This window comes from Lottia gigantea, assembly GCF_000327385.1.
Source record: "Lottia gigantea unplaced genomic scaffold LOTGIsca_11, whole genome shotgun sequence".
NCBI classification, from domain to species: domain Eukaryota; kingdom Metazoa; phylum Mollusca; class Gastropoda; family Lottiidae; genus Lottia; species Lottia gigantea.
The window spans coordinates 2,943,185-3,079,872 of NW_008707001.1; the positions used below are offsets into that span (position 1 = coordinate 2,943,185).

At 34.4% G+C, this 136,688-nt stretch overlaps 12 protein-coding genes across 12 annotated transcripts; 11 read left to right on the forward strand and 1 right to left on the reverse strand.

The window, feature by feature from the left end:
• Positions 1-6,539: 6,539 nt before the first annotated feature.
• LOTGIDRAFT_156565 (hypothetical protein) lies at positions 6,540-7,884 on the forward strand (the record flags this gene model as incomplete). The annotated part of the gene is made up of 4 exons (XM_009047197.1): positions 6,540-6,665; positions 6,908-6,961; positions 7,179-7,298; positions 7,735-7,884. 4 exons carry the CDS (start codon positions 6,540-6,542, stop codon positions 7,882-7,884), a joined length of 450 nt encoding a protein of 149 aa, XP_009045445.1.
• A 1,944-nt stretch (positions 7,885-9,828) lies between these two features.
• LOTGIDRAFT_79770 (hypothetical protein) lies at positions 9,829-10,125 on the forward strand (the record flags this gene model as incomplete). Its single annotated transcript, XM_009047198.1, has 1 exon — positions 9,829-10,125. A coding segment is annotated over one exon (297 nt), but the record flags the coding sequence as incomplete, so codon positions are not given.
• Positions 10,126-24,791: 14,666 nt separating this feature from the next.
• On the forward strand, positions 24,792-31,465 carry LOTGIDRAFT_110173 (hypothetical protein; the record flags this gene model as incomplete). The annotated part of the gene is made up of 4 exons (XM_009047199.1): positions 24,792-25,068; positions 25,368-25,550; positions 26,866-26,998; positions 31,084-31,465. Coding segments are annotated over 4 exons (975 nt in total), but the record flags the coding sequence as incomplete, so codon positions are not given.
• A 2,320-nt stretch (positions 31,466-33,785) lies between these two features.
• Positions 33,786-73,176, forward strand: LOTGIDRAFT_230248 (hypothetical protein; the record flags this gene model as incomplete). Its single annotated transcript, XM_009047200.1, has 76 exons — positions 33,786-33,845; positions 34,444-34,480; positions 34,773-34,854; positions 35,119-35,197; positions 35,603-35,674; positions 36,002-36,146; positions 36,521-36,585; positions 37,097-37,220; positions 37,500-37,605; positions 38,148-38,213; positions 38,612-38,758; positions 39,086-39,138; positions 40,212-40,290; positions 40,784-40,915; positions 41,512-41,628; positions 42,084-42,187; positions 42,537-42,617; positions 43,180-43,281; positions 43,710-43,795; positions 43,988-44,043; positions 44,589-44,678; positions 45,168-45,230; positions 45,838-45,880; positions 46,210-46,326; positions 46,702-46,800; positions 47,204-47,301; positions 47,720-47,813; positions 48,347-48,452; positions 48,718-48,788; positions 49,029-49,136; positions 49,555-49,777; positions 50,044-50,114; positions 50,450-50,506; positions 50,755-50,883; positions 51,637-51,744; positions 52,063-52,130; positions 52,553-52,827; positions 53,374-53,510; positions 54,152-54,237; positions 54,399-54,523; positions 54,902-54,981; positions 55,342-55,402; positions 55,719-55,792; positions 56,109-56,171; positions 56,604-56,680; positions 57,017-57,125; positions 57,440-57,621; positions 58,150-58,216; positions 58,533-58,596; positions 58,897-59,054; positions 59,564-59,760; positions 60,209-60,322; positions 60,659-60,702; positions 61,479-61,700; positions 61,861-61,988; positions 62,296-62,366; positions 62,632-62,713; positions 63,324-63,436; positions 64,149-64,266; positions 64,639-64,824; positions 65,088-65,276; positions 65,726-65,837; positions 66,393-66,580; positions 66,892-67,242; positions 67,646-67,746; positions 68,294-68,335; positions 68,662-68,757; positions 69,094-69,121; positions 69,550-69,909; positions 70,208-70,401; positions 70,759-70,877; positions 71,338-71,488; positions 71,672-71,794; positions 72,184-72,340; positions 72,746-72,817; positions 73,069-73,176. 76 exons carry the CDS (start codon positions 33,786-33,788, stop codon positions 73,174-73,176), a joined length of 8,562 nt encoding a protein of 2,853 aa, XP_009045448.1.
• An 8,269-nt stretch (positions 73,177-81,445) lies between these two features.
• LOTGIDRAFT_156569 (hypothetical protein) lies at positions 81,446-85,478 on the forward strand (the record flags this gene model as incomplete). The annotated part of the gene is made up of 4 exons (XM_009047201.1): positions 81,446-81,602; positions 84,210-84,462; positions 84,808-84,966; positions 85,319-85,478. The coding sequence occupies 4 exons, from the start codon at positions 81,446-81,448 to the stop codon at positions 85,476-85,478; spliced, it is 729 nt and encodes a 242-aa protein (XP_009045449.1).
• A 1,020-nt stretch (positions 85,479-86,498) lies between these two features.
• Positions 86,499-95,099, forward strand: LOTGIDRAFT_230249 (hypothetical protein). The gene is made up of 18 exons (XM_009047202.1): positions 86,499-86,654; positions 87,405-87,600; positions 88,095-88,214; positions 88,546-88,603; positions 88,941-89,066; positions 89,329-89,486; positions 89,895-90,026; positions 90,244-90,310; positions 90,693-90,739; positions 91,065-91,305; positions 91,559-91,631; positions 91,854-91,976; positions 92,254-92,332; positions 92,880-93,018; positions 93,290-93,415; positions 93,701-93,778; positions 94,115-94,223; positions 94,563-95,099. The coding sequence occupies exons 1-18, from the start codon at positions 86,513-86,515 to the stop codon at positions 94,658-94,660; spliced, it is 2,112 nt and encodes a 703-aa protein (XP_009045450.1). The 5' UTR covers positions 86,499-86,512; the 3' UTR covers positions 94,661-95,099.
• A 1,111-nt stretch (positions 95,100-96,210) lies between these two features.
• Positions 96,211-98,375, reverse strand: LOTGIDRAFT_212149 (hypothetical protein; the record flags this gene model as incomplete). Its single annotated transcript, XM_009047203.1, has 5 exons — positions 98,232-98,375; positions 97,843-97,998; positions 97,329-97,508; positions 96,768-96,951; positions 96,211-96,512 (listed from the first exon to the last, which is right to left on the reverse strand). Exons 1-5 carry the CDS (start codon positions 98,358-98,360, stop codon positions 96,211-96,213), a joined length of 951 nt encoding a protein of 316 aa, XP_009045451.1. The 5' UTR covers positions 98,361-98,375.
• Positions 98,376-101,225: 2,850 nt separating this feature from the next.
• Positions 101,226-104,243, forward strand: LOTGIDRAFT_110289 (hypothetical protein; the record flags this gene model as incomplete). The annotated part of the gene is made up of 7 exons (XM_009047204.1): positions 101,226-101,345; positions 101,912-102,214; positions 102,445-102,569; positions 102,860-102,983; positions 103,291-103,461; positions 103,668-103,790; positions 104,067-104,243. Coding segments are annotated over 7 exons (1,143 nt in total), but the record flags the coding sequence as incomplete, so codon positions are not given.
• A 3,910-nt stretch (positions 104,244-108,153) lies between these two features.
• On the forward strand, positions 108,154-109,768 carry LOTGIDRAFT_203405 (hypothetical protein). The gene is made up of 2 exons (XM_009047205.1): positions 108,154-108,245; positions 108,705-109,768. Exon 2 carries the CDS (start codon positions 109,133-109,135, stop codon positions 109,688-109,690), a length of 558 nt encoding a protein of 185 aa, XP_009045453.1. The 5' UTR covers positions 108,154-108,245; positions 108,705-109,132; the 3' UTR covers positions 109,691-109,768.
• A 6,014-nt stretch (positions 109,769-115,782) lies between these two features.
• LOTGIDRAFT_156575 (hypothetical protein) lies at positions 115,783-119,750 on the forward strand (the record flags this gene model as incomplete). Its single annotated transcript, XM_009047206.1, has 2 exons — positions 115,783-116,095; positions 119,563-119,750. The coding sequence occupies 2 exons, from the start codon at positions 115,783-115,785 to the stop codon at positions 119,748-119,750; spliced, it is 501 nt and encodes a 166-aa protein (XP_009045454.1).
• Positions 119,751-129,530: 9,780 nt separating this feature from the next.
• On the forward strand, positions 129,531-130,530 carry LOTGIDRAFT_109796 (hypothetical protein; the record flags this gene model as incomplete). Its single annotated transcript, XM_009047207.1, has 2 exons — positions 129,531-129,809; positions 130,357-130,530. Coding segments are annotated over 2 exons (453 nt in total), but the record flags the coding sequence as incomplete, so codon positions are not given.
• Positions 130,531-134,640: 4,110 nt separating this feature from the next.
• Positions 134,641-135,090, forward strand: LOTGIDRAFT_156576 (hypothetical protein; the record flags this gene model as incomplete). The annotated part of the gene is made up of 1 exon (XM_009047208.1): positions 134,641-135,090. One exon carries the CDS (start codon positions 134,641-134,643, stop codon positions 135,088-135,090), a length of 450 nt encoding a protein of 149 aa, XP_009045456.1.
• Between the last annotated feature and the right edge of the window lie 1,598 nt (positions 135,091-136,688).

Sequence of the window (136,688 nt, forward strand, 5' to 3'; positions counted from 1 at the left end):
TTGGGGGGGGGGGGGGGGGGAAGACCAGCTATCTGGTAGAAGTCTAGGAGAGAAAGGCAAAAGAATCAAGAGGATGTTAAGATGAGATTCAGTCTTACAGATAGAGAGAGGGAATTCAGAAGTGAGACAGAGTGGAAGACAGGATGGAGGTGTTATTAGAAGGAGATTGCGGTGGGTGTGTGAGTGGACAGCAGGAGGTTATCTTTTATTAAGAGGTACTCATTGTACCTCCGTGCAATGCTTCGAATGACAGTACTCCGAAGGCTTCATAAGATTGTGTCGCCGTTGTCAATTTCTCATCTTTCCGATTTCACACTGTTACAACTTCATTTACAAAAATGAGATTTTTAAAAAAATCATAAGTAGCCTCAATGGTCAAATAAAATTACAGAGAATTGCTTCCCTTGAAGTAAAACGTATATAAAACGTTACTGATTCGCATTTCATAAAATTCATGTCACAAGAGAACCCAGTTGAGATTCTAGATACCGTTATATTGTCATGTTATAAGTATTTGTAAAATAAACAGTGGTGATATATAATAAATATATCTGAATAATGATAGATCGTTGGTTTATTTACCCAATAACATATATAATTTACATGGCCCATAACACCGTCCTGTAGTCTTTGATAGCTAACAGTCTGTGGCTCAACTAGAAAAGTAGGGCACATGGACTACAGTGAAATGGGAGCCTCTCCCCGGAAATTTTTTTAACATACGCAATTTTTCTGGAGGTGGAGCCCCCTAACAGTGGCGGCCGAAAACTTAACTTACAATGAGTTTAGTGTCTCGGTCAATCACAAGAGATAAGGCGAAATAGCAAAAGTTGTCACTTTTTAACCGTCATGAGTGTCAGACGTGGATGTTGACATATTCAATGATATCAACTAAAATTCAATGAACGAACATTGAAAGTGAATGTTCCAATATTTACTGTAGCAGGGTGTGATCTGGAATCTGATACACGACTCTTTACGAGATATTAGATCCATATCTGTATTTACAACCACCTATATATGGCCAGATATTCAACAGTTAAACAAATACATTGTTGAATTCATATTAAATGCATTAGTGACGACAAAACGGTTCATGCAATACACTGTTAAAAATTGGCTGTATTTTGAACAGTAGAATGCTGACAACTTTGCTGCCAACATAATAGTGGGATTTAATGTGTGATGGCATCCACTGTTGAACTGTTGGCAAACGGAGCCAGGGTTATGTCAATATTCCACGAACATATTCCTGGGGTCGCTCATCAAGTAATTTGAGACAGAAAGTGTGACTTAAGAAAGAAACAACCACGTTTTTAGAACGACAAATTTGATGCACGGGGATCCTTTATAAAAGCTGGTCCTTGCCTGTTTGCTTGGCATTAACCTTTCCCTGAATATCCGTATCTATTTATGGTTGTGTCAACTGGAATAAGGAAAGATGATTTATTCAAGGTCACCAATATTTCACATGCCTACCGTGATAAGAACCATGACCAATATTAACTGTTCAGAGTAACCAAGAAGGTTTATAGTTTGTGACTGGTTGTAGCAAATGAATTTTCAGAAAGACTTTCGGTTGATGAAAACAGTTTCATATCATATCTAAATAATACGAAATCAACTTACCAAATAAAAGTGTTGCTCTTTCTCTATAAGGTTTACTGTACAATATACAGGTTCGTATCAGATGTTAAAGGTAATCTCCAACAGGCTGATCACTACAGTTAATGTTTGTCTCTTATATAATCTTTATTAAACTTTCTTCTAACACTTTCTATAATCTATCTCTTGTTTAGTTCCTAATCCTTTATCTTATATACTCGTCCTATTATTCACATCATGAACGTTAGTTTAAATTCACTTTAAATCCATTAATGAGTTACTCAATGCAAATTTGAGAATAAGCCTGTGATGAAACGCTCTCAGTGTTCCAGAGAAACCAAATTTGATCAAATTGTAATACTGCTATTAGTGCAAGACACTGTGTCCGACAAGATATCAGATTCTGCTCCTTACACTTTGACAGTTTTCGTAGGTCAGATACAGTTGACCTTATCTGATAATTCTAATTAATCCAGAATTTCTCATTCTGCTCCTGTCTAAATATGGCCCAATGGTAGTTCTCTATTATAAAATTTGTATACCAATTCTCTGCTCTTTTGAATAATTCTGAAACCTGTATTGATCTGAAAGGTATAAAGATGGTCTATGATCAATATTATAATATTTAAGATAAAGTAGATGATAAGCTTAGATTTCAGCGTATATCTGTTTTGGATGCTTCCTGGGTGGACTAATTTTCCTTCAAGAATTCGTGATATTTTAGTTCTAGGTGGGTTATTTAAGCTCAATTCTGGTTCCCAACTTGGGGTGTGGGACTGGGGTGTCAGGGGTATAACCTAGTGCTGAGGGAGAAGAATTTATCATTGGGGATTTATATTTTTCTAGATATCAATTGATAGACGTGTGACAGCCACTTCCATGGTCCAGAGTATAATATAGCTTAAAACCCCCTTTCCCAACCTGGGGTGTGGGACTATAGGGTGTCAGGGGTGTAGCCAACTGGTGTAGGAAAAGAATTTGTTTTGAATTCAGAGAGCACCTCACATCATCACATGCTAGAAAAATAGATGAAACAAATTTTTGGGGGTGAGGGGTCCAGGTGATTGCCCCAGGGGTGTGAAGGCTGAGAAAGGTTGGTAACCATTGGCTTAAATGAAAATCATAAATCATGTTGAATGTCCGTTGTTTGGGGGTGTGAGGGCCAAAATAGGTTGGGAATGACGTAACCACTTGTTTTAAAAATTTCCAATGTCAAATATTGGTTCGAAAGTACCAGCGCTTTTGTGAAACAAATCAGAAGGCTCTCGATCTTCCCTTTAAACACCCAGTAAAATATTTCTCTATATCAGGAGATATTTAATAAAGGTTTGTCTTATCAGTTATTTTATTGTTTATTTATTGACACAACCCTCGTTAGAGTTTCATGGTGAAATCTTTATCATTTTATTACTCCAAACTCGCCCTTAACAACACAGACTTAGTTAACTAACAAGTGTATATCAGATCAGGTCCGTAACTAAAGGGGGTAAGGATGGAAATTCTATTATGGTAACTATACACCATACAGCATTGCCCCTCTGGATACATTACTTGTCCCTCGAGATTGACGACGGGCCTGTGTCAGATATGATATTATCGTATATCAGGACAAAGGTTGGTTTGAAAATTAATTATAAATTTTTAACCATCTTATTAAAATTCATGTCTTAATGTTTCGTTTTGACGTTTTTTCTATGGGTGATACCGGAATTGTGGTAACCCAAAACAACGTAACGAATCTATATCATCTTCTTTTGAGTCCTTTTCTTAAATATTCGTCGAATAGGAAATGGAGATTTCAGTTTCTGTGACTAAATAAACTAATTCTGTATTTAGTTATCGATCTCTAGATCAAATATCAATCAATGAAATCAATCAATCAATCAAGATTAGCTGATATTTATTGATTTAATATTAATTTCATGTCAACCTGAACAAACAGTTCAGTTGCAAGGAACTTTTTTTCACATTTTTTTTTTATCTTTTGCTTATAAATGTACCAATAAAAAATATTATCTATGTGGACTCTCTGAAATAGATGCCGAGTAGTCAAACGAAGTCGGAGAATTAATGAAGTATCACACAAATGTGTTTTGACCAAATTTATAAAATCATGAGAAAAGACCGAGTCAAAACTGAGCAAATCATCAAAGTGATCATGATTGCCAGAAAACTGGGCTGGACTGAGATTTCAAGTGAACAAAGATTTGTTTCTGTTATGTTTTCAATGAGTATATGAATAATGAATGATTTTACTTCAATCATCATTCAATGAAGTCAACCAACCTGTAACATTTATAGACTCCTATAATATTATAACAAATTGAGCGGCAGATCTTTAATATCACGACTTTCTAAATCATTTGATTCTAAAGATATTGAATGAGTTTTTCATATGGAATAATCCAGACAAATTCAAATCTCTATTCAGAAAATAAAATAGGCGCATGATGTTTCAAAAGTTCGTATTCGCCATAACTTTGCCTTAAAGGTTTTCAGTTTTCCTTTAGTCCAATAGATCCATTTTCGGAAATAATCCGATGTTTTTTTTAAGATTGCGATTTAAAACAAATTCAAGTTTACAAAATCTGTTTTGATTTCCGAATTTGACCAAACTTTGATATTAAGTCATGGGATCATTGATATATTTTTTGGTTTTATATGAAAAGAAAATCTAGTCTTACCTTCAAGTCAGATGGACCAAGGTTCAGTCCGAAATATAAATGTGCTTGTTTTATGCTAACTCTTGTCTGGCGTTTGTCAGTGGTCCACTGTCAGCCGAATAGGTGATATTAGGATAACGTCGATCTTTAACGATTTTCTTGTGTGTGTCAGTTTACATTACACTGCGCATGTGTGAGATAATCCGGTGAAAATGGATTAAACGATAAAGTGGGTAAACTATCTAAATATATTACATGTATATTGATACCCCGGTTATTCTATGTAAGGGCTAGTATACCCTCAACAGAAAGGCTGTAAACATTATCGTTTTGTGTTCACAGACTTTCTGTCAAGGCCTCTGATTTGCTATTTTCACTAGCGTACAATCCAATCAAATCGCTTCATTTACATACTTCCAACTTAATCAAAGTCGGAGCTAATATGACTGTATTAGAAACTTGCAAAAAGTCTTTAACCAATCTAAATTAATAGAGTTTTACGTCCAATGCTCCTAATTTGACTATTCAGGACGAACAACACCTTAGCCTTTAGTACATCTTTCGCTGTTCTCGTGGTTAGTGGTATATTTACGAAGGCCCGTGGCCAGACTTGATTGTTCGGAGGTACAAGTAATATCAAGAAGGCCAATGGTGTATGGGTGACGGGGGCATTGTCCACTCTTGCCCTCCTGTAGCTATGGGCCTGATGAGGGCGAGGTCATCCTTGCCACTGCCTGAATCTAAGATCAGTTAGATTTTCAACGACTGCTTGTGACAACTTGGTGACAAATCTGTGGATTAAGTTGACCTGAGTGTATAGGTGACGGAAAAAATCGCGGTTGAAATCAGGCGCTTATGTTCTAAAATTGAATCTGGCGTGGACCTAGGTGGTGGTACCATAGGGACTGGTTGAAACAAGCCCCACTTGACTGAAAATCTTTAATTTTTTCACCAACATGTATTAAGTTGACTTACATTGGGGGCCCAACAAGTCCATTCATATACCGGACCATTGAATCGGCGGTATAGTATTTTATCAATTTCTGGATTCGATGATATTCTTCATCTGAATTCATCTCTCTATACGAAGTATTTTTGTGGCGATATTTGTGTTAATTTTATTTCAAATCTAATAAAAACGCTGTGACAACAAAAGGTGTCATTGTGCCAAGAATACAATCTGCTAGCTGAATGTACAAGATAATTTGGTCTGATGAAAAGATGTGTCTGTAAGGTCGTATCAAGGGTTAAGATGGATTTTAAGATTAATGTATAAACATGAAGCTAGGGTCAGAGACTGTGATATCACACTCTGTCCATTGTCCACGTCTAATCTCTAGATTTTTTATGGTATGACAGCTCTAAAACTCTCAAAGACTCTCCATCGCCAATTTTATGTTATGTTTAAACAGTAGCACATTCCTTCATAGTCTCGATTCTTTCTTAATTTGGCTTTATTCTGTGATGTTTCTGTATTCTTGTGAAAAATGCAGACAAACGCAAGAGAGAAGTCTAGGGAAATGTTCCGAAAATCAAGACATTCGAAGAGGCTTCTCATCTTTTCAACTGTGCGGACTGTGTCACGGAATAAAACTGAATTAAAGATGGGTTCCTTTATTTTCATTTATCAAAATGAAAATGCTAATACTTATATGTTCTAATGACTTGGAAAAATACCAGTATTTCTCACATGTCCATAATTAATTCATAATAAGCTAACTTAGAAGAGAATTACCAGCAGAATTCCAATGAGTTACCGATCAAGAAAGGTCAAAAGTCTTTTTTTGTTTATCCAGACTGTACATACATGGACATTTATGATTGGTTAACACTCTTATTTATATGCAATAAGAAAATAATGATATGATTCAGAATACATGATAATTCATAAGAAACACCAATTTATCAAATAGTTTGCTTAATTTGACACTAAAAAATAAGGAAACCCATATTTAAGAAAGAATCGCTACTATGAAGGAATATGCTACTGTTTAAACAAAACATAAAATTGACGGTGGAGAGAAAATAGAATCATAATATTGCTATTTGGTCATTGTAAATTATTGACAAATTGAGATCAAAAAAATCTTTCGTATTGAGATGATTTTTTTTAGAATCATCAACAAACCGTCTAAAGATCCCAAAATCACATGTTTATGACGCTCTATATACGGCCCTGAAATCAGCTTGAATAAATATTTGTAGTCTGTTTTTTTTTTCATTTGTTTAAAAAAGAGTTATGCCCCTTGCTCAAGGTCGTTAGATGACAAGATGGCTGCCCTAACAAGGGTTTGTTCGAGAGTCTGCAAACAAAATGTTATTGTAAGAGCACTGTCAACGTCATCTAAAGTTTGTTCAGCAGAAGAGAATGTGGGCAAACAGACTCACACAGGACAGGTAAATTATAGCTGCTTATTTCTCGAAGTTTCCACAAAATCGTATTTGTAGTCATATTATATCGACTCAAAATAGTTCTCCAGTCATTAGCCATTAGGGCCTATGTGGTAGTAACAATCCAGGACTTTCCAAGTCTTCTAACACGGGAATTATATAGGCCTTAAAGCAGAAATGTGATTCTAGGGACATATGGCAAAACTGGTTCGACCAGGATTGATCCAATGTTTGATATATTTTTTCAGGTGTTTGATAAAGATGATTACAGACGAGTTCGGTTTGTTGGAAAAGATAAACTTGTAAGTGCTGCCATCACATAAATTTATTAACCATACCATTGAGGATGTGCTTTACAATTGTTGCTTTACGGCTTAAAAGGTTAGATGGTTAAAGCATTGAAAAACTATATGAATGAAATAAACTTAAGCACTACAGAAACAGATCTATTTATACTCAGGAGGTATAATATAATTTTGTTGCCCACTCTCTGTACCAGTATGTAACTTGTGTTTTCAGGTGAATCCACAATGGGCTATCAATTTAATAGCAGAAGACCCAATCGTAGTCTGTGATACCAACCATGTGTGGAGTGACTCTGGTGGACCCCTCGGACATCCCAAAGTTTACCTCAACCTAGTGAGTATAAAAGTAATTAGGTACCATGCAGGACCTCAGTGCAGACCTGTAGCTCTATGAAATGTGGACCATAGTCATTTCATACTCATAGTGGTTACCTATTTGCCTGAACTAGTACAAATGTGAACAATCTAATTATCTGATTATTTACCTCCCCTTATAAAAGGGAAGATAACCCTTGTCTATGTTGTTTATGTCAAAAGCGCCATTCAAGCAATAGAAGTTCTCATATCTTTATTTGAAGAGTTTTCCTTTAATACTGACTGGCACATACTGTTTGATAATGTGAATCAAATTTTACCTTCAACAACTGGATCTAGGCCGATTATTCTATTGGAAATTTTACAAACTGAAAGACTGGACTGAATCCATGTTACTATGAAATCAAATTAAGTAAATCTAAGTAAATTACAAGTTTTATAATTGTGTTTTTCAGGACCCTCCTGAGGTACAAGTATGTGGATATTCTGGTAGAAAATTTATACTGAAAAAATATTACGATAAAACCAAACATGGAGATAGCATAAGTTATGATGAATATTTAAAACAGGTTCGAGCTAAATACAGCAGTCAGAATAAAGTTTAGAAACGTTGAATGAACTTTAAATAGTTTGTGATTATTGGACATTATGGTCTTGAAAACAGTCTTTAGAAATTGAAAGTAAAATAAGGCTAAAGACTCCATATTATGGATAATATATATAAACATCAGGATATGTGATGTGTATAGAAAAAAATCAAGAGATGACAATCTTTGTGTCAAAGTTCAACTGAGATATTTTGTTGATGTATAATAAAACATGGATTATTATAAATATCTAAACTTTTTAATGATTGATATAACGCTAAACACCCACCCACAACCCCAACTTCACAGGCAATACGATTCATTTCTGAGGACATTGGCCTTTGTACCATGCATTGAAATTGTGGTGTCCATTGCAAAAAGCCCACAAGGTGCAGAAAACTGCAGAACTACATTCATTTCATTTCCTTTGCAAAAGTCTCTTACAATAGTCTACATCTTAAAACAAAGGTTTTAATTTTAAATTCTCCTTCTTCAATGTTGAACTATGATGATATTATTTTGCTCTGGCATGAATTTATCTGTTCCAATTATATTGTAATATTAGCCAGATTACTCTGTTTAGGTTATCACGTCCATAAGAATATGATGTCATAGGATAAGGGTAGAGCCAGATTTGTCTGACTAGGTGATGCAAACGAAAGCAGGGATACATTCCAGAATACATATTTGTATAGTAAGATACGCACATTCAAAATATGAACATGAATCAATTTAAGTTTTATGCAAAAATATTTTTGCTCGGTAACAAGAAGATATCCATTGATGGTACATAACTCTATTTTGACTGTACAATCTTAAGACCACTATTATTGTATCAAATGATTAATTGGCTATGTTCGTGCTATTGTATGGACTGGGTATGACCTATGAATGCTAACAATTTTCATAACACCAATACAAGACGTCGATTTAAAGTTGACTTTTCTTTACTGCAGGCCTGTATTCCATGTGATCCCTTGATTTACAAAGCTGTAAATGGTTATTGGCTTTGTTGTATTAACTGAAGAAAGGATCACACCCTTACAGAATGATGAAAGATGGAAACAACATTTTAATCCTAGTTTGTTTTTTTGGGGGAGCCTTATAGTCCATTTAAAGCCAAGATCACCCAAACTGTCAAAATTTTCGATATTTTGGCAGAATAAAGTTACAGGTCGATCAGTCAGTCAGTAATAATTGACTGATTATGTTAATTAGATCGGAGCTTATTCAGTTAATTAATGTTTTCTTTATCACTTAATCAAAACTAGAGCATATCTTTACTACGTGGTGCTCATTACAATCTTTCAAACAATCACGTCAATCAACAGAAATTCTATCATCCAATCAGAGCATTAAGTATATAAAATTCGGCAATTCAAATTTGAATCATTACAATTATTTTTCTACCTCACAAGCAGTAACAAGCGAAAACTTTCAGACATTGTAAACAACACAAAGGCAAATTTTAGCGAAAATAAATCCAAGTGATCGAAAATATAGCCGAGAAGCAGATAAGCGAAAATAAAGTCAAGTGCTAAAAAATAAAAAATGAGGAATTTTAGCATTGAATTTTTGACCAGTAAACCAACCGAGAAGAGTCCGGAATCAAGGAACCAGAAAATCGTCATGAACAACAGTTTGGACTCTTCATGGGAATCATCTTCGTCGACTAGTTCACCAGAGTCTTCACCATCTTCTGTTAACAAAAGGTTTAACTCTGATGCTTATATGGTGAATGGCATTCCGGGTATGAGTGCATATCTAACACAGAATTTTGCTCATATTCAACAGAATGCTGAAGTATTGGGATCAATTCCACTGAATGCAGGTGCGATACATTATGGTTCTTCAAACGAAACGACAAGACAGCAAGAAGTAGCCAATATGGCTGGAAAGGCGATAAGCCGTTCCAAACAAAACTCTTCAGAAATCTCCATGGTAAAAGAACCTTCTAAGACGAAACCATCTCATTCGTATATTGCCTTGATATCGATGGCTATCCTGGAATCCAGCGAGAAGAAGTTACTTCTCGGTGATATCTACGAGTACATTATGGAAAAATTCCCTTACTTCAATAACCAAGAAAAGGCATGGAGGAACAGCATTAGACATAATTTGTCGCTGAACGAATGCTTCATCAAGAATGGACGCTCTGACAACGGTAAAGGAAATTTTTGGTCCATACATCCGGCATGCCTGGAAGATTTCTCCAAAGGTGATTTTAGGCGTCGCCAAGCGAGAAGAAGGGCAAGACGAACCCTCCCCCAAATGCCAGCCAGAAATCCCGATATAGTGTATGGAACAATGGGATATGTTCCAATGGCATCGTCTACCTTACCGTTGAATTCTGCTGCACCACAACTTGGCGCTTACAAGCCACAAGTTCCTATGATGTCGTCGTCATTACCACAGATGACCAACCAAATACCACAAGTTTCGATGACGTCAAGGAACTTGCCCTCACCAACCAACGAGTCTCCAAAAGTTACAATGACGTCAGGGCACCTGTTTTCACCAACCAGTCTGTTGCCACAGATTTCAATGACGCCAGGAAACCAGCTACCACAGGTTTCAATGACGTCAGGGCACTTGCTTTCACCAACCAATCCAGGAGCAGCATATTTCTCGTACCCAAATAACATGAACTGCTTCATAAACCAAACATCTTTGGTGCCCAACCAATTTCAAAGTTGGTGAATAAAGATGCTGTAAGATGGTTGATAACAACATATCTACTGGACTTAATTGATGACAAGGCGGAATTCCTGAAAGTCTTAGATGATTGAACGATTCTCAGAAAGAGACACGAAACAAACAGGAACACAAAGAACTGGTGATGATGTGGGATTATGGTGGCATCGATGATCTGCGAACAGAGTTGATGTTAAAAAACCAACTGTAGGTATTTGTGCAAAAAAGGAATTGGAAGAAAAAGTGCTATGAATTGTATGTAACATATTTTGTATTTGAATAAAAAATTATGCACAAAACATAATCTGTTTCTGTGTGAAAATCCCCACCATAAATTCCTGTTTCCAAAAAGGTTGAGTTTCCTGTGAAATTAGGTGAAATAATTTCAATTAGTTTCAATCAATTTTGTCGTTTTACCGCTGCCGATTGTCCGGTGTTTTAAATGCCCTTTACGTCTTTATTTGCAGTTTCAAATTGCCAGATGTTTGAGATTCCCCCCCCCCCCTCCCCCCACTTTTATCATTATTTTACTATAGTTCCTTTGATAACAACCATACTGTTTTCTCCACAAAATAATCATATCATAAGAACACGACTTTAAGATGTAAATCATGTGATTTAAATTATTTTATAAAAGTTAAATTATTTTAATACCAGACCCACCCACGTTAACCACAAACATACACCTTAACTCTAGACTCTACTCGAATTACTTTTTATCAAAATAAAACACATTTTATGGTGGTTTCAAATATTTTGGCTGGATTTAAAACTCATTTCTTTTCGATTATCAAGTCTGATATGGAATTAACCGCTTTGGGAATGATGGAGAAACAGCCTGGATAATGTATCTTTATTTAGACTCATGTATGTATTTAGTTTCGGCGACTTGATCTATTTAACACGATCAGAAATGCCAAGGTAAATTCTCTACAAGTCACTTGTAAAGTAAATATGTTTGTTAGCATTATTAACTAGAAAGTCAGATTGCAGCTGGGGTTTTTGCTTCTTGTGTACAATTTTGTGCAAGGGGGAATACCTCGTCCCCTTTAAGCACAAGCTCGAATTTGTGAGAAAATTTCAGATGCCCCTAGCTTCAAAGATCACTGCATCTATTGCTTTAAAAGGCATTGATCACTGATCACAACCGTTCACGCATGGATCATTCCAAATAGGTGGCGATTATTTTTTGATAATAATTCAGCCAGACATTTGGGCATATTTGTTACAATGTCGGATAATACAGTCAGATAATTTGATATCCAACTGTTTCAAGGTTGTAGGAAGACAATTATTTGAATATTAGAGTCGTTTACGCATTGTTTCTAATTGTAGGTCGTTACGGATGCCTGTGGTGTAAAGTGATTATGTCTGTTACGCTGGAGTAATTTGTAAAGGAACAACGATTCGCCTAAACTCACTCTACCTAAAAGTTCAAATCAAAGGTATTTTAACCTTCATTGAACAACAGGTAAATATTAAAACATCGTCGCGGCATCAAAGTATCGTATTATTCCATATTTCTTGCAAAAGGTCTATCGTGAAAGTTCTACTTGCGCTCTGCAACATTTGAGGAAACCGTCGATAATTTCCGAATGTCGTTCTTGATATATTCGTCAAATTAATAGAAATAACGTTGAACGATTTTTTCTCGGCCATTGATGTACGACGATGATTGTATGGATCGTTTTCACAGTATCAATCTATTGACTTTTGCCGATCATCTGATAATGACTTATAGCCAGTTTTCATTCGATAATCGATTTAAGCAGCCTCATCCTTTAGGCTCGATGTTTAAATCGTTTGTCTCACGGAACTGCAGGGACGTAACTTCAAGAAATATTTACCAAAAAAACAAATTGATGAAAATATATATGATATGAGTTCTACCGAAAAGGAGGTTAACTTAAACGGGCCCAAGACCTTTTTCAATCTAGTTACATCCATTGATCTGTTGATAAAGGTAACCCCGATACCTTGGACTGTGAAGATGGATGGTTGAGGTCTAGAGATGTTTAAGACTGTGAATATATTTAACAGTATAACAACACGTTTTCAAACTAAATACTGTGGTTTGTGGTGTAGAATACAAGATAAATATAGAAGTTTTTCTAATTTATTTCGTTCAATATCTAACCACTATTGAATGATACATTTAACAGTCACTAGTGAAGTTTGATTGAGAACTTGTGTTTACCAACTCAGCAATTTGATTCTATAGTAATATAGTCATTGTTCCTATTCCAGTTATTTTATAAATGTATTGTGGAAATACAGTACAGTAACAGTACATTGATATATATCAGTTACTATTGCCTACAGAACACTGATATCAAGTTATACAATCCAAATTAGAAATCTGTACAGCCCTCGATAGTATCGAGATTGAATCTTTCTGATATTCTTACCTAGACTCTGGTAGGTATGTTGATGCACATCCAAACCTGGGTTAAAACCTAGAGAATGATCCACGATTGCACTTTTGTCAACCTAAAGTAACAACAGGCATCATCTTGTTTGGAGCTATACTTGGTCCAATTTTGTATTATTGTCTTCATCTTGCCCTGTGTTTTATTCCAGAGATTGCTTCAGTGCTATACTATTGGCTGCTTATAGAAACACCTAATTCAGGGTTATATTCCAGAGGGAAGCCCATTGTCTGCTTATAGAAATACTAGATATGACCAAACTCTGGGTATTCCCGAGAGTGATTCACTGATTTACTATTGTCTGTATAAGTACACAAGACAACATGATCTTACCCTGTGTTAGGTTCTACGGTGTAGTCCTCAGTATTGTCTGCATATAGTAACAACAGACATTCCTGGTCTGGTTTAGAGCTTGGCCCAATGTTGTATTAGTGTCTGTTTTTACCGTTTAACACCAAACATCAACTTACTCTGTGTCTTATTCCAGTCCAGTGTTGTACCATTGTCTTCACAAAACACAAGACATCACCATACCCTATGGGCGGTCAAATGACGCCCTTGCCGGCCTAAGGACTTGGTCATTTATGGCATGCTGTATATGTAACACATGTCAATTCCTTGTGATTGTGATGGATTTTCGAGCTTTAAGTTAATATCTAGAAAACGGGAACAATGTTATTAGCCGATAAGAGAAATTAATTCCTAGCCGATTGTCTACATTAATTAATTATTGTAATGTTCTATAATTGACTTATTTCCTCGTTAACTGCTATGTTACTCTACATTTGATCTTGCTAATGGGCAATAACTTGATAAACCAAGTCATACAGTGGCTTCAGGTGTTCCAAAAGGGCGATACAGTTATTACTTCAGTGTATATTGTATTAATGACGTCATACTATCTATATTAGCAACTACACGCAAGCTCAATAACGCCTTGCGTCTGACTCAACGGTGGACAAATTTCGAGACCGAATTCAAAATGCGGCAACTCTGTAGAGGCCAAGCCTCTCATGGAGCATGCGAGATGTTTCTATCAATAACATTTCGAAAAATTGAATTGATTTCGTGCCTTCTGACACATATTTTGGGGCAAAAACGTATACAAATCATATTTCTACATTTGTGAAACATAAAGTGGGGGTACAATTGGTGGTGCAGACCATTTTTCTATGGGGGAAATGTCCCCTTGTTCCCCCCACTGGCGCCGCCATTGCGGACTGTAACTCGAAAAAGTGGTAAAGATAGCTGAAAATGAGCTCTATTTGCTAGTATAACTGATGTGTAAATAATTGCATCCCCTTAAGCACGACAGTGGAAGTAAATCTACAGTATAGTCCAGACTATTTCATAAGGGGCGTAAAACTCAATTTGCCTCCAAAAGAATGACCAAGGATATAGGTTTTAATGCGTTTGAGAGTAAACCATGACGGATTAAGGAAACTCGTTTCAACCCATTTCATTGTGAATGACGAGGAACATCCCAACGCATAACGCAGGTTGGCCCTAGAGTTACTAATATAAAGAATTACATTAGGATGTAAAACTATTCAGTAAATACAAAATAAAGATGTATGAAATCTAAATTTAGAAGCCTTTCCGTTGATAATCGTATTCAATGAGAAGTTTTTCACGAGTACAGTTCAAGTGTGAATCTACAGTTGTTAGAAAATTGTGTTATTCGCTGAGTGAAAGGATATTTTTGTGTAAGAAAACTTAGTATTTTGGAGTATTTTGTACAGTTGTGTTGTGTTATCTGTTGGTTGAGGGATATTTTGCATAGTGTTATAGACTGGTTTTTGGTGAGTACAGTTTTTTTGTGAGCAGAAAATTCTGTTTTTGTCAGTGGCATTATACCTTGATTTTTGATTAACGGATTGAACTTATGTATTGCTGTTAAATTGAATCCGCTGAATTACTAACGGTGCGTTTTTACCAGTGACATCGGACTTGATTAGCAGTTATAAAAGTATACTGTACTTTACTGACTGACTGACTATGTTTATACTGATGCATTGCTTATTGTTATATTTCTAGATAAAGTTATACGAAGTTATTTTTGGATACATGTATATAACCAGTGCATACTCAAGGAATTCCCCACATTGTTAATGTCCAGGAACAGCCGTGATATCATGCTTATCATGCTGATAAGCCTACCTGTATTATAACGCAGAGTGATATATTTTTTGTTAATTCGGCAAACTTGACTTCATTATATAACTTATTTTGTAGGTTTATCCAACCGTTTAATGAGCATCGACCGAATTATTTCACGTTTTCAAGGTAACTGAAAAGTGTGCACGAAAATATATATCTATATACACTAACATTAAAGGAACTCCTATAACGAACAGTTAAATAGAACATTGCTGTTAATCATATCTGTACGAATATTGAATTATTAATTGATACAATAATATTGACAAAGTGATAGCGGTGATTAGATAGCTCGGCTGTATTCAGGTAATAGCCAGGTATACTCGAGGTAGCGAGCGTTATATGCGGATTGTATAAATTAGGCCTACCTGTGGAAGGTTATATTATAACGGTGGATTGTATATCGAAGGGTGGCCATTATAGATTGTCGCGGGGCAGATCGTTATACACCTAATGAACAGTGTCACAAATCACATATATAATATCGGATAGTAGTGTAAAGCTGGGATTATCGGTGTTTAGTTTCTAATCGAAGTAAAATTTATATATTCGTTTTGGTATGTGAATAGCTGACTTTGTTGTATACTATCTCAACTATTCCCATTTGATAAATCGAGCATCGACTTGAATTCAAAACAATGTGATATATTATCAATTGCAGATATAAAAATTAGATTAACACAAGACCGACCTCGTAATTCACTTACTTGCGTTTATTGAATATATTTTTATTTCAATACTGATTTATACCACATACCGACTTGAACAGTTTTTATCTGGAACATTATGTTATTAAATTGTTGAATTGAATTTAGAGTATATCCCGTACCGACTTGTACAGGTAGTTATTTTTTACCTGTATGAAATCTATTGGTATATCCGGTCATATAGGTGGATACATCTGTAATCAAATCAATCATTGAACACCTCAGTGGTTAGCTGTAGGTAAAGTTGATATATACCTAGACCAGGATATCGCTCCAATTTATATATATTAACTCATAACCGCTGTGTTAACCATTTAACAGTACATCGTCAGTGGTCATAAGTGACTATTTTGAAATTAAACTACGATATAGTGCTATAATAAATATCAGTATATCAAAGAGATTTTTTGGATATCAGCTGACTTTTTGAAATCCAGTTTCATTAGTGCTTACTGTGATAAAACTTAAGCCGTGGTAACAATTAGATTGTACAACCTTGTCAATCTACTTGACGTTTGGCCACATATATTATTGAGATCAGTAGTGACGGCTAGGGATTGGGATTTATATTTAGTGATTATCGTAATAACAGTTTCATCGTTCATTATACAATATATCTTTGGCTAAAAATCTGTTGGAATTTAAGTGGAAATTTTTCAAGTAAAGTTAAACACGCAGAATTCTGGGTTGAAGAACGCAGTTTTGGAATAAGTATACACTTGGACAATCTACACGAAATAAGTGCTATATCTCAAAGGAGAAAATTTACGACTTAAAAACACACTTAAGAATACAAAAGCTCACTGAACGGAGAGGAATCTTAGTAATCATACAGGAATTTCTCTCGAATTCCATAGAGGAATTTCAGTGAACAAAAAGAAGTTTGAGGAGGAATTCTATCGAAATTATAATAGTTTCAGGAATCTAACGGCAGCCTCTGGAAACAATGGCGATGTCTCCCAAGACAATTGGTGCTGGTATAATTTTACTATGTGGAATGTCAGTGTTTCTATTACAACCCCAGTGTTTAGCTAGTACTATACTATCTAGTAATCTAACAGCTGTTATATTCTATACATTGATACTAGCGGCTGTTATTGCTCTGTTATTACCAGAACCACAAGAACTCGTCTCATCTCAGGGTAAAGCTGTCTTTGTTACAGGTAAGTCAAATGTCATATAAGCCCCCATCCCTATCTTCTCATTCTGATATCATGGCTAGTGTTTTCGAACTTCACGTCTGCTTTCAACCCCTATCACCTACCTTTGCCTCATATCCTGGCGCTATAACAATTAAGTTTAGAACAACTTCAAAACTGTGTAAACGTCAATACTTCTCTCTTACTCTGGGTTGGAACACTGTCTTTTTGTGGAATAGCTCCGTCGGTAGTGAGCTGGATTGTGATCTGCTTGGGTGTCGTGAGTTGAATCCTCCCCGGGTAAGGCAATTTCTGACTCGGTATTTTCCCCCAAGTTTAAAACAATTCCCATAAAATAGAATTGCATCGGTACTAATTTATTAACCAGTTTGCTGGGTAACTTCACGTGTCTTGTAAGCAAACAAAATTTCTCTCAAACGGGTGATACTGGTGGTTCGAATTAAGTTTAATGAACGGGTTGGTCTAAAAAAAAAAACACCATAATTAGGCGACTAAATCTTAAAGATGTGTTCATTCAACTTTATGTCCTCGTTTTAAAAGAGGAAGAAAACTGATGTTCAAATAAATCGGTTGATTGATCATCTCTTATATTTATTTACACTACGGTTGAATGCATCAGGTTAATGGGATTGGAAATAGATGATAGTCTGCTATATCGGCTTCGGCTGGAAGCGAACGCTAACTTGTCATCAAAACCAACCAGGTTTCCTTGCTCTATATGTATTGGGGGAACTTATACATGTACCTTCTGTTTACACCATTTTGATTTTCCTGGCAACCCCTTGGTCCTTCTAATAAGAAAAATATTAACACATTATGACGTTTTCTTCGTGAATACCATTGAAGCCAAAAGGTAGCTATACAAGAGGACTGAAAAACTTCCTTTCAAGGTTGTCATGCTTTTTACCTGGTGTAATCAAGTTGATAACGTGTCAGATCGTCTTATGGATGACTGAAGTTTGAAGAAATATCGTCGATTGATTTTGATTTTGCTTCAAGGCGTGATAGGATTTGAATGGTGGAGGCCTTCCCATTCGTCACCACGTTTTTGCCAAAATTTCGGGAAATATGAAAGCTGAACCCAAGGTTAACTTGCACGGCGAACCATGTTGTTTGAAGTTTAACTGAGTTGAGTCGAGTTATACTTATGCCAAATTTAGATTGAAGTTACATGGGAAATATCATATGACCGACAACTCTCGGAAGGTTCCGTAAAGCCGAATTTAAGTGCTGGAGGAACTTTCACGATGAAGCGTTTTTCCTTGCATGTATACTTTCAACGACGTTTCTGATAAATATTTCACCTCTTCGTGCGAGGCCCGTGTGCTACGGTGTGCTAAAGATCCCTCGACAGTTGGGAATCAAAAAAAGAGCAGGATAATGCTACTGTCCTGCACCCTACATGGTGATGCCCGTCTTCATTAGCCCACATGGTGCAGAAAAGTAGGAAGAAAAACTCTATTCATTTCATTTCTTCGTGCGATACAAAAACGAAACGTCGTAACTCTGCTGATATTTCGCTAGAATTCAGTGCAATAAGAGACATTGTGATTTATTATAATATGCGACCAATTGAAAATTATAAAATCGACTGAAATAAATAAATTGTTATTGTTATGATTGTCGGTCTTTGAACAAACTGTTATTCCCCCCTTGAGAATCACCAACTTCATTTTCAATGGAAATCTTTGGTTGACTGACTCTGTGTTTTGTTATTTATTTTAGCTCATTGATACAAGTGAGGGGTGCGTTCAGACAATTTTGTAAGGAGATAGATCGGGCAATTTTAATCGCAATTATGAAATAATTATTAACATATAACCTTTATGCCATAAGATAAAATATATATTTGATGCGTTTTGTAAGTTTTGGAGAATGTCGGGACTTAGAGACACCCTAAATAGAATTTAACGAACTAGCAGATTATAATGAAAGCCAGTAATTGATGAAAACAATCTAATCTATGATGATAATAAGTGATTGATTGGTATAGATAATTAATCGATACAGTGTACTAGTCAACCGACCTAGATCTTCTTTAGTTTGTATTTCGCTGTATTTGTAGACAGCAAAATAAACTTCATTGATGTATTGGAATGGAAATAAAAAGGGAGTGTTACGTCGTTTGCCTGGTCCAGATTTAAAAATCGGACAAAAGCATGCCTTGTGCATTAACAAAGCTCTACTAGGCTATTCACCTTGTCAAGAGATCCTCGGACCTGCAGCGTTGACAAGGCGAAACAGATTTAAAAGTCTAAGGCTATGCTCTCTCAATTTTTCTGGAATTAGAAGAAGGAATATACAGCCCATTCATTTTTGCCTACAGAATATTACTTTAAAATAGTAGTTAGTTGCGCTATTCTTAGCATCCTCTAGTGATTGTTAAACCAATTGTGCAAGTCAAAACAATGCAAAACACATTCGTTCGTATCATTTATTTTCGATCCCCTATGAATCTGATCGTTTTGATGTGAAGATTTCAATACAGTAGTTATGGTTTCAGTATCAGCTAGAACCAGTTCTGGCTCTGTTTCCCCCCATAATCAGATTATCGGACGTCACAAGAGTAATAAAAATAACAGATCAGGTTTAGTACAGGGCAGATGGTACCAAACAATCACAAGACGTATCGTAAATATACCATTGGCATCAACATGAGTGTAGAAAGCTCATAACTATTCAGGCCAAACTTGAACTGCAGTTATCTGTGATCAGAATGGTTGGTTATCGGTCCACTAATGACGACTCTGCTATGTTACAGACCCAAGTTACTCCCTATATCACTCTACGAAATCTTCATGTCCAACAAGCTAGGAATTTGTGTTTGGTACACTGGTAGTTTGTGTGGTTTTCTGTGTCACTGGTGATGGCGATAATGCATTTCAGACCAAATTTATTCTCTTTGATCTGTATCACTACAAGCTAACCGACCGTGCTTGTGGATAAACTGGCCTATAAGGTCTGCAAGTAAAACTTTTCAGCTTTTCAAAAATGTATGTAGACCATGTTGCTTTCAGAGAACATGTAATGTACTCTATGATTCGAGATTCGATCCCGTTTGGCGACGTTTCAAGTATGATAATGAATCGTTATTTTGATTTGTACGCTATAGGAGCAGCTTCACCATCCGTTTGACCGATCGTACCTTAGTCTCCAAAAACGGTTAGATAATCTATTATGTAATAGTGTTCACTATCGAAATCTGAGCCTTCAAATCCATTTGTGTCCAGAATTATCCGCGTTTGAAAGATAAATTGACGACTCGCCTTTCTTGGACTTCTTGAGACTATTTACATATTTTCAAGACCAAAAATTTTTCACTGAAAATGGCGAATCATGGCCTTTAAAAAAAGTAAACTCGAATTATACTTTAGAATGCAAACTACAGATATACAGACTTTTGTTTGACATTTCTTTAAATAGCATTCTTTCATCTTCAAAATAGCAAAATACATATTATTCTCTTTGAAAGAAAATAAAAGCATTGAAGGTGTAAGATGTGAGGTAGTTAGATTGTAGATAGACATAAACTTTGAGTAAAGCTATAACCTGTGGCAGAGAGATAAGGTTATGTAAATAAACATTATACAGGTCTGATAATACATTTCTTCGGAATGAAAAAAGTTTAGACATCCTATACAATGTAAACATTTCATAGATTTAAATAGTTTCAACAGGTGAAAGGCTCAAGGCAGTAAAATTTAACGTCTTAATTAAAAGATTAAAGTCTAGGGGCATGTATTCCCGAAACGATCTTAGCTCTAGGATGTCCTAGAATCAATGTTAGAAGATAAGAACCTAGGATCGTTTTGAGAATACGTGGCCTGTTTCACATAATCTAATTAAAAGTAAATTACAATTTCTAATTAAAAACTGATTTATGGATATAGACTTCTATTTATATACTCATTATAAACTGCAAACTTCTTATAGATTTCATAGAATAGTAATAAATAGAAGTTTATATCCATAAAACTGACGTTTCTTAATGTGCTGTGATACTTCTAAATTAAATTCTTACAAGGATTAGATTACAATTTCGTTTGGTTATTTTTTTTTTCGCCATGCCCCCTCCCCCAGAAAAAAAGGCTGGCCCCACTTTCATATTTTATAATTATTTTTACATAGTGAAAGAATTGCCTGTGGTCACTTTGGAGAATTTTGTGGCTCATCGCCTCATGTTTTCTAGAAACGCCTCTGCATATAGTAATGCAACAAGAGAATCTCGTCAATGCGGACGAATATCAGGGATAGGAAATTATATTCTCAAATATCTTTATAATATCTCAAATTACAACAAGAAACTTAAAGAGGAAGTTATATTTTTGATTTATTACTCTAAGCATCTTTATTTTAATTCTTAGATTATTTATTGCGTATCGTGCATCATAAATAAAATGAAATGAAATGAATGGAGTTTTACATCCTACATTTTTGCACCATGTGGGCTAATGAAGACGGTCATCATAAGTGCAGAAGACCATTCAACATCCAGAGACCCGTGATCAATTTACAGTCTTCAAGATGATACTTTATTGGGTAAATTTGTAAAAAGGGCAACGTTTTATTATTCAATCTTTTCATTGAAATAGGTCACCTATATCTTATCCCAATTTTGAGACGGTTGGTGTAAACAGTCATGTGCCCCAGATGCCCAAAGACTTTGTACAGTACAGAAGAACAATATTCTAGAAGTTGATTCGACAAAGTAACTTCTGATTTAAAAAAAAATCACAGACAACTGCCACTGTGCCGAATACAAACTGCAAGCTGATCTGATATGACATATAAAACTGTCATTGTTTCCAGGACAACTGTACGCTAATTAGACACCTTAGTTTTAGATATTGTACTGAGCGATATCAGACTGACTGTACACTTTAACATGATACCAGAGTATCTCTGATGATACGCACTCAGAATTTACTGAATTCATTTCTGATTGTTAATTTTTACTTATTGCATGACTCATAGAAACTGTCATTGATATTTCTTCACTCGGAAAGTGTTAATAACCTTGACCTCAGCTAAATACGTAGAAAATAATCCACTAAGACATTCAAGAAATCGGGGCTGTCACACAGAGCATTTCACACCACCTTTACAACTGGCCCTTACAGTCTCTACAAATAGACCTAACAATGAAAAACCAAAATACACACAGAGAGTGAATTGTATTGACATTATGACTCAATATTAAATATATACAAAACTTATCTATATTGAGGATATTTTATCAATGACTTGGGAGCGACCATGCATTGAACATGTGAAACACGTCTGTATTTGTCGTCCCTTTGTATATGATTTTCAGTGAACAAATGATTTTAAGCCTATCCCTGGGAGAGATCTTTTCAAAATTTGGGTTTAGTTAAATGACAATAACGCCAGTTTAGATGTCTACCAGTGTTACAGATTCCTGGATAGTTGGGAATGGAAAAGAGTATAACCTCATACTACTCATTCTGACAAAATTAACTTCATTATAACTTCCTGGCTAGAACCTTTCGTGACAATTTCAACCTCTATTTTCGGTCAATGCTGAACCCTGAATAGATTCATAAGGATAATTTTGTTTAACGTGCATTAGCTGCTACCAATGTATTTAAAAACTGTTATTTTGGATTTCGAGGTTTGTTTTGCGGTTCGGATCGTTAGTACTTGGGTTTTGTATTTCATACCAGAAAATACTTCTACTAGAATAAATGATATAGTACCGTTGTAGTTGCACGTGATCATGAGGACAAAAACGACATTACAATGCTCCACCTTTACTCCCTTCCCCTCGTTATGTTCCCGGTTTCCAAACTTTGGTACTAGCTACGTAGGGTACCAGCGAATACCATCAGGGCGTGTCTGATAGACCAGTATAAACGTGTTTTATGATATTATCAATAGATTCGGACATATACGTTAACTATACGAACAATTCCTGGCCTATATCTGAAATATTCTATTTTGCACTGTGCATCTGCACAGTGGCCGAGCAAGGTTTACGTTCGAGAGGGAGCGAGGGGGCGAGATATCTGAGATTACCCGAATCTTTAACCCCCCCTTTGGCACTGCCACTGCTTCTGCAAGGTATGATGGGTGCTACTAACGGCAGCCTAATCCTGGATAGGGTGTCTCGAATCTAACAATTAGAAACCAAGGTAGTATGTATTTTAGAATTTTTAAAGTGAAAAAATATATCTCAACAAAAATTTAATTCAGACTGTGACAGTTTTCAATTGTGTTTGAATGACCTAGTTTATTTTCGAGTGTTATCCTGAAATTTTTGTGGTGAAACTGTCAATATTGGAGTTGCTAGTGTATATTTATAATAGAGTTAACTATAGTATAAATTATTTCACGATAAACATTACATTAGGTGGTCTTCGAGGTCCTTATTACGCACTAACAGAGTATGGTTAGGGTAAGGTAACCTTCAATAACCATACCTAGTTTCGTTTCAGCCTATTTGTCAACTACCCAGGAACTATTTTGAGTGAATTATCTCATCCTGAGGAAATCCGAAAATCCAAAGATTAAGTTTCGAGATTGTGTGACATAAATATCCAAACCGGATCCATTCATATGCACATAATGTTGGTATAAATGAAATGAATGGAGTTTTACGTCCTATCCCATATTTGGATAGTTTACCAGGTTGATTGTTTTCTTGACAGTCGATACTGTGGTGATCTTTCAACTCATCCGAATTGAAATGTTTGAACTTCACAAGGAATATCCTGTTGACCTGACTTGGAGGGCCAGACACACGATGGCAGTCTTCTTGGATAAGCATGGCATTAAGTGGTACTTAACTTGTTATGCAGTTTGGCAGTTTGACGACCTTGTGGCCCATGAAGTATCTGATACCTGTTCTGATTTTCCTATCGGTATGCGTCTCAAACGTTTGAGATATATTATAGCTAGGTCAACTACAATACAATGATACAGCAAAATAAATCGCTGATTTTATTTCAAGAAGACCAAGGTTAATAAAAGATAAATCTGTCATTAAATTATAAATCATATATTTGAGATGACTAGACAAATTTTGTTCAAGATAATCTATTAAGGCCATTCTCGATCCGTTGTCATCTTATCTTGTTACAACTATAATAACTAGTAAGTGGGTGTATAAAATAAAGTAAAGGTCTTTGCCAGGGCAGCAGCATAAGCCTATTCTTAGTCAATCTTCATACTTGGGAGATATTCAGTGCAAGTCATGTAGTGCACGAGATCTCGGTTTATTGTCCCATTAACGTTAAATATCTGTTTTTCTATAAAGATACAAGATGGATAATTCAAAACAGATAACTTAAAGAAAAACAGTCATAATTAGACAGACACAACAAGTTTTGTCTTCTCTTTCCCTTTCATCTGAAAAGTTGATTGTAAATGTATACACTTGACATTTTCTCTGTAATTTAATACCTGACCACAATGTGTTAGTCAAGAAATTCAAGAATTTTAACATTTCTAAATGTTGTTAGGGCGTCAAATTGTGGTTGGATAATAGTTGTCTGGGAATTTTTTTTTAATTGAAATTCTCAACGCAAGGTTATAAACTGTTTGATATTTTGATTTCAAATTATCTCCCCTTATTCTTCAATCGAATATTTTTTTATTCATAGCGCGGACGTTAGAGAGATATTGTCTGTATCGTTGAAGGCAATATAATTATTTTACATTTGTCTTTTTAATATATTCCCAAAGGCCTGCTATGTTATCTATTTAAATAAGTAGAAGTCAACACCAAACCGAGTATTATAAGCACTGGCCAAGGCTTAAGAACATTTCTGTCCCATCTTGTTGTTATATTCTCTTTAGAAACCGTGTTTATATTTCCAGGTTGTGACAGTGGGTTTGGTGCTGAATTATCCAAAAGACTCGATAGTCTTGGATTCACAGTATTTGCAGGATGCTTGATGCCAGATCGAGAAGGTGCTCAGAGTCTGAAAGAAGCATGCTCCGACCGTCTTCATATCGTTCATATGGACGTGACGGATGATTGGTTGGTCCGAAAAGCTTTGGAATATGTGAAAAATAACATAGGAGACAATAGTGAGTATAGTCATTTCATCACCCTTTATATATTCAGCTCATTTGACCAAATCCTGGATCTGATATTTGGAAATAGACAATCAGATTAATATTCGATAATTCATAGAATTGGTTCTCATCCTCTAAGGATTTGATATCTCAATTCCAGAGACAATACGCCAAACTTAGCAGAGAATTTTTGTTCTGTTTACTTCGTAATGACATGGACTCTGTGGTTAACGTAATCCGAAACACTCTTTGCCATTATCAAATACCATTTTGCTCTACCTCTCATGCTTCTACATATTCACTATTTCCAGTGTTATGGGCGTTAGTGAACAATGCTGGTGTTGCAGTATTTACTGAAATAGAATGGTGTTCTGTTGAACAGTTTACTAGAATCATGGACGTCAATGTTATAGGTGTAGTCCGGGTCACCAAGGCCTTTTTACCACTCATACGTCACTCTAAAGGCCGGGTCATCAATGTAGCAAGTTTAGCAGGTAAGGTCGCTTAATTTACGTATTCATAGCCCGGATCAAGGTACAACAACGCACCTTTCATCGGAATCTGACTTAATAAAAACTTATAACTCTTTAGATCTTTTACGTTGATAAAGCCCGCCAAATCTGACTCTGCCCAACACCTCAGACGTGATATATGGGTGTGATTTCGTCACGTGACTTCCATATATCACGTCTGAGGTACTGGGTATGGCCAGAATTGTATCGTAAATCGTGCATTATGGTAGTCCGAATCATCTGCCTCAATTCCAGCCTCTGATAGATATATTGACAACTTTCACAATAGCTAGAATAGAGGCAGATGTTATGGTTGCGTAATGCTCCAGTAAAAATGTGGATCCGGCACATGATATACAGACATCATTACCGGTTCTGTTCGGTAGATATTGTCTATTCAGCCAATGAAACGGCTGCTTCAGATTAAGACAGTGCAAATGGATGCTACATGTACTTGGTTAATCTCTTCAGCCAACGAGACAGCGGCTACAGATTAAGAGTGCAAATGTATTTACCAGTAAATAAACTGTGTGTGGGCGTCAGAGACTAAATGAAAACTTATAATAGCAATTATGACCCAATCTAATAAGACGATCTGCATCTATTCATTATTGTTCACCGCCCTTCTAATGTTTCTTTCTTTTCTCTCAAAACAAAGAGGAAAGATGCCTCTTATCACATATCTTTATCTTAGACTGTAGAGTTATCAGCATTCTTCATCTGTAATCTCATGAATGGAGATATTCTGATATATATTCAAGTATCTTTTTTCGGCGCACCTCTATGACGAAAATGCAAGACCATTTACTAATACAGTCAAACTTCTATCAAAGGTCATCGCTCCTAATCGTAACCCTTCAATCAACAACCACTAGAAATAAATATGCAATGAAAATTGTCTAAGTGAAGAGTCTTGGACCTATTTTCGTCTGACTCGTAAACTCGATGTTTAGGGGCTTTTGCATGTATGCATTTAAAGAGATTGTAAAATAACAAAAATGTATAGCATCGATTTGGAGCATTGCAATTTTAAGTCAGACGTCTGTGGTTGTTGCGATTCCACTTGAACTATCGCAACGAGTCTTCGATATTTTGAATAGTTTTTGCGATAGTGACGTCATTATACTCTTAGTTCGAGAAGTGCAAGACTGAAGTGTTTCACTGAAAATTTGAATGGTACGAATCGATGCCACCCGAGTCTTCGATGAACGGTTAGAAAACGTCCTAACGATCCCTTTAAGTAATTGATTGGTCATTATTTTCATTCAACTCACTGTGTATTTTACAACAATTTCAGGTCGATTCACTCTACCAGCGTTTTCTGCCTACTCCATGTCCAAAAAAGCCTGTATCGCCTTTTCCGATGGTTTGAGGTTGGAGATGTCTAAATTTGATGTCAAGGTGATCACCATAGAGCCAGGCCTGTACAGGTAAAGTTTATTTTGTTTGGATTGTTATGTAACAATTATCCTAAGTTAAGTGATTTAGTCAGAATGTTTCAGGCAAGAGGCCCCCATCTTCACAATGTCAGGGTATTACGAACTTCGTACCTTGACTACAACAGCCATCTTGTATCGTGGAATGCAGTGATTTGATTGGTTTTTACGCCATCGAACACAGCCAACCAGAGCCCTCGACAACAAGTTTATAAACTATTAAAGCTATAATGTTTACAGTCTGTCTGTCGAGGGTTATAATTGGCAATTTTCACGGGCGTACAATCCAATCAAATCGTTGCATTCCATGATACGAGAAAAGTGGCTATTGTAGTCCTGGTATAAGAAGAGTAAGTTCGTAATAACTTGATATTGTGAAGATCACAGCCCCCTGGTTCTAATTAAAACCAACCATTATAACTGAAGTGTTACAGTTAAAGTAATATCTTATCCTCGTTCGTACCTAATTAACTTTACTAATTATCTCTTTACTACTAAATCTAATTAAGAAAATATAATTATTGAGTTATTTTCTAATATAACAAATTTCTAATTCCAACATTCTGAAGATTGAATTATGTTCATGGAATTACTATCCCGGTTTTGTAAGTAAGACCTAAGTGTTATGCATTCAAATTCTGCCAATAACCATGGTCCTGTCGACAATACACATTAGGTGCAGTTATTACTGCTAAGGTACGATATTTTGGAACGCCATAAACAGTGACTCTAGGTTCAGATTCATACGAAACTATGTATGGTTCTTACCATCGTGTCCAAACCACACCCCTATCCGTCATACTTCCTCGGGGTTATAAGACCAAGTCAAAACCCATATTCGTGATACGAATGGTTTTTACATGGAAATAACACTCACGAAAGTAGTTCACAACCATTTGGATCTCTTCCCCGACTTCAGTCGAATTTTTAAAAAGTTATATATTTCAACAAAGCCTTCACATCACATTTTTAGCCTCTTTAAAAATTCGACTTATTTTTTCAAAATGGTTGTGAACTGCGTTCGGGTGTGTTATTTCCATGTAAGAACCAAGCACAGTTTCGTATGTGCCAGATTGGGACTATTGAAGAAGTCATTTACGCAGTTGCTACACTCCTTATTGGGATTTGCTTGTGTCCAATTCTTGTAGTCCATACAATTAGCAAAGTGTATCTGGGCAAGTCTGGTCTCATCTTGACTCAACGAAAATCATTCTTCTATGTGTACCAACGCCTTTGTACTGTATTCAACACACCTGCCAAGCAAAAACAGGTTAATTGCTATAATTAATAAGACTATGAGGAAATAACGCCTCTAGTTGTTATTATAACAGATTACCGTGTGTTTTTCTCTGTTTTGGTTTTTTTTTTAACTGAACAGTTGCCAAAATAAACGGAAGTTACATCGTGCATCATTGACTATCTCATCAAGTTATCATATAATGGTAAATACAGACAGCTACCTAATCTCAAAAACTGTGCTTACTTGTTCAAGAGACGTAGATTGTTTATCGTATGTTTGGCAGAATGGCAGTTTCTGCGCATTCAGGCCATACGAAACAACGCACGTGTCCTATATTTATGTAGTTCCTGCGAAATATGATCACAGAAAACTGCCCTTGTGTCAAGCAATCTGATGATCAGTTGTCTACGATAATTTCATATGGTCGGAATGTCTGATTCGGAGTTTTCAGGTACACTGACTACAAGGCTTCCGAGGAGTGGATCAAACGAACCGGGTGGAACTCAACAACCGACGGGAGTACACAAAGTTAACACATAAAACTATAAAATATAAACATATAAGCACATCATAAAATTAGTTTATTTACAATATGTCATCGTACTACCTCGCATCTAAAATGACATTATGCCGGAATGGAAGCCCAGGTATCTAGGTAATAACGAGCCATAAAATATAAATTTAAATTAAAAATATAAGTAATGTAAACATGTACAAGTTATAAATCTGTCAGATGATATTTAAAATATAAATAACTTGGTAAATAGCTCGATGTTTGCTTTTCAAATAATCTTAATATATGTTTCCTCAATATTCAAATTTTCTTAAAGAGAATATCAAGGCCTACTTTACATTTTAAAGGGGAAGTGTGTATCAGCTTCATAAAACAGGATTTATGACTAAGAAATGTCTACACATGACCAATGATATTGTGAAGTGAATTTTTTGTAAAGGGGTATATTTTTTCTCGAATTTATGAAAATTTTTATATCAAAACCTAGAGTAATTTGTCCCTTAACTGATCTGAAAGTTTTAACTAAAGTAAAATCCCGCCGTTAAAAACGCCAAAAATATTTTTGTAAGTTATTCGTAAACCTTAAGCTTCTATCTTTAAAACGAACACTTTAAAATTCAACCTACAGTTGCAATTCTAAATCGAGATAAACCTTTTATTTCCGATCTTTCAAAATCATTCGGAAGTTTCTTTGAAGCTCATCTTCCTGCCTCGTGACTTATGTTCATTGATGAATTAGGTCACGGTGAGGTCAGAACATTTACATCATTACAGTATATTGCTCAATAATTTATGAATGAATCTATAATGACGTCATCGACTATATGAATAACTGAAGTGTGTCACGTCTTTTTGATACAAATATGGGCAATTCAGGGCCATTTTTGACCGATTTCAAAACTTATCTCCGCAAAAGGAGGGAATGTCCTTATGATACATGATTACTTGAAAAGAAAATTCTCCGCAAATTTAACCTCAATATCGACTGCACCTTGCTTGCTTCACACCTACGAATCTACTCCGTACAAGGGCAAAATTGGAGCGGGTGAAACTGCACATCGATCTAATGTGACTTGTGGTCTATCATTTCTTCATTTTCATGAATAATCATTTCTTAAAGGGATTGTAAAGAGGTTTTCTAAATTTTGTATGTGTATTGATAGCATCAATTTGCCTCATTCCAATTTTCAATCAGATGTCGGTGGTTCGTGCAATTCCACTAAAACTAGGCGCTTGATGACTAATCACTTGCTGTATCACATCACTTTGCGATTCTTGACGTAAAACGCTTTGGTTTAGAAACGTCTGATTAAAAAATGGAATGGCGCAAGTTGATGCTATCAGTGTCTCCGATACATAATTTTCTTTAGAAAACCTCTTTACAATCCCTTTGATCTTATAAAATGTCTAGGTTTCAATGTCAGTTGCCAAATATATCTGTTATATTTATAAGCCAAAAACAAGCCAAATCATCAATACGATTAATTTGCTATTCCAATAAGATGCCCTGCTTGGATTGACCATTTCATTTCTGAGAGCCCCAGTGATGTTTCACTAAGTGGAAGGGCCGAGTTGGGGTCACCGAATTTTAAGGAAGGGGGTGGGGCTATACCTGACAATTAAGAACTCAATGATAAGAACGCCACTGGAGAGCCTATATATAAAGTGGTGTGTTATTTTCAGTATTTGATTTTGATCATTCATTCATTCATTAGGGTATGTCATGTCATTAGTATTAAGAAATCTATCAATGACTGGAGAATGTATGAAATGATAATAGATCGTATTTATGATTGCAAAAACCACCTACATTGGAACAATCAATCACATGAAAAATTTAACAGATTTGAATTTATAATCAGGCGTATATCCAAATTAAGCATAGACAGTCACAAACAATTTTCATTGATGTATTTTGGATGTTAGAACAATGTATGCTCTAATGTTACATCGTGATAATAACTATTATCGCGATAAATGAACAGCATCGTAATAGTAGCATCCTCATCGTGATGATATTATGTTCACGATAAACAACCTCTATCTATTTCATGATAACAACCAATACAGTACTGATAACCAATATCGCAGTAATATCATAAAAGCAGCATTAATCGTAATCAGCCACATACATCGTAATAAGCAACATACATCGTATTAGCAATTCATATCGTGATAACAACCACTATTTTTGTTATGTTTAACCGATATTTTGATAGCCCATTGAGATTTCAACCCATCTCGTGATAATGTAACAACCAACTCATATTTGTACATTTTACCACGTTAAAATGTACTAATCAAGACTATTTTTTATAATTTCAGGACACCAATCGCTAATGAAAACTACCTGATAGACCAGAACAGAAAATCATGGGCTGAAACACCAAAAGAAATACGTAATGATTACGGAGATGAATATTTCGATGCATTTTTACAAAATATAACGGACCAAATGAAACGAGCACGACCGCACGTGCATGAAGTGACAGATTTGATGGTGCGTGCAGTTGTGACGAAGGACCCACATTATCGTTACGTACCATATTGGATGACGTATTTAAGATCTGAGCTCATTATGATGCTCCCTGTGTCCATTACTGACAAATATTTTAAGGCCATTTCTGTTAAGTGTGACACACAGTCCAAGAGACGTGAATCCGAGCGAGATCGACCCAATGTTAAGGAAAATGGAAAAAATAAATAAAATTATATAATTGTTTTATAAGACGAAATCCACATTATATAGGTCCAGACAAAATGTTGGACCAGAACTCGCAATCTTGGTTAATGCTTAATCGATTCGATCTTCAATTTGATAATCAATGTCATCATAATGCAAATTTCAAAATTTTCATGTATTATCATATATTTACGTAAACGATGTTTATTTTGGGTTCAGTTATGTCAAAATTTCTTTATGCTTTGTTAGCCAAATAAAGAATTTGTTATTATTTATTTCAAAAACGAAAATAATTTGAAAACAGACTTTTGCCTTAAAATTCCCTCTCAATTTTCTAATCTTTACAAGATTATTCACAAAAAAAAGTCTGTGATCAAAATACGGCTTGTTCAATTCAACTTCATTTTCACACAGAACGATTGAAATAAACCGACTAATATCTAGAATTGTGTATTTCAATTGGCTTCTGTATTCTCTAAATTGCATATTTACCTGGAGACAAGTATGTATAGTAGTCTTAATGTCAATTTCTTCAGATATGAACTCTTGTATTTCCTAATATATCCTAGCAAGCTCAATCAACTATACCGTGCGTACTTAGCACATCTTGGATAATAGGGCAATTCATGCAAACCTTTTTATATGACGACAGTAATAGCCTACACTTTAAAAATGACATTTTTAAGCTTATATACTCGTCTTGGTGTTTTGATGTTTTTATAAACATATATTATTCATGTATATCATCTTAATTGTTTTGTTTATATATAAAGTTTTAGAATAAAACTCGTTGTGAAAAATAACATTATGAATTCGGTCACGGGTTACGTTAGTGGGCGTAATTAGGTAACAAATGAGAGTCAACACTGGTGCATAAATCCATTCATTGTAGATGATAGATGTTGACCTGGTATCCCAGAGCAAAACTTTACAATGAAAATTACTTCTATTGTCTTCATAGATTAAAAAGAGCGAAGACTTTACGCCCAACTTTTTTTATGTCCCATAAACGAGTCCAATGCAAAGACTTGTATTTTTGTAAATAGTTTACGGACAAACTGTCTTGCAGTTTGCAAAGTCTGTGCAAGGGAGGTAAATCTTATATTCAGACCACAGTTAAAACGTCACACGTAGTATATCATGTATTTGGCTAATTGTAAATTGGAAGACAGAGGGCAAACTGTCTATGAAGTGTTATCAGCCAATAGTCAATTCAAGGGAGGTAAATCTTATATATTCAGACCACATTTAATATATTTCAGGCAAGATCTATTGGAGTGGCTATATTATGTTCAATGTCTTACAGTATAAATTGAACTGTAGATCACTAACCTGAGATATTATAACAAGCAAATTTCATGTTTCGTTATTCGAAGAGCCTGGGCCTAGCTGCTGCATCAATTTACTTAGTAAGAAATAAAACACTTCTCATTATAAAGAAAGTATACATCAAGATTTATAGTATAAATAAAGGGAATACATAAAGGCTAAAATAATCACAGAAACAATCATAGTTTTCCAGTTCTCTTTCCTTAAACTTCCTAACTCTTTTTGTTGAGTTTTTAATTTCTCTTTTAAAGACGACTCTTCTTCTACCAAAGCCTCTCTTTCTGTCTCATTCATATATTTCAGTCTTAGTGATCTTTCTATTGCATCCAGACGTTTCTCACTTTTTGTTATTTCACCTTCAATGGTTTCTATCTGTTTGACTATACTCGGCATTTTGTGTCTTTGGGGCACTTTTCAAGATAGTGAAAAATAAAGCGATATAAAAAAAGTGATAAATTGAAAAAGATAGTCTAACTGAAAAAAGCCCACACGACTCCACTGATTAAGTAAATGAAGTCAAAGCCAAGTGACAGCTTAAATTTTTTAGCACATTAACTTTCCTTCGAGGCTTCCAGATCTTTCTCCTTGTGGCACTAGTCTCAGAATATCGTCCTGGACGTTCACCAATTTTCACTTTCACAGCAAATTATTATTTGTGTTCTGTCGCCTAGTCTTTTCCAGGATTTCACTATTTCCACAATGCTAAGAAAATCGATGACACATTTTTCCACTTTAAATCAGACCTAGGGAATATGGCAACTGATGGAACTCCAAAAGGCGTCACAGAATGCCCATTCCACACATGGAAACCGGAAAAATGTTATCAACTTCACACGTGTCACTGTTTACAAACACAACCTTTGACCTCTCACAATTTATTCCCCTTTAATAATAACTCTTTATCGTGGAGTCTAGAAAGGTGGTTCATTGATGTCAACTTCCGGGAACTAATTCTGAAGATTTTTTTCCTGAAGTTTCGATTCCTTCAAAGTGAAAATCGGATCAATGAAAGAAAATGGGAAATTCAAACAGTAGTAGTGATACAGATGAAGACAGGGGTGGTGAAAATGTAGAGGTTTGTTGGCATGACTTTCTGTATATGCAAGCAGGTTCTTGTTTTTTTTTGACAGAGGACTGATCAATGAGAGAAGAGAGGGCCGAAAATGTTGGTTAAAGTTTTCTGTGTTTTCCCCTGCTTGTCATTTTCCCCGGCTTGTCACTTTCCATTCACCTACCCATGGTCAATAATGGCAATGCTGAGATATTACACTGGATGAAGTGCACAAAGTCATCTACTGACACTGTCTGACCACATTTGTAGATTTACATTTTCATGAACCATTTGTGAAATGACAGACAAAATTCAATTCTGAGCTAACCATGGTCTGAGAGTAGATGCTAATAAAATAAGTTGACAAGCCATTTAAATTGCTTTTATGCAAAATGTGTCATTGATGTAAACATGCATTATGCTAGTGGGATCAGCAATTAGCTCAGTCAAATTCAAGAGTATTTCTGAGTTAGAAATTTACTTTGAATTTATGGAATATTTCTTGCTATGTCCTACTTGTGAGGTTCTTTTTCTTGATGCAGCTCTTTAAACATACTGGTCCCTATGTTATACTATTTCCTACGTGTTATGTGTAATAGCTGACTTAATTTGGATTTTTCAGGATGATGATGGATTTTCTGATGGTGAGAATGAATCAGGTAAATATTTTATATTATTACACATTGATAAAGGAAGATGTTTATTGTTACATGTATCAGACACTCAGACAGTTTGACTTTATGAGACAGTGTCTGTGCAGAAGCACAGACTATTCAGATTCACTAACCCAACTGTTCACATGCTAATACAAATAGCATTATCAACATGTCATTCTGATTTTGGTTGCAATTGTCTTTAGTGGAATTACAGAACATTTGATAAACCCTTTCAGCTTTGTGAAGAAATAGTACATATTACCATGTTATTGTGTTAAATGTTTATATTTTGTAGGTACCAAAGAAGATGTGGTTTCAGCTGATTTAAATAATCTATTTGATTCTCAGTCTTTACGAACTCTGGCTTCAAAAATCAGGTATCTCTAATATAATTATAAATAATACTTTAAATGCCCTCTATTTGTGTGATGCATAAACCTGAATTAGTTAGTTTAGTAATTCATAATAGATTATCAGGATTTGGTGATATTCTGAACAGAAACTTGGTTTAAGCAGTAGTTATCCATCAGCAGTAGACAATAATTCAAACAGTAAAAACATCCAGGAACATGTGGAATGGTTTCAATTACTTTCTTCCCTACCCTTCACTATTAATGCTTATATCATTCCATGTTTTGTAGAGAAGAGATACCAGCTAATGTTCTTCACCAGCATCATAATTCTATTGTTAGATGGCTGTATGACAGACCAGAAACACAGGTAGGTGTTCAAAAAAATCTCTTTCAATGAATGATGTTCAACGAAAAGGATCCTTGTCTGCCTCATACATGTGATGTAGGCCCATTGACTGATGGTGATTCATAAAGGTAGCTTTGAACAGGTTCTGTCTGATACAATTCTGGGCTCAATGGAACGGACAGAAACAAATAATGCAACATTTTTTTGTCTGCAATTTTGAATTCCGTCTGCACTTACTTTTTTTTCAGGAGCATGTGGAACTCATTCTGAACTCTGTTCTAATTTGTTTTATTGTACATCCAGTTGATTCCAAGAATTCTGAAGCCTTCAATCTAGCGGTCCAATGATATTAATATTGACCACAAAAACTTCCTTCTTACAAGATCAAATCTTGCTTATTGACTCAATTCTCCATTTAATTTACAGGAAACTGTCCATTATACACAGTTCACTGATATGTTGATTTCAAAAGGAGCCACAAAAGCTGAAGCAATTAGAGTGAGTTTTACTTTGCTTTGAGAAGATATTTTCATTCTACTGACATGTCGGACCTATTAAAGTATCTTAAATTGGAAATATTTAATCTATAGTCCGAATGTAAGGGTACAACTAAAGCCAATGGTAAAAAAAAAATTGAAAAGTGGACTGTTTTTATACGGTTTTTAGCAAATGAACCAAATGAAGTCGTCTGAATGGTTCTGTTTTGTACTGTTAAATGATAGATTCAAAATGCTCATCCTAATTGATCTACTGAAGATAATTGAAATGGATTCTGATTGCAGGTTATTTACAATGTTTTGAATCCAATATGTTTTCCAATTGTAGATATTCCAACAGTTTGATACTGATGGTAGTGGAATGGCTGATATATCTACTATACTGGACTCAGTTGACTCGTGGAGTGGTGGGTCAGTGAAGGGAGAAATTGGTTTAAATATCAGAATGTTACAAGCTTGTACCTTAACACCAGGTATGAGGAGATATATTCTAGAAATAGATCAATTATTGACTTTGACTATTATGTTGAATACAGGGATATAACCAATTCATCACTTGTTTCTCCACTTTTGTTATATAATGATAGAAAGTAAAGTCAGATTTTAATTCTGAAGAATTCTACAGGAAGCTGAACTGTTCAGGAAATATTTACACGGCTATATTTTGAAACTATGACTGCTTCTGTCACCTGATATATCTTCAGTAAATCCATTTAAAATTGCACTTGTACAGACTCGTTAGCAAAATTACCAAGCTTCATTAAACTCCTGAAAGTTTACCCCTCAAATGGATTACTTGAGATATTCTTTTGATGGAGCACCAGGAAAATATTGTCTGTTTTTCCAGGTTTTGTTGATGTTTATTCCGGGGATAAAAATCCTATCAATAACCATGGTGAAAGAATTCTCAAGGTTTGTGTTAAAGTTGTGTTAATGGATCTCATCGTCTAATCTTAGTAAAAATGCATGTATATTATATTTTCCATGATCTGATTGGTCAACTATAATTATAACCAACCTCATTACCATATCTTTAAAACCAGATGATGATGATAATTCAGTTAAATAGAAATATCAAAACCAGTATTTGGTATATTATTCTAAGATTTCAAAATTTTCTATCCTTTGAAAGAAAGAAACAATTATATTTTACAAGGATAACAACTTAATATCACAGCTAAGGATCCTTTCTACCATTATATCCTTGACCTAACCTCTTGGCATTGATCTTTCCTGGATTATCTGTACTCATTTACAGCTGGGTGGACTGGAATGATGAGTGAAGATGACTTATTCAAGGTCATTATACTTTCACACACGGATCGAGATTGGAACCCACAGCCACCATTTGAGTACGGTTTTAAAGTTACTAATATTTAGAATTGAATACCCAGGTTAAAATAGCATGTTTATTTATTTTCAGTATTTATTACGTAACCGTGGAGACAGTAAGTCACTCCCATTCCCGTTTTTAAATGGTTTTAATAATACTGGAAACATGAGACTTTCTGTTTTAAAATCTACTTTTAATCATCTTAAAAATCATGGTAAGTAGAGAGTAACTTTTGTCTTTTAAGAGAATAGGCTATTAACACTCTTCCATGCTGATGTTTACATGGTCTTTGGTGTCAGTAATTAAGATTAAGCAGGCCAGATTTATGTTGTGTTGATTACTGCTTAAACTATCCAAATATTTAGCAAACTGTTCTTGTCTTTGTTTGGAATGGGACCCTTATGTGTACAAAAATCAATGATAGACTAAATATTGGCAAGACTATAATGATAAATATGAATTTTTCCACATTTTGCATTTCCTTTTTTTGTAGGTAGTGAAAGAGAAGAACAAGAACTAGGAGAAGGGGAAGAGTTACGTCCCATTACAAAATGTTATACATCAATAGAGGTGTCTACTAATACAGCAGATGCTTATAGGTTTGTTATTTTACATATCCTTGACTTCCCTCTCCACCCCTTCATTTAATAGAGGTGAAGTGTCTACTAATACAGCAGATGCTTATAGGATTATTACTTTACATAGCCCTACCAGACTCCCCCCTTCCCCACTCTGCCTCTCCTGTACACTCAATAGAGGTCAATAGAGGTCTCTACCAACACAATGTGATGCTTATAAGTTTGTTACTTTACATACTACTTGCCCTGCATTTTTAACTCATTGCAGACTGGATGGTCTGTATTAGCTTTCTCGAACAGCTTTCTATCTAATTTCATCTTCCCATGTGCACTTGATCAACATCAACATAAATGTCTATGTATCTCTTGCTAATGGATTACTGAAGGTTACTGAAAAGTGAAATGGTTAAACATTTAGAGTGTTCCATATTGCTTGATTATTTGACAAACTATGTGGGCATAATGTGGTTTTTTATTAAAACACATATATCAGTAGGACATGTTAAAATGGCTTATTGTGAACTAAAATCAAACTTTATATCCATTTGTGTTTATTTTTTCAGATTGACTAATGGTGATCCCAATACATTTTGGCAGTCTGATGGCACAGCTAGAACACATTGGATCAGGTATACAATTTTCATATTTATGTATACATACTTTATTCGATGAAATGTCAAGGGTCTTCAATGTGCACAGCCTGTAGCACTCAGGGCCTTTGTTTATCATCCCAACCATAGGACTAGATTTACTTTTAAATATCGAAGGTATAATTACACTGGATTTTGGGTTATCAAGCAAGCAGCTCTCTTTGAAATATTGACAGATATGTCAGCAGTCATTTTGCATACTAACTTGTTTTACAATTATTTTACATGTATATTTAAAAATGAGAAAAATCCAATATGTTCCTGAATGATTAAAATAAAAAAAAACAAATTTTGATCCCAAGGCCAGTGCTTCAAAGAGTTGTCCCAGTGTTGGCTTTATACTAATAAAATCTAAAAAAATTGTCTTTGTATTCTAGGCTACAGATGAAGAGTAATGCTGTATTAAAATTATTAACAGTAAATGTAGCTTCGTCTGATCAGAGTTATATGCCAGAACTAATCACAGTATCAGCTGGTAGAAATCCTCGATCATTGAGAGAAGTCAAAGAAATCAGAGTGCCTAGGTAAACAGAGCTTTTGTTTTTAATTTTCATAGTCAGTTAGTGAACAAATTATAATTGTTGGCAATTTGTCTTGTTAATATGTTAATCCACAGAAAATGGATCATTTTGATATAAAATTCACACCTATAGCTGTTTTTAGTACTTAGTCCCCCCCTGATAAGAATTCACTTGCAGGAATTAACTCACAGAACAAAGACTTTTACATTTACTCTTGTTACAAATTCATTATGAAAATAAGATGACCTCTAACAAACCACAGAAAATCTTAAAATTGATTATGAGAATAATCATGAAATATATCGCTTTTAAATTGTTTTATTTCAACAGTAGTACAATTGGAGAAGTTGTTTTATTGAAAAATGCTAAAATTCATTATCCAGGTAAGTAGGATTCATTTTAACTCTAGAATTTCTTTTATTAACTCTAGAATTTCTTTCATTAACTCTAGAATTTCTTTTATTAACTCTAGAATTTCTTTTATTAACCCTAGAATTTCTTTTATTAACTCTAGAATTTCTTTTATTAACTCTAGAATTTCTTTTATTAACTCTAGAATTTCTTTCATTAACTCTAGAATTTCTTTTATTAACTCTAGAATTTCTTTTATTAACCCTAGAATTTCTTTTATTAACTCTAGAATTTCTTTTATTAACCCTAGAATTTCTTTCATTAACTCTAGAATTTCTTTTATTAACTCTAGAATTTCTTTCATTAACTCTAGAATTTCTTTTATTAACCCTAGAATTTCTTTTATTAACCCTAGAATTTCTTTTATTAACCCTAGAATTTCTTTTATTAACTCTAGAATTTCTTTTATTAACTCTAGAATTTCTTTTATTAACTCTAGAATTTCTTTCATTAACTCTAGAATTTCTTTCATTAACTCTAGAATTTCTTTTATTAACTCTAGAATTTCTTTTATTAACCCTAGAATTTCTTTCATTAACTCTAGAATTTCTTTTATTAACCCTAGAATTTCTTTTATTAACTCTAGAATTTCTTTTATTAACTCTAGAATTTCTTTTATTAACTCTAGAATTTCTTTTATTAACTCTAGAATTTCTTTTATTAACTCTAGAATTTCTTTCATTAACTCTAGAATTTCTTTTATTAACCCTAGAATTTCTTTTATTAACTCTAGAATTTCTTTTATTAACCCTAGAATTTCTTTTATTAACCCTAGAATTTCTTTTATTAACCCTAGAATTTCTTTCATTAACTCTAGAATTTCTTTCATTAACTCTAGAATTTCTTTTATTAACTCTAGAATTTCTTTTATGACACCTTAGTTTTACTTGAACCGAGCAAAGAATTCTGCTTTCTCCTTTAAATTAATAAACAAGTTGATAAGTAGATATTAGCTATCAATTGGAGACCAATCAATTACAATGTCTTGGGAAACCTTCTCTCATTTAATACATGTGGATATTATATCTACTGTTTCTATTTCTAGTGGTACAGATCAATATTAAGCGTTGCCGTAGTGATGGTTGTGATACTAGAATCAGAGGGTTAAAGGCTGTAGCTTACAGGTAAATCTTTTTACAACATACAAAATAAATATAACAAAGTAGATACAAAGTAGATACAATTTCTATAAGACTTATCTGTAATTCATACAGTAACAAGACAGACTGAAAGTTACTGTGTAACTTGCTGATTTTTACCAGCTGTCTTTTAGATATTTGATTGGGTTCCATTAGATCTTGGCATATCTCTTATCCTTTGACAGTATAAGCCAGTTGATAACAATAAGGTAGAGTTCGAATTCATCTTGGTATATAAAGAAGCAGTGACGGAGCCATGTTGACGTCTGATGGGGGGGCAATATCTGAGGTTGCGTGAAATTTTAACCTTGTTATGAGATTCATGCTCGAAAAACTTGCGTTCAAAGCTCCAAGGGGCCCCTTTGGCTCCGCCACTGTAAAGAAGTCTAATGCCAGCCTAGTACTTTTAAACCTGTGTCGCTTTCAACATTTTCCACCTCATCTAAATCAGTTATTTTATTCTGATTCTATTCTACAGAGTAGTAAAAGAACCAGGAATCAGTATACTTGACGCCTCAGCCTCCTGGTATTTACAGATTTTAACATCACTAGTTACTGCTACCATACCACAGTCACCTTTTCTACGTGATTCTGTAATCAAACATACCAAGTAAGTAACAGGAATTAATCATTCTTTATATCATTTCTATGGTTACTAGGCAAATCCTTGAATTATAATGTAATTGTTCAAATTAGCATGAGATAAGGGTTTTAACCGTTTATGATGTTGAATTTAGTTATGAACTATTTGACAGTTGAAAACTAGGAGAAACTTTAGACAGTTGCTTCAAACCTTCGAGAGATTGCGTCATCCACATATTAACTTTACCAGCTTAAAGAAGTCAATTTAAAATATCTATTGCTTTTTCAGATTAAAATCTTTCATAGGTTCTCCTTAATTCAACGAAAAAACAAACAGGGAAAAATTAGACTGTCACTTCTAGGATTTTATTATCATTTTCATGTGTTCACACACCTTTAACAAAACAATAGATTTTTACTTTTATTTCAATGTGGATTAGTAAATTACAATCTGGTGACTTTGTTTCAATATGTTTTGGAGCCTGGGACAGCAAAGTCAATATTTCAAAAATTATTATAGAATATCTCATAAATTATAACATTAACTTATCATTATATAATTTCCATTTTTAATTGTTTGTTAACATTAGATATATTTCATTTACAATGTGTTATATTTTCCAGGTCAGCTTTGGATCACATGCCACCACTGTCCCTCTGTGCAGCCAACTATGATAAACCACAGTTTCTCAGTCGCCATGTTTTAAAGGAACTTGATACGTTTATAATGGACATGTCTCTGTAAGTCTTAGTTGATGTGCATTTTATTTTCTTGTAATGTGAAGACTTGACGTTTCAAAATGGATTCACAACTCTGGACTTTCACGCACTATTTTATGATTTTGCTATCATTGTTAAATGTCTTATCACAGTCTTATCAAGAGTTATTAAAAATTAATCTGTTAGTGAAGCTATTTGTGAAATTAGATTGTTTTAGACTGAGATATTAGCACATAAATGTTATGTATTTGTCGTCACACGATTAAAAAGGATTATCTTTACTACCATTGTTAAACACTAAAAATGTAAACAAAACACATAGATCTGTGTTCAATGGGATAAGAGATTGTTTTTAAGCTATTATTTTAAAGTGATCCTCCCTATTTGTTACCAGTTTGTTGTGAAAATCATTAAGTTAAGAGCAAATAGTCCGACCAAAGTTAGTAACAAAATATTTTTAATATGATCTATTGTAGAAATGAAGACAAGGTTCAACCAGATGGACTCCATATTGTTTTGTCTTTAAACTTAGCTCGTGGTCATGTGGCTCGTTTGATACAACTTCTTAAATATTTCTATGGTTAGTTGATTTTGAATTTAAATACAGATCTAGAAATCTAAAGGAAAACATTTTTAGCTTTGAGTGGTCTTTGAGTAAATCACATTATACGTAGATTTTTCAACCTGGTTATCAAATGTCATTGAGGCTGGTCTGAGGGACTGACATTAAAAACATGTTTAGTAGCTTGGATGAGGCAAAAATCCAAGGCCCTAATATGTCTGTGTTTGACAGTCTGCAGATTGCAATCTGAATAGATGTGTAATTTTTGTAATATATCAAGTATAATATATAGTTAATGAGTTTAAGATGTTTTGATAAATATCTTGTGGCTTTTTGTTGCTACTTTGTTCTATCTGTTTATTTTTAGAAACTCCAGATATGAGTTTAAATTGTGCCAAACTATTACAGTCTGCTATAGATGCTAAAAATACTTGCTGGGAAAGACTAGGTAAGAAAAGTATATACAAAGTGAGGTGGCAAACAATGAAAATTACCCTGGATTACTCTTGTAGAGTTGTAGTGACACAGTGGGTGAGATGTTCAGGGTTCGATCTCCACATAGGTTCTGATAAACAGAACAGTATGACAGAATACTCTAGATCATTTAATTTCTCATGATCTGAGCATTGAGCCAGGTGCCTAGTGTCTACAGCAATGTTTAAGAGCTCTCTGTCCTGTCAAAATAGCAAGAATGTTTATGTTGATTATTTTTAGATATTTTGAAATGCCGTGACTTGATTTGTAAAACAATATATTCTCAACTTTTATTTTTATGGTATATATAAAAACACTAGCTGAAGTTTGCTGTCAATGAATTGCTACCAACTTAGAGCAAATCTGATTATTGTAGACCAAAACATAGACCTAGATAACAGAACCTCAAAAACATGTTGTTACTCAGTTTCACGCTATGAGATCTTTAGACAAATGACCTATGTATTTTGATTTTAATTAATTCATGAGGTATAATATTATTGCCATACCATTCATCCAATATTACTGTACTGCAGGCAGTGTAGTACCAATGTCGGTGCTAGGTCATCCTGGTAATTCAGAAGACGTCTCATCATTAGAAAATGTCATCAACCATTCTGCTGAAGGAGCAAAAAATGGTAAATAAATATTTCTAAATCTCTCAGTCTATTATCTATTAATTTGAAGAACTGCAGTAATTTGGGACCTGGGCTCCGTTCCACAAAAACCTTACGATAAGAATTTGTTGTAAGTATAGAATTTTTAAATTTCAAAATACCGTACTTACGACAAAAATTGATCGCAAGATTTTTTGTGAAACAGTGTCCAGTTTCTTAGAAAATCTTACGATCAAATTTTGTCGTAAGTTTGCTATTTCTCGATAAGTTCCACAGTTACGACAATTTCTTATCTTAAGATTTTTTAAAAAAAGGGGACCAAGATTACTGAAACAAACAATTGTCCATAGTGATTCATGGATGCAAGTTTATATTCCCTCTCTTGAAAATCATTTTTTATCATAAAAACCTCAATGTGCTAGAGTAAAATTTTATTTTCTTGCTTGTAGTCTATTATACAGCTGAGAATACGACCAAAGCTGATTTATTTTTTAAAAGTAAAGATTATGCTCAGTTTACCAAATTTAGAATTAAGGTAAAAAATAATTCTTTAAATTTCCAATTTTGTCGTTAATTTTTGAATAAAATCATGAAAATTGAAGACTGGAAACAGCATTTTGGAAATTATTATCAAACTAGACTGGAAAGTAGAGTCAAACTTAAATTCCTGTGAAAATTACTGGAGGATATCCTTGCAAGTTTGGAGGTTTTCTTGGTTTTGTTGTAGATTCCACCTGGAGGCAAGTCACCAAGAAGAGGGCTGATATTTGTTTTAAATGAAACGTAAGTATTAATATTTAATTAAAACTGACTGTATGCTCTGGACAAGTGTTAAGGTGTGACCTGACTGTGATTTCATTTTTTTCATATTTAACACTGTTATTTGTTATATAATATTTATTCAAATTATATTCTAGTGAATTTTGTCTTTTGATTACTTTTTATCTTTTATTTGATGTTTTTCTTATGACCTTTGATTGTTGTTATCCATGTAATTATTTGTAATTTATTGTTTGTATAGTCAATGAGGTGCAGAATGGAAGACAGGCCTATCGGTGGGTATTCAGGATCTTATCTTGATACTCATCGATATTGTATGGCCTAATTTTTTACCCTTTTGTAACATTGTATCATTATTATTATTATTATTATTATTATTATAAGATTTTAACTATGAAACATGATGATATTGTGGAGTTTTGAAGGAGATTAGGGTATCTATACATTATCTATTTGTGTGATATTTCAGAGAGAATTTTAACTATGAAACATGTTGATATTGTGGGGTTTTGAAGGAGATTAGGGTATCTATTTGTGTGATATTTCAGAGAGAATTTTAACTATGAAGATGAAGTAAAGAAATACAGTAAATATGATAACTGGCATGAATTAGAATATAAATTTAGTGTCAACATTAGGTAAAATTTTTCGATTTCAAACTTTCAAGTGATCTTTAACCTGCACAGCCTGTAGCACACAGGGTCAATTAGGCATTAGAGCAAAGGTAGGAAAACCTGCAGTGTCTACCATTGAAATTTATCTCAATCTCTGACCTATGTAGGTAATGTAAACACAGTTGGTTGTTATATTATAGATTTGACAAATATTGTCATAGTCTACTAGAAGCTATAAGAATGAAGCTGATGATAAACTTTAAAAAATAGACTGTTTTTTACTAGCAGATTAATATTGTGTAATGTCCATTTAACAAGGATGTCAATTATAGTATTAATAGAAAAACCCAAATGTCTTCACAAAGTCAATAAAAAAACCTGTATTTTTGTGTTCAGTGGGAGAAAAGATAACTCAGCTACTTTTTTTTGGCGGTAAACTAATCAAACTCTTTAATTTAAAAGTTTCTCAATGCAACAAAAATAGATTGTAAAATGTAAACTAATTATTTTTAGGTCTGCTGGTTTTGGAGGGAAACCTGATAACCCTGTTAGTTATTTCTATTTTGATGATGACTGGTAAGGTGGCCATTTTTTACTTTAGTTTTTAAATAAACAATGTTTTTTAATTACATAAGTACATATTAGAATATGGTAATAAATTGGGGCCGCTTGATTTGTGAGTTCTGGACTTATGGAATCAACCAGCTATCCAATAAAACAAAGTTGGAATGGAGTTCGGTGGCAGAGCCAGGTTTACGTCCGAGGTTGCCAGAATTTCTAACCAAGTTATGATATTTTTGCCCGAAAAACATGCCTTTGGGGCTGCGAGGGGAGGCCGGGGAACCCCTATGTCCCCCCTTTGGCTCCGCCACTGATGGAGTTGAGAACTCATTCCAAGTGTGCCAAATATAAGTAGGTGCAGACAGAATTCAAAATGGCAGAGACGGAAATGGATGTGACAATTCCGCTTTCATACCATTGGATTGGGGGCAGAATTGGAAAAGACGGAACCTGTTCAGAACTGTCCAATCCAGCGCCAAAAAGCCTTACTTTTGTACAACAATGAAGTATAGTTTTACTTCTTGGAATGCTATTGGATCAGATACTTTATTTTAGTATAGCAATAATCATGAGAATAAGTTTTCTAAATGTTTTTACTTTCTATACTTTTATTTTATTACAGTGATGAAATTGATATCACAGTAAGCTGGTACCCCACAGGAAAGGTATAGTCATATTTCAAATATATCGGATCTTTTCCTATTCAGATAAGAAAGTTAAAATTGTGCCACTGCTGGTCCTGATGATAAATATTGCTGTTCATTGTTCCATCCCATAGGCGTAGGAGACAAGGCCAGGGGGGAACCCCCAAATACTATCTCTTTGGGCAGCGACCAAAAAACCTAAAAAAAAAAAGAAAAATACAGGTAAAATTTGTGGAAAAATTTCAGGCAAACAAGTCTGCCCCCCTAACAGGTCTTCGGCCTGTACGCCGGGCCCATGTCCATCCCTTATAAAACACCCATATTTGATTAACAATATTTTTATTTTACAGGTCGTGTTGGTAAAGTTATTAGAACCTCGACAAGAAAAAGCTGATAGACTTGGTTTAATTTCAATCAAATTCTTTGGTTTTACCAGGAAAATTCCTAACTTGGATGAAGATAAATCAGTGAGTCGAGTTCTTTAAACAAAATTTATTAAAAACCATTACCTCATCTCATGCTGATGGTTCGTGTTTAGGATACACAAATTCAGGGTTAACTTTCTGATTTGGTCATTAGGCATTAGAGCAAAGGTAGAAAAAACCCACAGTGTCTACTGAAATTAATCCCAATCTCTGAACTATGTAGGTAATGTGAAAGCCAATTGACAGCGTTAAATTTGACCTCAGTAGGTTGGATGGTTGGTTTATAATTTGGTTTGAGTTTACCATTTTATGGACTCAATGTAAGAAAGGCACTCCTAACTTATTACCCAAAAAATAGATTATTATTATTAAATGAGTCTGAATTTGATTTGCAAAATAATGTATTGTCTTTTCCAGTCTATTCCACAACTAAATCCTGAGAAAAGATCCAGCTGTTCCAGTCTAGAAATTGTACAATGTGTTTTAGCCTTCTTGGTTGATCTTTCTGTAGACCAGGTTAGTTAGTCACTAGTCGATCAGAATTAGAATATATCCTTTATTATAAGCTACAAATACATTTTTAGATAGAGGTTTACAATATAGTCTTGGAAAGATACCTTGCTACCTTTTGTGAGGTCAAATTTTTAAACTAAGTCACCAATGTACATCATGCATGTATTCCCATTAGGATAAGTACCGTATGGCCTTCCCTACAAGCTGTGATAAACTGATACTTGAACAAATATATTTATCCGAATCTGAGATGTTTCGAAAAATTAAGCAGTCCAAACACCTTTAACTTTAGTCTAGTGTGTTTATTACTTCTTAAATTACTTTTGAATAATTTAGACTGTTTATGGTTCTATTTTGAACATTCTGTTTATGTGCACAAAATCTTGATATTGATAATATTTTCTAGGTTAAAAAGAAAGGAAGGATTTCTAAAGGAGAATATTTAGATTTTCAAGGTGTAGAACTAGATACAATATGGTCTCTGTATCAACTCTTTCAACAGAGGTAATGGTTTTATAGAATTCGTCTCATCTATATATCATCACACTCGTTTCTGAAAAAATAAACTTGGTGTTAGTGTAGAATGAGAAATATCATTGATTAAAATTGATCATAAGATTTTTTGTGAAACAGGGCCCTAGTCTGGATTGTTAAATGCTCATTTGGGAACTGCAGGGCAGGCTGTTGGATATCATATTGTTTCTAAATCAAATGAGGGCATTATTGAATATTTTCTCTTGTTGACTATCACCTCAGCCACTAATGCACTGGGGCTGCTAGTTTGATTAGTTATTTTAAACCTAGTCTGTCGTACTAAGAACTTTAGAGTGTATTTCTAATATTTGTATAATTTATAGGATTTTTTATAGCAATTACTAACAAATGCGCAAAATGACTTTATTCTGATTTTTTCCGCCTTCAGTGACAACCCAGAATGGCAGTCTTGTAGTATAACCATACTGAAATTATTACATAGTTTAACACCAGTCATACAGCCTCATTCAGATTCAGCTAAGGTAAACCAACATTTTAGATTCATCAAAACTTAAAGGGATTATAAAGAGGTTTTCTTATATTTATACTGGACACTGATAGCATCAATTTACACCATTTAATTTTCAATCAGACGTCTGTTGTTCCTGTAAGTATGTAAATGCTCAATGACTGCTCTATTGCAAAAGTTGCTTATCAAATATCAAGTGATGTCGACATCATGAAATGCTTAGTTTAAGTGGATTTCAAGACCAATTGGAATAATGGAAATCAATGCTGTCAGTGTCTATGATACAATAATAAGTGACAAAAACCTCTTTACAATCCAAAATATTGCTGTTCAATGTTCCATGTTATAGACATAGGAGACAGGGGCAGGGGGGAACACCCAAATACTATCCTTTCGGACAGCGACCGAAAAACCTGAAAACAGAGAAAAGAAAACAGGTAAAATTCGTGGGAAAATTTCGGGCAAACCAGTCTGCCCCACTAATGTATTCTCACAAGAACAAGAATTCTAAAACTATGATATCATGTATGTTGTTTTATATTCCAGAGAACATTTGATGAGGTATTCCACTATCTATGTAGTGTGATAGATAACAATGAAATTAATAAAACCAGTCCTATTTATATATTAGCAGAACAACTTATAGTAGATGGTAAGATTATATCTGGTTTTCAGTTGTTTAATGTTGTACACTGTGGTATCCACTACTTTACATCTTGCTGGCTGTATTTCAGATTGTGGTGAACTGTTATCTGCTTATAGTAACACTTAACTCCGTGTTGTACTTCACAGGGAGGACCAATAATGTACAGTAATAGAAACATAAGGCATCACCTAAGCTTGCTATTGACATTGTTACTATTGTATGTATATAGACACCGAACATCATATAACTTAAATGTTTTGTATTATTGTAGGTGCTTCGTTATTTTTTCCGAATAAGGAGATGAAAAGACAAAGATTATTTACTATGATGAATAATGTAGAGGTAGGTACTAAAAAAACAAAACAATAATATCAAGCTGAATAATTGAATAGAGCATCTTCACTCATATTTCCAGTCCACCCAGCTGTAAATGTGTACGGATAATCAGGTAAGGATCGATGCCAATGAGGTTTGGTAGAAAGGATCCTTTGGGAAAGTTTATAACCTTGTAAAATATAGTTGTCTTCTCTTTTCTTTCTTTCTTTCTTTTTTATCTCTAAGAAAAGAAATTATTATTTGTAGAACTTGACAACAGCACCTTCTGTAGCCTTGGTGTTCCAGTCTCTCTGTCAATTTTTTAGTGCTGTTGATCCACAAGGATTCTTAGATCTACCCAAACAACCTACAACGGTAAGATTTAAAATTTGCATTATTTTGTCTTTGAATTTCTTTTTGGATTTTCAGATTTCAGAGAGGTAACACATCTCAGAGTTCAGCCGTGCTTTATTCCTTCTAATGCAGTTCCTCATACTTTCACATGACAACAGGGGCAACAACTCTGTCTACATGACTATTATAATGTCTTGTATTGACCATAATGTGTCCATAGAGTTTGTAAAAGTTATTAGATAGCCAGTTCTTGTCCCCATTTTTAAAAAAAAAAAAAATGAAATGTGAATATACATGAGAGGTTCAGATGCTTTTGATCGATCACTCTGTTTTACTTTCTGTTTCGGCAACTGATTGTCTCATAATAACCTTGAATCCAAGTGTTGCTGTATCAGTGATATACCAGTGAATCTTCAGTAATTATTTTCCATTTTTTCAGACATTTAACATCAGTACAGTGCTAGATGTGATGAAAACACTGATATTGGTTGCTAGCCAGGAACACACCTATACCAGTAAAGATAATACAACTAACGAACAACTGACTTATCTTATACAACTATCAGGCTCTTTACAATCTAGTCTACTGTCTTGGTGTTCTAGACTACTTACAGAAGAAGATGAAAGCGTTAAGACTGTTGCTGTTAAAATTATTACTGAATGTAAGTCTCTCCTTTGTTATTATGCTTTGGAAGTAAGAATAACCTAATTTTTTTGAGACATTTTAACAAGTGACATTTTACCTTATAATTAAGAATATAGTGTGTACCACTTCTAACTTCTAACTAAGTTTTGTCACTGTGACAATATGCACACTCCCTGATGAAAAAATCAACATTTTTGCATATTGCAGACACCATACTGGTTTCTAAAAATTTAAATTTAACGAAAGTGTGATACATATATTCAAAATGATGATATATTACAGATTCTGTACATGTAGCCAACAGAGCAGTTGAAGTGGTCAATATTTTAATCAGTAAACCTACAGATGAATTGGTGAGTTTGTTTTCTTCTATTTTTTTTTCATTTTAATTGTAATGTAATAATGTTCAGAAAAGGTTTACTTGAAAACTATTTATATTTTAGGAGTCTCAAGTTATATCTACTTTGGTCCATTAAGAAGCATATCAGTCAAACTGAGGCCATTAATCATTTGAAATTTACCAACTTCCTTCATTAGGGTTTCGAATTGCAGAGATAAATTCTTCTAACTTGTAGGTCTGTGGCTCTATTCTGGGAACTGTATGACATTACCTGCTATTGATTGCCCAATCAGGAGATGAAAACATAATAACCCTGTTCATTTCGTTTCATTTCATTCTGAATTTCAGGAAAAACTTGCGAATGATCTTCAGCCTCCATTTTTATCTTCAATAGTCAGACAACTGGTATGTATTTTTTTTATAAAAACTTTTTGGTTCATGCGTTAACTAGAAATTCCACTCTTACAACAAGCCAGGACTTGCACACCATGTTCTCAAACATGTGGTTAGCGAAGGAATGACAATATAGGAGGAACTAGGTAAGGCCAGAGTTGTCAGGCATAAGGCGGTCAAACTGTTTTTTTGTTATTTTGCCCAAGATAATACATACTTATAATCATCAGTTACATGTTTCAGTTTCTGTTAAATTCCAGGTATTGATATTAACGTATTTGAGTCCAAATCTGGAATCTTCTTCACAAGTTAAAATTCTGAACAGTTTTCTTCCTGTATTGGTTCATCTAGAAACAATGGCTAAACAGGTTCCTCAATTATTCTCTAAGGTGGGTATGAAAGCCATTGAAGCCATGCTTGCTTATTTTACTGAATGTCCAGTATAGGTCATAGCAGTGTCTGTGATATTTTTAATACAGTATCTTACTGATAATGATGTAGGTCATATATAGACACAGCTTTATGGAACAACAATCACTGGTTAAAGTTTTATGCAACGTTTCGACGTGTTTCCCCCGTCGTCCTCAGGCACATAATGTTAAGAAGTGATGGGCAAACTATATATACATTAATTATTGTTCCATAAAGCTGTGTCTATATATCGTACTCACAATTGCTAAATGCCATTCTTTAATGATGTAGGTCATTGAGATTGAAGTAGAATTTGTATTAGAGAAAGCACAATATTTGAGATTATGATAATAATAATAATAATAATAACTTTATTAGAAACACAGTTGTACAAGGCAGTCTTCCCTGGGATCTTTCTACATATAACTACAATAATATATTTACAAAATGATAACGTAATAAAAATTGAATATAGAAATAAAATAGAAACTGAACGCATGAATATTAAGTATGACATTAAGGTGATTCAAATATATGTAAAAACAAAATGAAACAAAAGTATTACAAACTTTGAATGTATAAAATGATAGTTATATGCCAAAGAATTATTTTGGGGATCGATAGCTATCTGACTAATACATTTACTCTCTTGCTCTTTAGTTAGAGGTCAAATTTATAATTTGGCACCCATATTGTTGTGTTGATTAAAACGTTGAATATTTGAATTGTAGCCAGAGCTGAATGAGGGCTGGTCTGAGGCCAAGTCTGATGATATCGTGTTACGAACGTGGGAATTAGAATCGCCTCATAATTACGAGAATAATTCACATCTCTCTCAGGTATGTGAGCTATTGTCATTTGGAATGATGTCTCTTTTCATGAAATAGCCTAAAACATGACAAAAAATAGTATAATAGTAGCCTGTAATATAAGAGATTGGGGTGTTTGAAATTAACAAGTTACTATTCAACAAAAGGCACTGGCTCAGGTTTAAAGTTTTGTGTTAGGTTAGAAGAGCATTCTTCTTCGCATCTGTTTATTACATGGGTGATATTAGTTTGTGTCTATGATTTGCCAACTCAGAAAGGGAGGAGCATTTTATTGGCAATGATATAATACATTTCAAATACTCAGAATTTCTTTTATCTTATTTTTAGACGTTTAGCTGTCCTGGTGCGACATCATTTGTAGTTGATTTTGATCCCAGATGTGAAACAGAAAGAAGGTAAGCTTGTATGAAGTATTTTGATAGATTTTTGTAGTAAGTCTGATAAAGTTTGTTAAATTTGAAGATTTTTTTTTATTAGAAAAGGCTCCAGATGGAGAGGAGAAATATCAAACCTATATCTTATTTTCAAAGGCTCGCTTTCCCAAATAGTTTTATTTTTTGTAGAATTTTGTAGGAAGCCTAATTTATGTGACATTTAAATTTTATCAAATTTTTTGAAGAATAGGGCCAGATGAGGCTAGAGGCAGATCAAAAACCTTGAAAATATACCAAGTAATCTATGTTGAAACTCTGAAATGCTGTTGAATTGAGGAACCCAGTGATGTTAAGTGGTAGAGGGTGCTCCAGTAGAGTGATCATGACCTACCTAAAAGGCATAGTAGATACAATGTCATTTTGTATTTTTTCTGTTCTTTTAGATATGATTACCTAGAGTTTACTGATGGTAAAGGAATGAGCAAGAAACTAGATCAGAAAGTGGGATGTGGGAAATGGTCGAAACAAATAGTTTTTAGTGGACCAAATCTACATTTTCTGTTTCACACAGACAGTTCCAATACAGAGTGGGGATACAAATTCACTGTCACAGCCAAAGGTACCCCCGATGCCCCACTGTCATGGCCATGTGACCTTGAACTTGGTTTAGCCAAATTATTTGGAAGATTGTGTGGTCTGGTGTTAAGTTCTAATCCAGGTAAAAATGATTTTTGGTGACATCTCGACATCACTGGCCTTAGCTTTAAAGAGGATTCAAAGTCACTTATCTACAACACTAAAATCCGCTAACCTTTTGTTATTCATTAAACAGAAAGATGTTCAACAATAGACCACCTCTAAATCAGCCCCGTCATTGGGGTGGGGTAAGTGGAGGCTGGGCCCCAGAATGTTAGAATTAAGCCACAGCAAAATCTTCTTTGTTTCAACAAAGATTGATTCATTTATAGGGTAGCCTATTTGTACAAAATCAAAAAGATATAGATTTTGATATGTTCATGGCACCTCAAAATTGTTAGAAATGAGTTCTCTGGGCCTTTAATTCTACAAAGTCTGAGCCCCAGCACCAATTCATTCCTGGCTACAGGCTGCTCTAAATATTACCTATAGATAGGTGATATCTGGTGTTAATAAACTGACAATGATAAGGGTACAACAGTGAATCATCCTCTGGAATATCTATTTCTGAATTTTAAAAAGTAGCATTTGTTTTCCAAACTTTTATAGAATTTTATTTTGTTTCCAGTAGTACCTAAGAATAGTTTACTATTTGAAGGTGAAGATACAGTAGAACAGGATATTTTACGCAGTGAATTATGGACGTCATTATTCCGCGGAGGTTACATGGTTGGCAAGTTACAGAGATCTTTATCTTGTAAAATTGTAAGTATAGGATAAAATTAGTCCAAGGGTTGTTATATTTAAAAACTGTATCCCGAGGAAAAATTATTAAAGACCATAAAAAAATCCAAAGAGAAATGTTTTACTGACTCATTTATTCTGGTTTTTTCTTTTGAAAAAATATTCCAAGGGTGAACCTAGGAGGGTGGTTATGATATATAAAAGTTCTATTAGAGAATAGTGCTGGTGAATCGATGTATTGCTATGTATGACATGCCACGTATCATGTATCGATACTTGGCTATACCTTTCATTCCATAAAAAAGTGCGGATTTTTTAAAGTTGTTTTATGATCAAAATATTTTTCACTGAAATTGTTAGAAACTTTTTATAAGAAAGTGAACGCTAACCACTTCTATCAACTATTTTACCAAATATCACAGTTATAAAGTTATAAATTAATACATATTGAAACTTTGAAGGTTTTTTTGTTGTGAACATTGAAGAGGCCTTTTCCAGCAAAGGGATGCAACCTTTGACTACAAGTTTCAGTCAGTCCTCCAGTAAGAACCAGTGAACTAGAATATTTGGGTATGCATGCTTAAACTAATGACAATGAAATAAAAATTAAAAATCTTGATATAATGATATATCTCCTACTGTTTGTGTTTTTATGTTTTCAGACAACTGATGAATCCAGTCAGATTTTAACCTTCCTGACAGAGCTTATTAAATGTGATACTAGTTTAACTAAAGATTTTATGAAAAAGTAAGTTTTTTGATTATCTTATTGGTAGATTCTGAAACTATTAAAAGAATACTTGTAATAATTGTCTATGATATTTCTATAGTAATAATAATAATAACAGAAATGTATTTCATACAGTTGGATTCATGTTTATTTTTTTTTTATCAATTTTCTATTTGAAGATGTCATCAGTCGAAGCCGAACTCTCCTGATATTGGAGGTGAAGATGTTAAAGAAACTATGATGTATATATTCTCAGCTTTGATCTGGCATACTCAACAACTTCGAGAAGATCTACATAGATATTGTAAGTGGTATAACTAACAAGATACCTCGATTCGACTACATTTCTGTTATATCTGAATTGAGTCAAATGGCAATAATAACTAGCTTGAGGTTGAATTTCACAGCATTTGTCAGTCATAACTGATCAGAGCTAAGAATATCTGACTTGTTTCTAGGGTCAGGGGTCTTGAATTTGGCACATTTGCCTGTTGTATCTTAACAGGTCTTATTAGTCTATCTTTATGATCTTTTTAAGTCAAAATGTAGTTACTGATTTGGTGGGTTTTTAGAAACAAAGGAAAATGGCCACATCTCCTATTCTTGAAGATCTTAAAAACAGGGATAAGAATGTGTGAAGACATCATGTTCAAAATCTAATGTGTTTTCTATGTATTTCCAGTAAAATCAGAAGGAGAAGTGAATATAAGTGAAGGTATTATACAAGCCTATCATGTTGCTGATGCTTTGAGATTCTACATGGTAAGTGATGGTCAGATTTTTACCTCATGTGAATGACTGTAAAATTTATGACATCGCTTTTGCAGAAACCATTAAATGTTTTTGTGGTATTTATGTCATATTCTGGTCACACATTTCTGGAAGTACTAGCAGTGTATTCTCGAAACGATCTTAGTGCTAGGATGTCCTAGGTTCTTATCTTCTAACATTGATTCTAGGACATCCTAACGCTAAGATCGTTTCGAGAATACGTGGCCAGAAGTCTTAGGTCCACAGAGAAAGGCTAGAAGATCTTTTGAGATTTGATTGAAATCGGAAGGAAATGATTCATAGAAAATGCCACTTGTTTTTTAAGTTCTGGTATATAATTTTCTATTCCAGGTTAGTCAAAGACAGAAGTTAAATGCTGAAGATGATAAATCATTAGATCAGTTAGATCCAGGTAAAGTCAGAATATACTTCATAGACTGTATCGTATAACTAACTTTTTGACAAGCATTTCGTATTGAAATTTAATGAGCTATGCCAAGGTATTATCCAATGGTGACAATCCAATTTGCTTACGCTTGAACTATCCTATTCTGTTTTGGTTTTCAGTTTTGTAAACCCCACATATTAATAATAATGTGTATATTTATATAGCCCTAAACTCCACACAATAGTGGGCTCATGGTCCTTTCAGAAACTGGTGAATATAGAAACCATAGTCTACAATGTATAAGGACTAACAAGTGTATATACAATTTTGTATTTTTCAGTCAATAGTTATAAAAATAAAGCTATGTATCTGTTGAAGTTTGCTGGTCTCAATAAAGTGCAGATCAAGTTTGAGGTAGATATCTTTATATATTTATATTGACTATATACTCATAGACTTGATTTCTGGTTATTTTTGAAAGGTTTCTAAGAGAGATTTGAAAGATAAGACAGTTACCAACACATATACCTTTACCCTAACATTTTCAGGAATTCCAAAAACCACATATCTGTGGCCTGTGGAGCTGGAATTGTCCAAATAGAAGATATAAATGATTTTTCCATTTTATATACAAAATCTATAATCTTTTTTAGAATCTCTGTAGCATTGATGTTCTACTTTGCCCACTTTGAACTCCTTTCTAGAATTTTTTCTCTATTTATTTTGATAGAAATACAGCAAAAATCTTAGCAAGAAAATTGGAAATAAGAAAAATGAAATGAACTTAGTAAAGGTAATACTGGTTTTAGAATTGTATTGATTTTTAATCACATGTTCAGACCATGTATTGTTGAAATGATCATAGTGCTAGGATGTCTTAGAATCATTGTTAGAAGATAAGAACCTAGGACATCCTAGCGCTAAGATCATTTCGAGAATATGTGGCCTGCTTTTTGAACCAGGCTTTATTTTGCAAGGAAAGCATGAGAATCTTATCTCAAAAAACATAACATATTGATTTATACTGTCATCACAACAAGTGATTTTTATTACATGACATGGCCTTGGAGGATGCCCCTAAAATACTTGCAATTGTGGCATGTGTTGTGCACGTAGAGGAAAGCTGTGTCATCCATTTTCATTTTGAACCTTTTAAGATGGTCCAGCCCATTGATTTTGTTGGCTTGTGTACTTGATTCGATTAAGAATTTTGTTTTTCTCCTAGACTGAGGTATATGAAAAATATCCATCATTTAGATTGGTTACAGAGTTTATAATGGACTTGGCGTGGACCACAGACAGGTACAGTCTTATTTACAATCTTCTTGTACTGAATCCGCAAGGCTGTTTGTCATTCTGTATTTTCCACACAGATGGCTGTAAAGCTTTTTTTTATGATTCTTGATTACATTCTTTGAAATGTACGGTAGGCTCATCGATGGAGCGATGGATGTTTACATGGTGCCGAGCCGAAGAAACAATTGGCTTTATAAAGCTCTATATCACATGACTATATCTGCTTAACAAGAACTCTTCAAAAGGCTTTGTATTGTATTCATTCATGGTTTTCAAAGTATTTTTAATGTTGGAAATTCATTTTAAGTCACGTTTGTGTAAACTTCTATACTATGTTTCTAGGGTACAACAAATGTTAAAAGAAAGATCATCCTATGCTGCAGCAGTTGGTGATGTTTATGTTTTTATATCTCAGTTAGTAGTTACCTTATCACAACCCAACCCATTTCAGGTACGTTTTTATATATTTGGATTTTTTGTTTGTGTTTTTATAACAAAGGGCAAACAGAAATTTTTTGTCAAAGAATATTTTGTTTACACAATTACTGAAATTCATGTCATTCTAATTTTGTGGAGATTTTTGGAAATTAAAACATTTACAGGGAATTTTAACCTGTAATTTTCATCACCTGTAAAATTTTATAAATTTTCACAGGTGTTCATAGGTATAAGTTATAATCCAAAATGTGTAAGTAGTCCTGATACAAATGACACAGTGAGATATAATATTGATGTACATTCACTGAAAGTCTTTAACTTTTACAGACAACTCTGGTGCTATTCTTTCAAGAGATGTTCAGCTATCAGGATAACTTCCCCTTGCATTACGCCAATGGTTTAGAAGGTTGCGGTCTACAACAAGAAAGTCGAGTGAGAACTACGTATTATTCTCTAGGACGGAAGTTAACTAAGTTATTCAAACAAACACAACAACATACACTAGATAGGTAAGTCAGACTGTTTGATTCAGTCTATATCCAGGTACTGTTTTCTTGGATGAAAATTGATCCTGTTGAACAATCAAAACATGATTTTAGAACTGATTCTCTTGATTCAACATCTTACATGTCAACCAAAGTTTATAAAAACACTTTAATCAGAATTTATTGTAATGGTTAAAATTAACATTTCAAACAGGACTTGCAATTAATTTATTCCATACAATTTTTGGAGAAACGTGAACCAGAGATTCAGGCGTTGTATAGAGTGTGGTAGTGTGGAAATGTCATCAACATAAATCAACTAGCTTTGGACATTATATTTCTGAATTATTTGTTATTTCTTTAATAATTAATCTTGCAAATCTCTCCAGAAATCGGTAATTTCCTATCAGATTGATGTATTTCGATGCTGAAATCCAGAGTCCGTACTTGTGACCTAGGCCAGTGCTTCTATAAAACCTTATACCAAACAATCTATAATGAGCGTGTAATTTGGAATATTTGAAATTGAGCTAAATGTATGATTATTTTCAGTCATGTTGTTCCAAGCTACTTGTACATCCAGTCTTGTTTGTTACACTTGTTAGACATACAGTGGAAGGTAGGTTTATTTGTTTACAAACTATGTGTCCCTGACATAGAAAACCTGGCCAGCGGTGGGGATGGGTAAAAAAAACAACAAGACATGTTTGCTTCAGCTGAAAGATTCCGCAACATTTTGAAAGCAGGAGAAATTTCCCTCATTGTAAACTTCATCACGTTGCCTGTTTTATCAACGTTATCCTATTATAGGGAATGTAGGATTGTCTATTTTCAAGCATAAATATATAAATATAATTTCAACAGAAATATCTCAGGAATTGTGCTTATTTCTGATATTCTGGTGGTATACTATACCAGTAATGTTAATATTTCAGCCATATGATCTAAGTTTTGTATCTGAGATTCATCTACCACAGCTCTTTATGAAAATTGCCAAAGGTAAGAAAATAATGATTTTACTAGATTCTACACATCGTGGTTTTTTCTTATGACTCTATAGCAGCGTTTAGACAGCCACAAATCATCTGGTACGAGTACAGTTCAGCCAAAAAAGTGGCAGTGTAAATAGGTAGAGAGGGCTCGGCGCCATGCTAGTTTTAAGTGGGCAGAGTCCCGCAAGAAGAGGTGGTCTCAGTCCAGACCGAGTACGGCACAGTTAAATATCAGTGCAGTGTAAACGTGTTATATGTTTCACCTTTTCACAGTACATAGTATGATTTTATTTATTTTATATTCTAGAAACAGTAAAGATGAGAAGTTGTATTATAGGAGAAGAGAAAGAGAGTCAAGAACTAGCGGAGTATGAACGTTGTATGGCCTGGTTAGAACAATGTTCTGATGATTTTGGTGAATGGTATCGACAGAAAGCAGGAGAATGTAATATAGAACTGAAAAAGGTGTGGAAGTTGACTGATAACTGATAATATTTAAGTCATAAAGTCAACTATTAACCTCACTGTGTCAATCTACAAAATTAAAATCAAACAAATTTGAATTTAATGCTATTAACAATATCATGAAATCTTATTAGTGCAGGGGAAATGTGTTAGCTTGTCTTGTTAGCCATCAAGTCTCTTGCATGCATACTTAGAGGTTATGAGAAGTTATGTAAACATTAACTCTGAGTTTTAACATTGGCTGTAAGCACATTGCTTTTTCGAGGCCAGTTGCTTAGATATTTAATTTTTGTGTATATTACGATGAAACACCATGTTTCAAAAAGTTGAGAAAATTTTGACAACTTAAATTTTAAATGGATGATTTTCATGTTTTGGATTTCCAACAATATTTAAGGCCTCTTGTTGTTAATATGTTGAGTATAGATTTATATGTGAAATATTTAAAATGATATGAGAAAATTTGAAAAGGACATTGTTGACATCTCAGAATATTTTGTTATTTCCAGGCTATACAAATGTTTATTGGTAGATACTGTGATATACTAGACGTAGAGATAAACTGTGACGGATGTCGGAACACCCTTCCTGGCAGACGCTATCATTGTTTACAGTGTATAGATATGGATCTGTGTACAACGTGTTATTCTGGTGGCGTCAAACCAGAGGGCGACCATCAAGATGATCATGATACAGTACATTTAGTGTAAGTTGGCTTTTCCAGTTGTTCTGAAGGTTTCATGGCCATCAAGAGAAGTACATGCATAAATTATTATTATGAAGTATAATAAATACAAGAAATATGGGGGGGTAGCCATGTTACATTTAGTGTAAGTTGACTTTATGTTTCAAGATTTGATAACAATCGAAGTGAATGCATGTTTTTGTGATACATGTACAAAAATTGAAATGGTGTTATAATTCCTACTATTCAACCTCTCATTGTGATAATGCTAGCCCAATGGTAAAGGGATTTTATGGACAATGAAGGTGAGGGTTTAGGGTGTTAACTTTTCATGCTATATATGGCAATAAGTAATGACAGGTAATAGCAAGGATTGGAAGCAGACACCAGGCAGACTTTCAAAAGTGGAATCAGGCAACATTGACATTTACAGCTAAATTTGACCTAATTTGTTTGATCCATATTTCAGATTTAAATGTAACAATTGTCAAGGGTTTATAGTTGGCACCAGAATTCACTGTAATGTTTGTGAAGATTTTGATTTATGTCTTGGTTGCCATATCAACAAGAAATTTCCTGCAGAGTAAGTATTTAGATAAATAATGTATAATTTATTCCTTGTTACAAGCGTCTGTATGAGGCATAAAAACTTATACCCAGAATAATCTGGGAGAGTTTCAAAAACATTTTTTTTTAAATTTTAACTAATTTGTTTCATATCCGAAAATTGCCTCATCAGATATATTTCTAGCCATTAACTGATAACATCTAGATTGGGATAGTTTCACAATTTTAAACCTGCTTTCCTTTTACCAATGTAGCAATAATACTTAATAAAACAAAATATATAATATATATATCAATATAAATGAAAACATTCATTTCAAAAGTTTTTAAATCTTTTCATATTTCTTTACAGACATAAAGTAGAACATGAAGTGACTAAAATACCACCACTAAGATGTAAGTAAACACGGAGTGTCTCTCTGACCTCAAAATACATGTTACTGTAAGAATACTCTTTCATTTAGAGTTTAATTTATCTCAAGCTGCCAACACATGTTTCAGATACACAATCCTCATCAGGACAGCTAAATTATAATATATAATTGTACCTCACTTACTTGCTTTCACGGAATCCCTAGAGCCACTTACCTTCCAACCACGGTGAACTAATAATTGAATTTTTTATTCATTTCACAAATAAAATTTTCAATTGCATATCAATTGTTTAACAGTGACAATTTAGGACTCTCATCTCTCATCAAGTAGTAGTATAGTGGCTTAGTGAGTTAGATGCTTGCTCGCTAACATGAAAGTCCATAGTTCCATCCCACCATAGGTCGAGAGAATACCTTCAGATTTTTAAACCCGGTTTCCCCGTCAGTGATGTAGGTAAGAGGGGCTAAGATGGAAAAGTCGTTCAGATGGGACGATAAATCGAGGCCCCGTGTGTTACAGGCTGTGCATGTTAAAGATCCGTTGACAGTTGGAAATCGTAAAAGAGCAAGCTAATGCAGCTGTCTTGACAAAATTTCTCACATTGCACCCTGCATGGCGTCTTCATTAGCCCACATGGTGCAGAAAAGTAGGACATTTCATTTCATTTCAGTTGTAGTATAATTCAATTCTGTAAACATTGTGATCAGACTGTATCTGAATATTAGTGTAGAAGATGTGTTGAATTGATTTCTCTTTATTTAAATTGTGATTTGTTGGTACATTATTTTTTTTTCTAGTGAGGACATTTCAAAACAGAGATTCTCAAATGCAGGCGTACATCCATCAACACGTATGGTTGCTATTCACATCGTTATCGCTAATATTAGGGGAGATTATTCACAATGACTCGTCTAACGCCACGTCTGATTCAGATTATATCCGTCTGGCTGCCCAGTTACAGAATCAGTGTATCACTCTATGTACTGATTGTTTAGAAAATGTACCTGATGATGCTGATGGTAGGTAGCCTTTTTTATCCAGACTGAAAATGTTTTTAAGATGCAGGTTGGAGTAAACTGGCTAAAAAATGTTTAAATGATTTATCTCTGATGATTCATGTGTTATACTGAACTACCTTATATAGACAGTGATTTGAATGGATTTGTTACTATTTTTTAGATGGAAGTAAACATATCATGGAGAAAAAATCAGAGAACCTCGAAATCCGCCAGGAAGAGGCTTTCGCTATCCATTCACAAGAGAGGATTATGGGATTGCTTGGAGCCATGATTCCTGTTGAAAATAAGGTAGATAATTCACGAGCCTTCACCTGTCGATACATTTTTTACATTATTTATCGCTGTTCTGTGATCTTTTTTTTTTTTCTTTTTTTTATTTATTGTATATTTGATTTTGTGTTGTTTCAAAATGTTTGAAGATTAATTTTTGAAGTTCTAAATATATTGTTATGTTATTTGCCTGTATTTTACTGGAAAATGGTTGCTGTATTATTTTCTCATTATTCTTGATTATTCGTCTTCGTTATTACACTGAGCTAGATGTAAATGGGAAAGATCTGTATATCAAGTAAACAAGGTTTTATTCTATTTAAAGGTGCCCATCCCAGGAGTAACATATAATTTTACAACTAAGGAATTTCTACGTCTTTTATTTAAAGTAGCAAGGTAGGTCTTTGTTTTTGGTGGCAATGAAGTCATTATTTTTAGATTTAACGATTTGTTTTGGATTGTTGTTGAAAACTATAAAATACAGCCCTAATGACTAAATGTATAATTGCAACCTTTCTTTTAATCAAGTAACTGAAAAAATTTATAACCATAGATAATATGCATCCTGCGCAAACAAAAAAATCAACAAGTTGGCATAAAACAAACAGCATGATATTGATTTGTTATATTTTCTTTGAGGGTAACAATTTTTTTTTTTCAGGGGAGACTGTAATCATGAGTTAAAAACCCAACATCTAGGTATGGGTTTACTCGGTCGTTTGTTGGCCAAGACTTCAACTGAGGTAAGTTTAGTCTTATAACTTATGATAAATCATTTTTTATTTCAGAATTTCAAAACTTCATCTTTTTATTTTGTTTATTTTACAAGGACGGTAGATATTTCAGAAAAAATAGAACTTATCCAAAACTAAAGTTTGAAATCAGAATATCAGGCAGCCCCGTTGTTAGGATGGGGTCTGTGGGGACTGGGCTCCAGCAAGTGAGAATTAAGCCCCAGCAAAACTTTTTCCTGTTCAGCAAAGATTGATTCATTTACAGTGTCTTTGTACAAAATCAAACAGATATAGATTTTGATACAATTTTAACACCTCAAAATTGCCAGGAATGAATTCTCAGGGCCTTTAATACAAAAGTACAAAATCTGGCAATGGGGCTTATATCAGGGTGGAACAATTTTGGATGGAAACAAGTTCAAAAAACTGTATTGCAAGTTGGACTGAAAATTTGACGAAGATGACTAAAAATTTGTTTCATTCTTCAAGTCAAAAGGATGTCTTGTGAATTGGTGCCTTTCTTCTATTTGTATCAATAGTCTTAGACATTAATAAACAGTGAAATATATTTAAGCTTGTCATTTAAGTATGTCATGTGTTTATGTAATATATATTCCAGATTGCTGATGCTGCCTCCATTACAGTAGCAGCTAAAAAATCTCCTAAACCAGTAACATCAGGACAAGAAACTGTCAATTATCTTTTCCAATTTGGTGCCTCATGTCTTGAAAAGTAGGGTTTTAGTTTTTTTCAAAGATCTTAGAATTAAAGGAATCACATATAAAACGCTGATTGATTTACCTTAGATTGTTTTGCTTGCTTTGTTGAGAGTTAAGTCAAGTTATTGGAATACTAATCTCGTTTTTATACACCCACATATATTGCCGTCACCCATTTCCGTCCCACAATTGCTCTAGAAGGCACAATTCTTGACTGTTTTCGACGAAACTTGGTATGATTGTTTGTTATCACCAGAGGAACCCTATTGAAAATCAGAAGAATTGAAAGATATTTAGTATGAGTTATTGCCCATGTTCTTAAAAACACTCTAGAAGGCCCAATTCTTGACAGATTTTGACAAAACTTGGTAATATTATTCAGTATCGCCTCAAAAAGTTCAAAAGACTGAAGGTTGATTATTTCAAACTGGTAATTGTTACTGTACTGCAAAATATTTAAAATCAAAGCTGTCAGTAGGCGTATATTACCTTGCCTGGCAAGCTATCTTTCGACATAACAAATACAAATACATGGCTTGTTCACTGTTAGTTGTGTATCTGAAGCAGTCAGTAGCCAGTTGGATTGTCATTTTCCAGGCGGTTACCAGTAGGTGCGGTGGGTTTAAATCCTATGTGGTCGCCTTTGAGGCCATTGTCGGCACGGTGTCGAATTTTAACTTCCTCAGCTCATGGTTTTTATCAGTTTCAATTTGATCTTATTGTAGAAGTGGATTAGAGAGGGCATGTTCTATGGCTAGAATACTAGGATCTCTAACTAGTGCTCCTCAATGGAAACCTATCGTTTGTGAACATGTTTCTAGATGTATACAGACTCTTAAACAGGTATGTTGACTTCATCTGACATTTGTCGAGAATTTCATGCCATATATAGCTCAGGTGGTTTTCTGACTTGGACAAAATTTGACAACTATTACATGGCCATTTATAACTAGGTTGTTATTCTGAATTATTCCAAGAATTGATGATTATTACCTGGCTATTTATGTATTTCTCCTGATGATTATTTATTGCACATGATCTTTTCAAATTTTTGACGATTTTGAACTTTTTCTTACTCCAACCCAACATACGTCTACCTACTCATTTGAATTTTTTTATTTTTGACATTCACACATGTGAGTTTTACTGACTTTCTCCTATCATAAGGTTGTTCAAAGCTTTGATAATTGAGAATAAATACTTGCTTCTTTTAAGGATGATTTTATTTTGAAAAGTCCAGAGAAAGTCCCTAAACCTGTAAAATCCAGTGATGAAACATCAACCAGCGTAGATCAGTTATCCAGTGAAGAAAGATCATCCAGTGTAGACCCTGTAGATGAGGTTGATGCAGCTGTGAGTGTTACGACAGCTTTGAAATCATCCAGTAGTAGTGCTAAACAGGTAAATTTGACGGGTGATAAATATATCTTAACCAATAAATTGTCATTGACTGAATAGTGAATTGTTGTGATAACTTGTTTGCAATTGTCTTATATTAAGGAAAATTTATACTATCCAATAACTATAGCCTATTTATTCAGACTTTCTGAACTGCTCTTCCAAGAGAGATAACTTTCAATATAGAATTGATAGTTTAAGACCACAGTACTACAATGACTTTAATATAATTCACCTATATGAAAATGAATGTTATTTTTTAATAGGGCAAACCTGAGTTGTCGTCTATATTTGCGATGTTTGTAATGGCGGGTTTCCCTGAAGTATTAACAATTGGTACACAAGTAGAATATACTCATAAGAGTATAAATAAAAAACATGGTATAGCTATAAAACACTTCCCTGATAAATATCAAACTCTGATAGTTAATACTACTACAAGAAAGAGAAACACAGTAAGTCTGAAGTTTTCTTATGTATTTTAAATGTCTTTTAGATCAAGGTACTAAAACATCCTATCTTATCAGATGTTGGGCGGCTGACGTGGAAAAAGCGTATAGTCATTCGGATGGGACGAGGCCCCGCATGCTACAGGCTGTGCACTTTATATTCCCTCGACAATTTGAAATTGAAACAGAGCAGGCTAATATCATTCGGTTCTTGTGCAGTTTAGTTGTATGCTGGCATGTTTAGATCATACATCTAAAAAAAAATTGTCCTTGTCTCTTATACGGGTATAGGCCCTTTTGAGAGTAAAAACTGTGCATTATGCACACAAATATTTGGTATATAAGCATGAATATTCACATTCGCCTGCAAAGTTCACAATTTTCAGAATTTTATTCCAATTTATATCACCCGGTTAATTTAAGAATATAATTTTGATTGAATTTGAATGTAATAGGTAAGTGATGAATATGTGACGTGTATTAAAGAAATGGTGGAACTCTGGGATACGAATCATGTGACTGAATTCACCAGCATCGTTACAGAAACTATCGGGAAAATCAAAGCAGGTAAAATGAACAATTAAAAGTTAACATATTTTTAAAAAAATTTGACATGTCCTCGTTTTTCTACACAAATATCAAAGAAAAAATCATAATTACCACAACAGTCCATGGAAATTTCTTCAGTATGATGTGGCATATATAAATGTTATATATGAACTGTTTTATAACAGAAACAACTTTCTTCTTGTCCAATGCTGGGTAGGCTGACCTGGAAAAAACATCTAGTCGTTCGGATGGGACAATAAACCAAGGCCTTGCATGCTACAGGCTGTGTACGTTAAAGATCCCTCAACAGTTGGAAATCAAAAAGACCAGGCTAATGCTGCTGCCCTGGCAAAATTTCCCTCATTGCACCATGCATGGTTTTACCTGTCTTCATTAGCCCAAAAGGTGCAAATAAGTAGGATGTACAAGTCCATTCATATCATTTTCATTTTTTGATGCTGGTCATTGTGCACTGCATGACATTGTTGTTTTTGGTAAGGTGCAAAACAGCAGAGCATAAAACTCAAAGTGCAAAACTTTATTTATTTCATATCATCTTTGTTTCTCTTTCAGGTGTATCATTAGAAGTAGAAACATTGTGGGTATTATCACTGGCATTAAAAGTTTTATATAATTATCTACAAACCTCGACCCTACCTCTAGATGAAGAACTATTTAAACCAGAGTTGATCCAGTGTTTGGTTTATCTAGCTTGTCGTGGTACAGGATTCAACCAACAATGGTTGTTAAAAGACTTGGAGGTACAGTAGAAACTGTTCTAAGATACCACACCAGGGAATAATATGAATTGGTCCTTAAAGATGGGTTCCCTTATTTTCATAAATGAAAATGCTAATACTTATATGAATAGAAGGTAGAGGTGTTCTAAGACTTGCAAAAATACCAGTTTGTCTCACATATCTATGATTAATATATAATTAGCTAAATTAGAAGAGAATTACCAGTAGAATTTCAATGAGTGACCGATCAAGAAAGGTCAAAAAGCCTTTTTGTTATCCAGACTGTACATACATGTGGATTTTGAATTTCTATTACATTTTGTTCCTTATAGGTCCTCTCATTGATGCTGTACACCCATGACCATTCTGCTAAGCAGACTACAGTTATTAAGAAACCCATCTCACCATCAACGAAAGAGAAACCTAAGAAAAGCGCAAATAGTGATGATAGCTCAGACGATGAAGATGATGATGAAGATGATGATGATGATGATGAAGATGACGATGAAGATGACGATGAAGATGACGATGATGATGATGACGATGATGATGATGACGTTAATGATGTGTTCCATGCCCACCTACTGGGGTCTGGGGACTCCTCAGTTTTGGATGGAGATGAAGATGAAGTTGGAATCAAAGCATTTGGAACAGTTGATGATAAAACCAAATCTCTTTTTGAGGTTATGTTTTTCTCTGATCATTTCATTTAGGCCCCAAGAATCATTTTGATCTATAGACTAGCTTATCCAGTAACCTGTTACATCTTCATTCATATTGATCAAGTCACTTTGGTTGTAGATATAGCTCTGCTTGTTCAAGAGGTCGACTTCCAATCAGATTCATTTTTTCCATTAAATCATTAAATCTATAATGAACAGGATGAATACCGTATGAAGATGAAGACCTTGCTCTCCACAAAAAAGTCATCATTTTGTTAAATAATTAGACCAAATATCCCTATAGAATCTTTGGTGAAAGTTGACAAGCCAATTATTAGCAATGCGAAATCTCTGGAAGAGATGCTTTGAGTTACTTCTTGCTGTGTAAATATATATTCTGATTGTGAATTTCCATCTTCTACAGGCACTCCATGCTGTACATCAAGTACCAACTTCTGTTTTACAAGTTATATATGACATGCATGAAGGAGATACAGAGGCTGTCAGAAAAGATATTATAGAGAAGTAGGTTTTATCATAGCCGGAAAACAGATTATTTTGACTGCTAGTCGTCTCAGAGGTTTCCTGGAAAACAGAGCAATGAGAATCAAACGGCAGAATCTGAATTGAAATTAAATGTATAGATTTTTTGGCCAATCATACCTTGTATCTGAAACCGGGATTTTTTTTTAGCTAAGGCACTCAGTAATAGTGTTCACAGCTCACTTTCAAAATTGGAGCTTTCAAAGAATTCCTAGTTTGATATATTTTTGAAGGAATTATGCAAATTTCATACATATCTAGTACTTCTGAAGACTATTTACATATATTCAAGACTCAAATGAATGCCTAAAAATGGCTCATCTGTTCCTTTAACATGCTAGTATATTCTGACAATTATCCTTCAAAAGACAAGGCTGATATCAATCTATAGCTTCCCTGCCCCCTGCCCCCTGCCCCCCAAGGTTAAGAACATGTGGGCTTTGGGGATATGCTACAAAGGTGTGAGAGGTCAAAGGTGAGGTGATGATATAATGTGTACTCTACATTCTTCAACAATTTTAATTTTTAGTTTTGGAAATTCTGATGAAATAAAGAAGTTTATGGAAACATGGTAAGAAATAACAAGTTTTTTGGAGGTTTTTTTTCATCCCCTGGGTTTAGTCAGTGTTTGCTCCTTCTAGGACTTCAAACACTTATAACTGATGCCCTTGCAAACTCTGGCATGGAAGATACTTCTTCTTGTAGAGATTTCAGAATGGACTTAGACCTTAGCAGCTGATGTCTATAGAATTTGCCATCTACATAAGCCTATCAAGGTTTTCATAATTGACAGTAAAAAAAGTAAGCTTATGCTGCTATCCTGTCAAAATCTCCTTCATCACATACCTTTGCTTGTTTTTTATAAACCCAAAAGTTGGATGTAAAACTTGTTTGCAGGGATAAAGAAGGGGAAGAGAAAGAAGATGAGAAATCGAGTGTAAAAGTTATAGATACTGGAATCAATATAACATCTACTGATAATAAATCACCTAGGTAATACAATAATGCCAATATATTAGCAGAATTTACAACATTGCACACAGTAGGGTATCTTCCATTATTAGCACTTTCCAGGCAGTAGAGTATATAATACTCCATTTCAATTCATTTCAAAAGGGATAAGACTTTTGTTAATAACCTGCGATATATCTGTTATATTCAATCTTATTATTAACACTTTCCAGTTAGTAGAGTAAGGGAATAATAATCTAATTTAACTTTACATTCTTTGATGCTTTGGGTATATTGATATTGAAAGATTATATGATTTACACTGTAGCCTACATCCACTGATAGTTATTTCACATTAGTATTCAATTTATCTTTCAGCAATGAGAAGAAATCAATTTTGAGTGATGTAAGTACAGATTGTCCCATTCATCTGTGTAACATTGTCTGACTGTTTCTGCACCGATTCTTCTTGTATACGGATTTTGATGTGTCCTCTGGATCCAAAGTGCAAGTTGACTGCAGGTGGCGCTCGATTGGAGAGCTCTGAACAGTTTCCGTCGGTTCCAATTCTGCAGCCAATCAAACAGGAAAGCTGACATGTCACATTCAAAATTTTCCTATCTATTTCCTTCTCTCCATAAACCCTGACCGTCTTCATTAGCCCACACGGTGCAGAAAAGCAGGACGTAAAACTCCATTTATTTTATTTCATAAACCCTGTACATGTAGAACTCATCAATCAAGCGGCCCTCAAGTAAGAATCCATATGTAGCACGTCAAACAGGTATACATCATTCATAAAACTTTAATACAGATTTTTCAATTTTCTTGTAGTTTAAAAGAGCTCCGGTAGAAAAAGCAACAGAAGAGAAAGGAGAGCAGACGATAAGTCTGATTCCTACACAGACGTTAAACCAGGGAAAGATTGGAGAAACCAGACAAAATAAAAGTTCCGAGCTGTTAAAAAAAGAATTGATGACGTATGGTCGTTCTGGATCGAGAGATTATTTAAGTCGTGTTAATCTAGCTATGGGTGTGATATATTCCAGACATCTATTACGTGGTATACTAGCTCGCTGGCCCCCCATGGGACCCACTATTACCAGTGATCTATTAGGATGTATTGATACAGATAGAATACCTTGTATATTAGATCTACTGTATAAAATGGATGGCTTAGATAACTTTCTGCAGGTAAGTGTGATATTCTTTTAGTTTCCATGAGGTCACTAGCACAAAAGCTGCTAATATTTTAGGGCCTTTATGATAGCTACATCATAAAATGCTTAGTTTTGAATTGTGAAAAAAAACAGATGTGTGAATGAATATTGGAATGGTGCAAATCAATGTTAGCAGTGTCCCCAACAGGCTTATGCATAAAAAGGAAGAAAACCTCTTTACAATCCCTTTGAATATAATATATATGTATCAATTGTCCAAGCAAAGTACCTGGTCTTAAACTTGACTAATGTGGCCATTTTTTTTACTCTAGGTCGTAGAGAGAGTCATAATCAACTGTAATAGAGAAAGTTTAGTCCCAATATCATGTAAGGCCTGTCAATTTATGGAAGAAATGGCATCCTCATCTGTTACCAAGGAAACAGACCATCCTTACACTAAAGTCACTCAGCGTGGTAAAATTACTATACCTGGTGCTTCGTTTTTATCTGTCACTTTTGATAGTCGGTAAGTTAAATGGCTGCCATTGTTTTTGATTCCAAAAGGCTGGAAATACTAATGGTCGTCCAATAAATTTTGTAAACGTTTTGTCTTCAACAGATACCTATTGATGACATGACACGTTCAAACGAAAACAACCAAATGCTATGGAAGGCTTTAAAACACTTTGCTTTATTAAACAAAGAGTTTGTATATGTCTAAGTGACTACATTATAGATCATTGGTCACCCCAAATATACATTTATTCACTCATGCTCTTTTCTCAGTCTGAAATGTCATGTAGGTAGTTAATATTTAGCTCTAGTTAGTACTTATAGTTTTATATAAAAATATATAAATAAAATTTTTTTGCTCTGTTTTCAGATGTTCTTTAATGGAAGAAATAGATGAACTGGTATTTTATGTGGGTGATGACCCTGATAAAAAACAGTACACATTTACTGGTACAGGGAAATCAAAATGGGCAAGTTTCCAGGTGGCAGGTAGGATTTTGTTTGAGTTATAAACAGAATAGAAGGCTGTAAATGGATGGATTAATTAAAAAAAAATTTCATTTTCTCCAAGTTTGATAAGTACTTCTTAGACTGAAAAACTGTGCACTCTACTCTACAGACTTGGTTAAATTAGACCAATGTAGTAATAAGTTACAGAGCTGGCTTATTTATTAATTTAAAATATTGTAATATGTTAAATTCCACGTATGGATATTTGTGTGTATTATATTCCTTTTATGGTGATACATATCAAGTCATTATTGATTAGCAATACCCAGCACTAATATATCATCCCTATAATCAATTTTTTAGAATAGATATATTTTAGACTACTGATTTTCATTATACAAGTTGCATAACTATTGGTCTAGTATTGGCTAACAATTGGCTATTGTTATCATGTGTTATCTCTAATGGTGAGACTGATTGAAGTTAAACTCTATTTCAGGAGATACTATAAAGTACAAGTGTACTGGTGATATGTCTGAGTCTAAGGAAAATTACTGGGGGTATAAATTTGTAGTTAGTAATGGCACTAGAGACAGTTTTGAGACTGGATATACCATTCTAGACTTTGTTCTCTCTCAACCAGTCGCTTTGTAAGTATTTTACTCTAAATGTATAGATGGTAACTATCTTGCAAAACTAAGCTTAATGAACTAAATAATGATCAATTGGTTAAAAAAGGTTGAGCTAAAATAAACACTGTGGTTGCGAGCTAAAAAAAAATTCAGAAATTAACATTGAATAAGTTTTACTCTCATTGTTTTTGAATATTTTAGGTCCCTACCCCTTACTCAGTTGTGGTTACGACTAGTTTATGTTGCTTGTATTCAAACTCATACACAGAGACTACAGGCTATACAGTTACTATTGAAGGTTATAGATTGTCAACCTACAGAAAGGTAGGATTTGGTTTTGTTATAGATGTCCAACGACAAAACTGTCCAGTGTATCTGGCTATGATAAAATACAGCTTCTTTTCGCTGTGGCTCAGCCAGGGTTCAATTCTGGCAAAGGTGGATGTAATATCATTGAATTTTTAATCCAGTTTCCCTGTCAGTAGGTATTGGGGACTGAGATGTCTTCATTCCAACTATGAATAACATATTAGTCAAGGTAACTAAGGAAGATTTCAAATTGTCATATAGTGTGAATTGAGGGAGCTATTGCTGCCAAAACAAGCCCTCTTAATTAGATTTGCAACTGTCAAAAGAAAGTGGAAAAAGTGAATGTGTCTAATGATACATGTAAATGTATATCAATAAATGTAACAAGAATATATATTTTTCAGACCTCCAATAGACAAGAGATTAGATTTTGCGATTCTCTCACCACTATGGAAGTTATATGTTGATTTAACCAAAGGTGAAGAAGACCCAACGGCCATATTACCTCCTGTAGTTAGAGCTCTAACTGACCTCTTTTTACAAGTAGAAAATCTTGTAGAGGTAAATAATATAACCTTATTTCTTTTGAAATCCTTTGTCATTCTTACTGGAGTAGAGGGGATGGTTTACTCCCTTATGAACATCTTCCTTCAGGAAGGGGGTAAAGGCTATGCGCTTTTTTTCAAAATCCCTATCCTTGTTCCTAGTGAAGAAGGAATGCCCATGCTATGTTATGTTATAAATAGGTGGTGAGAGTTTACTTCTTTTTGGAAACCTTCATCACTCCGCCCAGGGGAGTTCAGGTAGGGGCCACATAATTGTCAAGGAGAGCTTACAGGCTTTTCTTGCCTTTTGATGTTAAATGAAAGGAAATTTTAAAGTTGGGTGACCAAAGCTTAACAAGCTTCATTTATGGGTTTATTTTGTGTTTTCTTTTTATGATGTACTATCATATATATATTACAGCAATGGGGATTAGAAAAAGAATATCTAGTAGGTGTAATGGATATTGATGAGGTTAAACTCAGTATTTTTAGGGTAAGAGATTTGCTCTAATTCCTTAATTGTACTCTTGTATCTATATAGTATTATTGTGGTCTTAAAATATCATGTCTGTATTAAGAGTTATCTCCCTTAACAGAGAGATAGTGAGCCTGAATAGAGCTGGAGGTCATAATTTCACTGAGTATTTTTATGTTTGAATCAAAGCTTTCTTGATAACTCAGTCCCCAACAATAGATTTTGGTTTTGTTTTCTATTGTCATAGATCTTTAACCTTTGTATTTCAGGGCTTGATGAATATTGCTGCTATTGGTCACATGATTAATTATAAAAACATGGCCACAGATTTGATTAAGGTCGTTAGTAAGAATATGTCTCCGAAATCATCATCGTAACAAATCCATTTAGCCTTCTCACTTTTAAAAAATCTAGGCTAAAAGAAAAACTATGATTTGTTAAGCGATAGAAATTTTTATATCATGTGATTAAAACAAAAACACAAGACAATATTATGGAATATAACACACTTCTTTAATAAGGTTTGGCACATAACGTTTCAACACAATATACATGTGTAGTCATCAGATGTAATGATGTATATGTGCTCCTCGCTTCTATATGTCGTTCAAATCTTATATCATGTGATTGTTTTTTACTGGTTTTCTTTAATATAATGAGTTACTGTGCTACTCTGTTTTAATTAGCATTAATTTAAGCTTATCTATCATGATAACAATAGGCCCTTACCTCCAGGGGGTAAGCCCCTTCTGATATTTTACTTGCCCTTCCGAACAATCAAGTCTGTTTAGAGCCTGGATAACAGTTAAGTTTATTATGAATATGAAGATTTTAATATTATGTGTTGGTTACTTCAAGAAATTATGGTAATTTTTCCCAAGTGCTTCATAATTTGTATATTTATTGAAATATACTGTGATTTAAATATAGGTGTACAGTCTAATAAACTGGGGTGAGGGCAGACTGGTTCAGAATCTTATTATTTGTAGAGCATCACATAGAAACACTACTTGTCTGCCCAAGGTTTTTTTTGGTCGCTGCCCGAAAAGATGATATTTTTTGGGATTTAAATATATGAATGTATAAATGTAGTATTTTATCTAGGATTATTATTATTCATTCAATGATATGATTTATTAGAAATTAAAACCCAGCGAAAGATTTTCAGGCAAACCTACCTGCCCCTAACAGGCCAATGACCCATATGCCTATGCATTTACATCAAGGTCAAGAATTAAGTTCAAGGCCAAAGGTGAAGTTTAATATTTTTCCAAGTCAAGTGAAAAGACTAATTTCAAATTGAAAGGCATGGTATTCTTGCAGATTGTCTATCTAGCTGAAAATATAAAGAGAATTCGTTTATCATTTATGTTATATAATTTTATTATGTTTCTATATATAGTGATACAATGTTGTTATATTAAAGAGATTTTTTTCTAAATTATAGATTATATTGTTTATTATGAAAGTAGGGAACTTCATAGTCCTGCGTTTCAACTTTCAAACTTTTAACTTGAATTTACAATAGCCCAAGAAATATATATATACAGATGGAAGTTTTGTCACAGTTTCACAATAGAGTAGGGCAAGATTTGTCAGGGTAATGTTACAATAAAACCCATATCTTGGTTGCAGTGACTTAACTTTCATGGCCATTTCAACACACATTCTACAAAACTGATGTCCTTCACCAGCTGCTACTTTTTCTGAATAAGAACGCGACGTTTCAATAAAAAAAAAAAACAAGGCTTTAGCGCTATCCATGTAAAACTGAGTCATAGGTGGTCTGAGTTGATCGAAAATATATAATTGAAAAAAGGTACTTTTAAGTTTGGTCGTCATTTCAAAATGGAGGCATTTGAATCATTTGCCTCCATTACGCTACGTCCTTTTCCAAGTCTACGGATCAATTCAAAATCCTTGTCTTTTTTTAACTATTCCAACTACTTAGCTAGTGCCGTTACTACCAAAATTATTTTGGGGTATTTATATTTTGATATGTACTGATGGGGGTTAACGTTTTAATGTTTATATATTAGATAACATGCCATAAACGAACGTCTAAGATAACACAATTAAAAGGGTTAAGAAGAAATTGGTTTCCAAGCAACGACATGTATCCTAAACAAAGTGGCATGGTTTTATTTTCTTAAAGTTTTCACGATAAGATATGAGGGGTGATAACCCACAGTGCCTGATACATATGGTACGAGAATTACTGGTGACTGTATTAGAAACTCGTGGGGTATCTAAATCTCTTCATGAATATTTATATTTAGGCTTTCTTAAAGTTGATAATTCCGAATCAACCTCTACAGGATAAATTTATGTCGCCTCAAAAGGTTGCGTCAACATTTCTTGCTGGTAATATAGTTAGGTATATAGGTAGGTAGATGACAAGTTAACGTTCGCTTTCAGCGGATGCTGATATCGCAAACTAGGTAGTTGTTGGTAGTCGTAATAGTTGGTAGTTGGATTGGTTCAAATTGGATGATTCTGTGTTGTTGGTTTGGTTGTTGATAATTCTTTAGATCTGATCAGGTCGAATAACATGCTGGTAATATAATAATTTGAACAGTTTTATACTGTAATAGTGCCAGAAGTTCATTCGGATACGATAATTTTGTATGATAATGATCATGCATTGTTCAAACTGGTATTGGAAATTTTGCAAAAAAAACCTGTAAAATTCAAAATATTGGAAATAGTTTTGCCCTATTAATGACATTTTTATGGGGCATGCCTTCACTTTATCATACATCTTTCGATATGTATATGATATTAAGATCTGATGTAATAGCCCGACCAGTCTGTAACTCACATTAATGTCAGCCGTCAAAATATTGATAAAACTGAAATCTACCGGTCAAAATATTTAAGAAATTTGAAACTGACTGAAATCTGATCTTTGACATGTTCTTATAATTAGACATCTTGGTCCACATTGAAGTTGAATTATTTACGAGAGGTCTCGGTGTGGTTGATTTGCCCCGCGCCTCTCCAGATTCCGAGGTAGGCTCACAAATTACTTTTTCAAAGTAGATTCTGGCATAGGGTCAAGGTTATGATGTTTCAAGTAGAGCGTATCTCTATGTTTCCTCGCAACTCTTGCCGATCTGAGACATCGTATGTGTATTTACGGTCGATATTGATACGTTAGGAAGTCAAGGGCAATAACTCTGAAACTATCAATCTTATTGAAAAAAAATACATAGTCATTTTGATTTTGAAAGTTGGTATATCTAATATCATTATATATCATTCCAATTGTGAACACGTTACGAAGGCGAACGTTATAACAATGCCTTGGAGTATTCCCAAACCTGCACCAAAGGTCCCAATCCGGAAATGATAACGTTCTATTTGGTAGCGTTACGAGTAGTTCTGAAAAGATTTTTGATGCATTTAGGGATACAGCCTATCAAATTGGATCAATTCAAGCAGAACTCTTCATCCCATTGCATAGCAAACAACGCTTCCAATCTAATGCCACAGTTACTAGAAAGGTTTGGATGTAACTGAAATTAAGCTTGAAATCTAGAGTAATTTAACCCCTTAGATTCCATCATGAGTCGAAACCCAACAGCCGTGTTTTAGATATCAGTCAACGGTTGATTAAAGCGGCGGTTAAAGTGTTAATTGATATAATTGGTTGGTAAAGGGTTAATTTGTTGATGTAGAGATTGTGTATGTTTGAACATGTGTATGTGTAAACTAAATTAGGGCGAGATAAATTTTTCAAGTGGACAGCAAACAGCAGGGGTTAATCCTGATCTATCTAACTGAGGTCTGAAGATGCCTGGAGGTAGTTGGTGAGATCTTCCATCCCGACAGTCGTACTAAATTGTCCAAAGTAAGTCAACAGAGGCAATAAAATGATGAAATGATGGTACGATAAATGGACGGCTTCTATTTCCGCTGTTTTCTTCAACCCACTTACTATGAGACTCATAGTATATGTAATATTTCATTTGTGCAATATTGGACAATCAAAATAAACCGTTTATTGAAACGATTTGCCAAATCATCATCATTTAGCATTCTCTCTATATTGATTATAATCTTTCTATGTATCTTTCATTTTCAGCAGTTTGTAGCAATCAGGGTGGATAACCTTATACCAGGCTTGAATCCCTTACGGCCTGATCCAGAATAGAAAGTAAATCTGGAACTCTTTGTCGGTTAAGTCCCGCTTTAGAAAGTTATGTTTCTAAAATTAGCTGTCGCAATGAGAACTATGTATTCTAGCTCTTAGTAGCTTTCAATAGTTATGGCAGTAGGGCATTTTCAATTAACCGACAGACCAATAGACGGGCGAATCCCATTCATGATACACATCAGGAATTTCTTTGACCAATAAAAACTCGTGCGAGTATAAACAGCACCATGTTTTTATAGATAGTATATCAAGGAGTCGTTTCACTTGATTCGTTGTTCCTTTCTTCTAGGTGGCAGTTGATCTGTTGTTTTCTAGTGTCTATTCCGCTAATCTCTTCTGATCGTAGCTGATATTTTGGAGGTGCATATACTGGAAGTGAGCTAGAATGCTGTGAAGTTAATTTAGTAATTATTAGAAAAACTTTACTAGTAATTTATAAACTTACTAAAAGTGGACAATTTAAAATTCTGATTTCATAATTGAGAAAGATTCGACTGGTCCTTTACCTTTACCTCAGTTGACTTTGGATTTGGTTATTGAGAAAATCAACAAACTGGCTTGACGTGATTCCACGCTGACAATCAAGAAGAAACTTAGAGTGTTATCAAGTGTTTGGATATTGTATAGAATAAGATAGTATATTTGCTGGTTGTGATTATATCATCTTGGAGACGACAATGGTTGTGAAATGTTTTGTATTAATATCAGTTTTAAATTTATTACCTATCCTCGCCTTGCTATTAATGGTATCAAGCAGTTCCATCAAATTCAAAGAAAAATGTGAAAAAATTCAAATAACTTATTGTTTGAACATTTATGACAATGAATTAACAAATATGCCAAATTTATTCGGACACCAACATCAAAATAAAATCGAACAAAAAATAGACTATTATTTATCCTCGGGATTTAAACAAAGTTTAAGACATTTTCTTTGCTCATTATATTTACCGCCATGTTTAATGACGTCACAGACGTTAACGTTACCTTGTCGTTCCACCTGTCATGTTGCACGTGCAGATTCCATCCATAGATTAAAGTCACGTGGTATAAAATGGTCTTCAGAACTACAGTGCCATAATTTCCCAACAGAAAATTGTCTGAATTTTACAGGTAATGTTTCATTTTAACTATCAAATTATCAAGCAAGTATGCTGTAAAGAAGTGGTATCTGGGCTTTCTTAAAGATGGGTTCCCTTATTTTCATTCATTTATGAAAATGAAAATGCTAATACTTATATGAATAGAATTAGAAGGTAGAGGTGTTCTAATGACTTGGAAAAAATCCTGTTTGTCTCACATAATTCATAATTAGCTTAATTATAAGAGAATTACCAGCAGAATTCCAATGAGTGACCGATCAAGAAAGGTCAAAAAGACCTTTTTCGTTTATTCAGGTATGATTGGTTAAAACTCTTAATTATATGCAATAAGAACATAATGATATGATTAAGAATACATGATAATTCATTAGAAACACCAATTAATCAAATAGTTTGCTTAATTTTACACTAAACAATTCGGAAACCCATCTTAAAGAGAAGACATTCTCTTTCTCGCTAGCGGAAACAAGCAATAGAGTTTTTCAATATTTTCTTTTCACCAAGAGCGATTGCTCTTCCAGTGCATTTAGCATCATTAGTCTAATACACACGGAATCGCTTATATTATGTACATACAGATTGAATTAGAGGTATTTCAGCCCCAGGTTATATATCAATCTGGTATAATTTATAGGGGATGCCTGGTGTGAAATATATCATAGTAACACCACGTGTTCACCAGGTTTCATCTGTAAACCCCTACAGCAGGGAGTGGCTGAACTTTGTTAACCCCTACAGAAAGGGGAGTGCGGATGGTGATGAGGGGCTATATTAATTAAACATAAGCAGGGATGAGAGCTGCAAATTGTAAAACCCTACCGGAGGGGTGGGTGCTAAACATTGTTAACACCTACATATGGTACAGGAGGGGTGATAGCTGAGCAACCCCTTCAGGAGAGTGGGTGCTGAACATCATTTTTAACCCCTACAGAATGAATGGGTGCTGAACAATAGCGCAGTGGCGGAGCCAAAGTGGGGTCTCAAAATTTCAAACCCCTACAGAAGTGGGGAAAACTGCACATTGTTAATAATTAATAAGGTTGAGGGCTTGACTAATTTCATTTTCTAATCCATACAAGTTGGAGGGGGTGGGGGGCTGCTCATAGTAAACTCCTATAGGAGGGAATGACCTGAACAAAGTTAACCCCTGTATCGTACAGGTATTGGTAAAAAAAAATATGTCTGTACTAAACATTAAACGCATGTTGACCATATTGGTCTTTAATTAATATCTGATGTGTCAGAGGATACAGTCATTCACATGTGGCCTTATCAAATAGTCGTCATTTCCGGTGAAGTTCTTTGATGTCGCTATGGATCCCATCTTGACCATGTGGTTATTGAATTTGATACCGTCGATTATTTTCTTTGTTCAGTTATTAGTCTCTGACTGCCATGATTTAGTTGAATCTTGCATTCAAAAATACATAATGAAGTTTTACGGTAAAAAGTCTCAATGGGGTACTTTTAAACCAAACTAAGGTATCGTCGTACAAACTGGTCCTTCATTTAGTAACCACGTTCAGTAAGCGATCTTTTCCCTCATTCCATGACCACTTGGCACTTACATTTGATTATACAAGCTCGGAGTATGGTTTGAAATTTCATTTTATATTACTACATCTTAAGACAAAGGCGCCAATCGAACCAGGTACCTCAATTAATTGCCGACTAAACAGAAACCTTTGATAGAAACATCTTTTTGATGAGCTGACTTGATCAGAAACTCTATGCAACGTGACCGAGTACATTCTATACTATTAAGAACTTCGACTACATAACCGTTCCCGACAAAATTACCATTATATTAAAGAATTGAGCGTGTAATTCGTGTATATTTTTGCGTGATTGGTATGTTACTCAGTGCATCGGTTAAGTTTGTACGAACTCCAGATGTTTCCAGTTTGTTTACCTTTAAAATTCACTCGTCAATTTTTTATCATTTTACTTTCAAATATAATTTGGTCAATATGATATCGACGCCATTTGTCTTTTACAAAATTTCTTTCTACATATATTTCGATATTTAGACGAACTTTAAATCGGCGCATTACTTGGGTCCATGATTATAAAACACATTGCGCACGATTTGAACTCGTATGATAAAAGTGTAGTAGTTCTAATCTTAAAAGCAAGAGTAATTTATTTTAAACAAAGTGTTATGCGAAGCATTGTGTTCATGGCAGTCTGTAGTCAGAATGCAAAAACATTCTAATATTCTGCCCGAAAGCAACTGCCCAACTACTGCGCTGACGACAGAGAAATATAGAAACTACAATTGTTCTACAAGAACAGCAACTGTGGTTCGTTCACGAAGATCCTTTCTACCAGCTTGTTCTAAGTCAAACATCCTGGCAAAGTGATCCTTACCTGATTGTCCGTTCCCATTTTCAACTGGGTCGACGGAAAAGTGTGTAAAGATGACTTCATCAAGAGTATCTTAACAGCCCAGTGTAATGAGGTAACGTGAAGACCAAAGCATAAAAAATCGACCAGCACGGAAGAAACCTGACTATTCTTATAAAAACCTGCTTTCTATTACAGTCCTAATCTGTTCAAATCTATTTTATGATATTCTCTTCCGGTTGTTAAACTTCAAATATCATTCGCCTGCTATCAGCTTTATCATATCTCTAGCTGTGGTTGAATCGCCTAGTTGGTGATTACTGGAACTGTAAAGGGTGTTCGAGGTCACTCGTGTAGTTGGTGATCAGTAGCGTATGGAGGGTCATTGGACCAAAGTACCTTGTAAGGGTGCCCCAAGTCCTATGTGGGGAATCTAATACTGAACCTTTAGCTTAATACACAATTTGTCAGTCAGCATTTTATATGAATCTTTATTTCCAGCAGACCACATCTGATATCTAATTTTTCTTGGCCAAGTTTAACCATTCTTCATCAGAGAAATTTTCTTTGATTTTGTTGAACCATATGGTTGTAAAGTTTGGCTGATATTATTCTAGTTTTATTTTCAATAGTTCTTATCACTTGTATCTATACATGAAATAATAAATATTGTAAAATCTTATTTTTTAACTCCACCCATCTCTTTCAGTGGGTGTGAACTGCCTTGCGTGCCCTCACAGACTGTGACTACATTGATCTTTCATTTCTTTTCCAAATTGACTTATTTTTCTGTTACGTCTCAATTTTTGGTGATGATGATGATAAGAAATAGGAGACACACTAATGATAATGATGATGATCCTAACAATGTCATTAATGATGCCGATGATTATCGAATTGATTATTGTCTACTTCAATGATGATGATGATGTTAATGACAGCAATGATAAAAGTGATGATGATTGCCAAAAGTTATTTTAATGGTGTTGATGCTGGTGATGGTGATTAAAATTTCTTTTCACTGCAGTAGTGATGATGATGACGATCACTGCAACGTTGATGATGTTAATGCTGCTGATGCTGATGACGATGAAAACGCTTTTTAATGATAATGATTATGATGATGACGGCGTTGATAATGTCGATGATGGTCAATACATCGTTATTATTGATGCTGAGGCTGATGTTGCTGATGGTGAAAATGATCAAAATACAAATTGACTACTGCAATGATGACGATAATGAACTCCAATAATACTGATGATTGGTACGATATGATGATGATGGTGATGATAAGGAAATAATGAGAATCATGGTGGTGAAAACTATGACAATGATGATCAACATGATGATGATGATTATGACCAAGAACGCCAATTTGATCGTTAATGCTGCTGACGGTGATGAAGATAAAAATGTTTATTGAGTACGGCAATGATTATAATGATGATGGCGGCAACAATAATGACGATGGCCACGTTAATAATGATTTTGATGACGATGAAAATGCTTAATGACGACAATGAGGATGATGAACTCCAACACAACACATTAATGATGATTATTGCCGTGATGACGAGAAATTGTACACAATGATAATGAAGACGTCAATTTTTTTTTTTATAAACAATATTTTATTAATACATTAAAGGGATTGGTGAACAGGCTTATACCTATATAACCCCTCTCCATAGAAGTTAATGATGATCACAAAAAAATCATTTCTTATAAATATTCACGTTTGTTTCCTTTTCAAAGTTTTTCACCTTTTAATAAACTGAATCAAGAACTCAAAAAACATTGCCTGTAGAATATCAGAATAAGTGCCATTCAATCAACATCTAACCTGTAGGATATAGATAACAAACTTTCCACACTGACACAAACCAGACAAATCATGTTGGCTCGCAGTTATTTTAAAATTTTTAAATCATTAAAGGTGGAAATAGACGAGGTACTGTGTCCGGTGCGATGTACGATGCGGGATTATGGATACAGTAGAAATAGTAGAAGCCAATCGTGTCCGCACTGTATCCAGACCCGTATCTCTTGTATTCATTTCTTCTATTTTCTACTGTATGGATTTTTCCGCACCGTACACCTCACCGTACACCATACCTCGTCTATTCGCGGTTTTATACAGTAAAGTTTTATAAATGCCAACCTAATATTCGGATAGGAAAGCGCAAGTTAGTGACATTCAGTGTTGTTCGATATTTAAAAGTCGACACGTTAAACAAATCTTCGTAACAGTTAAGCTACACTATAATTAGTACTAATGTGGGTGTGGATGAAAGTGCATCCTATGCTGTTGGTGTTTCGGATTTTAAGGACAACTGGTTTGGACATAGGGTTTAAATTTCAACGTTATCTTCATCACTACCATCCTCTTCATCATCCAGTGTCGTTTCTACAGAATTTTGCGCGGACCGGCTCTTCGCACTTTCAAATTTCTGATCATTGAATATAGGGGAAAATTGCCTGGTGCCCCCAGAAACGTCACTGTCATCATCATCATTAAAGGTCATTTACATTATCATCCTTATCATCATCAGCCCCTAATCACCATTTTCTTCTCATGCCTATTTTACTATCCCATAATATACATGATCTAATTCCACCTTAAAACAATGATGTTAAAGAGAAGGTACTGTCTCACCTGGTAGTTTAACCTTTGCCTGACCTTTGATGTTTGCCGCCAGGTGTTTATTGTTCTATATAATAGCTTACTATTGTTACCATCTTCCACAATAGACAATAGACACATACCTTCCTTGGCTCCAATATAAAATGTCTTATCTATCGTAAAAATAAAGAGAGTTTTTTAACGCCCTCGTACTACTCTATGCCTTATCAATATCATGGTTGTAATTTTATAGAAGCCTCATATCCTACTTTTTTGTATTGTTTTTTAAAAAAAAAACGACAAGTCTGCACTGTAGCCTACAACGATAGAACTTTTGTCAGGACAGTGACACAGTGACTTGCTCTTTTTCACGTTCAACCTGTCAACTATCAATTATTATTACTGATATTAGATATTTGATGCAGCGAAGTTTCGTGTTCTGATAATAAACCCCTTCGATCTGTATCACAAGAGAAACTTTTTCAAAACTAAAAAGGATAGGCCAACTCCCAAGGTTGCTACTGTTTCGTGGTATATCGTGATATTTAGTTGTTCAAATTTCTTTTTTTTTATGTCAAAGAGATTAAATAGCGAGTAATTTTATCGCATTATATGGATAGTTTATTAGTTGTCTGATTTATTACTCTCAAATTGGGTGGTCTGGTCTTATATGTAGTTTTAAATGGAAGCTGGCTACAGCCATAATAACTTATACGGAAGCCGAATACTGTCCTTATACAAAATTACGGGGAAAACTTTTATATTTGTTATACGGAAGACACCTACTGCCACAATTCAAAATTGTAAAAATAAAACACCTTATCACTTTTACGGAAGACTGTTACAACTGTCTCTCCCTCGACAGTTGGAAATCGAAAAAGAGCAGGCTAATGCCGCTGTCCTGGCAAAATTTCCCTCATTGCACCCTACATGGCGTTACCCGTCTTCATTAGCCCACATGGTGCAGAAAAGTAGGACGTAAAACTCCATTCATTTCATGTTTTTGTTACAACTGTCTCCCTTTAGGAGAGGGGTTATATAGGCGAAAGTCTGTTCCCCAACCCTTTTCATAAATATTGTTTTAAAAAAAAACCTCTCATAATTCGATTTTGTGGACCAGATGTAGCTCTTAGTATTTCTACGTTACAGCTCAATATCTCATTTTATATATTTCAGATGGTAAACTACAATTCGTTGAAAAATCTTTCAAAGCTCAAACTAATCATTGGAAGAACGATCGAGCACCTGAACAAGTTGCCTCATTAGAAGCGGAAGTTGGCGATAGCAACGAATACTCATTAGAGATCGTAGATGAACAGCGGAGTGATTTACCCCAGAGACGGTACGACGTTATAGAGCTGGGTAACGAAGAGTATTTTAGAGGTTGGGCTGATGTGCAGGGTCTAGGCGCTGCCAACGATTATTGCAGGTGAGTGTCCAATCGTATAAGAAATATATTTTGGTCCTGTAATCGTTTATTAAACAGTTATGTTGTGTCGGAAATAGCTTTATTTTTTAATGAGATGTTTTTCTTTGAAGCTGCCTCATACCAGAACGTCGTCGTCGGATTACAGGACGTATAACTCCCTTTTCTTTTCATCGGTTCAAAATAATGTAAAGAGAAGAACTAAAATGTGAGGAACTAGGCATATTTATATTTCAAAGGACTAGGCTCAGAACATGTGCGCTTAAACTTCATTGCAGTTGTTTAGGGCAATAAGGTGCGGTACATTAAGCATTAGGAGGTACATATCCATTTCTTTTCTCTTTTTAGGGTAATTGGCCGAAGTCGAAGAAAGTTTTTATCTTGTGTATTGGCTGGAAGTACGGGACAAGAACATTTCTATGTATCGACATTGGGATTTCAGCCCGGTTATCCGGACACGTGGTTTTTGAGAGACGTTGATAATGACGGTCGAGATGATTATTGTAGGTAAGGATCGGAATCACGGTTAGTCCTTTATAGTATTCAGTATTGGCTCTAGTTGTGATACAAGGGAGCTAAAGAAGGACTGGCTGTGGGCCAGTTGGTAAGAGCGTTTGATTTTTTACAAGTCATTTCCTTGGAAAGGCGGGTCAAATTGTGGTCGTGCGTTCTAATCTCGGACGTGTAATAGCCTTGTGACCCTAAATAAGTCATCATTCCTCATTATTCCAGTCTATCAAGCTCTTGGTGAGTGCTACAGATTAAATCCTGGAAAGGCCAATGACAAGAGACTTATTAGTAAATCAGGCCAACATAGAGGGTGTGGTGGTCATTTAACTTGCTATATGTATACTTTCAGATGTGTTGGTAAGCCAGAGAAGTCTCGAATATCATGTATGAAAGCAGGAGAACATGGTTTTTATGGAAGCTCAATGCAAGGAGGCAGTCAATTCACCTTCGATTTACCAGGCTCAAATGGATGTCACAATAAAAAGCTGAATCCACTTTTTGGAGCTTAATTGTTTTTTTTTTATAAAATTTGATTAAAAAAAAGTTGTTGATACATATGTTGTGTTTTATCTCTTCAAATTAAGGGGTGCCTTGATTTCCCTGAACAGTTCATATCGAGTAACTAGAAAAGTTATTCTCTTTTCCAATCCATCTGTTCCGACCAGGTAGCAATGAAGATGGGCGAATTTTGCCAGGACAGCGGCATTGGCCTACTCTTTTTCAATTTCCAACTGTCAAGGAATCTTTAACGTGCACAGTTTGTAGCACACGGGCCCCAGTTTATTGTTCGATCCGAACGACTAGACGCTTTTTCCATGTCAGCCCTTCTTACCTGCATCACTGACAGAGAGAAACCGGGTTGAAAAATCCGAAGGTATCATCTCGACTGGTACCGGGACTGGGGATTGAACCCTATTATACACATTTCTATTAGATTAGTCTACCAGTTAAACATCTTGACATTGACCATTCCAGGATTAATCATAATTTTCTGTTCGTTATTCGGGGTCATTAATTATCTCCCAGCTCTTGTCGGTTTTTCAGACAAATCACTAAGGTAGGGGAAGGAACCAAATATTGAACAATAAAAACTATTGTGGTCTGCTTCCTATAGCAATGTTCACAAATTTATGGCATACCGAAAATAATTTTTAAAATTTACATGCAATAAAAAAGAGTTTTGCGTCCTGCTTTTCTTTAATTTTTGATATATCTCTTATTTCATAACATCGTGTAACTGTAATGATTCATGTGAAAAAAAAAGTTATCACTGCAAATATGTTGGTCTTTTTTGGACTTTTTGTTGCCTTTAAAACTAATTCCTTCCGTGCTTACATTGATAATATTGAAACATTTTATTATAAATTTTAGATATCAGCCTTAGGCGATAGTGATCGTGGCGATTTGCCAATCTCAATTTTATATAACCGTCTAAGCGAATTATTTTGAGACGAAACACCTTCAAAACTTATTCTTTGTTACGAACCGTCCCGATCTCAACCTGCGTGTTGTAGACTTCCGGGTGGACCACGAGGTTTTCAAGATGGCGGCTGGTAAGGTGGATTCCGATGGAAGGAAGTCCAACAGATCTGAATCACAAAATGAGCACGATCCCGATCAATATGAAGAAGAAGAACCCGATTTTAGCGACCCCGACGGTTTTGTGGATGATGTTGATGACGAAGGTATTGTACTTTACTAAGGAACTGACCCATATGCCGGTGCCACATTTTCGGACCAAAACAAAAAAAAACCTGTTCAATATTGTCACTTTCCCTCCTTTTCCTTATTTTCTTAATTTTTGTACTATTTCAATGGTTGTTGCTGTATAGATTTACAATTGCATTGATTAGTTTATCTGCATGATATGGATATGAAACAGATTATATTGACAGCAATAAGTGAACCGAGTTTGAAATCAATACCTGCATTCTGCACTATGACAAGACTAAGGCCATATGGCATGGGCTTACTGGGGGCTATAAGATTAGGCCTTATGACACATGGAATAGACATTATGTGGAATATGGTCATGATGAACTCAATAAAGATTGATGCGAGTGCAAGTTATCAACCAAGGAATGAAAACTGCATAGCGATCAATGATCAGGTTGATTATTTAAAATTCGTTTGATGTTAGGAGCCATTTGCTCTATATTATATTATCCATGATTTCTAGGTTTCTTATATTCTTTCTTATTTTCTATTCCTTAATTCTTTATACTGATACTATTCTGACAGCTGGATCTAATTTTTGACAGCAAAATGGGTGACAGTTTCATTAGTAGTAAGCTTATATGTTGAAATTGTGCAAAATTTGCTGAATTCAAATGTAAAGCAAATGATGCGGATCTCTATGACAAAAGAAATGATTTCAGAAATCATTTTGGCAGGAGACTAGTATGAGATGCTGATTTTTCTTTTTTGTTTTGCAGAATTATTACCAGACTTGTTGAGAAGCAAACCGAAAGAATCTGATGGAATTGACTCAGTAGTGATTGTAGACAATGTACCTCAAGTTGGTCCTGAACGACTCGAAAAACTTAAAAATGTTGTGTCAAAAATCTTCAGTAAATTTGGCAAGATTAAAAGTGATTTTTATCCAGTTGATGAAAACAATGTCTCAAAAGGGTGAGTCGACAATTTTCTTTGTTTCCAGGCTTTCCAAAACCTTTTCATTAAACAGGGTTAAATGTGTGACTTGAATACTAGTACATTTCAGTTTTTATCCTAATGATGACAATGTAATTGTTGAAAGATTGTGTACATTAACACTCATAACATTGCGTCCTGTTATTTAATGTGATCTCTACCCCAAAATGTCATTTACTTTAAATGTAGGTAAAGGATTAATAGAAAAAATTAATGTCAAGTTTTAAGTATGTGAGGAACATCAAAGGTGCATAAAATAACCCAAATATTTTGTGATTGTATTTGCACTGTCTACTTGTTTCTCTATTGCAATTAAGACTCTGAAATTTTCAATCATTTATCAGTCAGAATCATGTATCTTATTTACTTGAACTGTCTTCATTATCTCAATCAGGTGCAGAAAAATAGGATGTAAAACTCCGTCCAATTTAATTTATTTGTTATTTCAGACTTATCTTTATCTTATATTTCAGATATTGTTTTGTGGAGTTCACTTCTCCTGTACATGCTCAAGAAGCTATGAAAACTGCTGATGGTTATAAATTAGATAAACAACATACATTTGCTGTCAACCTTTTCTCTGATTTTGAAAAGTAAGTATTGATATTTATTTCGGACTAGATGATATTGTTGACACAAAAAATATTGTAACTCGAATTCATTTCAAGCCACAGTTTCTCAAAAAATCTTATGATTTAATTTGTCATAACTGAGCTATTTCTAGATGTTAAATTCAACCCTGCAAAATTGATTGTATGATTTTTCAAGATAAATAGTTTTCATTATAAACTCTGAATTTAATGTCAGTTGTCAGGATATAACATTTTTTTTCGTGCTTTTAGCATTTTACGTGCTGGCAGATCTACTTTGAAACTATATTATGGCATGGAATAAATTAGTAAAATTTGTATTGTTTGTTTATAGATATTCGGCAGTGCCTGATGAAATAGACCCTCCTGAGCCCAGGCCATACAAAGATCCTGTAAGTATATTTACTTGTATAAAATCAATATTTGTATATAAAAAGGTATAGAAGTATTAACAGGTGCAGGGATAAGGCTGTCAGAAACTTTTAAATATTCATGAGGCAATCCACACATTTCTGTAGGATGGCATGTCTTAAATGTTTATACATCTATAGAAGACAAACAGATACAAGCAGCATTAATATACCAAAATACCAATTATTTATTACCTGCTCTTAAGAAGTCCAGCCAGCTGATATCATCACCTGTGTATTATCTCAACCAATCAATATCTGAAGAGACTGCCTAAACTTGCACTGGATAGTCAAATTTATTTACTGTTGTATGTTTCAGGGTAATTTGTTATACTGGCTACAGAATAAAGAATGTGTAGATATGTATAGTTGTATATTTGAGGGAGGTGAAAAGACTGCTATATATTCAAATACTACAGAACCTACTGTGGTACAGGAAAGAGCGGTGAGTTCTTTTGCTTTATATCATTGGCTCTTGAAAAATTGTGTCTGCCTGTTGTGTATTTCTCTAAAGATTTAATTCTGGAGTAAACTTTTAGTGTGGATTAGGATACTTGGTTTTCTTAATAAATGAAGTAGAATGTTAACAAACCACACCATACAAATGTATAAAAATTAACAAAAAAAAAAAAGATCTGAAAAATTGAAAAGCATCACATAACCTTGTAATTTCAATATGAAAATGATGTTTTAAATGATGATTTCAGAGATGGACTGAAACATATGTAAGATGGTCCCCTAATGGTACCTACCTAGCTACCCTACATGCCAAGGGTATAGCGTTATGGGGTGGTCCAGAATTCAGTCAGATTATGAGGTTTAGTCATCCTGGTGTACAGCTCATAGATTTCTCTCCTTGTGAAAGGTAGGTGGAGGCAAATTTATTGATTAATTTGTATTTGTAAGACATGTTTGGCACCACTATTCTGTTTTTGCATGATGTCTTTTGTTTAAAATCTGGAATTTTAATTGCAGTGCACATGTTGGTTGAAAATTGCCATATGTTGGCTCCTATATGTCACTCATGGTTCATAGAAATAAGCAAATATGTTATGATTATGATATTTAGGCTATGTATTACCACTGATATTTTATTTTATGGATTTTGAAAAAGCATTTCATCTACCTTGGACAGCCTCAAACTCTAGTCAGAGAGCTGCATCAGTAATAATATACTAGTCAGTTTAGGGTGATATATTAGTATTCACAGTAGATAACAGTGTGTTTGAACAATGATTATGTTATTATCATGAAGCCTATTGTTTTATTGTAGGTATCTGGTAACATTTAGTCCCGTACAGGAACCCAGAGATGAAGGTGATGCTATTATCATCTGGGATATTAGAACCGGGTTAAAGAAACGTGGCTTTATGTGTGAGAACCAATCAACTTGGCCAATATTCAAGTATGTATATGTTTGATTTATGCTCGGATTAAGCTTTGCATTTATTATATATTATGGTGAGAGAAGACCAGGTGCCTTAGTGGTACAGAATGATAAATTCAGTAGGAGGTACTACAAACAACTACACAAAGCAAGCAATGTATCAGCCAATGTTTTAATGGTAACTTGTGGAAATGCCATTTGCGGGATATAAATAATTTTGCTCTTGTATTTCCAGATGGAATGTAGATGGTAAATATTTTGCTAGAATGGGTACAGATCAAATCAGTGTTTATGAAACGCCAGTGAGTATAAACAGAAATTTTCAAAATATACCTTTTTAGGTTCAGAAATAGAAATATAGGGATATTATTCAATGAGTAATTTGGATTTGGAACAGTTAAAAAGACAGTGTTCTACTAGTAATTAGAAGCTTATACAGCTTAAATTTACAGTTAAAGAGTATTGGTTCTTAGCAGTATGTTTAGTGCTAGTTTAGTTCCTGATAACAGCCCTCGGTCAGCACTTATCCTGCTGCCTTCTACCAGTACCAAGAGTTTGTCACGTCTTTCACCTATTTAAAGAGAAGAAATGTCATTGTTCACGATGTTTGACTAGTAACATTAAAGAAACAAATTTCATAGGCTTTGTTAACCCCTATTAAAAACCCTGTGTTGTATATTTCAGTCATTTGGTTTGTTAGAGAAAAAGAGTATCAAGATACAGGGAGTAAGGTAAGAATTTTCTTCTTTCTTCTATGGAGCCGATGTAGTGATTTAGGTGCTTGTTAGTCTGGGGGTCCATTCTGGCATATAGGAATAGTAGTATTGGATTAAACTAGGTTTCCATGTGTGATACAGGATTGATTTGGGAAGAATGCTTAATGTGACTATTAAAGAAATTGAAACAATTTATGATGTAAAGTCCTTGATAGAAAAATTTGTCCATTTCAAATTTAAAGACACAAAAAAATACTCTTTTCTATTAGTAATATATCCAGAATTGTTTGAATCTGAATTTAAATACATCAAATATAAATAATTGTTACGGCTTTTTCAGAGACTTCACTTGGTCCCCAACTGATAATATGATAGCATACTGGACGTCAGAGCATAAAAATAGTCCTGCTCGTGTAGTCTTAATAGAGATACCCAGTCGGAAGGAATTGTGTGTGAGAAATCTTTTTAACGTAGCTGATTGTAAGATGCACTGGCAGAAGGCTGGTGATTACCTCTGTGTTAAAGTTGATCGTTATTTTAAAGCCAAAAAAACTGAAGAAACAGATCAGATTAAATATAGTGTAAGTAGAATTTATACACCTATGTAGACTCATCATGGACACTCGATTGCTAAATTCTGAACAGGTTCTGTCTGTTGAAGTACTTGGTGTCAATTAAATGACACAAATTTCCTTATATTCCTTTCTGCCCCATTACTTTCTAGGCACATGTTGAACACATTCTGAACTCTCCAATCGAGCTTCACCTGAGATATATTTGGCTTCCCCCTTCGTTACTTTTTATCTGACTAATCTGAAGTGTAATCTATTTTAGGGTATACATTATAATTTTGAATTGTTCAGAGTAAGAGAGAAGTTGATTCCTGTAGATAAAGTGGAGACCAAAGGTAGGAATTGAATTTCATATTCTTTATAAAAAAGTGTACATGTTAAGCTTACTTGTATATTTTGAGCCTTTTTCACATAAGCACGCCTTTATTATTGCAGTTAAATGATTGGTCAATGTATTTTAAATCCACCTTTGTTAACCAATCAGATTAGTCTATTTTGATTTTACATCTTATATGTAGAAATATTTCCTGTTTTAATCCTCAAACATTTTATTTTAGATCAGGTCATGGCATTTGCCTGGGAACCAAATGGTTCAAGATTTGCCTTCATCCACTCTGATTCTCCTAAAATTAATGTCACTGTTTATAAAATGAAGCCTGATGGAAAAGTTGACTTACTCAGTAAGTAATGGTTTTATTTTAATACTTAATTGAAGATAGTTCAGTCTGTTCCAAGTTGGATGTCCGTTTCATTAGCCGACATGGTGCAGAAAAGTAGGACGTAAAACATCATTCATTTCATTTCCAAGTTGGATGTTGATTAATATTTGATTATATGATTATTTGGCTTGAATTCCAATAGTTATTTCTTACTTTATTTCTTAAAAATATAACAGTTACACCATTCTTTGTATCAATTCTAACAGCAAAATGAAATAAGTTTTGATTTTGATTACAGAAACACTGGAGAAGAGAGTAGCAAATCATTTATTCTGGAGTCCAACTGGACAATTTCTTGTACTAGCTGGATTGAGAAGGTAGGATTTCGATTTGATTTGACTTGCATCATTGTCAAGGTCTTTTGAGAGGAGAATCTCAATGTTGGTTTTTGTCCTTTACCAGTTTCCCCACATGAAATGGATTTTTTTTTTTTGAAAGAATCTTGCTTTGAAACTTCTGGTTGTGATAAAGAGTGATTTCATTTCCTGTACATGTGTTTAGATTTTCCTGATGAACCTGTTGAATCAAGTCTTGAAGAATATTATAATATTATGTATTATGTTCATAATACATTTACATACATTCACTAGCATTTTTGGTATGTAAACGCAGTTAATCAAGTGACAAACTGAACTTTTATTAGAACAATTTTCACTTTTTTATATGAATTGTCACAAATCTTAGATTGCATCATTGTTGTGCTTTGACGACGTCATAGTATCACATGACAAACTACAGTTTATCGAAAAATAACTGCCAGTTTGTGTAACTGGTTCATTGACGGGAGTGATAGTAGAAATAAAAATATATCAGAATATGGGTTCGGTATTGTCAAGATGTTAATATTATATTTCTATTATCTAGTATGAATGGTGTACTAGAGTTTATAGATACTACTGATATGACAACCATGAACCAAACAGAACATTTTATGGCTACTGATGTAGAATGGGATCCAACAGGAAGATATGTTGTCTCAGCTGTCAGCTGGTGGGGTCATAAGGTAAATAAGGTTTCATTTTTATCTGGTGGCTCAGGGAAATACTTATTTGCTTTCCAACCCCATGTGAGTTGACCTGCAAAAATGATTGTGTGGTTTGATTGGATAATTATAAGCCCTATGTGCCGAATACTCCTTTGACAGTTGAAAATTTATAAGAGTTCATTTATTGGAACATATATTTTCACGAAGAGGTCATTGGTCATGGCCCTCTGTATATTGAACTTGCAACAACATATAATGTGTCTATTAAAAAAACTTATGAATATATCAGGTGGACAATGCTTACTGGATTTGGAGTTTCCAAGGTAATTTATTAACCAAACAACCATTAGAAAGATTCTGTCAGTTGCTATGGAGACCTAGACCACCAACATTATTATCAGAGAAAAAATTAAAGGTAAGAATTTTCATCATATATATTTGTCTTAATTCTGATTTTAGTATATTATGTATGTACATATTTTATATTATATCCATTAATTATGCGAATTCCTACTTATAGATCTCTCATTATATTATTGGTCCAATATATCACTAGTTAATTTCGCACCTAATTTTGCTTTAACGATTGTCACATTGAATTTTCAAACTCTGCTTCAAGACCAGAAAATATATGAAGTAAATATTTGTATAATACCACCAGAAACCTTGTAATTTTATGTTATGATTGTGATTTTTGTAGGAAATCAAGAAGAATGTAAAGAAATATTCTCAACAGTTTGATTCTGAAGATAGTCAGAAGAGGAAGACTGCATCCAAGGTAACTATATGTCTGATTATTCAAATGGTTTGCTGATTTTCTTTCCTTTTGACAGTTATCTATGTGTACACATGCAGACACATCTGTCTGGGTTGTATAAATAAATGATAACTTATAAGGAACTGTTATTCTCCAAAATTTCATGTCAAAAGAATTTGTTTGTTACAAGTTGACCCCAATTTTATTCCGCATGGGTTGTAACACATCATGTTGTGGCAGTTGTCCAAATTCATCCCTCAGTTTGCACCAAAACATTTCTTGGCTCGCCATTTCTTATTTTGATAAAGCGCGACATATTTCCATTCCTGAATACAATACTTTGTATTTGATTTTCAGGAACTGTTGGAGAAACGGCAACAATTATTGACAGAATTCGAGGATTATAGACAACAGAAACTAGAGGAATATAACAGAACACGAGATATTCGTATTGAAATGAGAGATGGTAAGTGAATAGCTGGCAAATTTAATATTTCAATTTTTAGGTTTGGCAACAATCAGAATTTTCAGGGGTTGATTTGGGCCTTAATATATATACAGTCTTCAAAGGACTGGAACTTTACCAAAAATCCATAGTGGGTGTTAAAAAATGAATAAAAGAGTGTTCTTGTCTTTATAAATTTAGCTTCTGTAATACTTGACATATCTCAATCAGATCCACTCTGAAAAATTCTGACTTGTCCTCTCAATGGATAGGTTACCATGGCGAAGAAAAATAAAACATCAAAATCCATGTGAATTGTTAGGTTACAAGTGTCCTAATTTTCTTATCATTCTATTCTAGGTGTTGATACAGATGATATAGACAGCCATGAGGAGAACTTTGAAGAAGAAACCATTGAATTCCTGCTTAAAGTTGAAGAAATAATCGTCGAGGAGTAGAAGGTCCTGAAATTACGCGTTATTGTGTGGCAGCCATCTTGAAAACTTATATCTTGAGTATTGCGATCATAATAATCTCGAGGAAACTGTTGAAGCCTTTTGACAGCTTTCCTCCATTTTGAACTTTTTGCGTGTTCCGAGTGAACAGGATTCTGGTTAAGGGATTTTTTTTGAAAATTTGAAATTGTAATCAAAAGAGGTTTAATTGGTTGGTTGAAATCACCATGGAAATATTGTCAATATTGGTTTGTATAATTTTTTTTCGCGGTCGAATTATGAAGATGCTTAAATTTAATTCTATATATATCTCACTAAGTGTAATGTTTGGCTATTTCATGTGGTATTATCCTGTACCTTATCGGTTATATCTTGTATTAATAGTTAGTTTATATTATAATCACTATACCTTCTCTTTAATTAAACTTTTAATCAAATCAATCTATTGGTTTTCTTTCTGAATTGTGGCTTAAGATCCCTCGACAGTTGGAACAATAGTTTTCATGGCAAGATTTTCAATGTGGTATAGAGCCATCATATCTCAATGGATTCACTTTGGCTTTCTCAAAACAGCATACAATGACCAGACTGAAGGAAACATAAAAATAAAAAGATCAAAAACTACTGATAAAATTCAATAACATAATATATTATACTTGTTAATATTAAAAACACAAGATACAATAACAAACACTGGGTCACATCCATGAGATTTATGGCATAGAAGAGCATCTCTAAACTATAGAAATGGATAAATATGAAAATATTTTCAACCATATCAAAGTTTATCAAGATCTAATAAAACCTCTTCTATAACAGTTACAAGTCTTATCTTGACCATAATAAAAACACAAGATACAATAACAAATCCTGGGTTAGTAAATAACACATTGAAACACATAAATGTACTATTCTTAACAAGATAATCTTGCTCCACAAAGAAAAGACCATAAAATAAATGTGCCAAAGAAGCAATATTATCTATGTGAACTCTACAAAATTGGTAACCATTTGCCGAGTAGCATCAGGAATTGTGGACGGGGAGCATATCCTGCCCTACTGTCAATTGATTTCTTCTCCAACTACCAAATAAACGTAAGATACATAAATATGAGGAGAGATTCTTATCCCGTAACAAATTAATTGAAATGTAGATCTAGATGCTTTGTTCCCTGCTTTTTCTGAGATATCCTACTAGGCACCAATAATCTGACAAAATTGTTATGCTATTCATGTTAAAATCATGGTAAAAAAATTAGCCTGCAAATCAAGGGCTCTATTCAAAAAAAAATTTGTTGAACATGTGCAGAAGTCTGGAATATTAGTTGTTAAACACTTACTTTTCATGTCAGCCCACTTTTTGATTGGTGGGTACAACTTATGTCACCTTTACAGTAAAAGGTCAAAATTTAAAGAGGAATTTTTTCACATCATGGAAGTTTGACCCACAGTAAGAACATGAACTGAAGGATCTAGATGATGTGTATCTTAATCAGATGGCCCAAATAACTAACTTAAATTCAACAAATTACCCCAATACAATAAAGCTTTTGTCATCTGTGTCGAGATAACAATAAATCACACAGTGAACCATAAATGCAAAAATTAGTCCCTGCCACCAGTCCAGCCTTGATTACACCAGGTACGAGTCCTTTATATAACCCACGTATTCCTTCCTCCAGTAATATAGCTCTGAAACAATGGCGTAATAATGTATAGTTCCGTACGGCACCAAATGAATGTCTTGCTTCCTCAAAGCCCACAATCTGCATGCGTTTTTTCACAACATCTAAAGGAAAGATCAGAGATTTGGCTGCTATTCCTGAAGCTGCTCCACATAAAAAACTTGAAACACCTGAAATTTAAACAGCATGTTCTTAACTGACAAATCCATGTCTTAAAATATATCATATAGCAAGTAAATTGCAGGTTTTCTTGTCAGAAACATAGCACCTATAATACAATTGCAGAACAGTTTGAAAAACAGATGGTTGTTATTGCAGTGATTTTATCAACCAATAGGCTCTCGAGAAATTAATTAAATTCGAGAACCATAAATTTTTACAATTTTGCATCAAAACAATGATCATAACTCGAGAGTTTCTCCTACCTTGAAAAGAATTTCTAGTTTCAACCAAACCTTCTACCATTTGAGTCAACACAGCGTAAAAACCAAATTGTAAACCCATCTGAGGTCCGACCTGACATAGAGCAGGAACAACTCCTTTATAGAAACCCTTAAAACCTTCATGTTTCATTATTTTAAAACTGGCATCCACAATTCCATTATACACCTACAATAACATACAAATACACACCAATGACCAGTAAATATTTGACCCAAAGGCATTGGTCTAGGGCAGCACATCTAAAACTTTTATATTCAGGTCAAGAACTTTTCAATAATGATTTGAATTCCAGTATAATATGGCACAAATATTAGTGAAATAAACACCAAATTTTAGAGAAATATATTTATTACTTTCAGGTTTCAATTAATATTGTGCCATAATAAGGCTTAACACAACTAGATTAAACAGCCCATTTAACAATTAGTATGCTCTGTTCTTAATCACCCCCATTAAAAACAAATTCAGGTTTAAACTAGAACTTAAAATGAATCTTGAAATTTTGACTTTTAAGGAAATATTCCACTTGCATAAAGCCTTACCTTGGGTTCTCCCTGAGCTATTAATCTAGTTCTGAGGACATCAACTGGGTGGATGAAAATTGTAGCTAGACATCCTGCTTCAAATCCACACAACGTATGGGTGGTGAATTTATACTTATTGTAATTATCTTCACTAATTAACTTCCATAATACCTGAGTCAAGACTTCATATGACGCAAACTGGAAATAAAACATGTGTCATATTACTTAACTAGTAAAAAAAATACCTGCGTGATAAATAAATTAGTTTTAATGTTTAGTATTGCTTAAAAAAAACCTTATTTGGATTCATCCTTATAGTATATTTGAATGAAATTGAAATCTATTGAATGGACAAGTCTGACCGACATATCTCTGTAAGGACATAAATTGTCGGAAATGTTCGTCGGTTTACATTCCCAACACTTCAGTGCACGTTAGCATGTGCGTACTTTGCAATGATTAGAGTTATTGCCCTTGCCCATCTTAAAAGAACACACTACTGCTCCTTTGACAGTAAGAAAAGAACACCCACCTGAACTCCTCCATAGCCTATCGATAGAATCTGGGCTGGGACATGTCCCTTCCATAATGCTTTAAAACCCTCTTCTTTTACGATAACTCTGAAAGCTTGAGTTAAACTTCTGTATTTTGATCCTTGGCTAGACTTCTCAATAGGCTCAACTTGTAACTAAAAACAGTAAAAAAAATTATTGAAAAATTGAAAATAGTTCAGCTTAACTAAAGATATTGGTATTAAAGAAATGTTGAATTAAAACCAAATAACTATCTGCTTTGCAAGAAGGCCTACGGCCTACATTATTAGTTTGTTATATGAATTAGAGCTAGAGCCAGAGGGCAAATTTAGTACTTTTTAATATTCAGTTAAGTTTGTGCATGAAACAAATGTGAAAGCTAAGTTACTTGAAATCTAATCTTCAACACATCAAATGGTTGATACAATAACCGACAAACAGCTCCACTGATACCACCAGCTAACATAAACTCTGTCCGTGATAGATGGATCTTAGCTGTCGGATCATATCCGATCATAATTTACTACAAAAAAAACAAATTCATGTGGTCTACTCCGAAGAGGAGTCTGCAAGCGCAAATCAGCAAGGTTTGACAGGACCATTTATTTGTGGTCTGAAATAAGCCCTACACTTATATGTTTCTATTTTAATAAACTTGGAATGAATGAAATAGACACCTTGGAAATGCTTAGGAGTGAGTCAGATATTATGACAGTAATATCAGATCCATAATTACATAAAATTTTCACTTGGATCAATTCTATTGTAAAAATCTTAAAATATTCAATTATTCACCTTCGTAACCTTTTCATTGAAGTTATCTCTCCTTGAGATGATTCGTACATATTTCACATCGTACAGAAGACGGAACGTACAAATAGAAAATCTTATCAAGTAATGTTGAAATCGACCACAGGGCCAATTTGATGCCCTCAACGTACAGAATATACACAGCTTACACAATCCATACACAATAGATATGTGGGAGCTGGAATTCGAATAAGAAGTAACGTATTAGAAATGTAATTTTTTGGGGGCTTTTTTGAAATGAGTATGAGGGATCTTTCGCATTCGCATTAGTCCTTGAATACCCGATACCACTCTGTGATTGGCTGTGTCAATATCCCTACAAAAAATGAAGGCTTATAACAATGTACTGGCCAAATGGTCCACCGTGAATGTATATGATGTATACAAAGCCGTTCAAAAAGATTCCAGTCGTTCAGATCGGGCAATAAACCGAAGTCCCGTGTGCTACAGGTTGCGCATGTTAAAGATCCCATGACAGTTGGAAATCGAAAAAGAGCGGGCCAATGTCGCTGTCCTGGCAAAATATCCCTGCATGGCGTTGCCCGTCTTCATTAGTCCACATTGTGCAGAAAAGTAGGACGTAAAACTCCATTCATTTTATTTCAAAAGCTGAATTGTATTATGCAAAATTTCACTTCGTAAAAACTCAATTGAGAAATGAGAATTCAATAGGTTTATATTTAAAATGAAAAAAATAGGCCATTAGATTTGATCGTGTTGAGAGCACGGTGAATAAAAAAATATTTGACTAATTAGATTTTTTGTAAAATTTTCTATTATTTTTTTAATTGTATTGTAAGAGAGTGAGTAATGTTTTATTGTGGTCAGGTTATTTTAAATCATTTTGTAAATTGAATTTCAAGATATAAAGAGTTAAAAGTAGAGGTTTATCACCAGTATAATATGCGAAATCATCCCGCCAACAACAAGTAAGTGATCATTTTCATACTTCCTGACATATAGGATTCAGTAAAGGTTTTCTGGTCTTTATATTATTATTGAGGGGTGTCGAGAACAATGTGGTTCTTCTGTGGTTCCTGTTATTCCAGAAAAACTTTACCAGATTATGACTTCGCAAATGTCGATGAGTTTCAAATTGTGCGAACCCTCAAACCCTCATCACCGGTTGCATTTGGTTGTGAGTCCGTCAAAAGTTTCGAACATAACTCTCGTGCTTCTGAATTGTGAGATGCGTTAGGAACTCACGACCCCTTTCATTATTCGCAACCATACGCTGATAATCGCTATGGTGTGAGGGTACCTTTAATGGTAATGTGGGTTGATGGTAAATGCGATGTACTGTACTGTGCGGGGTTATCGATAGAGTAGAAAAATGACTTAGCGAATCATGCGCGCACCTGTTCCGGAACCCGGAATTTGATCCTTCTATTTTTCTAGTATACAGCATGGATAATCCCGCAAAGTACTACCGTAGCGTACAGCACGGCGCAACATAGCTTACCCCGTTTATCAATCAAATCCAGTGATCATTTTTCTGGGTATTGATTGTGGCAAAGAAAAAAAGGTTTTGGCTTGAAATGAGAATTTAAAGATACATTCCTGACAAAAAGTTCCATAGGTTATCACATTTTCTTCACGTTTTGATAATAGTATCCGAATCACCAATGATCATCATCGTTATGGGTTTAACCAAGTCTGAGTGAATCTAGATTATTTTTATGGCGCTTTATTGGGATTCTGAGGACGTAGGTGATTTACGCAAGTGTTGATTATTGTTAATGGATATTTGAGATGTGGGAGACCATTAGATGCATTCGTCTTTAAAAAAAGACACAATAAAAAGATAAGGCTTCTAAATTGTTAAAATATTTTAAAACCACATACACGCAGGTTAAATGTAAGACCACCTGTTGAGGTTCGCACAATTAATAATTTTAATATTTATTCTAGGATGGTCCAGTTTTATCTAAAAATTGTATTTTTGTGTGGTAAGTACTTTTTTCTATTTTTTTACCAATTTATTTTTTGTGGTGTATGGTTATAATCTAATGAATATGTCACGCCTCTCTTTTGACCAAACTTTTGTGGTTTTTGTGATTTAGCGATATTTGTGGCCAGAAAACAATCCCTTTTCAAATGTGTTCCTTGTGTCTTTATGATGTTTTTCAATTCATTTAAAAAAGGGTATTAATATAAAAGTTATTTTCTGCTTTTTTGTAAATTTTCACAATGATTCTATACATCAAATGAAGCTGCTAAATATAAAGCTATATTTATGATAGACTGTTTGCGGAAAGCCAAAATATAACAAAAGATTTCATGGTGAGAGGAATATGGTGGGGGTAATTTTGATCATAGAAAATCTTCACGAGTCCCATTGTAATGTATGCAATGCTTCATTCTTTGAAACCATGTGTCTTTCCATTATCTTTCAAGTCCAGAAATAGCTACACGAAGAATATGATATTTTTAATATATAAATCTCGCCAATAGCAAAAACTTGGAGAATGTTAAATTCAAGAACAAATTATTTCTTAGATTTTCCAATTATTTAAGAGTAATTTTTCAATTTCTGAACGTTCCAGGTCTAAGTTTGGGAGAAATAACCGACTATAAAAGAGTATGTTACTATGGAAGCTGGGAAATCTATAAAACAGGAATCTATAAATTTACAGCTGATAATATTTCACATCTAGATCTCTGTACTCACTATATCTATTCATTCGCTGGTGTCGACCCTAAAACTAAAACTATCGTACCAATAGATGCCATAGATGAACGAGGTAAGTTAATAAGAAAAACTTTCAATATGGAGGTTGATAGCAGCCAATACGCATCTTTGCCTCTTGAAAATGATAATTATCTATTTATTCGCTTGAGTCGACCCTAAAACTAAAACTATTGTACCAATAGAATATGCCATGGATGATTGGGGTAAGATTATAAGCTATGACAAACATTCAATATGGAGGCTGATAGGGACCATTACTCGTCTTGGCATCTTAACAGTTAACACAACGCAGACACAAACGTCTTACCGTTGCTATCGCTCTGCAACAGATTCAGCTTTACGGAAACAGCCGAGGCTTGCCGAATGAGCGCAGATACAGGATACGGATTACACACTAAAGCCTCATTCAAGATTTTACTATTATATGTGAATTTTCACGGTTCTTACTCCAGTTTTTAATCCGTACCTTTCTCTTTTATCAGTTTTAGTTTCATTTCGAAGTTAAAAGTGAAATGAATTGGTGATTTACAATTTAACTATACGCCGTATGAACATTTAGTTAAAAGAATGCTTCAAATCGTACACGCGCTAATATAATTATTTGTATTTCAGTCGGATATAAGAAACTAACAGATAAAAAGAGGATCAATCCTGATATGAAGGTGATACTAGCTGTAGGAGGCTGGGCGTTTGGAGTGAAGGAATTTTCAGACTTGGTGAAGACTAACGCCAGTATTGATCTATTCTGTGAGAATGCTGTGAAGTATTTAAGGAAATGGAGATTTGATGGTGTAGATATAGACTGGGAATATCCGGCTAATCGTGGAAGTCCAGCAAGTGATAAAAAGAACTTTGCTACGTTACTTGAGGTAGGTCTGATATTAAATGGATAGAATCGTCTAAATATTTTCTTTACTACCAGATAGAGCTTAAGTTCTGTTAACTGTATCACTGTGCAGAAGATGTCTGTTGAATAGTATCTTCGTTACACCTATTAAAATCAAAATTCAGCGTATGGTTCACCTGCAATTAAAAAGTCTATGATAGAGTCAATTTTTTGTATGCATTAGAAGTACTTATGTGATGATCTTGATTTCAGAAATTAAGAAAAAGATTTGATCGTGAAGCAAGAGAAACTGGTCGACCTCGACTTTTGTTGTCGTCAGCAGTTCCGATTACTAAGTCGATCGTTGATTCTGGTTTCGACAAGAAACGAATTGGAAAGTAAGTCTACCAAAATAGTATTCTCGATGTAATTAATTTCAGTGTAAGATCTATAATACATAAGAAGAAATAGAAAATAAAAGCAGGAATCGCGAATTTAGCACTAAAATTATGCCAAAGCGCCATTATTAATCCAACCAAATAGCGATGGTGCATGGAGTACTAGACTACAGGTGTTCTGTTTCAATGAATCCTATTGGTCGAGATCTAAATCATCGACCAATCAAACTTAATGCCTTTCGTGTTATACCAGCAGAGGCCTACTATTCATAGAATTATTTTATCCACAGAGCTGTAGATTTTTTAAATGTAATGGTATATGATTTATATAATACATTCTCCAACAAAGTGGGTCATCATGCTGCTCTTTATCCGAGGACAGATGCTACTGGTGAGGATTTACAACTTAATGCTGTAAGTTATCTCCCTTTGTTCTCCCTTTTCTCTGAATTCATTGGTAATTTAATGGTATTTCAAATTCTGAAAAAATTATAGAAAAGCCGACGCTCTCGATGCCACATTGTAAGCAAAATTCCATAGACATGTGATCATTGGATGAACATCATTTGGTATTTCAAAATTTCGAAAACGTAATGGAGGAATCAACATTTGTTATGTCAAATTGCGAGCAAAAATCTGTAGTTTTGTGTTCATTTGGATTAAGGTCATCTCTTATAGTCAATTGTTTGGTAGCGATTTCGCACTTTCTCTTCAATTTTAGGAATGGGGTATGAGATATTGGGCTGAGGAAATCGAGAAAGAGAAACTTATACTCGGTCTACCAACTTATTCGCGTACATTTACTATGAATACTACGGTTAACCAACCAGGAAACTGGAGTCTTAGTTCCGGGGTAGCGTTTACTACAGTAACTACAGCAAATTATTACGAGGTAATATAGCGATCATATTAAATTTGTTGCTCCTTGGTAGCTGATAGCGGTCAAACTGTATTTGTTTATCTATGGTATGGTTACAGTCGTCACATTACGTTTATTTATCTATGGCAGCTAATAGAAGCCGAGATATTTCTATCGAAGTATGGAAGCTGATATCGGCCACATTGATTCCACGGCTCATTTGTGTTTCGTTATTTCAGATCTGTAAAAAATTAAAAGAGGGTGAATGGACAGAAGGCTGGGATGATGAACAGAGTGTCCCATTCGCCTTCACAGGTACAGAATGGTCGGGCTATGATAATGAGAGAAGTGTTAAGGCTAAGGTATTTAAATAATAATTTTATAGAAGTTTCGTCCAAGAAATATTGTTTTTCCGATCCTCTTATAAACATACGTGTATTAAATGAAACATATTTCATTAGCAATTAGGGTTGATGCAAGAGTATTAAAGGTGCAACTGATCCTCATTTTTGTAAATTGTCTCGAGCAAGGAAACGTGGTATAGCCTTTAAACAAAAACCCGCAGATTTGTGCTAAAGGGCAGTAGGGAATATCTTACAGCTCCTATTATTTTGGTGCCACCTCGCTCTAAATTTCAGGCGGAATTCGTCAAAGACAACCAATATGGCGGACTGATGGTGTGGCAGTTGGCCTCTGACGATTTTCCAGGAACAGCATGTGGGAAAGGGAAATTCCCTATCGTTAGCGCTATGAAGAAATCTTTGGAGGGTTCCAGGGGTAAGAATTCAGTGTTCAGTCGCAATTTCGACCCATAAATGCCATTCATGTATTTTATTCTGGTTGGTTGCTTGGTTGCTTGGTTGGGTTAGATGAAAGTTAACTTTCGCTTCCAGCGGATGCTGATATCTCAACAAACTAGTATTTTATTCTAACCAATCGTGATAGATTTGATGATGCACAAAGCTTTTATCATTAACAGATCATGCGATTGGCTAAGTATTTAGCGAATTAGAAATCAAGATTGGTGATGAATCCTCAGATCACGGATAGAATAATATTATAGAGACACCATAAAATGATAACAGCTATAGTATGATATTTTAATAACATTCTTTTATAGATCGGAGTATGTGAAGCTCTACTTGTATATTTCAGATGAATGTCTGCCAGGCATGTATGGTCATGTTAATAGAAAACGTTGCTTACCGTGTCCTAAAAATACCTATCAACCAGGACACAAGGCTATTTCCTGTCTCGATTGTCCAGATGGCATGATAACCAGATTTGAAGGTGCAATGAGAAGAGACATGTGTATATGTAAGAGTTTTAATTTTCATCATTGTCCTGTATCCAACATCGTGGGTTCGGGGGAGAAAGGGGGGTAGTATAATTTAGAGGTCATGAAATGCTTTCAAAATTATTTTTTCCGCTTTTAAGTTTTGTCTGGGCGGAAATTGATGTTTGTTCACCGGACGATCCACATTACCGGTTTTGAGCAGCATTGGGTATACCACAGTTTCAATCTGTGACCTTTAATTTTCAGCTGAATGTGATTTGCAGCCTAACTACTGCTCTAATGGCGATTATCGTCCCTCGCCGATTGGTATACAATGTAGATGTTGGAGAGGATATCAGGGCCGATTCTGTGAAGAACAGATGGACATAAAACGTAAGTGCAATAATAGCTCTCCAAGACTGATCCTATCCAGTTCTTCAGACGTGATATACATGTACTGATGTGATATTGTCATATAAACAAGTGATATCACATCCGTCTATCACTGATATACATGTACTGAGGTGATATTGTCATATAAACAAGTGATATCACATCCGTCTATCACTGATATACATGTACTGAGGTGATATTGTCATATAAACAAGTGATATCACATCCGTCTATCACTGATATACATGTACTGAGGTGACATTGTCATATAAACAAGTGATATCACATCCGTCTATCACTGATATACATGTACTGAGGTGATATTGTCATCTAAACGACGATATCACATCTGTATATATCACGTTTGAGGAACTGGTTATATAGAGTCAGACATCTTGGGCTAGGGTAACAAGACATTTCGGCAGCTGATTATGTGGCATCTTGCAGCAATTGTGGTTTAAAATTTCGGAACCCATTTTTTCGGCATCTGGTCTGTTCAAAGCTTCACACATGCTGATCTGTATGGTCTAATTTGGCATCTGTCAGCTAGACTGAAACATGTTGACTTGACGTGTTGAGCTCATTTATGACATTTGCCATCATCTTTTAAACTCTGTGACACGTATTTAGTTTCTACTAGTGCATTTTTTTTTATATCGATCGAAGGCCTTGTTCATTGAGCTTGCTTATTTTGCTAAAGTCTTTTTTTTTTAGAGTTAACACACATTATCCTGATGTGGATATGTATCCGAAACATGTGTCGACAGCATTAGATCGGCTCTTGTCCATCAGACGCTTTTGATTTCCTTTCTTGACTCTTCTATGAATTTTTTCTTCATCATCCCTGTCTTTATCTTATCGAAATTCAATGTAATGATATTTTCAGGTGAGCCAATGAAGCCAATGTTAAGAATGGAGATTATAACCTCATCCTTTGCTATGGCAGCCTGTCTCTTGTTGTTTATAATGGTGGTCATATTAGCTTGTATATGTAGACGGTAGGTATCGGCTTTTTATTACCGATTTACTCTGGGTATCATGACCAAGGCTCTCACCATGCCTACCAAAATTAAATTGTATTTATGGCACCGTTAATTTAAAAGACATATGCAGACATATACTGAACTTTTTTTAAATATCGTTAAACAATTCAGGCTCGAAGCTACAGTGGGGTATTTTTCATTACTTCAACTAAAGACCATATCCCATTACCCCTCCGAATATATTAGCCCCTTTCCCCCAAAGGAAAATCAAGTCTGTCTACGGATGAGGATTTGTGCATCCGAAATACGTTTCGCCAGGAAACTAGTTCTATTTGATAAGCATTAATAGATAGTATAATGCTGTTGTTTTTTCAGATTGTCGGGAACTCAAATGAAGTATGTTGTAAGTTCTAATGGTGCTTACAACAAATAGAATTGCAATTTGAACCACCTGAATTACATAGGCACCATCTTTCAAGAGCAGTACTTGCTGCATCAATTCGAATCTCGTCTGTAACCTAATGATTAATAACCTCTTAAAAACTACCTTTGATCTTTGAGTGTTGTCTGATTTCAGAAGCTCAATCAGGAGTAGAAAAGTAGGACGTAAAACTATCTTTTTATGAATTCGTTGACCAGTAGCATCACTTTACATGGAGTATTATAACCCGTCAAAAATAGAATCTGATCTTGATTTGTATATATATTTTGTATTTTGCTATTAAATTTTGAAAGAAATATATTGTTATGTTCAATACGTGACCATTTTATCACTTTTTAATGCATTGATATATACGTGGGCTTCGAGATCAATTTATTTGTTGTCTTACTAACTTAAAATAATATAGTTATGTCCCTTTAATAAGTCCCAAGATTCGTTGCATTTATTCGCTTGTTAATTATTGTACTAGTATATTCTAGGAATACTACCAAGGCCCAATTTTCATGTTACCCTATTCCATCGTATTTTTGCTTCGTTTTGCTTTTTTTCATCATGGACACCATGACAACGTTGCGCTGCCTTCAAATGGGCTGCCGATATGTGTACTTTGATCCACTTGTCTGTTCACTCCTCTTTGCTTTCGACTTCAATTGTGTCTAAAAGTTTGGACTTGGACTATGTAATAATAATAACATATGTAATAAGTCATACCATATTGAACGGATCTGTCTCTCCTTTATTAGTGTTAATAAGTCTATCGATTAGCACAGTACGTAATCTAACAATGACCGATTATTGAACAGTATCACAATGCGAAACAGTTTGACTTCTGAAAAATTGTTACAGCACGGTATGAAACATTTAGGAACAGTTTGGTCAAGGTGTTATTGGTTTTAACACTGGTATTATACTATATAGACCTGTATTTAATTACCGACTCTCAATTAACACCTTTCAATAATTACAATTAACTATTGTCGTCCTAATTATACACTAAGGAATATCACCACTTCAGGCTAATTTGTACAGAGCTGCTAAGTTGATACACATAGTCCAAAACATGTTCCTACTTATACAATGACCCCTGATATTCAATTTAGAAGGATAAACTCTACTGTCGGTAAGTGTCGTTAAGACTATTACTTTTAGGAATATAAAATTTTTGAAATAAAACCTTTTTGCAATTTATGAGCAACAGAGGTTCCAACTTTATCAAAATCATTTTTAATCCTTGAATAGACGAGATACGTAGTCCAGTCAGGTGTACGGTACGGTGTGGGATTATCGATACAGTTGAAAACAAAGAAGTTAAGACAGGAGATACGGACAAATTTCAGAAATAGGGCTGAAAAACTCCCAAGTTAATATTGACAGGCGTCTTGTCAATTTATTTTGCAAAACTTGATAGGCTACCGGTACTAAGGTAAGTCTGACAATTGTTGATTCAAGACATATTTGATCTCATTGAAATTGAGTTGGAAAGTTCATCAAAACCTACACTCAAAACTTACCGATTATTTGGTCTGAAGCCTTGGGTTAAATTATAAAGAGTTGTCTGCCCCTGATAGTGTGAGAAGACAACAGATGGCGCTCAATCAAGTACCTGCCATTTATGGCTACAAACTGAGTGGGTCAAACAGTGATGAACGTATAGGCATGTCTGCCTCAACTCATTTACACAACAATGGAGTTTCTTCAACATATCTTTAGAAGGAATAATCATGTAAGGTTTAGATGTCATTTTTTGGCATGAGGAAGTATAACACGTTGAAAACTTGAAGCTGTTGTAAACTAGAAAAACATATTCTTTGATGTTGCCGCGTTGTTTACAAGATTTCAAGAAAGCCGAGTGAATGGACGTGGGATAATAAAATGTACTATTTTCTTGTCAGTGTCCGGATGTAAGTTTTGTGGGTCAGCCCTATCTAGGACTTACTGATAACTCCACTCCTTATAACGTATATATTCGTCATTTCAATTTGGTTAGGAGTAGTAAGGGCTGTAACTGTAACGTAAGGCCCCTTGTCTTGTCCATTTTGTGAAGCCATCCATTGACCATTGAAATAAGTGGTAAGGAAAGTTTGAAGAAAAATTTGATAGGATTTTGTTAATTGAAAAATTCAGTTGTTGATGTCATTTAATTAAGGACAATGTGATGATATTTTGTCTGTTTCTTTTTCAGGTTAAAGGTTTTTCCTCTTTGTATCAATTACTGAATAGTGGAGTAGTGTCAATTGTAGGAAAATTAAACTGTAGGAACTGAAACTGAAGAAGATTGTGAAATTGTATTGGATTATTACAAGTACCGGTAGTCCTGATTCTGTAGGCTACCTTTGATACTTTCTATGAAGCAGTGAATAAAGCCGTAGCCTAGTATCAAGTGTTAGAGAAGAAAATTAAAGGAACCCTGAAAGAGGGTGTATTGGATTATTACAAGCAGTCCTGAATCTATAGGCTAAGAATTAGTGTGAAGCAGTGAATAAGGCCTATCCTTCATCTGATGATTAATTGGATCAATTGTTTGGATTAAGAGTTTCTTTAGTAAAGGATCAATTAAATGATGAGTGAGTGATATAATTAATAATGAATCACTGATACTGGTGTAGAAATATGGGTAGCAGCTCATCCATACAAATAGTGATGGTTGGTTTAGACCTAACTGGTAAAACCACCATATTATATCGTATGAAATTCGGACAGTATATGAACGCCATTCCAACAGTGGGCTTCAACTGTGAGAAAATCGAAGGAAAAGTTGGAAAGTTAAAAGGTGTTTCGTTCACGATATGGGATATAGGTGGTAAGGATAACATGAGACCATTGTGGAAATCGTATTTACGATCAGCTGATGGGATTATATTTGTTGTGGACAGTAGTGATAAGGAGCGAATGGAAGAGACTCGGATCGAATTATATAAATTTGTGAAATCACATAACACCTTAAAGTTACCGACTTTAGTGATAGCTAACAAACAAGACTTGCAAGAGGCATTAGATCCAGATGAAATTGCTAAAATGTTATCGATTCAGGATTTAACAATGACCCAACCGTGCCACTTTTTACCAGCGTGTGCAGTGACAGGAGAAGGGTTGACCGAAGCTATGGACATAATGTATGAAATGATAAAAAAGTGGAAGAAAAGTAAACATGCAAAAGTTGCGAGGTGATATTAATATTGTGTATCTGTGATCTCTATAGGATATTATGTACTCAATCTGATTAAAGTACAGATCTAAATATGTTTGTTTAAAATTGCCCTCATTGCACACTGCTTGGTGCCCCTATCTTTATTCCTATTTCTGGAACCATTCAATTTGCTTGCATTAGGTTATTTCAAATATTCAATGTTATGAGTTGTTGTAGTTGTCATCATACAAAGTTAGTTATAGGAAAAAATACATCAATATTTAATGAGGATAGATATCCAATTAGTTAGGATCTTGCGCTTGTTTCCTTTCCCCTAGAATATCCTTGATCAAATCTTTTGGCAGTGAGGTTAAAAATTATACAAAATTTTACCTCTGTATTTTAATCAGATTGTTACGAACATGAACTTTCCAAGCTGTTAAAAATTCAGTATTTTTCATGTCTAGGATGAATATCGCATTCGTTCTAGTTGCTGATCCCATATATCATCAATATGTTTATCATGTATTCATCCGTTTCGCTACTGGCATTTAGCTTGTTACTTTAAACATCATTATTGTTATTAATCATTTTAATAATCACCTTCTCATTATCTTTATAATTAATGACTCTAATTAATAGTTTGATAGGTATAGACTAGCTGTCATAGTTTCAATTATCGTTGATATAGGCCGTCACAGTTTCAATTGTTGTTGATAGGTCAAAGGCATTATAGTAAATTTGCTGATAGGTACAGACTGCCACAGTCTCAATTATTGTACGGTAGTGTTGAGGTGAAATCAGAATTTAACTCATAGTAAGCGCGCCTTGGTCCAAAGCAAGGACTATTCATTTACAAGTGTCGGTTAGCTTGGTAATGTTTGTGAGATATACTCATCTAATTCTCTTTGCTGATAAAGCAATGTATGATATTACACAGTCTTACACAGTCTCAGTCATAGTTCTGGGTAGGAAGGATTTAAATATCTAATTATTCATATTTACCCGTCTTGATAGCATTCAAGTGAATCAAACACTTTTCCGAATGAATCAGGTATATTTTGGTTTTAAAGTCAGCAGAATGTAGTGGTTTTTGCTATGGACACTTGATCGTTTTCTTTTTAAACCACAAAATTAGTCCACAATTGAGTTGATTTGAAATAGGCTTTTCCTAAATTCGACATATTTTGGTAAAAAATTTCTTTAATTGTGTTTGAAAACTGCATTTCATATAACACAAACATGTCACATGAGAAAAACAAACACAGTAGGGTATATTGCATAAATACAAACTGTGTACAAAATTAGATACAAGCATTGATGCATGCACTGAATGTAAACAAGTCAATTGCAAATTAGTCTAACCATGCACGATATCAAATTTATACTCATGAAAGATTTCCCCAAACTAATAGAGAAAGAACTCTGCATGTTTAAAGAAGTTTATTCCCATCTGACACAAATATTTCTCCAAGAAATGGTCTTTATCAGCGAATAGTAAAAGTGTCAAGTTTTTTGTACCGTATCGCTTGCTTGTAGGATCAAGATATATCATCTAAACGTAGTTGCATATTATAACTCTTTTCTACCTCCAAACTGTCCCATCTCCTGTTGAATTCACTTGTACAGTTTTCAACATGGAGCTTTTCAAGCTGCACTTATTATATAACTTGATCCAATTTATAAAGTTATTAAAGGAATACTTTGTCTTAGAATGAACATAAAATTTAAGAATTTTAAATTTGGCCAATTTATAAAGTTATTAAGTAACAAAACACAACTTTATGGCGTAATACACCTGAGATGCATTTAAACTGAAGACGACCATGTAAATTTTTTAAACACATACAATAAAACTCTGGTGTGGTTTACCATTAAATTGTGTTTTCTTATTTAATGTGATCTCTAATCTCTACCCCCTAAATGTTGCTTAAGGATTATTGCAAGAGTTAAATTTCATGATAAAACTATAACTTTTGAGGTAACACCACATAGTTTTGTGTGTTTTTTTCTTTTTTTATTGCTGAAATTTGTTGTGGAAAATTAGTTGCTCTGTAAGATGCTTACAGTTTTTCTGATCATGGATATAGAAATAATGGTTGTGCTATTTAAGAAGTTTATTTTTGTTTATTTGTATACATGTATTATTATTTATTCATTGTTCATCATTTGTAAATAATTCTCATGGTTGTGTTCAGGTTGATTTTCATCAAATCATAATATTGTTACATATATAACTCTTCTTACAATGTCAAGACAGTAGGCACTGATTCTCTATGTGAAATGTGATGTTTACATACCCTGTCTCCAGTTCTCAAAAAATGCTTCCAACAATGTCATATAACAGAAAGTTTACATGGACATAATCTTTGTAAGACATATAGAAGTAGGAAGGTTAACATTAAGAACACATGTTATATGGATATACTACTTCTAGTTTTATTACATACTACGTTTCAAAACACATACAGGTAACGTTATCAAGTAAAATATAATCTTTGTAAGATAACATCACCTGAATGTGTTTCGAAACGTAGTACCGTATGTACCGTAATAAACATAGAAGTAGTATATCCACATAACTTGTGTACTTAATAGTGTAAATGAAGTATATCAAAGTTTTAAATCATCATTGGTTATACCCTAATTCACTTATCAATAATTTAAATGAAAATTCGGTATTCATGACAAATTTATTGAAAGATTTTTTGAGAAAAAGTAGACCAGAGCTAATTAGTTATCGAAATGAATCTAGCTTTAAAAATGATTGTGACTGCTGAATAATTCAGTCTTCCAACTGATGAACAGACTGTTACTAATTTACTGAATTAATATACTGATATAAAGCATATACCAGCTCTGTATGAAACTTGGAATGATATGTGGGATTCACAGGAAATAAACACTGGGTCTAGGTTTGAAAACAGGGATGTTTGGTTATATTATTGGAAATCCAGTCACATGATTCAATTTTAAATAGTTTCTTTGATCCAACAATCTCTGCTTTCACAAATTTATCAAAGTGACTGACTATTTTATGTTGAGCCTCCTTATATGTGTTTTCTCTAAAAGTATATATATACTTATAGGCTGTACTAGGGACAAACAAAATTTTCAGCTCTTCCATAATTTGGCACAAAACCAGTATTAGGTATGAACCAATGGTTTGATTATCAATGGTCATCAGAGTGACCTGCTAATAATAGACCTATCATGAAAAACATAATTATAGAAATTTATGGATTTTGAACAGATGTTTTTCTATTATATTTAAAAATAAACATATTGACAATTAAATTGAGATAAACAATTCCACTGTAGCTATTATTCGTGAAGGCTGAAAATAATTTTTTGTCCACTTAAAGGGACAGTTTCGCCATCCATTTGACCAATTGTACTCAAGTCTCAGTAACAGGAATTTTTTAGCTAAGTTAAGCAGTAAAATAGTGTTCACAGCTCACAGTCAAAAATTTAGCCTTCAATTCCAGGTATTTCCAGAATTGTCTGTGTAAATTTGAAAATTAAAATGAAGACTCGTCATTTCATGAGACTCTGCCATATGTAGAATAGACATACATGTATATAGAAATAGAGAGTAAACTTTCTAGAAGACTATTTACATATATTCACATATGAATCAAATCAACCAAAAAATGGCAAACCTGTCCCTTTAAAAGCGCTTATGTATATATATATCAGTGACATGTACAAAGTCCGTTTGTGCCATTCGTTTGACATGATTATTTCATTTAAAAAATGCCACATTAGAGATTATTTTGTAAAATGGCTCTTGACAGTTCTAAAAGAGAAAGACAGCTTATTTACAACTTTACTTTCAGTTTCTATTCAGTACATAAAGAGAATTACAAATGACATTCCTGTTATTGCATTTGTATAGTGAAATATTGATCTTTGTAGAATCTTATTCCAATTCGTTGATGCTATTGTAAAAATAAAAATATATATTTGAATTATGTGGATGTTTTTCTTTGTTTCATCTTCTCTCTTCACTTCAGGTCATTGCATGGCATCTGAAGAGAAAATAACTGGAAATTCTACTCCTGATTAGGCTTATAAATACTGGCAGAGGGGGATGTTGACAATACCATATTACATTGGGCAATGTTGAAATTAGAAATTTTTCAGAGATAAATTCTCATTCTTAAGATTTCAAAATAATCCCTATCCATAAAAATATTGGTGTGTTGAAAATCTTTCTCTGTGATATTTTGATCTAGACCTGGCTGGGTCCCTGGCATTGTATTTGCATGGAGCAGAAGTTGGTAAGAACCTAAAGCTGTCGAGAAACAGATAGGAACTGACAGTTTCTTCTCTGATTTCTCTATTACTATTTGATGTTCCTTTTTCAAAAATAAATATTAGGATCTATCTGATTGTATGGACTTGTAGACATAGAAACACCATTCTTACGACAAAAATTATCTTCGAATGATGTGAAACAGGAACGAGAAGTTGGCAGGCTCCTATCGAACTTTTCACCACTGTATTTATATTGAGATAGAATCAGTTATAGCAGTACATGTTTAATGTAAGAATATGACCTAGTTAGTTGGTGTAAGATGTGACAGGTGTCAGTATAAAGAAATTACAGGTATTTTAGTTGACGAGGTTTACCTTGGGAGTATTTTGGTTGTGACTATAATTAACCTATATACCTATATAATAAATAGTCCGAAACAGTCTGACGCTTATATAGAATCTGTTAGCAAAGTGTCTAAAAAAAAAAAAAAAAATCTAGTCTGTAGCCTTACTCAAGATTAAGAAAACTGTGTCATAATTATCTGACTCCAAAGATCCGAGAGTTTTAAGATAAGCCACCTTCTGATGTAAGAGGGGCATAGTATTTAGTCTATCGTGTAGAGAATTCCTTTTAGTGGATGGAGGCTAATGCCGCTGTCCTGGCAAAATTTCCCTCATCGCACCCTGCATAGTGTTGCCCATCTTCATTAGCCATCATGTTGCAGAAAAGCAGGAAGTAAAACTCCATTCATTTCATTTTCATTTTTTTACTGGATTGAAAATTCAAAAACTAATTTAATTAACTTGTTTAATAGAGGCCTGTATTTTCACCCTCATTGATATGGCCTATGTCTGAGGAAGTCTCATTCCAAAATAGGCTACCACAAAAACTTAGTTGTCGATGCAACATGTTTCGGACTAATCAGAACAATATTACAGAGTTATACAAGGAAAGGTGTGAGATATTAAGTCTGGTTAATAATTCTACAATTAATACCTTCTATTGTTTACCTGTAATTAATGTATTGTGCAGGTACTTGCTGACCTTGTCAAAGGTCATTTAATACCCATTGTCCAGCCTGTTATTATGCAATATGACGTTCAAGCAACTATATAAGAAGTTGTTTATTAGCCGAGATGAATGTGTAGGTGTTCAGGTTACGTCAATGTAAATTAAAATCGTGTCGCCCTATTTAACAAGTTTTTTACCTTTAGGCATTTTTTTAACGGAAGGAAACATCAGCTAGTTTATATGTATATGACTGCTAAATATTTATCACGTTCAGCACGAAATGAATATCTTTCCGTGTTCTTCAGGTTCAGATTCGGAGCTAGTTCTAAAAATTTAAAAGATAGTTGGTTTATTAGGCGTGGAACTGCCCTTGGAAAAGTATTCCTCTTAACCCGAGTAAATCAAAACGAGGAAAGCAGGAATTAAATCCAATTTCATTAGTCCAATGAATTACAAAATCTGCAGAAAGGCACTGTTAATTGTATTGAGAGCACATCTAGAATATTTCTCGGCTTCAAATCTCTTCATATAATAAAACCCCATTTAGTAAACCAGTTTCTAGACATACAATATTGCTTAAATATTTAATCTGAACAAGAGAACGATAAGGCTGAAGTGAGAAACAGAGTTTGTTAGAAATCGATTTCTACCAGACTATCATAATATATAGATTATGCTTCTATTTCTGTATAGTATACTATACTGCATTATTTATTCTTATATCTTACTTCGCTGGCTTTATTTTTAGTCTGAATATTGCAATCTAAAATATCGTATAAACCAAAATACGTCAAATGAATTGTTCATAAGACTGATCATACAATTCATAAGACTGATCATACAATTCATAAGACTGATCATATGGTTCATAAGACTGATCATACAGTTCATAAGACTGATCATACAGTTCCTAAGACTGATCATACAGTTCATAAGACTGATCATACAGTTCATAAGACTGATCATACAGTTCATAAGACTGATCATACAGTTCATAAGACTGATCATACAGTTCATAAGACTGATCATATGGTTCATAAGACTGATCATACAGTTCCTAAGACTGATCATACAGTTCATAAGACTGATCATACACATATCAAAGGAATAATTTGTAAAAATAAGGTAGATAATTCTTCTGCATCATTATTTATTTTTATAGCTTACTTCGCAGGTTTTATTTGTTGTAATCTGCATACCGCTATACTAGCATATTATCGTCTAAACAAAGACATAAAGAGAATATGATATTGATACACATATCAAAGGCATAATTTCAAAAAAATTAACACAGACAATCCTTGTATATCATTATTTATTCTTACATTGTACTCCGTTGGTTTTACTTGTGTTTATCTGCATATTGCAATCTTTACTATAAGGATATGGATTCTTCAAGTCGTCGCGTATTACGCTATACGTCATATACTGTATATTGTATATATCACGTGGGTGGCGCACTGGCACTTTAAATATATTAGTCAACAACCAAACCAACAACACAGAATCATCCAATTTGAACCAATCCAACTACCAACTACTACGACTACCAACTACTTAGTTTGTGATATCAGCATATGCTGGAAGCAAACGTTAACTTGTCATCTACCTACCAACTTAAATATATTTAAGGTATTCTTTGATTTTAATGTATCATAAGCATCTGGATCAGATTGTAGAAATGAAAAAGTCTGCCATCTGGTTGCTATCTATATTGAGTGGCATCACAGAAGAAACCTGGTATTCATTCCTTAGATTCCCTTATCAAACCTGCCATCTACACAAAAACAATCATCACAGCCAGAACATAAATACTACCAGTTGGATACATACAATACTTAAAGGGCGATAGTCTGGATATTACAGTATGAAAAACCTTTTGAATGTAATATGTTCTATCTTAAATGGCTTACAAATAGAAATCAAAAGAAAATTTGAAGCAAATTCTGAAATCTTCGATATTAAAATGATTTGATTTGCGAAATATCTTTTTTCGTGTTTTTTTTTCTGTAAATGTCCATGATATAGTACTTTTTTCCAAGTAGAGACATAAAAGCCCGGGTTCATTAAAGGATTGGACAGTAATCGTAAACATATTAGAATCATATGATAACAGACAACCCTACTTTAATGCGAATAACTCCACACATAGTTCATCTTTTTAATAGGTCAAAGGTCAAGACATATCTACATCTTTCTCTGTATTGAAAGTAAACATAAATTGTTTGCCTTCCTATTGTTTTCACTAGAAGGGATGCTGGGCTAGGTCAGGAAGGACAATAAGGGACGCAGTCGGGGTCGAACTAGACGACGTATTGGTCAATAAAATCCAGTTGAATATATTGACCTGACATCACCTGAAAATGATGATATCAGGTGTCCGAACAATAGGTGACCCGTTTGTCAGGGGTCATTGCTTGGTCCGTTAGTCTCTCGGGTATATTTGATAGCCTTTTTACGGGCTTTACGACAGGACAAGTCATGAACATTATAACTGTAAATCTAGATGTTTACGATGCTCTGCTTAAAACTAATACGACCCTGAAATACCTGTATCTTGTACTTACTTTATGACCCTTGTTGAATTGCACAGTACACACAATAACACAACCATCAGTCAGCGGGTTTCATAGATAAACGGGTACCTGTGGTATGTTAATGGAGGTCTTTAGGTACCTTCCTCCCGAGATAACACTTTTTACAAAACAAAATAGATTAATTATCCTTTGTTTATTTAGATACATGCTGACATTTCGACGGATTATGGACAAAGATTTTGAGATTTCGAGAGAATCTTTGAAATATTAAAATAACACACAATATTTAAACTGTCAAGTTGCATTGTTTAGTGAAATATTAAATCAGATGTTAACTCGCTATCGAGATTTCTGTCTACAAAAGAATGCTTTTAGATAAAGTGCTGTTGACAAATGGTAGTTGTGTGATCCTAATTTGATTATTTCGCTTTCTTCTTACACAAATCTTTCATTTACAACCTATATGAACTCAATCGAGAGTTCTGCAACCGTATTATATTACCAGAGAGAGAACAGCCATTCACTGTCCTCTTATGTCAAATGATTAGGATTTATGTCTCAGCTACGATATCAGTTATTCCATTACTTTCCATTACCCCATCTCCATAACAGTTATCTTCTCAGTTATCATATCATGTCTCTGTCTCAGTTACTACACCATTACCCTAACTCAACAGTCTTATCGCTACTCTATCTCAGCTATCTTTCCATTACTCTAGATCAGCTATCTTACCATAACGCTACATCAGTTATCTTTCCATTACTCTATCTCAGTTATCCTACCATTTCTCTATCTCAGCTATCTTATCATTACTCAAATCTCAGTTATTTTTCCATTACTCCATCTCAGCTATCTTATCATTACTCTATCACGGTTATCTTACCATTACTCTATCTCAGCTATCTTACCATTACTATATCTCAGCTCAGCTATCTTACCATTACTCTATCTCAGATATCTTACCATTACTCTAGATCAGTTATCTTACCATTACTCTATCTCAGCTATCTTACCATTACTATATCTCAGCTCAGCTATCTTACCATTACTCTATCTCAGATACCTTACCATTACTCTAGATCAGTTATCTTACCATTACTCTATCTCAGCTATTTTACCATTACTCTATCTCCCATATCTTACCATTAGTCTACATCAGTTATCTTTCCATTACTCTACATTAGTTATCTTTTCATTACTCCATCTCAGTTATCTTACCATTACTCTATCTCATCTATCTTACCATTACTCTATCTCAGCTATCTTACCATTACTCTATCTCCGATATCTTACCATTACTCTACATCAGCTATCTTTCCATTACTCTACATTAGTTATCTTTTCATTACTCCATCTCAGTTATCTTACCATTACTCTACATTAGTTATCTTATCATTACTCCATCTCAGTTATCTTACTCTGCCCAGTTATCTGAGCCAAAGGAAGGATATTGAAGATATAAGGATCCGGATTAAATTCACTAAAAAGTAATCTTGTAATTTGAGTAAACATTGTGAAATGAAATAAATGTATTGTGTTTGAGAAGATATCGGATGTCAACGATGTAATGCATTTATCATGTTCCTTCTGTTTTTAATGGAAGTATTGATGAAATTAGATACAATAATCTCTTACAAACAGGCTGTGAATCCCTCAGCAGTTAGGAAAAAGTGGAATATTTCCACAGTCTCACACATTTCTTTATATGATTGCATGTTACATGTCGTTTTTTTTTTTATCTGTAGGACAATACTAAACACGAAATCCGCGAATAATGACACACACAGACAAACGTAACCCCATTTCCGCTAACTCCACCACGGTCTATGCAATTAAATTGTTATTTTATACAGTTTGTGACAAGTTATAGTCCAGGTTTATTTCTGGTTGTAACGAATTACTTGAACGTGGGACAATCTCCAGTTACATTCAATTCATGTTACAAGCTTGGCTGATTTTAAAGTTCTATGAAATCATTTAAAGAAACCCGACACTACCCATCCAAACTAAAATTGGTAAGTCAAGTCATTAGAGTCAATAGGAGTAGATATAAAATGAGTCCAATAGAACTTACACTTTCTTTTTTTTTTCTTTTTTTTTCAGGTCTTCGAGGTTTCCAACAGATAACAGATAATCTAACCAAACCAAACCAAACCAACGACTACCATTCAACTACCAATCAACAAGAAAGATCAGAACGAGTTTGGAAGAATGAAGGAGACCGAGTAACTCACGCCACACCATCCAGGGCCGAGTTTCACCGCCATGTCATTCGACCCGACCAGATCTAACGAAGAATCAACAACCAAACCAACAACACCGAATCATCCAATTTGATCCAATCCAACTACCAACTACTACGACCACCAATAACTACCTAGTTTGCGATATCAGCATCCGCTGGAAGCGAACGTTAACTTGTCATCTACCTACCTACCTACTTACACTGTCGTTGCGTTTGTTTGTACCATTGTTTTCAATTGAAGGCGTAGGCTATCGTACGTCGGATTTGTACTCTGTAATAACACCAATAGCCGAGATTGAAAGTAAATGCTTTGACGACTTTATGTTAATAAGAACAACAAGATTCAAGTTGCTTCAGATTATGTTACATTCTATATACAATATCATGTAAGCGTGAAATGATTTTTTAGAAACTTAGCCTGTGCATAACTATTGTATTGAAATGCATCGACTGGCGTGAAAATCTTGTAGACTATACAGTAGTTGTGAAAGTATTGTATTGGTATAAATCGCAATCCAACTGCAACAACTTTTAGAAAATCTCCGTGTATTGGAGTGAATTATCATCTTCACAATTGATGTCACGTTTACTCCACCTGTATAATTTTATGATAATCATGTTATCATGTCAGCAGACGTCAGTCTATGAGTATATATACAGGTATTTATATTATCTCATATCGACTGGTGTATCCCATTGTTTCCTCATCATGATATCCTTCCTTTCCGTCTGTAACTAGTTGAGTCATAGTCATGTTTAACCTCTGATAATTTTATTGGGCATCTTTTCTCACGATCATCCGGTTAAACTCTGACATCTTTCAAGTAGAGAGAGGGGGGAGGGGGGCACAGGTTTTTCTTTCACTATGCTATGTGGATTGATTACAATTTTGAAAATGGAGGGGGGGGGGGGGTTCAAAGCCTACCAAAGACCAAACACAAAGCTGTATTGATAGCCACCAGAGGCAGCTGGAGAGTAGTAGCCAAGTTTCAGACTGGTCGATAACTACTGTCCAGAAGAATAAGAGTTACGCAAGTTTTGCTTAAGTCAACGAATGATTAAATACGTCTCAGAGACATTGTAATCATCAGCATCTTTCGAAATAGTCCGAGCTGTCCACATACTTAAAAGAGGCTTGAGTCAACAACGCACATGATGGACTTTGTAAGAGTCAGGAACTTTCGGCTTACATGTAGGATGGGATATCGTTCCTATAGGTTATAAATAATGTAGGATATCTCAGATAGATAAAATAGTAATAATAACTGACAGTTGTAACGCACGACAACAATTTTTCTATTTTCTCAAGTTATTTTCTCTCCACTAAGAATTAGATAGAATCAACAATGTTTGAATGATTGAAACAACAATCTGAATATAGACATAGATACATCAGCCAAGTTGTCTTGTCTAAAAATTCATTTAGAATGGTCCAACACCATTGGAAGTCATGAAGTCTGAATCGTATACTTCTTCTCTATATTCCGTAATGGTATATCCGTAGTGTATCACTATAGGATGTATCACTGGGATGAAGAGGTATCAACTGGGATGTAGAGGTATCACTGGGATGTAAAGATATCACTGGGATGTAGAGTTATCACTGGGATGTAGAGGTATCAACTGGGATGTAGAGGTATCAGGTCTTGGTGAAGCACACCCTGTCCTTCCAAACCTCCAGTCTCTTGTTAATTTCTTTATAGTTGGGCACACAAGATATCTAGCAACTGTCCTTAGCTTCATAGTCAGAATAACTGTTTGGTAGCCAGTCTCATAAAGTGTATGATTCATAAAATATCATGAAAAAGGATTATTAAATCTGTTTTTCGGCTTCCTTTTACACAATTCGAAATTTAAGCGAGGCGTAGAATTTCCAACAAAAATGTAAGTATAGGCCTATGTCTGTCTGTAAGTTATTATAAACTGCATTTTGGTTCTCATTTTTAGAAATTTCTGACTTCACTTCCGGTTATTGTTATTTCATCATGAGAAATACAGAACTATCATTTCTAATGGGATATTATTCTTGTTTAAAAAACTATATTTCAATGATATTTTTTTTTATCTATTTAAGCTATCTTCATCATTATTCAACGCCTTGAAGACAAATTATATTATATTATCTGACCTTCATTAGACTCATGGTAAATATTCACACGGTTTCAATATTTCATCTTTTTTCCCTTTGTACTTCGTAGATCCAGCACTTCAGCTCAGAATATATACATGGTAGAATAGGATAAAGGAATAGATTTGTGCAGTAGCATTTTTAGGGGGTGGGGTAATTCCCTCGTAATTTTTAAATTTATCTCAGTCATCTGAAATCCATTGGTTTCTAAGAGTCTCTGCGCAGCCCCAATAGCCCTGGCCCCTAAGGCATTTTCTAGATACACCCCTGGATTCGTGCTAATATTTACAACATAATTTTAGCTACATTTATATCTTTTCAAATTTTCAAATTTTATCGACACCATCTACACTTTGCATGGAAACCCCACGTGAGATTTGTATTCTGTAAAATTCCAATTCATTTTATTACAGTTTTTATTGACGAAATGGTAACATGTGTGATTGGCAGGTAAAGGTTAGAAATATTGGTTTTTCCAAACAAATGTGATTAAGATATAAAAGTTTACTATTTAAAGATGTGGGAAAAGAGCTTTATCTCAATCGGTTATAGTCATTTGCCTTCTTAAAGATGGGTTTCCTTATTTTTTACTGTCAAATTAAGCAAACTAGTTGATTAATTGGTTTCTGGGAACCTAACTTAATGGTAAATATATTTGTTATAATTCGGCCAGTGTCATCTTATAATGTGTAGGCCTAGGATACTCCGTGAAAGTTCGTGTTTCCCAGGTCGCAATTTATATATGACTATAGCGAAAGGTACAAAATCTCATTGCATTATATGTAAATAGAAACTGTTTACTTCAGTACTTGATTCACAACAATAAGTTTAGACCATGAAAAGAAGTTGTCGGTTGAGATTTAAATTTGAAAATCACGTCATGTGAAATATCAACGTAGGTCTATTTAAAGAACACCACCCTGTTTTTCAAGTTAACGGTTTAGTAAATAAACAATACTTAGAGGCTAGCATCTGGCACACATATTAAAGGGATGATCTCAGGTATTATGATTCTGATTAAAATTAAGAGCTTATTGTTTCGTTCCGTGTCTATGGTGTAACTCTTAAATGAATTTATTTTACTTTTTGTTTTTCAAACATGCGTGGATATGTTTTGTAAGTTTTACTTTTCTTTGATGTGGCTTTTGCAAAAAGAGTACGCCATGCACTGTGCAATGAGGAAAACTTAACCAGCTGAACGCATTAGCCTTATCTATTTCGCTCAGGTGTAGTATACAATGAATTTCAAGGTAAATGCAGTAGACTACTTAAACAAGGTATTAGTCATCAAGCCAGGTGGTATAGTAAATATATGTAATCTGTATATTGCCGTGTATTATCATCAATAACTAACAGTAAAATATCGATATATAATGTGATTTATTGTAAAAGTATATACCTGTATATAGAGCCTACATACCTATCTGATTTCACATGACATCTTAGCATTAAGTCAGTAGATTATCGAGTAACTATTACTATTAGAGTTTTAATGGGATATGTATTGAGGTTTTCTAATCTTTTTATGTGTTTCGGGGATACTGATGGCTTCCTTTTGCACCATTCCAATTCCCGTAAGATGTTTGTGGCTCATTTAGTAATAGAAATGCTTGACCGTAAATTGTGTCATTTTCACTATTACACCATCAAACGCTCAAGACCAACAGACGAACAGACATCTGACTGGAAATTGGAATGGTGCAGATTTGTGCATCCTTTATAGTATGTATAGGTAAAAGTATATCCAAACCATCCATGTATATCCCAGCATAATTCAAGCTATTAGTTATTCATTAATGATTGAGAATTTGAGTTTCGCGTCATAGTGCATGGAGTATTCCCTATAGTAACTTATATTGGTATATCTATTAACAAATTTCTATATTATTGTCAAGTCCACCGCCACAATTTCACAGAAAAATGTTATTATCTTTTAGTTAGTAGTTATTAAGTATCGATAATGACGTGAAGCTTTACACCCTACTGTAAAGATTATTGTTGTAAGTACTATCTTCGCAGTTTCGCAGAAAAACGTTGGTAATCTTTACTGAGTAGTTATTGACTATCTTAATGAAAAACATAAATCATATGAAATAAAGTCGAGTTTTACGTACTACTGTTTAGAGTCACGTCTATCTATTAACAAATTTCTATATAAATGTTGTGTCTACCTACGCAGTTTCACAGAAAAATGTTAATAACTTTTAGTTAGTTGTTATTAAATAACGATTATCAATAAAGTTAAATGAAATGAAGTTTTACGCCTTCTTATTTATAACATGTCCTACGTATTTATCAACTAATCATATTAGATTATTTCTGTATATTTATGTACTTACAATATTTCTTAGTGTATAGTATATTGTATTTATAACTAAGGTGCTAAAATAGAATATATCAACCTACAGTCTTTCATAGAAAAATGTTATTTAATTTTATCAATTTATTGTACATGTGTAAAGAAACCATTTGAACAAGCTGTCGTTTCAATGTTCAAATTTCAGAAGTTTAACGATCAAATAACTACATTACTAGTAGACAGGGTGTAGATATGACTTCAATATTAAAACTAACTTCATAGTCTGCAAAATATTAGATCATGAACTTGTACAGGATCTTCTGGAAGCTATGTTCTATTTACTTGAAATATTTGATCATGGTGTAAAAGAAATACATGAAAGACGTAAAGTTTCAAATTATATTTATGTGTTTTTTGGTTTTTGGACATGTAACAGGTGTTAATCGAGCTTCTGATAAACGTTTACTATAGGTAAAGCTATACTTGATTTCTGAAATAAACTGTCAAAGCTTCTCAAACCTTTGGCAGATCAGATTATCAAAGATTGCAGACTTTAACAAGGTTGTTGATTGAGTATGAAATGATGGTATAGCTTCAAAACTGTTGTAAAGTGAATTGCAAAGCTTTAGCATTAGCCTGGTCTTCATATACTTAGCTTTGTGTATATCTTCGCAAAGGATTTTATATATACCGAAATCAAAGCAATTCATATAAAATAGTTGAAAATATTTGAATGTAGACATCCCGCCGATAGTCTGGGGTTATTTTCTGGTCATATAACTGTAAAAACCAACTTAATGCTCCAAGCATTTCACACGTTTACCACTTTTACCTTCAAGCTTCGTTTTATTATCTACTTCAATCATAAGTTATTCATTGCGATATTTTTTTTAATATCATTTCTCAATTTTATGTCCTTGATAAAAACAAATAGTTTTCAAGCCAGGCTATTTATTCTAATTTCTGATAAAATATAATAACAGACCTTGACCAAGTATAAAAGAACATTCATAAGTATTTTTGACCAACATAATTTGAAGGTATGTTTGGCCTTATTTTGAAATTACCCTTTCTGTGCTTTTCTTGCCTATTTAATTTTCTGGTCTTGAAAGGGCAAGAGTGGAAAGACTAGGACAAGAGTTTTCTCAAGCTGATTAGAAGAGTGATGCTTGCTCTAGAAACTTAATACATGGAGTCTAATACGAGACTAAAACGATTGATCAAACAGGTCTTTTCTTAATGCTATAAATGCTAAACGTAGGCGACTATCAGTGGATATCGAAGAAAGAAATTAAATCAGACATCTTCTTAAAGAAATATTGACATGATCTCCTTGTGATCTAGTCTACAACATCTTTTATTATCCAGTCGTTTGTCTGATTATCTTAGTAATTGGATTATTTTTAACAGATTCTTGTTAAATTTCACAATAAAATGTCACCTACTTGTACTCAGTTGAAAATTATAGAGAAAAACACAGCTTTTTGGATTTCTCTCATTTTATTACAAAATCGATTGTTGTTTTCCATCAAAGGTTTTTACGAGGCTTGACTTAAACAGTCGCATTAAAAGAGAACAATTTGAAATTCTAATGAAGTTAACTGATTTTTTGATTAGTTTTTCCTTGTAATTTTCACAGAAATCCCTGGTGTGGTTTAATTCTCAGTTCTCATTTAACTAATTGATCCTGAACTGACAGAGTTATTGTTCTTGTTTCAGATCGTCTGATCCTTTGTCTCCGGTCGTCTGGGTCTCAGCATGACGTTGTTATGACGTAATTTAAAACGAATAAAGATGAAATAACTCCAGACAATCTAATCAATATCATTCCAACCCCAGACGTCGTTCTTGAATATTGTAGTTGTGGTGGTTGAAATATCTTAAAAGTCCCACAGAACTTCACGTCAGATACTTCTGAAGCAGAGATCAACACGTAAACCTTGCACATAACCTTCCATTAGAATTTCAGATTCAATTCCATTATCATTTTGTTGTAGGTCTAATCCATGTCTGAAGGCTAAAAATGTGTTCTAAAACTTCATTTCTCCAGATTTCAGTTACGGTATTCTGTGGCGTTTGTAGGAAACACCAGGTGAGGAGTATGGGCATTCTTCCACCATGTAAAATGATCCAAAATTCTAAAATTTGAAAGTATGGGGCAGGGCCGGGCCAGTCTCTTTCTCGGTAATCCCAATGAGATGCAGAAATGTCATTGATAAGATAATAAAATATGATAATCTGTTGGTAATTCAAGGAATGTGTCGGATCAGAGATTAGTGGTAGATCTATTTATTCTAATAATCCGATTTTCTATTCAATCTCACAGTACGATACTCCATTATTCGTGAATACATCAGACCTTTCCTAGCTCTTATGTGGACATTTACATGGACCCCCGACTGTCGACCACGACCATAGTCCGGAACTGTTTCCATTCAATCACTCTTTACAGTTAATCTTGGCGATTAGGGTCCACGTTTAGGTTCAAATGATGCTAGTTAACTTATTTCTTTTAAAGAAAAAACTCATGCATGAAGCGTTATCATCTTTTCATAAATGTAAAAAGTACGGCGATGAATTTTAAACCATCAAAACTACGCACAAGAGTTAGAAAGCCAACCCAAAACATATCGAAAACCGATTACCACCAGTGGCTACCAGAGGCCAGATATAGGATCAGTAAGTCTCGGACTATTAGACATACTTCTTGTCAAGCAAACCTAATCAACCTTCAATAACCTCCACAGTAAATCAACACCTGATTACAGACATATTTTCACCCACTGATCCTCTTTATTTGTGACAAGTCAGTTGATGTTAATCCCCGACTCCGAGGTGTAAGAGGATTATTGGTAGAGCTGATCATATTGATGTCTAGAAAGTGAAAGTAGAGGTGATTTAACGACTTTTTACTAAGTATTAGAAAGGGGGAGCAATGTCCTCCCTGTGTCCTTGTGCTGTACTGTGTTGTGTTGTACAGTAGCCTACGTTGTGCTGTGCTGTTCAATCTCCTAACCTGTCTCTTGTCTTGATCTGTCTTCCCCCGACCTATCAATATTAGGTCCGGTCCGTAACTACAGGGGGGCAAGGGGGGCATTACCCCTCCGTAAAATGGATTGCCTCATTGAAAATATTTGACAACCAACCAATACCATTACTGCAACTGAACACCATACACCAGGCCTGTGCAACCTTTGGGGGATGCGAGTAGGCAGTTGACCAACTGGCCGTAGGTTGCACAGGCCTGCCATACACCATTGTCTCTCTAGATATATTACTTGCTCCTCCGAACAATCAAGTCTGACTACGGGCTTGCCACAAACCATTCCAACAGAACTAGGCCTTTCTTTGCCTTTGCTCATAGACCCTTCCTTGTGCTCAACCAATGAATTCCCTCCTCTTAAATTTCAATTCAAATGGATATAAATTGCACACATTTTATTCCAAAAAGGATTTGTAGCAAATATATTATCAAGATTAAAGTTAAAAGTCGTAAACAATTTTTTTTATATTTCTTGGTAAATCATTTCAGAGCAGGAAAGCTGAAGGATTATACTCCAGAAATAAATCTATTGTTAAGAAAACAATGGAGAAAATTCAAAAATAATAACTCTCAAGATTCTTTTATTTTCATTGATTTGTTTCTATACAAGACAATTTACGATCTATCATCTTCTATTTAAGGAATACTTCTATTTTCTAACAAACTAGATTGCCAGGGAAGCGTTTTGTCTTATAAAACCTTTTATTTTTATTTTAACGATTTATAACGACCTTTCATAAAAGTACTAAATGATCAATATGTGTTCCAAAAAGGGTGGATAGTTGCAGTCCATGATGTTTTAGAAGAGTGAGCCTTCCTAGCCCAACGACTGTTATTATTGCAGTGGTTCTCAAACGTCTTACTTGTATCCCTCTTCACAATGGTCAAGGTATTACGAACTGCGTCTTATACCTTGACTTCAATATTTTTATGAGTGGGCATCACAACTGGTACACCGTCCGTGTATGCACAACGAATGGAATTATCATAGGGGTTCTCAAGGTCTTACTCGTAAGCTATTTTATAGTAAATTAGCGAAATCCCTCGAGAAGCGATGACTCTAGCTAGTACCTCTCATTATGAACTAATACCACAATAATTTCTAGGTTAACCCTGTATCCTCCGGCTATTTCTTATTTATTTAATATCTAAGCCTACTTGATCAACATTATTAATCAATTTATAGGGTTAATCTTCTGAATATAAAAATGAAAAAAACAGTACACAACAGGTCAATAGCAAGGAGAACAACTTATGTTAAAAGCAATATTATAAACTGGATTCAGCTGAAACAACGCACAGTGAACGAAAAGCTTTAAAAAAGCATGAATGATCTTCAGCCTCTGTAAAATAAAACCCCAAATTTTAGCGGGTATTATTCTCTTCAGGAGTTTTCATCACAGATGCGAGAATCAGTGGATAGGTAGTTTTTCTAGAAGAAAACACCCGATTCTCACCTGAAGCATGAACTTTCTGAAAGTTATGTTCTCAAATTCATAAGATAGCAGTACGCGCATAAAATACTATAATAACAGTAGGCCTACGATCTTTGCAACGAAACAGTCGTTTCCCATATTTTCTATAAGGCTAGGATTCATTAATTGAATGAGGCGTAGTTGATTATTACCTACAAGACGTCATAAGGCCTGTTCAAGTAGGCTTGTATTATGTCATATGACATGCAGAGACTTAAGAGAATCAACCACTTTAATAACCTGCTATTGTTATCACTTGAACTAGAAACAAGAACCTATTTATAGTGATAACAATAGAACATATCTGTCTGTATATATCCAGACTTGTTATCATTTAAACTAAATTAACTGATAACACGGTAATATTTCTGAAATTCAAGTAAATAAGATGAAATGTACCACTCGTTAATCTCTATTTTCATTTTTAACTGCAGTGGAGTGTCACTGATAGCAATGTTTACAGTTAAATGCACGTAGCCAAAAGTTTAAGTTTTTCTCAGTCCACAGTGATCATCCCAGCTATATCAATGTAAGGGGTTCACAACAATATACGACAATATTCCCCTCTAACGTCGGGTTATGGTAGTGGAATAGCTTAAAATGTACCAAGCTTCTTCAGATATTTTGTTTTCGTATGACGCTGTAGAGGGCAATGAATTATAACGTAATATAGTATGTACAATAAAATAATAACAATTGTTTTACGAGGATAACAACTGACCCTTTTCCAAACCTCTTGTAATTGATCTTTCTCGGATTATCAAAAATGACTGGAAATTGCAGATTCTATTCAAACTAACAAAAATCTTTGTAGTAAATATCATCAATTAACCGACAGCTATCTCAAGGTCGCCGGGAGCATATCATCGAGAAGCTTCAACCCCTCACCCCCTCCCCAGAGCAAGGAGGATGCTGTCGAGACAAGCTACAACCCCTCACCCCCTCCCCAGAGCAAGGAGCATACTATAGAGAAGCTACAACCCCTCACCCCCTCCCCAGAGCAAGGAGGATGCTGTCGAGACAAGCTACAACCCCTCACCCCCTCCCCAGAGCAAGGAGGATACTGTCGAGACAAGCTACAACCCCTCACCCCCTCCCCAGAGCAAGGAACATACTATAGAGAAGCTACAACCCCTCACCCCCTCCCCAGAGCAAGGAGGGTGCTGTCGAGACAAGCTACAACCCCTCACCCCCTCCCCAGAGCAAGGAGGATACTGTCGAGACAAGCTACAACCCGTTATCCCTACCCTCACGTCCACTTCTTCCAAACACTTATAAAAGGTCATAACATATCTTCATGGGGTTATATATACATTAAAACTAATTGAAATTTCCATAATATTTTGTAATATGATTTGCTAGACAGTTTAGTTCTGAATGTTTACATTTCACGTTGAGAGTTTGTAAGAAAAATATACAGTGAGATCATTGTCCTTCTGTACACTTATCATTTTTCATCTTTTCTCCAAAAATACAGAAATCACGTTAAGTATATAAACTGTGTAATGGATAGTGATCGGGTTTTAACAATACAGGCCAGTTCACATCACGTCATTAAAATTTCGTTTAGATGTAGTCCGAATCTTGGCGACTCTCATCTTAGCTTAAGAATAGTTTAGCAGTGTCAAGAATATTCATCACAGACTACTGTGCTCATGCGTTCGTCGGTTTATTGAATTCCACCGATTATTTGCCTGTGAATAGAAGTATTATAAGCTTACATCTAATATAAACACACCCCCCCCCCCCCCCCCCCCCCCCCCCCATACACTTCAACCGAAAACGTCCCAATTCTGTGCTGGAAATTGTCTTCTCTTCGATGTACAGGTCACAGGTCAATGTTATGATGTGATAATATGCAGTAAAAATTTGTATAACTAACACACCCTTCTTTGAAGCATAATTTTATATTGTGAACAGTATAAAGGAGTTTGTTGGTTTGTGGTACATACCCACCTTTGATGTAAAGTGCATTATAAACAATATAAGTAATAAAATCTGCAGACCCTAGGCCTTACATCACCTGTATAAATACTTATTCATTGATTACATCTTACTGGTTAACGTTATCTACCTGCAGCTTTCACTTATAATAATGATGACATTGCACTGGTTAATGTTATCTATCAATTTTACTTTTGATTTATTTATTTCAGCATGCAGATAAGTGGTGTAAGCTATCAAACTGTTACACTATCTTACTATTACAGATTAAACTTGACGTGTGCATTTCACTAGGCAAATGATAAGAATAACCTATTTGTACAGATTGTAAACAATATCCTAATACCTGTAGTATCTGGTACAGTTAAATATAGACGAGTGACCCTTCTGCCGCCGCTTTGGCTCCGCCACTGGTCGATTCAGACTTTTAATAGAGTTCTATGTCATTCAACAGAAATCTCTGCCTTAGACTGATGGTTCCATCATTTGTATTCTAGCAGCATTAACAGATTAAAGTAAGTAACTGTAATTCGTACCAATAAATTGTTATCAGACTATTCCCAGACCCGACAGCTTATAAATCTTGACATTTCTTGGTCTTGAAGAGAAAAAGCTTGGGAACATTCTTCTGATTTCTATTACCAGATTAGTCCGAGATACCCAGAACCTATCTACAGGTACCTTGATTACAATAGCATCCCTTGTACGCCAGCTAATACAGCCAAACAAAGCCTGACAGACTGTTAATATTATGGCTTATTTTTACAGACTTTCTCTTGAGGCTCTGATTGGCTGTATTCACTTACGTACAATCTAATCAAAACGCTGCACTTACAATCTTCAAAAATACAAGAAAGGTGGCTTGTGCAGTCAAGGTATAAGAAACATTTCATGTTAGCTTGACATTTGAAAATGGTCAATTTCCTCGTCTACATATAGTGTAAGCTCACTGACATTATCAGCTACCAGGATCAGAAAGTTTCGGACTATTACCAGAAGTACCAGATATAAACTATCTTGTCTGTTTCTTTTACCCTGGGGTATAATCCACTTAAAAATTAACCATCGACAAAAAACGAGCGTCTCAAAGAACTAGTAGACATATGGGAATAAATTTGTGCAAGGGTTAAAATGCAGAGATCTTGCACTGGATTAACAAATTATTTTTTCGGCAATGTGTCCATTTGCGCTACCAGTCCAAGGCAACGAAATTAAATCAAATATTCAAAATGAATGGATAAGTGGAACGTATAGGTCTCTATTTCAAAAGTTAGTCTGAGGCCCCCAGTTTATCCAATTTCATGTAAGACAATCTTGAAAACTATGTCTCTTAAAACTAAAGAAGGGCATATCCGCATACTCTTGGAAAGTTCATAAGTGAGTTGATAATACGTTTTGGTATTTCTCACCGGTCAGCTGATTTTGATTTATGTTTGTTTTATTCCAAAAACTAATGTTTTCAATTTGAAATGGAATACCCTTGTTGTAATGGCGAGGAAAGGAGTATACAGTTTCAAACGATAAGTAGGCTATGTTTATCTCTGGTCGTGATGTACATTAATCAAAGGGAGATAATAACCTAATTATTAAGTACCAATTAAGTGATCAATATAAACATAAAATTAGTTTTATATTGAACAGACTGGTATATCTATCAATCAGACTGTATTTCGTTTTTCCTGTACAGATTATGCATTCAAGTGATACAGTCGAGCAATTCTGTTAAACAGCTGTAAGAATTCAATTTTTTTTTCAAAGTTTTGTATAGGATAATGATCGAGGACGAGTTTTTACCGAGTTGAAAAAGCCCGATAAACAAAAATGAATGCTGATAAGGGCTACGTTTAGCTAACCGTAACACTTGGACAAAAATTTTTAAAAGGTGGCTGTAATTTATTAAGGTTGGCTACGTCAATTGCACTCTAGTTTCAAGTTAACTTTATTTTTAATCCATAAAAGATACCGATGTTAGAGCTTCATTCTCAGAAGTGATACGGATAGCAAGGAAATAAGAAACAATATATCTTAACATTAATTGTAGGCGAACTCAACGTGGTATTTTCTCTGATTCAACTCTATCAATGGATAATATTGACGTCTTATCTCTTCATAAGATATATCTGCCAGGGGCCTATGGAGATGCATCAGCTGACAAATCAAATATTTAGACGGCTATATCCCTTTAAAAGTCATATTATCAAAAATGCATTACCAGCTGCCCTTCATATGTTTATCACCACAGAGAGAATGTAAAGGATTGAAAAGGCTTCTGTTGATAATGTACAATGCTAACCAGATGTTGAGGGTCTATAAAGACATGTTTAAAAATAATAAATATCAGGAAGTAATTTTAAAGTTTGATATTTAAATAAGAAATAGTAAAACGCCCTGAAAACTTTAAAAAAAAGTGTTTATTTTATTTATAAATCATTAAATATACAGCCATAATTTGGTTCACATTAAATTAAGCCTGATTTGGCCGCTTTAGACATAAGTTTTGAACAAACCAGGTCCGTAGACCAGTTTTAAAGGTTCAGGTAGGACATTTTTTGACTTGACCAATCATGCTTTAGTCTTAGAAACTGGATTTTTTTTTTAGCTGAGCAAATTAGTCATAGTGTTCGCTGCTCACCGTCGAAATTTGAGCCTTCATGTCCATGTGTGTCCATTGTCTGCGTTTGAATTTTCAAATGACGACTTGTCAATTTAAGATTCTCTGTGATATATAGAAAATATGAATATAGAAATGGTGAGTAAAATTCCTAGTTTGAAGCATGTTTTTATAAGGAATTATGTAACGGTACAATGATAATAATCAGCTAGATGTGAATAATCATCGCACGGTTCTTAAAGGAACATGGATTTTCCTAGATTTCCTCGAGTATGAGTTTTAATACACACCACCATGTCATAATATTTATACATTCATATTTTAATATCAACTTGGAAATAAACATTTATAAATAATCTGAATAACCACCAAACCCTATCAAAGTCAAGTAGGTAGATAGTCCGAAACATCTGTCTCTACTCCAGCCTATGATAGCTATTTTGACAATCTCCATAAAACAGGGCTGTATAGTTTTACTGGCTCTACTTCTAGCAGGTATTTTCCCAATAGCTATCAGAGGCTGACATAGAGGCAGATGTTTCGGACTAGTTGGTAGATGGTCTCTATTCTAATTACGATTGCAGAATAGTAAGTTATTTAGTATTTAATGCATAAAACACGTTCTTGTTGACATTTCACACTGTACTGTTTTGGCTTATTGACATCTGTATTCTCTTGTAATAATTTTATTCAACTTCCTGTGAAAATTGCATATATTTATTGCGTCATTATACTACTTTTGTAAAACGCTTACAGATGGGCACGTATTGGCAATGTATTAGATCGACAAATCTGTCCTTATTACCCATTCCTAGGACGTGATTTTCTGATGTCGATATTCCAATCGATATCACGTCTACGGTAGTAGAGGCCAAATTTTTGAGTCACAAGCCGAAACAATTGTGATTTTTAGGGCTAGAATGCATATATTATGTAAACAATAAAAGGTTCAGAGCATTAAATAGCTCAAAGTTTTTGGACAGTGGACGAAAAATTTCGAACACAAAAATCCTGGTATTTTCAAGGGTTCGTGGAACTTTTGTCAGGCTTATATAAACGGTTATGACTATCACATTGTTTCCTTTGACATATTTCTACACACGTGCAGTCAATGATATGACCTGCATTATGAGCCTGAACAAATTTAGCCTGTATTACCATGGAGTTTACGACATCCATTGGAATCCGTTATACCGTTAATATGTGATACATTGTTTGTATATTTCGAAATGTGTTGATAATTAATGCCCTCAAATAGTTTCAATAATTAGCGGCAGGTGGATTTAAACGTCGTCGGAAGGAAAGTTGCTATATATCCATTTCCATTATGACGTCATAGTATCACCTTTTGCAAACGACTTCACAGCTTGCAGTGTCCATAGCACCACACCGATTAGAGAAAGTGGAAGATTTAATAAAAGCTTCATAGAAAAAAAATGTCGGAAGACGAAAAAGGTAAAGTTGATGTCACCGTGAGTTTGAATAGGCGAAAAGCGAAGCATAATTCCGAAGGACTCGTAGAAGGTAAAATGGCGAAGGCGCAGGATGATAAGAAACAACCAGCAAGTCAAAAACTTGCGAAAAAGAAGCCCAAGAAATTAAAAGTGAAATTTTCGGAAGAAAGTGTGGAATACGATGAACAGAAAATGATCGACCAAGAAATTGACAAGCTTCTTCAAGGTGATGAACTTGATGTAAACGAACTATTTGGAATTCGTGATGAACCTAAGGAAAATTGGGATACTGCCAGCCCAAGAGATGACGAAGATGAACCTTCCATAGCTAAGCTAGTTGGTCTAGAGATTAGTGATGAGAGAAGAACTTCACAAGAGGAATGTTTAAAAAGTTGGATGGAAAGGCGACTAAATGATGAAAACGCCAAATAAACTTCCAAAATTATGCCAAAGATAAAATGAAAAGTTATGTTTATAATGTATATTTGTGTAGCCTATATACTATATAAAGAATGAATGAATTAAAATTGTTGAATTGAGTTTTACTTCTAACTACTTACTTACCCTGGTTCCGACCCGGTCAACAGATGTAGGCTACAAATTAAGTTGAATTACAAATATTCGTCGTCTTGTCTTTTGAATGAATTGAAGTTTACAGAGGGGTTAAAAAGAATAGGATGTAGTTTACAGCTCATATGGTCCGAAACATGCTAAATTACGAAAGATTGAGACTATTCAAAAAATCTTTGGAAAAACAGCATTTTGGGGAGGAGGCATGAGCTTCAAACCCCAAAAGAATGAGCAAATCTCAATTCCCTTAGATTAAGTTTTAAACAGAATTTCATGAGACCTTTGCATCAAAGTAGCCAAAGTGATTTGAAATCAACTAACATGAAAAAGTCAGGATTTAAATCAGTTGAGGCCTATATCGCGGCATGTTGATCAAAATTTCTTAACCGTTTCATATATTAATCTCAAAGAGTGAAATTAAAACGGCTTAGTTACTATCACAATAAAATATAACAATACAAATAAACTCATTCTCAATGTGGATTAGATGGGCATGAGTTAATCGTGAATAAGGCCATCATAAAACGGGTGGTAATCCTTAGGAATAACTGCTTTTAGTTCCTGCAAATGTTTGTATTTCTTTGCTTTGATTTTTGGTTTTACATCATAAAGTTTTGGAATGGTTAACTGTGTTTCGGATGCCTCTGAGTTTCGACGTCTACAAGGTAACTCTTCAAATTCTGTATCAGAATACCGTAACTTATGGGAGATAATTCCGTTTTTGTATTGGAGAAGTCTTATATTAGTAACTACAGGGTCTCCACTACCGCGACCAGGACGGATTGAGGTATAGTACTTCAATTCCGAATATTTCCGAAAAAAATCACTGGAGAGATACTTTACTTTGTACGGAGGAGAAACACGGGCAGTACCTATTAGATCTACATAATTTTGTGGAACGTAAATAGGCTTGTTGCGTAAACGCCTCTCAATAGTGCTATGGACACTGTCACACTCCATTTGGGTGTGACCTTTCTCTAGAAATTTTTGGACAATTGTAATATTCTTATCTTCAGATAGTTTTAGAAGGGTATTAGATAAGATGACGTTTCGATTTTGGTATGTACAACCATCACTGAAAATTATAAGTTCGTCTATATGTCCCGACAAATTATCGATGTAATCCGCTAAACACGAGGCAAAGGAGTTCGCGGAAAGTTCTCCCTCCCCTTCGTGCCAAAAGTAGCAAACAACTGCCTTGTGTTCAAGTCATATATTGTGTAATTGTGACAGCCTAACTTAGTTTTATAATACATGGAGCTAGCTTGAATACGTGGACTGAGGAGCAATGACTGGAGATCAAGGGTTATGACTTTAATACGATTGTCATTTTCAGCTCGTGCTTTGTCATTGGACTTTTCATTCCTCGCCTCATTTTTCAGATTAATATGGTTGTTATAATCGATCTCTGAGATATTTCCGGCTTCGAATCCACAGCAAATATCACACTGTCCTTCTAG

Coding starts and splice junctions, on each gene's coding strand:
- LOTGIDRAFT_230249 (XM_009047202.1), top strand. CDS start 86,513: ATGGCGGCTGGTAAGGTGGATTCCGATGGAAGGAAGTCCAACAGATCT. Junction 91,632..91,853: donor AGATAAAGTGGAGACCAAAG/GTAGGAATTGAA, acceptor ATTTTATTTTAG/ATCAGGTCATGGCATTTGCC. Junction 92,333..92,879: donor GTACTAGCTGGATTGAGAAG/GTAGGATTTCGA, acceptor TCTATTATCTAG/TATGAATGGTGTACTAGAGT.
- LOTGIDRAFT_203405 (XM_009047205.1), top strand. CDS start 109,133: ATGGGTAGCAGCTCATCCATACAAATAGTGATGGTTGGTTTAGACCTA.